Source organism: Eschrichtius robustus, chromosome 13, assembly GCF_028021215.1.
Source record: "Eschrichtius robustus isolate mEscRob2 chromosome 13, mEscRob2.pri, whole genome shotgun sequence".
Taxonomy (NCBI): domain Eukaryota; kingdom Metazoa; phylum Chordata; class Mammalia; order Artiodactyla; family Eschrichtiidae; genus Eschrichtius; species Eschrichtius robustus.
Window position 1 is genome coordinate 100160516 of NC_090836.1, and position 138423 is coordinate 100298938.

The following is a 138423-nucleotide window of genomic DNA, read 5'->3' on the forward strand; positions in this document are numbered from 1 at the left end:
GTGAAATAAGAAAAGATGGCTGATTCGACTACATAAAAATTTAAAAACTTCTGGGTGGCAATAGATTCAAAAGTCAAATGACAAGCATTTAGGAAAAAAATATGCAACTCATATCACAGAGAAAGAACTAATCTCTCTAATAATTAAGAGTTCTAAAAAATGAGGGGGTGGAAATAGCAAAAATAGAGACAGCACATTCTAAAAATACAAATGGCCCTTAAGTTCATAAAGAGATCAAGCCCACTTAATCCAAAAAGAGAACTTCTAATTATAAGTGCCCTGTGATACAATTTCTCGTCTATCAGACTGACATAAATTCAAAAGCTGGATACTGGCCCCCTCTGTCAAGGCCACGCGGGAGTAGGCAGGCTTGTCCAGCACAGGTAGAGGGCAGAATGAGACAGTCTGGCGATGTGGAAGCATCCAGCAACATCACGGATGTGTTAGCCTTTGCTCTAGCTCTCCCTCCTCTGGGAGATTCTTACAGTGATCCCTGACCATGGTATCCTGTGCAGCATTGCTGTGAAGCAAAAAATGGGAAACAGTCAATTTTCTCTCTGTAAGGGACAGATAAATAAAACTGGCTTATTCACACAGTTGAAGACTACATAAGTATAAATTTTTTTTTTAATGAATATGGACAAAGCTCAAGGATATACTGCTAAGGCACAGAATAGTGAGTATAGCAAGCTACTCCTAGTGCCAGAAAAGTGGGAAGATTTGCCCACACGTACATTACAAACAAAAAACCAAAAAACCACGAAGAATACTAAGAAATTAATAGAAGTTTCCTGAAGTGAGTGGTGGGAGTGGGTTGGCCAGGGATGGGATGAAAACAAGATACCCCACTGCACACCTTCTTGTGTGTTTCTTCTTTGAACTACATGAGTACGTCATCTCTTTTAAAAATTAAATACGCATAACTCAATGAGAAGGAAATACACCATGTCGAGTTATATGGGACACAGCTAAAATCGTCTTTAGAAGTTTAAAACTTTAAATACGTTGAATAGGATACAAGAGGGAAAAATTTTTTTTTTAGTTAAAGAAAGTTGGAGCAGAGCAAAATAGGCTTGTTAATAATGGCTGTACATTTCACAGTGCAACACACAGGCTAGTCCCTCGTGTATTATATTTAATCAAATCTAAATTATAAGTCAAGTTTCTTGTCAGGGTTGTTTTTTTTTTAATGAAACTCTTAAGTTTTGGTATAATTTTAACTCACAGAAAAAGTTGCAGAGGTACTACAGAATTTCCTCTGTGCCCTTCACCTAGTTTCCTGTGACGTTAATGCCTTGCATAACCATGATACAAAGCTATACATTAACATTGGTACATTACTGTGAACTAAACTCTGGATTTTAGATTTTTCCAAGAATGTCCCTTTCCTGTTTCAGGATCCAATCCAGGATACCACACTGCATTTAGTATCAAGGATTGCTTTTATTTCATAAACTTAACCGAGGGACTTTCTGCTTGCTGATGAAGGGGGAACTCCTGGGCACATTTCTGTCTCTCACTTATTAATACCTTCCCATCTCTCTGGATGTGGTCACTATTTTAACCTGAGGAACATAACCAAGGTAGTAAGGACATAAGACCTTAAGAATTACTCCCTGACTTCCCCCACTGTGTGCTGCTGCTTTTGTGAGCCCAGAGGGACAGGCTGGGAGGGAATGTTCTTTGTAATTCTCAGCCAATTCAATCGGCAGAAGTTGATTGAGCCTCTACTGTGTGCAAGGTACTCTGGTAGATGCTAAGGGGGAAAACAGAGTTGAGTAAGACCTTTTCCTAATTTTAGGAGCTGAACCACCCAGGGAGTGGACCCAGTTGAATACAACACCAGACAGGGGGTGAGAGGCAGCATACCAGCAGCAAAAACAAGAAATGGGGAGATGCATCCCACCTGAGAGGACTGAAGAGGGCTTCCTGGAGCAGGTGACTTTCGAACCATGCCTTGAAAGAAGGGTAGGGTTTCAATGGTTAGGCAAAGGGGAACAGAATTCTGGACCGAAGAAATGGTGTAAGCAAAGGTGCAGCAGCGTGAAAATGTGGGCACATGCAGAGAACCGGTAGCCCAGGATTCCTGGTGCTGGATACGGTGTTAAAAGGAGAGAGACTGACCTCAGGGAGGGCCTCCAGTGCTGGGCGGGAGATCCACCTCCCTCCAGCGGGTAGTGATGCCGAAGGTCAGAGCTGCAGCCATGCTGTAGGGCGAGCTGGTGGCAATGGGATACGTGGGGTGGAGCAGGGGCCCTGGGGGAAGGGACTTCTCTTGTCTTCCTGGGGTGATGTGCACCCAGCCCAGGGGGTGTCACTGGAATGCAAGGGGGCAGAGGCAGGCAGGGAGAGGCTGCGGTGGGATCACAGTCAAGATGTGAATGTGAGGATGAGGAAGGAGGCGGAGGTGGGTGATTGAGGTGAGCCTGAGGGACAGAGACGAGGCAGCGGATATGGTCTGTGCTGAAGGGGCTGGCTGGGCTGAGGGAATCTGAGGTCAAAGGTGCCAGAAGTCCCCACTCAGAGGTCAGGCTGGAGCCTGGTGCCAGGTATAACTGTGGCATCATCCATGAAGAGGTGGCAGTGTGTCCCCAGGGCAGAGGAGGAAGGAGCCTCTTCACGGGGGCCATGTCCCCATTGCTTCCGTCAGCTAAAAAAATATATTCACAACCTAAGAGTTGAGAGTTATGTTTTATTCGGCGCAAAGTTTTAGGACTTCAAGCCTGGGAGGCAGCATCTCAAGTAACCCTGAGAGAACCGCTCAGAGGAGGCGAGGGGTGGGGGGAGCCAGGATACATGGGAGTTTTGCAGCAAAGGGCAGGTAGTCTGAAAATCAAAAGATTATTGTGAAGTAAAGAAAACCAGGGACTTCCCTGGTGGTCCAGTGGCTAGGGCTCCGCGCTCCCAATGCAGGGGGCCTGGGTTTGATCCCTGGTCGGGGAACTAGATCCCGCATGCCACAAGGAAGATCGCACATGCCGCAACTTAAAAAAAAAAAAAAAAAGATCCCGCGTGCTGCAAGGAAGATCCCGCACGTGGCAACGAAGATCCCTCGTGCTGCAACTAAGACACAGCGCAGCCAAATAAATACATAAATATTTTAAAAAATAAAATAAAAAATAAAGAAAACCAGATATCTCAAGGAATTCAGTGCTCTTCTGTGTATGGGAAGATGCAAGAGTCTGGGCTCACTGAAATTATTCCTTTGATACACAACCTCGGCTATCTGGGGCCAGTATCCTGTGTTTTCACATCCTGAGTTTCCTCAGGGCTATCTGGGGCCAGTATCCTGTGTTTTCACATCCTGAGTTTCCTCAGGGCTCACCGTAGGGAGTGGCTGCAGTCTGATGGCTGCTAGATGGCAGGTATTCTTTCCTTCCTGAGTTCCCTCAGGGCTCACCAGCTCACCACTGGCTGTGGCTGCAACTGCTAATGAACTGTGACATCCTTTGTTTACTGATATGGCAGGCAATATTCCATTGATCACTTCTGTCACCTCAGGATTTGTGACCCCCTGCATACCTTGTCAAGGAAGCCAAAGCATTTCTGGAACTAATGGACACCACTGTGCATGTAACCACCTAGAGATGGTCTCGTCAACCCCAGCTCCCAGCCTCCCCAGACCCCCACCACTCAGTAAGGTCCAAACTCCTTAGCTCCACACTCAGACCCATCCTCACCCTTATCCACATTTTCCAGCCACCAACTTTCCCTGCATTGTGACCCCCAGCCCCCAGCATGTCCACCACCCCTGTCTTCAGGACCAGGGTCTCTGATCACCTCCCCCCACCCCCACACACACCCCAGGGAGAATTCACTGTACAGCTCTCTCTCCAGCCCTCAGCTGGCTGGATTCTGGTTCCAGTTAGGAGCTCTGCTGGACCGTGACCCCTCAGGGACCACATGGGTTCTCTCCTAGGCCTTCCAACTAGCAAATGGTGCTGAGTGAATAGGAAATATTTTCCCTTATTTGTCCTAGACTAGCCACTTTCAGAGACTCAAAGGATGCACACTAAAGTGCCTTTATTATAGGATTTAGGACCCCAAACATCTCCTTGGGGTACTTGATCCTCTCCAGGCTCAATATCATTGTCTATAACCCTTCCTCACCTGGGGGGTTCCTCATGTTCCCAATTTATACATTCATTCCTTCACTCGTACAACAACTATTAAGGCTGGCTCATGCCAGGCAGGGTGAGGACCCCAGGACACAGTGAGAACACGGTGGACGCAGCCCGGCCTTCCAGGAGGACATTAAACCACTAAATAAAGAGTCACCCCACCTTTAGCCCTACGGTGCTGGTCAGTGAGGACCCACGGGGTGCCCCGCTCGCTGGGGCAGCTCCTGGGCCTTCGCCAGCTCCTGGTCCCGCACAGGGGTAGGGGTGGCCATGTGGACTGTCCAAGGGTCGCGGTTCCACCACCCACGTGTCAAGCAGGGCCGGCTCCGCTCCCTGCGACGCGACCCCGGGTGTAGCCCGAGATTTTGAAGGTCGTTTGGCCACAGCCCCCGGGTTCCCCGGCCGCTCGGCTCACAGCCTGCGCCGGGCGGGCGCGGACGGCTTTCCCCGTGCAGGCGGCGGGCGGGAGCTGAGGGTCAGATCCCACCACCGTCGGGATCCAGCCAGACGGCCGGAAGTCCTGCGGGCGGGGCGGGGCGGGGCGGGGCAGGGGCGGGGCTGGCCGCTGAAGGGCGGAACCCGGAACTCTGGCGTCTCTAGGCTCCGGCGCGACTTAGCTGGATGGAGAGACGGCCGCTTTGAGACCGCGGGACGCGAGCGATGGGTGAAAGTCCCCAGCCCGGGGCCCCCTAGACCGGAGTGTGATGGGGGAGGCCACGTGTGCGCTTCCATCCGCCCACCCGCTTACCTGGGACCGCGGAGGAGGGGGGGCGCGCCGCCGTCCTGACGGTAGCAAGTCCTGCGTCAGCAGCCTGTGGAGCAGGCCGAGCCACACCGGCCGGGGGGCGGGGACCTGGCCGCACTTGACCTCCCAGGGTTCCGGGAGCCCCAAGTTAGAGAAGCAAGCTCGCGGGCGTCTGGGGGCAGGCAGGTCTCAGGCCCGGCCGGGAGAGCCTGAAGGGTGAAAAGGTCAGCCCTGGGCGACGGAGGAAGCAGCCCTGACTTGAGCAGCCCGGAGACAGTGTAGTGCCCGGCGGTCGGGACTGGGGCCTGGGGTCGTGCCGCCCGCGCTAAATCCTCGCTCCACCTCATTCTCTCTGTGTGACCTGGAGAATGGCCTGCAGCTCCCTGTGCCTCAGTTTCTGGGTTTGCGAAGGGACAGAAAAGGAAACTGAGGGTTGAGAGGTTTTAGTAACTTGCTCAAGGTCACACAGCCAGCAAGTGGCAGAGCCCAGGCCTAGCCAACCCCCCAACCTATTCTAGAAAGTTCTGCTGTGAAGCCCTCCCAAGGTTTTCCTCACCCAGTGGACCCAGCTTAGCTTTCCTCATCTGGCTCTCTCCCCATAACCCCCGGGGGCAGCGCAGGCAGCTGAGCCCCCTGGGTAGTGCCGATGCTCTGGACACATTGGATGTGGATGAGGGGCTCCGGAAGTGCAGGCTCCATGAAGGGTCACTCTGTGTTTCAGGTCTAATCTCAGAGCTGAAGCTCGCTGTGCCCTGGGGCCACATTGCTGCCAAAGCCTGGGGCTCCCATCAGAGCCCCCCAGTTCTCTGCCTCCACGGGTGGCTGGACAATGCCAACTCCTTTGACAGAATCATCCCTCTTCTCCCAAAAGGTGGGCGTGCGGCTGAATGGAAGCCAAGGGGTGAGGCAGCGGGACTGCGGGAGAATCAGGAAGGGGAGGTGGCTGACCTAGACGCCTTCCCCTACCCTTTCCCTCTGTCTCAGACTTTTATTACGTTGCCATGGATTTCGGGGGTCATGGGCTGTCATCCCATTATAGCCCAGGTTTCCCGTATGACCACCAAAACTTCGTGAGTGAGGTCCGCAGGGTCGCGGCAGGTGAGTAAGAGACAGAGCCTGTATGTTCGTCTCTGTGTGTTGTGGGGGTGTGTGTGCAGGGGGGTGTGCTCTGGGACATGCCCTCATCCTTGGAGTTGGGTGTGGTGGCCAGGAAGCAACGCTGACCTGGGCGTGACTTGGGGTCTGGCCCCAGTTCTGCCAGGAGTTCACGGGTGACTTCGGGAAAGCTGGAGAGAGCTGGCAAGAAGAGCTCGCTTCCCCCTGCGAGTTCCACCCCTGCTGTGGAACTGGGGCCCCTTTAAGTGGGTTTCCTGAGTGGGGCATCCCAGATGCTGGGGAGGGATTTCCAGAGCACAGCTACTGCAGGACAGAGGGTGCGGGGAGGCTGGGCCCATCCAGACCTGGCTCCGTGTGTTTTCAGCCCTGAAATGGAACCGATTTTCCCTCCTGGGCCACAGTTTTGGTGAGTACACTTTGGCCAAGACCTGACTGGTCTTGGGCTGTGGGGCTGTGAGGAAGGGAGGGGAGTTGGTACACAGGTACCTTTCCCCTGCACTTCTGGAACTGCAAGGAGAGATGGAGGGGGTTCATCAGACATTGACCCTTGGGCACCATGCCCTCTGGCCTCAGGTAGTTCCCCAAGGGACACGTGGCCCCATAGATAGCTGTCTGTGGATCTGACGAGGGAAACAGGGTCAGGTCTGATGCAGGGACCTCATGGCCCCAGAGAGGGAGCCTCAAGTTTGATAGTGAATGCAGAGCCCGGCCTGCTGGTGGGAGACAGGAGCCTGGCCCCTGGCTCGGGCGTGGCTCGACCCCTGGGAAGGAGTTTTAGAAGGACTTTGAGAGCTGGGGAACATCAGCCAACTACTCTTTTGTCCCCCCAGGTGGCACTGTGGGTGGAATGGTGAGTAGATTACAGTGACCATCTCCGTTCCTGCTCCAGGTGGGGTGGGGAGAGCAGGAGGACGAAGGGGAAGTTACCTGGAAGGGGAAGTGCCTCCTCACATCAGGAGTTTCAGGCAGCATTTTAGTGACTGTGCCAGCTTCCTTTGTAGGGCCCATGATAATCACTGTTGTGAGGACATTCCTGATGGAGTTAAGTGTTCCAACATTGCCCATCTCCTCTGTCACAGAGAACCCTGGAGTCCAGCCATCACCAGGGTCAGGAGCTTGATGCTGGATGCAGACTGTGGGAGAAGGGGAGAGAAAGGTGCCCTGAAGGGATAGGAGAGTCTTGCTGGCCTCTTGGGCAGCACCCTTTCCCCAGCCTAAAACACCGGTGTCCCCGCAGGAATGTGTGAGTCCCTTTCCCTGCCTACTCTCCCCTTCATTTTTCCCCTTTTGTGTCACATTATAGTTTTCCTGTATCTTCCCCGAGATGGTGGATAAACTTGTCTTGCTGGAATCCTCGCCATTTATCCTGGAAAGTAACGTAAGGACAGGGCTTTCATGCGTGCTGTCTCTGGGGGAGACCTGGGTCCGGTCCCAGGTAGTGCCCTCAGCCCTGCCTCCCTCAGTGGGGCAGGAGGAGGTGGCAGAGGGTAGACAAGGGGCCTCAGGGGCCCCCCCAGAGGACAGGGTTATGCTACTTACACCCTAGGAGTGGGCAAGGAACAGGGTATGCGGGCCTGGGTCATCCTTGGGAACCCTGTGTGTGGCCTGGAGTCTGCAGAATGCCAGCTGGGTCACAAGGCGGCAGGGCTGAGAGAGGGTAGAAGCAGTGGGTTGAGGAAGCTCTGGGGGCGCACGGTTGGGTGGACCCACCTGCACTCGCGCTCAGTCAAGTGCCTTTGAGCTGTGCACACACTGCACAAGTGCACACAGGAGACCTGAGTGTGGACCAGTGGGAAAAGCGCTGACCCCTCTCACCACCACCACCACCAGTGACAACAACCAGTGCTGTCTCTGCATCTGAGTGCTGGCTCTGCCGTTTCCCTGCTCTGTGACCCTAGGCAGGTCACTTTGCCTCTCTGGGCCTCAGTTTCCTCACCTGTAAAATGAAGAGGTTGGAGTAGAGGATTGTGGAGGTGCCCTCCAGCTCTGACAGGTGGTCATTCTGTTCCCGAGGGCTCAGCCTCACACAGGTCCTTCATCAGTTTCAGTTTTCTTGTCCATAAAATGACCACAAATTCCATAAGGGCAAGAACCATAGCTGTCTCTTTACCACCGCCTGCCCAGTCCCGGCACATAGTAAGTGCCCGATAAACGGGCGTTGCATGAGCAGAGAGCTCGTAGGTTCCTGTGAGGATTCACCGAGCAGAGAGCTCGTAGGTTACCGCGAGGATTCACCGAGCAGAGAGCTCGTAGGTTACCGCGAGGACTCACCGAGACAGCGGTGGCTGCCACTCTGCTTCTTTACCGGTTTCACCCACTGAGTTGACACACGCAGTGCCCCCGGGGGCTTCCTCCTGGGGGTTCTGGTGACTGGTCCTCCCTGTCTCCTGCACTCTCGGGGTGGTTGGAAGTGTCACTTACCACTGCCGCTCCAGGCAGTGGACCGTGGACAAGGCCAGGCCGTTCTGAGAGTGAGCTGGGCTGGAACTGGTACACTGGAAGCCCCCCGAACTGTACCCCCTCTGCCATCTCCTCTCCATCACGTGGAGTGATGGCGTTAATTAAAACAGGTGAAGTTGCCAACCCTGGATGGTCTGTGACTTAGGGACCCCTATAGTGCACCTTTGCAAAGCACTTGGCAGAGATTTCCTTTCCCCTCCGTCTTCAACCTGGTCCCTCCAGCTATCCCGGGCCGCAGGCAGGGCTGGGCTGGCTGTGACCGAGGTGGTCACAGGGCTAACTAGCCGGGACTGATCCCATGCCCCCGCCCCCTGGGTCAGAATGCATCTTGGGCTAGGCGGGTGTGCAGCTGAGGGGCTGCTGAGGGTGGAGGGTGGGGCTGGGCGAGGGAGCAGGCCCCTTTGTGTGCATGCAGCTGGGAGCCCCGCCCTGCCCACCCAGCAGAACCCACGAATCCTTAGGAACTGGAGAACATGCTGACCTACAAGCGGAGAGCCATAGAGCACATGCTGCAGGTGGAGGCCTCCGAGAAGCCTTCGCACGTGGTCAGCCCGGAGGAGATGCTGCAGGGGTGGGTACCGGCGGGTGAGACCGGTAGCGTCAGAGGCCTGGGGGGGGCTCTGGACCACGGAGGGAGGAAAGCTCTGGGGCACGGAGGAAGCTTCCTTCTCCTACTCACAAATCCACAGCAAGCCTGCTTCTCTCTGTGCTCACCTGACGCTCCTTAGCCGCCCCAGCTGGGGCTTTATCTGCATTCTCCCCACTCTGTAGCCATACCCTTCACCCCACCCCTCCGCATGCTCTCTGCCCCGCTCTCCACACACACACACACACCCCACTGATGCGAACATCCCCATCGGTACAGGCCTGTGTCCTAGTGGGGTAGCCTTTTCCCTGCCCTCCTCTCCTTTCATCTGACCTCCTCTGCCCCAAGGCATCCAGTGGTCTCCTTGTCTCCCCCAGGTTCCTGAAGAACAACAGTCATGTGGGAGACGAGTGTGCGAAACTCCTCCTGCAGAGAGGAACCACACAGGTGGCCACAGGTAAGGGACTTGCTGTCAAGGCCGTTGCTTATTGGCACTGTTCTTAGGAATGATGATGGCTAAGCTTTATGGCTGCTTGCTCTGGCCCAGGCACGATACTTAGTGCTTTACAAAAAGTATCTCGTTTAGTGCTACTGCCCTATTTTCATCCCATTTAAAGCAGGAGAAACTGAGGCTCGGAAGGGCCAAGCGGCTTGTGCCGGGTCAGATGGCTACTGCCTACCCTGGAAAGCCACGTCCTGTGGGGAGCTTGGTCAGGGGTCTTGGGACTAAATGTTGGGGTACAGCACAGCTCTGCCCTGCTGATCCTGTGTGGTGGGCGCCTGGTGTCCGAGGCTAGGCTTTGAGGACTCCCATGGGGCAAGTGACTTTGAAGATGGTTTTCAGAATGGAGAAGTGGAGTTGGGGGCACCTTGGCTTCAGGGCAGCATCAGGCCTGTGTTTTCTACACTTTATTTCCTAACATATTCGTTCAGGAAACCTTTTACTCGGAGTCCGCTCTGTGCCCAGCCCCTTGCGAGTCTGCAGGAGCGTGGTGAACCAGAACAGACACCCGCCCTCTCCTGGTGGCCCAGTACCCAGCTAGCACAACTCCAGGGGGCGCCATCCACAAGTGCCCTTGCTGGCAGTGACTGCCCCAGGAACTCAGAGATTGTGGGCAAGCTCCTTCCCACCGTCAGACTCCGTGGTCTTCTTAGGTGACTTCAGTTTATAAAGAACCAAACGAGGCAGGGGTCAAAACCCCAAATGCCTGTGGGAGCTGAAGAAGTTGTGAAATTGTCCCGGCTGCTGGGAGTGGGGCCGTGAGAAGCGGTGGGGATCGTGGCGCTGAGACCGCGTGCCCTGCAGGAGGGCGGCTCCCAGTGGTTATCACGTGGGAACTCGGGTCTCCTGTGGCCAGAATTTCTAGCTGCTCAAAAGGAGCCAGAGAGGTCTGCTGTGCTGTAATTTTTTTTTTTTTTTTTTTTTTTGGCCGCACCACGTGGCATGCGGGATCTTAGTTCCCCAACCAGGGATCGAACTCATGCCCCCTGCAGTGGCAGCGCGGAGTCTTAACCACTGGATCGCTGGGGAAGTCCCTGCTGTGTTGTAATTTCTCTCAGAAGTTGCCAACACACCATTAGGTCGAGTGGAATATACCTAAGGGGACTGGAGACCCGTTCCTGTCTTGGTTACCGTCTCTGAGCCTCTGTCTGCCCCTCCCTGCAAATCCGTCATGGAGGAGGGAGGTCGAGGGCAGAGGGCCGTGGGCCCCAGCTTCCCTGATGTGCTGGCACAGATGGCGGGCCAGAGGGGCCCCCGTGCAGAAGTGGGCTAATCCAGAATTAGACGTGCACCTGGCCTGGGAAGCCGATTTGGCCAGCCCAGGGTCACATGAAACAGTGAGCAGAGGTCCGCTGAGCCACTTGTCAAGGGGGTGGGGAGAGGAGGTGGGAGGGGTGGGCAGTGGGCAGGCGGCTGGATCATTGTGTCGGGCCCAGCCCCTCCGCAGCAGTGTGGCCCTTTGAGGCCCGGGGTGAACCTAAGAGAAGACCAAGCAGCCTCCCAGACCCAAGTGGGCGGGGTGACAGTGGGGGAGCCGGCGTTCCAGGCTCCTCCTGAGCCCTTTCCCTCAGGCCCCAGAGCCTCTGACAGCCCCCCTTCCGTTCTGGAGCAGCACGCACCCCCATCATCCAACCCCGCGCCCCCCGACTCTGCATTCCTTCCGTTACAAAGTCCCACAGGTGGGGCAGCTTCAACAGCAGACGTTTGCTGTCTCACAGTTTTAGAGGCCAGAAGCCAAGGCCAGAGCGTTGGCGGGGCTGTGACAGGCTGTCCATGCCTCTCTCCTGGCTTCTGGTGGCCTCAGGTGTTCCTTGGCTTGTGTGTGACCCTCTCCCCACGTCTTCACAGAGTGTGAGGTGAGAGCAGTTTGGAAAAAACGGCGGGTAAGGGGGTCAGGATGTTCAGTAGAAGGGCCTGGGTTGGCCTCGGGGAGAAGGTGACTTCTGAACCCCACGATGCAGATGAGCTGCCAGGAAGGGCTTGGTGCGCGAGCTTGGTCAGGCTTGTGGGAGAAACGGGAGACGGTGAACCAGGGCGAGGAGGGAGGCCAGCTCCTGTTTTATCTACCTCTTATCTGCGTTCCCACCACAGCCCTGGCCCAGGCCTTCGAGAAATGAGGTCAGCGTGTTAGCGCTGAAGGAGGGAAGGTCCAGCTCCGGGTGGGGTTAATGACCGAGGACTGTCCGTTGTCAGTATCCACCCCCTGCAGCCGGCCCACCACGGGGGTGCTCAGACCCTGTCACAGGCTGGGCTGCCCTGGGGCTGCGGGCATGATTTCTTTTGACTTGCGCAGTTTAAACGCAACAATTTGGCACGAGGGGGATTTTGAATAGGTTGCTCATATTTAGAAAAGAGAGAGTTTATGTAAAAATGGAGATGTCCGGTTTCTTTTGAAAAATGGGAACACCTGGCAGCACATTCTGCCTTCCCCATAGGCAAGAACAGCTGCGTGGAGACCCTGCTGTGTGCGAGCGGGCGCTGCACCCACTCTGCCCAGCCTCTGCGGGTGAGCCCGTGACCTCGGCAGGTCCCAGCAGAGGAAGCGGGTGGTGCAGCCACCATCCTGATACCTCCCCGCGTCCACCAACACAGAGGCTCTCCAAACTCCGAGATTTTTCTGGGGGCTTTATCACATAGGCGTGAATGATGGTTAACCCAGGCTCTAGCCGCTCTCCCTTCCCCGAAGGGCCGGGCTGGGGCTGGAAGTTCCACGCTCCTAATCATGGCTTGATCTTTCTGGTGACCAGCCCCCATCGTGAAGCCGTCAAGAACCCACCAAGGGTCACCTCATTAGAACAAAAGACACTCCTATCGCCCAGGAAATTCCAAGGGATTTAGGAGCTCTGTGTCAGAGACCAAATGTTAGGACAAAAGATGCTCCTTGTACTTTCACCACTTTAGGAAGTTACGCAGTTTTTAGGAGCTCTGGCTAGGAGCCAAGGACCAGGACTAAAATATATGTTTTGTTATATCACAGTGTCACAGTCCCTAACTGTTGGCAGGGAAGCGGGGAGTCTATGGTCCTGACAATATCTCCTGCATTCAAAACCATTTCATTTTTTAAAATTATTTAATTATTTGTTTATTTATTTATTTATTAAATTTTGGCTGCGTTGGGTCTTCGTTGCTGCACGCGGGCTTTCTCTAGTTGCGGCGAGCAGGGGCTACTCTTCGTTGCGGTGCGCGGGCTTCTCATTGTGGTGGCCTCTCTTGTTGCGGAGCATGGGCTCTAGGCGCACAGGCTTCAGTAGTTGTGGCACGTGGGCTCAGTCGTGGCTCACAGGCTCTAGAGCGCAGGCTCAGTAGTTGTGGCGCACGGGCTTAGTTGCTCCACGGCATGTGGGATCTTCTGGGACCAGGGCTCAAACCCGTGTCCCCTGCATTGGCAGGCAGATTCTTAACCACTGCGCCACCAGGGAAGCCCCTGGACCCCTTTTTTAAGTGACATCTGCACTGGCCCACTGGTCTGAGAAACACCATTCCTGCCCTCACAAAGGTCATTGTCACAGGAGAGGCAGACAGAAAAGCAGCCGGCTGTGGGAGTGCCTGGGGCACGTCAGGATGTGTCAGGTGGAAGCAAGGCTTGAAAAGAGCTGGAGGACTTGACCACAGGGAGGAGCAATTCTCAGGGCAGAGAAAACAGCACGATGGGGGTCCCCAATACCTTGGGGGTCACCGCACCCCCAAGAAAACCCCCTTTTTAAGTCTTTTCACATCCTCTCAGCACCTGAAACCCAGGCCTGGAGGAAGGAGGAGGGCAGTGAGCCTGGGGGCAGGGGGACCCAGGGGTCACCCCTGGTCCTGTGCATGCAGCAGGGCCAGTCATCTGTGCAGGGAGGTTGTGGCCAGAACTGAAGGCAGCCCAGAAGCCTCAGCCTCGGTTTGATCAGGCTGAGATGATCTAGTAGTGCGGAAACCAGAAAACCTTCCAACGACATGGTCCTTCTAAGTATTTTGAGTCACAGATGCCTAAGAACCTCTATCAACAATTAGCTGTGGGGCTTCCCTGGTGGCGCAGTGGTTAAGAATCCGCCTGCCAATGCAGGGGACACGGGTTCGAGCCCTGGCCCGGGAAGATACCACATGCCATGGAGCAACTAGGCCCGTGAGCCACAACTACTGAGCCTGCGCTCTAGAGCCCGCGAGCCACAACTACTGAGTCCACGTGCTCTGGAGCCCGTGAGTCACAACTAGAGAGAAGCCTGCGCGCCACAATGAAGATCCCAGGTGCAGCAACTGAGACCCGATGCAGCCAAATAAATAAATATTAAAGAAAGAAAGAAAGTGCTGGGAGTTATGGAGAGAAATAAATCAGCGGGGGATGGAGGGGCTCCGGTAAGATGTTTGTGGGTGTAAAGGGGAGGTCCAGGAGGCCTGGCTGGGACGGTGGCATTTGAGCAAAGGCGTGTAGGGAGGAGGGAGCAGCCTTGCTTCTCCCGGCCGGCACGTTCTCCTGGGGTGACCCACATCACCGTATCGTCTCCCCTTCTCCCTGCACTGCTCACATCAGGCAGCCTCCAGGGTCTGAGATTCTGTGACCTCCCTGAGACCCTGCAGCCCTTTTTTTTTTTTTTCAGTATTTATTTATGCATGCGTGCTGCGCCGGGTCTTAGTTGCTGCACGTGGGAGTTTCGTTGTGGCACACGGGCTTCTTAGTTGCCGTATGTGGACTCTCAGTTGCGGTATGTGGCCTCTTAGTTGCAGCATGCAGACTCTTAGTTGTGGCAGGCATGCGGGATCTAGTTCCCCAACCAGGGGTCAAACCCGGGCCCCTTACATTGGGAGCACGGAGTCTTATCCACTAAACCACCAGGGAAGTCCCCTGGCAGCCCTTTCTTGAGGAGACATTACCCAGGCGGGAATTGCTGGGTGTCCATCCCCCCTAGGTGAGGCCAAGTTGCCCCCACTGGGACTGTGGCAGAGAATCCAGCTGGAGCTGGGACCACCCAGGCCTCTCGACCCCTCCAGCCTTTCTTTTTTGGCTCGATTTCTCTCCAACAAGTGCTGATGCGATCCTTAGCTCTTGGGCACTTCCTGGTGCTTAAAGATCCGAGTGAACATTTAAGGTTCTCAGAGATGAGACTACGATGCCGGGTGGGTAATTGTCCCACCACCGTCATTCTGTGCTGCCCTCTGGGACGGCCGGGGAGGCACCTGCGTGGGCGTTGCTGTCCGTGGCAGGGTAGCTGTGGGCAAGCTCTGCTCTGGCTGAACCCCAAAAGGATGTTGGGGGTGGTCCCCGCAGGTCCAGGCTGAAGAAATGAGCCCCGGCTGCACGGGCCCAGGGTCCCAGGGGAGCCGAGCTGAGTGCCCCCCGCTCCCTGACAGGCGGCGCTGAGGCCATGTCTCCGTGTTTCCTTCCAGGTCTGTTGCTGAACAGAGATCGGAGGATCACTAGGGTGAGTGCTACTGTCTTCCCACCCTTCACAGTGTGCCTGTCAGCTTCTTTCTTTTTCTTTTTTTATGGTAGTAAAATATACATAGCATGATATTTATGCTATATGTAAATTCTGTGCCCAGTAATCCAATCTTAGATATATACCCGGCAACAATGTGTGCTGTGTGCTCCAAAAGACATGTATGAGAACATTCCTGGCAGCTTTATTCATCATAGCCCCAAAGTAGAAATCACCCAAATGTCCATCAACAATAGAATGCATAAACTGTTATACATTCATACAATGGAACACCACACAGGAAAGAAAAAAACACATTTACAGAGCAAAAGAAGCCCAAACCAAAAAAGAACACAATGATTCTATGTATATGAAGTTCAAAAAGTGGCAAAATTGATCTAGGGGGGGGTGCCCTTGGAGAAAACCCCTGAAGGGCGCCTGCTGGGTGCTGAGGGGTTCCAGGCCTTCATCCGGGTCATGGTTGCATGGCCGCATTCGTATGTCAGAGGCCATGATGGGCTGACACCCAGGTCTGTGGACTTTGCTGTAAGTTATACTTGAATTACAAAAGAAAAATACAGATCAGAGGATGGAAGTGGACTAGGAAAAGGAGGTCAAAGGAGAGATGGAGAGGAAGAGAAAAAAGAAGCCAGAGGGACTTCCCTGGTGGCGCAGTGGTTAAGAATCTGCCTACCAATGCAGGGGACACGGGTTTGAGCCCTGGTCCGGGAAGAACCCACATGCCGCGGAGCAACTAAGTCCGTGCGCCACAACTACTGAGCCTGCCCTCTAGAGCCCGCGAGCCACAACTACTGAGCCCACGTGCCACAGTAACTGAAGCCTGCACGCCTAGAGCCCGTGCTCTGCAGCAAGAGAAGCCACTGCAATGAGAAGCCGGCGCACCTCAATGAAGAGTAGCCCCCGCTCGCCGCAACTAGAGAAAGCCTGCGCGCAGCAACGAAGACCCAATGCAGCCAAAAATAAATAAATTAATTAAAAAAAAAAAAAGAGGCTGAGAAGCTGGGGTAGGAGGGGGTGAGGGGCAGTTCACGCCTGAGCTGAGTCCTGGCACCACCTCCTGTTAGCTCTTGACTGTGACACAGGGACTTAGCGTTTCTGATCCTTCAGGGAGGAGATAACGTGTGACGTGTCTGGGTCCTCAGTAAATGCTCATTCATTGGGCCTCGTGGTTGATAGGGGAGCCTCTGTTTCTGGAAAAGCACCTGAGGTCACTGCGGCCCGAGGAGCAGGAGGTGGCTGGGAGGGCTTAGGGCAGAGCAAGGACAGTGAGTGGCTGACCAGGTAGCTGTGTGCCTGTGTCTTCACAGGAATCGTAGCTTCATCACGATGCTGTAGCACAACGCAACAGTCAGTCCGTATGGGAGCTCTCTTGAATTAACCCACTCAGTACACGCTCACTAAGCCCCGCCTCTGTCGTGCTGTGTGCCGAGAGCTGTGAACACAGAGAAAATCCTGAGAGCTTCTGCCCTCAGAGGGTTCTTGGCCTAGAGCGGCACAGTCCAATAGAAGTATAATGTGAGCTCGTGTTAACGTCACGTCTTCTAGTGGCCATATGAAAAGAGTGAAAAGAAACAGGTGAAATCAACTTTAATAATATTTTCTAACTCAGTGTATCCAAGGTGTTACCACTTCAGCATGTAATCAACATAAAAAATTATTGAGATATTTGACATTGTTTTCTCATACTAAGTCTTCGAAATCCAGTGTGCAGTTTACATCTACAGCGTGTCTCAGGCTGGACTAGCCCCATTTCAAGCACTCAGTAGCCACAGATGGCTGATGGTTACGGTGTGGACAGTATAGACCTAGACCTCTTAAATGGTCATAAGACGGGGAGGTCAGGGCTGTGATGGAGGCCAGCAGCGGCTGCGGGGACACCAAGGTGCACTCTTTCTGCACTGTGGCTTAAGCAGATTTCTTTCTCATGGAAACGGTCGGTGGAGGTAAGTGGGCTCTGCTTGCCAAGAGTCCAGAGCCCAGGCTGGCTGGGCAGCGTTACAGGGCAGCCCGTGGACCAGGAAAGGAGGTGTGGAGGGGCCACGCCTCAGTCCCAAACCTAAGCCCAGAAGTAGCCCAGGTCACTTGTCTGCATGTAGTTGCATGGCCACACCTGGCTGAGGGGAGTCTGGGACGTGTTGTCTAGCTGGGCAGCCATGAGCCCAGAAAGAGGGAGAACAGATTTGGAGGTGGAGGGGGGGACGTCTCTGGCCTGAGGGAGTTAAAGCCCTCTGTTGAGGCAGTGATACGGTTGGGCAGTGGGCTTGGTCCTGGTTAGGTGGCCGAAGGGGCCCCCACTGCTCCCAGGAGAGACCGGTTTCTGCCCCCGGCAGTGCCACGGCCTTGTGGTGAGAATTCACTGGGGTTTTGTCTCTGCAGCCAGAGTATTACTTCAATTTCATCAGCAGGGAGCGGTTTGTGCATTCCATCAGGAAGCTGCAGGCCCGCGTCCTGCTCATCAAGTAAGTCTGAACCAAGCGCCCCAGACAGACGTGAGTGCCAGGAATCTCCAGGTCTCCTGGTGTGAGACCTCACCGCCATCTTTCTTGGGCAGCCCCCCGGCCGCTGGTGTGTGGAAGGAAGGCAAGGCAGTGGGAGGGCTTGGGCAGCTGGGGATGGGAAAGGACCGCACCGCACTTTTCAGGAGGTGTCTGTATCTGTGGGGGGCACGCCCAGGTAGGGCAGAGAGACTGGCAGACACTGGAGTCTGGCCCTTGCCCTCTGCAGTCCTCCAGCCACCCCAGGCCCCTGACATCCCCAGGCCTGCACTGCTCCTCTGTCTGCGGTCCTCCCCTCCCCCACCTGCTAGCCAGAAGCCATCCACTGCCTCTGGGTGCCACAGCACAGTGAACATCCTTTGGTGTGGCTTAGGTGCCACCACCCACTCCACTGCAGCCATCCTGGACTGGCAGGAACTGTGACTACCAGGGACACATCTGCCGAGCACACAGGGGTTTAGAAGGCATGGACTCCATAGGGTCAAATCCAGACCACAGTGAGATACACTGCACACCCCTAGGATGGCTGGACTCTAAAAGTGAGATAACAAGTGTTGGTGAGGATGCAGAGAAACTAGAACCCTTGCACGCTGCTGTAGGATTGTAAAATTTTTTTTTTTATTTAATGGCTGCATTGGGTCTTCGTTGCTGCGCGCGGGCTTCCTGTAGTTGCGGCGAGCGGGGGCTACTCTGTTGCGGTGCGTGGGCTTCTCATTGCGGTGGCTTCTCTTGTTGCAGAGCATGGGCTCTAGGCGCGCGGGCTTCAGTAGTTGCGGCGTGGGGGCTCTACGGCATGCGGGCTTCAGTAGTTGTGGGGCACGGGCTCACTAGTTGTGGCGCACAGGCTTAGTTGCTCCGCAGCACGTGGGATCTTCCCGGACCAGGGCTCAAACCCATGTCCCCTGCATTGGCAGGCGGATTCTTAACCACTGTGCCACCAGGGAAGTCCCTGGTATTGTAAAATGGTGCAGCCGCTTTGGAAAAGTCTGGCAGTTTCTCAAGCCATTAAATTACCATGACCCAGCAGTTCCACTCCTAGGTGTGTTTCCAGCATCGGTGCACACAACAGCTTGTAGTGATGGCACACAGCAGCATCCTTCATAATGAATGAATAAGAGTGTTGGAGGCAACCCAAATGTCCATCAATGGACAGATAAGCAAAATATGCTCCATCCACACAACGGACTATTTTTCAGTGACAAACGGAATGAAGCACTGATACACACTATGACATGGATGGACCTTGAAAACATTAGGCTAATTGAAAGAAGCCAGTCACAAAAGTCCAGGTAGCATATGATTCCATTCACATGCAAGTCCAAATAGGGAAACATATAGAGACAAGGCTGATCAGTAGTTGTGTAAGACTGGGAGCTCTATGTGGAAACTGTAGGTGCGGGATTTTTTGTTGTTGTTGAGGTGATCAATTATGTTCTAAAATTGACGGTGGTGATGGTTGCACAACTCTGAATATACCAAAATCCATGGAATTGTACACTTTAAATGGGTGACATTATCTCCATAAAGCTGCTAAAAAAGAGAAAGAGAACGCATGGACTCTGCGCCCATTCAGATCCCAGCTCTGCCGTTCAGTGGCTGTGACCATGGCCGGGTCCCCCGAGATAAACCTGAATTGCTTCACTTGTGCAGGCCTCAGTGAGCTGTGAGTGCCTGCGGGAACTGAATAACTCAATCCTGAATTAAACCTGGGCTCGAAAGGACCCAGCTGTGGGAAGATCAGAGGGACGCCCAGGCCGGTCTCGGTCTCAGAGCCTGGAGCCCAGGGCTGGGGGAGAGCATGCAAGAGGTGGTCCCAGGTGAACCTGTCTTCTCGTTTCCCAGAGCAACCCAAGGGTATTATGATGTGAGGAGAGAGAATGATGCCAACATGGAGCTCGTGCTATTCGTGACCAACTCACTGAGATCCATCCTGAAAGAGGTGGGTACGTAGGGCTCAGGGCAGCTGGGGCTCAGGAAGGGCTGCCAGGCCGCCCCGGGCTCCACCTCCCCCATCTCTTTTCCTGCACTGGGACCCCTGGTCTGGCCCCAGGTCTAACAGGGGACCCCCAGGAGCTACCGGGCCTCACTCCCTGCTGTGGTCCCTGGAGACCTGGGGTCACATATAAATCAGCACAGAAAGCAGACTTTTCATTGGCAGAATCTCCCGGTTTTATTGTCCTCACATATTCCCTGGGCCATACCCAACTCAGCACTGTCACAATTTCCTAGGGTCCCACACGGGAACAGATGACCATTCCCATCAGTGGGTGCTGACCTCCAAGTTGGAGGGCTGGGACGTATGCTGTGATGTTGCCCTTTGCCTGGGTTCCTGGGAGCACCTGGCATTTTATGACCATCATCCACCACAAACACCTGACCCTGGGGCCTGTGCAGACGACTTGGCGGTGTCACAAGAGGGAAGCCCGTGTGGCTGGCCGGCCAACTGCAGTGCTTCCCTGCCTTGGCGGCCTGTCTCCCGGGCAAGGGCGAGTTTGAAAGGCTGATGGTCTATTCTTTTCGCAAGTGGACCTTGTATGACGATCAGAGCCAGCAGCAGCCCCGACTACCAGCCCCCTCCCCGGCCTGGCTCTACAACTTCAGCTCAGAATGGCCTAGAACCCCAGGGTGTGGGCTCTTCCCTCCCAGACAGGGCTTTCTCACTGGCTTTGAGCCAGGCCCTGACTCCCCCCCAGGGGGTGCTGTGACTGACGGGGGCCCGCGAGGCCGCGGGGCAGCCACTGCCAAGGCTCCTGTGGGGGACGCTTGGAAGCCCTGGGAGGCAGCAGGCCATGGGAAAGCCCCGCTGCGCTGGAGGGGCCCGCGGAGCCCGCCACTGGGTCACCTCACCGCGTGTCCCCTCCCTTCCCCAGAGGTTCCAGTACGTGCAAGTCCCCGGCAACCACTACGTCCACATGAACCAACCCCAGCACATGGCTGGTGTCATCAGCTCCTTTTTACTGAGCAAGGAGAGGATCCGAGCCCAGCTGTAGCCCTGGGCCCGGGGCTACAGACGCCTGCTCAGCCCCGGACACCCAGCTCCCAAGCCCAGGCCAGGCGTGGTGGGGACAGGGCCCCCTGGTCCTGAGGACCAGCATGGCCAGAAAGAGAATCCTGTGGCAGAGCTGGCGGGGGGGGGGGGGGGGGGGGCGGTGTGCGGAGGGGATACAAGATTCTGACTCTAAGTTAATCTGTGACTTCAAGGGGGAGACGGTGTCTGGGTGTGGGAGTTACCTGTTTTGTGACTGGGTAGCAGGCAGAGGGAGGGGCTAGGATAGGCCCACCGGCCTTTTGTAGCCTTCTCTTGCCACCCAGCTGGATGAAAAATAAAATGTTCTTGTATTTTCTCTGCTTTTGAGGCTGTCTCACTGCGCGTGGGGGCTTCTCCATTAGGAGGAAGGGGAGAACACAGCAGACACTCAGCCCTGAGAGGAGAGTCCAGAGACAGGCTGGGGACAGAGCCCAGGACAGGGAAGGAGCCACTTCCTGGGCCAGTGGCTTCCGGAGTCCAAGTCCTTGCGCCGGGCCCCAGGACTGCCAAAGCACGGGAACCAAAGGGTGACACTGTCCTGCACCCCACATCACGTGGGCTCAGATCTCTGGGGCTGGCGCGTGGCCCCTCAGCCTGGGCACGGCCACTGAGATGAGTATTGCAGGCCCCGTGTCCTCGCTGGCCGCGCGCTGCCACCCAGTCACCACCCCTCTCCACGGGGCCCGCGGGCGGGTGAGGCTCAGTAGGGTCGGAACTTGCGCTGGGCCCGCATCAGCTCGATCCTCTGCTTGTCCTCCTGGAACTTCTTGCGCAGCTGCGCGAGATCTGGGGCGAGAGGCGGGAGGAGACAGGGCCGGGATCAGGCCTGGCGGAAGCTGCCCCCCACTCGCGAGGGCAGCCGCCCCTCCCTCAGTCCCCACTCCCCGCTGGGGGCGCTCAGCACGGCGCCCCCGTCGCCTCTGCGGTGGGAACCGGAACCGGACTGCAGCCCAGTCGGAGGGCAGAGGCTGAAGTGGAGCGGAAAGCACGCCCGAGGTTTCAGACGGAAAACTCACCAGGTCAAAGAGAAAGCAGAGAAAGCAAAAGGGCACTTGCCCCCTTACCACCCCGCCTCCAACGGCCCCCCCAAGGTGAAGGAAGAAGGTCCCGGGACACCTCTCCCAGCCCCTCCTCACGGCAGCTCTCAGGCTGGGGGCGCGCAAGTAAGGGGCCGCCACCCCGAGACTGCCACAGAATTCACACGGCAACTCTGGTCACCGAGTGACCGGGTCGGGGCGCCGGGTGTGGGGTTTTGAGCCCAAGGCAGGGGAGGCTGGTGGAGGCCCGTCAGGCGGGTCCAGAGGAGCGCGGAGCGAAGGAGCGGAAGGGGGCGGGCAGGGTGTGGGCAGGAGCAGTGAGGCAGGTGAGAGCACGGTGTGACCAGGGCCTCCCCCGTGCAAGGCCAGGAGCCTCTCCCGGGTCCACGGGGAAGCCGTCCTGCCAGCAGGAGACCAGGCGGCCCGGGCCGCGAGCTCAGTGTCACTGCCACCGAGAGCAGCCACAGGTGGTCAGGGGCTCCCCCCGAGGCGCTCTCCCCGCAGGCCGCCCCCCGGCCCTGCCCCCAACACACCCCCGCCGTGAGCTCCTGAAAGCCACCCTCTGCGTGTGGCTCCGTGCCGGAGGCTGACGGGGGCCTGGAAGTGGGGCCTACATCCCAGGTGCCTGTGCAGCCTCAATACCCAGAGACACCCGCAGCTGCCTTGGGAGCAACAGGGAGCCCACGACACGGGGACGCTGCCAGGCTGGGACCCTAACCCCAGAGCCTGTTGGGAAGTCTGCGCCCAAGAACGCCCTACCCTCCCGCAGGCCTAGCGCCTGCCGTCAGGAGCTCCGTGTCTGGCCAGGGCTGGCAGAGCGGCCACAAGACCGCGTCCACAGCCCGGGCGCCCAGGGCAGGGGGCCGAAGGACAGGGGCCTGGGGCACGCCCTTACGCTCCATCTTGGTCTCGCGGTGCTGCCAGGCGTAGAAGTTGAGCAGCTCCTTGCGTGCACGCTTCCGCTTCTCCCTCTCCAGCACCCGCAGGCTGGCCGCCTCCGTCCTCGGGAGCACCGGCCGCCGGCCGCGGCGGGTCACCTTCACCCAGCCCTCCTCGTCGGGGACCCCTTCCTCCTCCTTGGCCTTAGCCTCCTCCTGCAAAGAACGTGGCCCTGTGACGGGCAGGTGCCTGGGAGCCGCCCTGCAGCCCAGGAGCACCTCACCTCCTCCTCTCCGCTCTCCCTCCCGTGCCCAGGACCGCCCTGGCACCGGGACCACCCTGGCACCGGGACCACCCTGGCGCCGCGGCACAGCGTGAGCGGCTGAGTGTGGGGAAAGGGCGGAGGGCAGACGTGCCGACGCTGCCTCCTCCTCCACCCTCGACCGTCCGTTCCCTAGAGACCATTCTGCGACTAGATGTTACCCAGCCAGGAGGCCCGGGACTCAGCAGAGAGAGAGGAGCCTGGACTCCACCAGCCGCCCGTGCGGAAGCCCCACCTCAGCCATCTTCTCGTCGTACGTCTCCATGAACGTGTCCACCTCGACCCTCAGGGCCTCGGGGTCCGGCACCGAGTCTGCGTAGTCTCTGATCCACTCTGAGGGAGGAGGGAGCGAGAGACACGGGATTCCAGGCCCGCCCCTCGGGGCCCCGCCCAGGACCTGGCAGGCCAGTCGGGATCTTCTCACACAGGCCGCAGGGATGGAGACTCGTGGGCCAGGGTTCGGGGGGTGAGGAGGAGCCTAGTGGTGGCAAGCTGGGCCCTCACCTATGCCCACACCGAGTGCCAAGCTCAAGCCTCCCACGCCTGCTCTGAGGGCGAGGGGACACGGCAGACGCCAGCCCACAAAGCTCCCCTCCCCGACCCCAGGCACAGGAAGGAGGCGCCCGCTGGCACCCGAGGTACTGACTGTGAATGCCGCTCTTCACAGGGTGACTCTCTGTCGAGACCAGCAGAGGGCCCTTCAGGGCCAAGGTAGCTGACACCCCACGTGGCTTCTGGAACACCACGTAGGCCACCTGGAAGCCCTGGGAGGAGGAGAGATGTCAGTGCCGGGAGCCTTCCCATCCTCCCAGCCATCCCAGGCCTGGCCCAAGGGCTCCCCCCTGCCCTCAGCCTGACTTGTCGCGGGGCCGGGGGAGATGTGCCGGGCTGTTCCTGAACGTGAAGGTAACCAGGAGGTTGTTCTAATCCAGGGGTGGGGCGGCCACACTCCTAGTTATGCAACTTCTGCTAAAAATGACCCGATCCCACCTCTTCACCAGGGAGAGGTGAGACACTCAGGGCCTTTGTTCCAGGTGTGGGAGGGACTCAGTGAAGCGCGTGTCTCCCTGGGCCAGGAGTGGACAGACAGATGGGGCGCTCACTAGTTCACACTCCACTAAACAGGAGGAGGTGTGGACTCAAGGCACGCAGGGAAACGAGGCCCAGGCCACCAAGCCTCAGGAAGAATCGACCTCAATGCGGGACGCAGGGGGTGGCTCAGGGAGGCCCCTCGGGCAGTGAGCAGAGATGCCTCTGAGCTTTCACCCAGGACAATGGAAAGAGCCAGACAGGAAGCTAAAGGACACGGCAAATCTGGGAAAGGAGTGGCAGCTGTTCACCTGACAGCCCTCCTAGACCACACAGGCCAGGACTGGCCTGAGCACAGGAAACGCTTGCAAGTCCCACTGCCGCCCCCGACGCCACCTTCCCCTTACGCACTGGGGACACTGCCCTAGCCCGACCCACACCATCATTCAAGCAGACCCCAGTACTGGAGGCTTACAGGAACTGGCTTGGGGTGAAAGAACTTTGACTTTGGCTCCTTTGGGCTCTCAGCAAGATCCGGCTTCTCCTGTAACTCCACCGACTGGACAGGGCCGCAGGGGGACAGCAGGCGGGACAGGCACTCCTGCCGTGGCCGGAGAGAAGCACAGTATGAGCGGCTACAGGGCCTTTCTGGAGCCTCCCTCCGCCCTGGGCAGCACTGCCAGGGGACCGGGGCCCAGAAGGTCTCGGAGTCCAACCTGGGGGCGTGCACAGAGGGCCTGGGCAAGCCACCACCTCCTCAACACAGAGGTCACAACCCCGGCCCCCCACGGCCCCAGACAGCAACCTTGTGAATTTTCACGTTCAAAGCTGTGGGTAAAAAGTCCACTGGCCGGGGACTCGGGAGGGAGGAGACAGAGGTGAGACAAAATTCAGGTATAAGCTTTTTGGCTTTATGACAGGACCCTGCTAGAAGCACGTGCCCAGGGTACGCTTGGTCTGTTCCTGAAAGGGATTTCTCTGTTTGAAAGTGAATGATCCGGGACTTCCCTGGTGGCGCAGTGGTTAAGAATCCGCCTGCCAATGCAGGGGACACGGGTTCGAGCACTGGTCCAGGAAGATCCCACATGCCATGGAGCAACTAAGCCCGTGCACCACAACTACTGAGCCTGCGCGCTAGAGCCCACGAGCCACAACTACTGAAGCCCGCGTGCCTGGAGCCCGTGCTCCGCAACAAGAGAAGCCACCGCAATGAGAAGCCCGCGCACCGCAACGAAGAGTAGCCCCCGCTCACCGCAACTAGAGAAAGCCTGCGCACAGCAACGAAGACCCAACGCAGCCAAAAATAAATAAATAATAAAATAAATAAATTAAAAAAAAAAAAAAGTGAATGATCCGTAAAGTAGGAGTGGGTTCTCAACTTTTTTAAAAAAATTATTACAAGAAGAGGTGGGGACATTTTTAGTTTTATTCTGAGTACTCTGATTTTATAAGACAACCAACTAAGTTTTACTACCTGAATCAGCCATTTAAAAAGAGTTAAATCTGGGAATTCCCTGGCTGTCTAGTGATTAGGGCTCCATGCTTCCACTGCAGGGGGCACGGGATCAATCCCTGGTTGGGGAACTAAAATCCCACATGCCGTGAGGCACAGCCAAAAAAAAAAAAAAAAAAAAAAGAGTTAAATCTACTCCGTTGGAATCAGGATGCTGGTTATCCTTGGTGGGGGGGAGGGGCATGACGGGATTTCTGGGGGTGCAGGTGATGTTCTGTTTCTCGACCTGAGTACTGATGACACAGGTTTGCTCAGTGTGTGAAATGCAGTGAGTGCTACACTTGGGTCCAGGCCCTTCTCCATACATACATTAGTCTTCAGTAAAGGTTAAAAATGACACCCTCTCCTCTCACTGCTTCTTTTTCTCTTTAACTGTAGAGGAATCTTTTTGAAATTAGTATTTCTTTCCTGAAAAAAAACATCAAAAATCCAGCAATTCCCTTAGTTTCTCTTCTGTAAATTAATGAAATACTAAATTTAACAGCTTTTGTGAAAAAAAATTAACAGACATGTCTGCATAGTAGACTCAGAGGTAATTTTATTTTCTTCTACTTTTCCTATGGACATGTATCAGATTTTTTTTTTTTTTTAACATTTATTTATTTATTTGGCTGTGCTGGGTCTTAGCTGTGGCACGAGGGATCTTCGTTGCGGCACGCAGACTCTTAGTTGCGGCATGCAGGATCTAGTTCCCCAGCCAGAGATCGAACCTGGGCCCCCTGCATTGGGAGCACGGAGTCTTAACCACTGGACCACCAGGGAAGTCCCATCCCTCAATTTTTTAAAAAAATGACAATGATTATGTTGTCAGATGTCACACAAGTAGTTGGCACAACTTTCACAATACTCAAGAAAAATGTTTGAGAACATGTGTCTCTGTCTTCACATGGAATTATGGTAGACAGGGACAGTTATGCATCGATCGCTTTAAGCGACAGAACATTTCAGCTGTATTATTAACAGTACCTGCAATGGACATGTATCAATTTTATAATCAGGGGAAAAAAACACATAACTTAAACAATTCTGGGTAACATAAAAAGCTCTGGGTTCCCTAGAGAATTATATTTTTTACAACACACCTTTAAAAGGCCAATCTCCTGTCACAAGAGAGGCAGCCTTACAGATACCACCCCTCAGGGCTTCAGTTAGCTGTTTCCACTGCACCACTAAGGACTTGGTGGGGGGCCCGTAGGAGCCCAGCTCTGCCTGGAGCCCCCGCCCCAGCCTCAGGTTCCCTCCCAGATACCAGTTTACCTCTGTGCAGTATGGGGGCACATTGAGGACAAAAAGGGTCCGTTTCTGAGGCCAGGAAGACTTGGTGCCTTCTCGAACTTTGTGCTCTCTCACATAGAGGTAATGAGAAGACTGCTGCTTTTCAGAGAATTTGATGGGAATGGCTGGAAGGAAAATGGGGGCGGGGAGGGACAGCATGAAAGTCAGGTTCAGGCTGTCCCTTTCTAGTCCTGTGTGTCTGTCTGTCCATCCATCCTTCACTGAGCCCTTCCCCTAGGCAAGGCCTGTGCAGGGTGTTATGCAGGCTGGGAGGGTGAACAGATAATCTGCCCAGAAAGGGCTCCCAAGCTTGTGGGAGAGAGAATGTGAACAGGATGCGAAAGGAGAGAAGTTCAAACTCCGCTGCTCTTGGGGTAAACAGCCAAAACCTTACCGTGGCCACCTCTGCAGCCTCTTCTCACCCCACCCTCCCCCCTCCACACCACATGCTGGCCCCTCTGGCCTCCTCTCTGTTCCTCCAGTAAGCCAGGGCCTCACACATGCTCTCCCCTTCCTGAAACATCAACCCTCGTCCTTCCACCCATTCTTCAGGTTTTCACTTCACTTCCTCAGGAGAGCTTCACATGCCAGGTTAGATCCACCTGCTCTGTGCCTTCTTAACTTCTCTCACGGTCTCTGTGTCTCTATTTGTGTGATTTTTTTTTTTTTTTTTGGCCACACCATGGCATGCGGGATCTTAGTTCCCCGACCAGGGATTGAACCCGTGCCCCCTGCAGTGGAAGCACGGAGTCCTAACCACTGGACCGCCAGGGAAGACCCTCGTGTGATGATCAAGATCATCGCTGGCATTCCCATAAACTCTAATCCTCATCAAGCTAAGGAATGTTCTGCTTTTCTCACCACCTTCTTCAGAGCACAGTGAGGATACAGTTGCAATCCCTGCACTCAGGAAGCTCACATGGTGAAGGGAGAAAAGGAGAAAAGGACAACAAGTAAGCATGTAACAAGGTCGTATCAAACAGGAAGGAAACACACAGAGTGAAGTAGTGCAGGGTGATGGGTGGCAGAAGCCTTATTAGGACAGGCCATCGATCGGGACCACCTCTTTGAGGAAGAAACATTAAAGCCTAGACCAGAATGACAGGAAGCCGTGTAACAGCGCAGAGCTGTCTGAGGAAGAAGTCCCAGTAAGTACAAAAACGCTGAGGGTGTAAAGCTTGTTGCCTCAGAGGAACAGAAAGACAGAGCTGTAGGTTAGCCGGAGCCAGGCCATGCGGGGCTACGCAGGTCAATGGTGGGAAGTCTGGATTTTGTTTTAGGTGCTAACTTTAGCCACTGGAGGGAATTCAGTGGGTATGGGCGTGTGAGGCAAGATCTGCTTTAAATCTGACTTTAGAAAGAACATTCTGGCTCCTGGGTGGAAAACGGAAGGCAGGAGAACCAGTGCGGAGGGCACAGGCCAGGTGAGCGCTGAGGGGGCTGGACTAGGAACTGCAAAGGGGAACTGGTAAGCGGATGGGCGCACCTCAGGGGGAGAGTGTAGACGGACGCGGGTTCGCCCTGGGAGAGTGTAGACAGAGGTGGCTTCACTCAAGGGAAGCGTTGGCCAAACTAGGCTCGTCCCGGGCGAGTGGAGCCAGATGGGAACAGGGCGCCGCGTGGGTCTTGGGGGGCCCCGGGCCTCACAACCTTCAGGGGCTCATGTCCAACTGTGTGGCTGCTCCTGGGGGCCCCGAGCCACTGCCGACCCCGAGCCTCCTCCCGACGAAGCCTGGCCGTCCCCCGGCCCCGCGTCCCGCAGCCCCTCACCTGAGTAGCCCGGCGGGCTCAGAATTCCCTTCTCAGAGTCCCGCGCCGCACGCTTCCTCCGGCGCGCCACCATCTTGCCAACCGGAAGCCGCGGGGGCCGCTGGGAGTTGTAGTTCGGCTCAGATAGCCGTTTCCGTGACGACGGCGCCGCCTGGGGGCCCCGCCCCTCGGTTCCAAGCCCGCCTATCCCGGCCCCTACTCCCCGCCCCCCCGCCCGCTCCCTCCTGCAGTCCTCCCAGGGCGCCACCTTCATTTGCTCGGAATAAAGTCTGCGCGTGAATGTGGGGATAAATGGCGTAGAGCTGGGCCGCTCACGGGTGCGACCTCTACTTTCCGTTCATTCATTCATCCATTCCACAAATAGCAGTGAATACTCCTGGCACTGTCCTCAGCGCTAGAGATACAGGGGTGAAATAAAATAGAGCCTTCCCAGAGTTTATTTCCTAACGAGGGAAAGAAACTATGACCCCAGGGACTTCTCTGGTGGTTCAGTGAGTAAAACTGTGCGCTCCCAATGCAGCAGGCCGAGGTTCAATCCCTGGTCGGGGAACTAGATCCCGCATGCATGTCACAACTAAAGATCCCGCATGCCGCAACGAAGACCCGGCGCAGCCAAAAATAAACAAATAACTTGAAAAATAATAATAATAAAAAAGAAACCAGTAAACATCTAAAGAAGCAACGTATAAAGCATGCGCATCAGTGCAAAGTGCGGGGAGTGTGGTGAGGGAAGGTGTTGTCATTTTAAATAAGACGAAGCCCTCATTGAAGTGACATTTGAACAAAATACTGAAGGAGGTGGGGGAGCAGGGCGTTCAGGTGAAGAGATTCTGGGCAGAGGGAACTGGCGAGGGGCCCTGAGGCTGGAGCCTACCTGGTGTGGTAGAGAAATAGCGGAGAGCACAGTGAGCCAGAGGAAGAATCCGTCAGGGGGCGGGGGGCTTGGTGGGTCCGGTAGGATCAGGTAGGCCACTGGAAGCACTTTAACTGTTACTCTGAGTGTGATGGGGGCCACTGTGGGATTTTGAGCAGAGAGGAGTCACTGTATTACAGTTAGACTGTGGGGGGCAAGGGCAGCAGTAGGGTTGTTTAGGACACCATCACAATAATCTGGGGGAAAGATGATGGCTTGGTCACCAAGGAAGTAGCAGTGGAGGTGGTGACTAGTTGGATTCTGTGTATGTTCTGAACAATTCCAGTGGGATTTGCTGACCGATCGGATATGCAGTGTGAGAAAAAAGAGAGATCCAGGACTACTGCCAGGTTTCAGTGTCTGAGCAACTAGAAGAATGGTGTTGTCATTTACTGAGATGGGAAGACTGTAGGAGAGGTGGGCTTGGAGCAGGAAAGGGTGGGCAGATCTGGACTTCGCTGCGGACCACGTTGAGATGCCCATTAGACATCCCAGGGGAGAGGTCAGGTGGGCAGATAGATATGAAACTGAAGATCACAGAAGAGGTCTGACTTGGAAATACATGTGGGAGCTGGTGATGTACAGATGTTATTGAAAGCTATGAGAGAGGGTGCCATCACCCAGGGAGTGAATGTAGACAGAGGAGAGAAGTCCAAGGACTCTATTTTTCTGATGACCAAAGGCCCACTCAGACCATGTACCCAACTCCCCTTGAAATTTCCAGTATTCCCCTTGTCCCAGTGTACAGTTACTTCTTGGAAGTGGCTGTGGGTCCCTTTGGGGAAGGCCTGGTGGAATTGCTACTGCAAATGTTCGCTCTGGCATTACAGCATTCTTCTCAAGGGGACCCAGCCTCCCTTTCAATCAGTGACCTCTGGGTCTGAGGACTGACTTGGGCCCAGAAACTGGATGAGGGGTTGAGATTTTTCTATTAGCAGCTGGCGTTAGCCTCCTGTTTACTTGTTTTCCATCTTTCTTTGATGATAAAAGTCAAGAAATATCATGGTTGCCATAGTCCCTGGGAATACCATGGTCTGCTAGCCATCAGCACAGAACCCTGCAGGCCCAAGCTCCCTGGCTGCCACTTGGCCTTGCTCCTGTTCTGGTAGTTACATCAACCCAACCTCTGCTCTCTGGAATCCTATCATCCCCACTGACCTCTGGGAGCCCAGCTCAAGGTACTGTCTACCCCTCTGGCCTCAGAGGCAGCCCCCCGAGCCCCCTGTGGTATCAGTGCTCCTCACTCGTGCATTCATTGTGCTTGAGTGAAGGCAGTTCCTGTGGGCCCTCTGAGCATGCAGCCAGCTGGGTTCTCTGGTCTTACGTCCACCTCTGAGCCTTTTGGTCCCTTCTCAATACCCTGCCAAGATCGTTCTGTTACCTCCCTCTTATTTAGTGGGGCCACCATTTCTTCCACACTTCAAGGAGCCATCTCAGTGGCATATCAGGACTGGCTCCAGGGGTCTTGCCAGATCACATCCTGAGCCTCGGGGGAGTGGCTCCCTGTCTGTAAACTCTCCCTCACCCAACCTAATATTCTGCTCTCTTCCCACCAGAACCCTCAAGACCCACCTTGGATGTGTTCTTGTTCCTGCTGGCACATCTCAGCCAGTTTCTGCAGCCAGTGTGGGGAATCATCTCAATTCTCTCATGGCAGGGACAGGACTTCCCCAGTTGGGCTGTGGGGAGACTCGATCATAATTATTGGTCCAGAAGCAAAGAGGGAACTTAGGGGAGAAGATCTTGAGGAGGGAAAGCATTGCTTCAAGGCTTCTACCTTAAGGGGTGTATTAGTCAGGGTTCTCCAGAGAAACAGAACCAATAGGATATAGAGATAGATAGATGAAAGAAAGAAAGAAAGAAAGAAAGAAAGAAAGAAAGAAAGAAAGAAAGAAAGAAAGAAAGAAAGAAAGAAAGAAAGAAAGAAAGAAAGGAAGGAAGGAAGGAAGGAAGGAAGGAAGGAAGGAAAGAAAGAAAGGAAGGAAGGAAGGAAGGAAGGAAGGAAGGAAGGAAGGAAGGAAGGAAGGAAGGAAGAGAAGAAAGAAAGAAAGAAGAAAGAAAGAAAGAAAGAAAGAAAGAAAGAAAGAAAGAAAGAAAGAAAGAAAGAAAGAAAGAAAGAAAGAAAGAAAGAAAGAAAGATTTATTATAAAAATTGGCTCATGTGATTATGGAGGCCAAGAAGCTCCACGATCGGCTGTCTGGAAGCTGGAGAACCAGGAAAGCCGGTGGTTTGGTTAAGTCTGTGTGTGGAGGTCTGAGAACCAGGAGCACGGATGTCCGAGGGCAGAAGAAGATGGACGTCCCAGGTCAAGCAGAGGGAGCCAATTTACCCTTCCTTTGCCTTTTTGTTCTGTTTGGGCCCCCAACAGATTAGGTGATGCCCACGCACACTGGTGAGGGCCATCGTCTTATCCAGGCTACCAACTCAAATGCTGATCTCTACTGGACACACCCTCACAGACACACCCAGAAAGAATTTGTTTACCAGTTATCTGGGCTCCCTTATCCCTGTCAAACTGACATATAGAATTAACCATTACAGGGAGCTCCCTGCTGGCCTAGTGGTTGGGATTCCGGGCTTTCATTGCTGGCTGGGGTCCAGGTTTGGTCCCAGGTCAGAGAACTGAGGTCCCGCAAGCCTCACGGGGAAAAAAAAAAAAAGAATTAACCATCACAGGGGGTACTTTGCGTGGTCTCCAGGTAAGAGGCTGCTATTCTCAAGCAAGAGGGAATGGGCCACTTCTACTGGCTCAGGGGGTTAATGGGAATCTGGGGTTCAAGATCCTTAAGCCCATCTACCAGATGTCCCCGTGCTAGGTTTCAGTGTCTCACTCCTTCCCTTCTGTGACCACGACTGGAGCACAGGCTTTAGCAGAGTCATCTTTTTGGCCTGCTGCAGAACTCTACTCTTCTCAGGCAGGTTCTGGGCCTTCACCAGTACAGGCTGCCGTAGACAAGAGTCTTTAAACACTGATATTGAAGCCTCCTGGCTTTCACACTGGGCCATGGATTGATAAATGTCTGTCCTGAGCCTGTTATTTTCTTCCTCAGCACATCATTGCCACTTAATAATAATCAAGTTCACTTTCCATATAAATCACCATTGCCCCATGTATCTCAAATGTTAGAGACATTGCCTAAGCCAGTGTACCCCCTTCCCCAATGTGCCCCATCCCAGGGCAGAAGAGATGAGTCTTAGTAATTATGAGATTCAGCATGCCAAGTGTTATCACCACAAATTTCAGCTAGCTGTTGCTGCATAACAAACTTCCCCACAACTTAACTGCTCAAAACAGTAGCTGTTTTATTATCTCTCATGATTTTGTGGGTTAGGAATTTGTGCCAGGTGATTCCTTTGCTCCATATAGCATTGACTGAGGTCACTCTGTGGTATTCAGTTTGCATATGGTCTGGTCTGAAGGGTCCAAGTCAGGTTCACACATATCTGGCATCTTAGCAGGGATGGCTGGAAGGCTGGGCTCACGTGGGACTGTCAGCTAGAGCACCTAGCCATGGCTTTCCCAGTATATGGTCTCAGTAGTGAGTCTTCATACGTGGTGGCTCAAGGCCTCCAGAGGGTGTTCCAGGGGTAGGAAGTGGGGAAGTGGCCAACCTTTCAAAGTCTGGGGCCAGAAGCTGGCTGACTCATGTCTGGTTAAAACAGTTACAGAGCCTACTCAGATTCAGGAGGGGCACAGACCCCACCTCTTGAAGGGAAGAGTGTCAAATAATTTGCAGCTATCTTTAATCCACCATAATACCTACTCCAGTTACTGTCACCAACTGGATCTTTGTTGCCATCTAGCTGTTGAGTCTTCCAATTCCAGAATCTAATTCTGAGTATCTATTTCTTAGACTCCCTTCTGGTACCAATTGTTCTAGAGTGGGTTCTCCCAGAAGCAGACCTTGGGACAAGGACTGAGGCGCAAGTAGTTTATTTGGTAGGTAATCCCAGGAGATACCACTAGGGAATTTAGTGCACGGCTCTAAGTTCCAACACGCCACCTTGAGTAGACTGATAGCTTTGTCTCCTCTTCCCTCTTTAGCCTTTGAAATCCAGTATTTAAGTCCTTGTATCAACAAATACCTGTAGGGTAGCTATATCTTCACTGCTAACTTAACATTTCAATATCTAGATTCTTCATTTTTGTGCCTGGAGATATTCCTTATTTTCACAGGTGTACAGCAGTGAAAGGAAGGTTGTTATATGAAGAGCTTCTAGGCGTTTTGTAAGGAGAGGGTTTTCCATATAACTTAGTTCTGCTTATTGCTGGAAGCAAAGGTCCTATTTTTTCAGCTTCAAATAATCTCTGGGAGATTTTTTCTAAAGATAGCTGCCAACAATTCCTCCCAGCCCTGTAAATACCTGCCACTCCTTTCATCAAGAGCTGGAGGCTATGTCCCTACTTGAATCTGGCCAGTCTGTGACTTGCTTTGACCAACAGATTGTGACAGAAGTCATATACTGGGGTTTTCAAGCCCAGGATTTAAGCTTATAGCCTCCATCCTCCTGGGATCTAGCCATATAAAGAAACTTGACCTAGACTTCTGAGAGAGAGAGACCAAATGGAGAGAGGGAGGCTGCCAGCTGAGTCGTGTGAATTAAGTTGTATCAGTTGTTCTAGCCCCAGCTGTACTGATGGAACGAAGCTGTAGGAGTGAACCCCACTAACACCATGTGGCGGAGAGACGAGTCATCCCTGCTAAGCCCTGCCCAAGTAGCAGAATACTGAGAACATAAATTATTCTTGCTGTTTCAAGTCACTAAGTTTTTCATAACAGCTTTATTGAGATATAACTCACATACCATAAAACCCGCTGTTTCAAAGTATGTAATTCGGTGGGTTTTAGTATATTCACAAGGTTGTGCCACCATCACTGCTATCTAATTCTAGAACATTTTGAGAATCCTAAAAAGAAACCCCATACCCATTACCAGCCACCCAATCTTCTCCTTCTGCCTTCAGCCCCTGGTACCCACTAGTCGCCCGCTATGGACTTGTTTATTCTGGACATATCATATATATGGAATCGTACAATATGTGGTCTTTTGTGACTGGCTTCCTTTGCTTAGCATAATTTTTTTCAAGGTTCATCCATGTTGCAGCATGTATCAGTATTTCATTCCTTTTTTTAAAATTGTGGTAAAATAAACATAAAACTCACCATTTTAATCATGTTTAAGTGTACAATGTAGTGGCATTTGGTACATTCACATTGTTGTGCAACTGTCCCCATTATCCACCTCCAGAACTTTCTCACTGTCCCAAATTTAAAGTCTGTACCCACTTTCCCCTCTTCCCAGCCCCTGTTAACCACTATTCTACTTTCTGTTTCTATGAGTTTGACTACATTAGGTACTTCATATAAGGTCCTCTTGCATCTTATTTCACTTACCATGTTTTCAAGGTTAATTAATGTTGTAGCATGTATCAGGACTTCCTGTCTTTTTAAGGCTGAATAATATTTCATTGTATGTATAGACCACATTTTCTTTATCCATTCATCTGTCAATGGACATATGGGTGTTCCTACTTTTGGCTGTTATGAATAATGTTGCTATGAATATTCATGTACAAGTTTTGTGCAGACATGTTTTAATTTCTGTTGGGTATAGAGCTAGGAGTGGAATTTCTTGGTTACTCTATGTTTAACTCTATGTTTAACTTTTTGAGGAACAGCCAAACTGTTTTCCAAAGTGGCTGTCCCATTTAAAAATCCCACCAGGGCTTCCCTGGTGGCGCAGTGGTTAAGAATCCGCCTGCCAATGCAGGAGACACGGGTTCGAGCCCTGGTCCGGGAAGATCCCACATGCCGCGGAGCAACTAAGCCCGTGCGCCACAACTACTGAGCCTGTGCTCTAGAGCCTTCGAGCCACAGCTACTGAAGCCCACGCGCCTAGAGCCCGTGCTCCGCAACAACAGAAGCCGCCACGATGAGAAGCCCGCGCACAGCAACGAAGACCCAACGCAGCCATAAATAAATTAATTAATTAATTAAAAAAAAAATCCCACCAGCAATGTATGAGGTTTCCAAGTTCTCCACATCCTTACCTTGACTTGTTATTATCTATCTTTGATTAGAAGTATCTTACTGGAAGATACTGTACTGAAGTGGTATCTTACTGGATTTTGATTTAATTTCCCTAATGACTAATGAGGTTGAGCATCTTTTCATGTGCTTGTTGGCCATTTGTGTATCTTTTTTTTTCTTTTGAGAAATGTCACTTCAAATCCTTTGCTCATTTTGGGAGGTTATTTGTCCTTTTATTTTTATTTTTTAAACTATATATTTATTTATTTGGCTGTGCTGGGTCTTGGTTGCAGCATGCGGGATATAGTTCCCTGACCAGGGATCAAACCTGGGCCCCCTGCATTGGGAGCACAGAGTCTTAACCACTGGACCACCAGGGAAGTGCCAGTCCTTTTATTGTTGAGTTTCATTTTTCATCTTTTCTGAACACAATTCCCTCATCAGATATATGGTTTGCAAACATCCTCTCCTATCTCCTGTGAGCTGTCTTTTCACTTTGTCAAAGGTGTCCTTTAAAGCACAAATTTTTAAATTTTGATGAAATTTATTTTTTGTGGATATCCAGTTGTCTGCACCATTGTTGCAAAGACTATTCTTTTTCCCCACTGAATTGTCTTGGCACCCTTGTCAAAAATTGATTGACCAGGGGAATTCCCTGGTGGTCCAGTGGTTAGGGCTCCACGCTTCCACTACATGGGGCACGGGTTCGACCCCTGGTCAGGGAACTAAAATCCTGCAAGCCACCGGATGCAGCCAAAAAAAAAAAATTGATTGACCGGATATGTGAGGCTTACTTTTGGACTCTCCACTGTATTCCATTGATCTATATGTCTATCCTTATGCTAGTACCATACTTTTTTTTTTTTTTAAGAATTTTCTCATTTTCAAGACTTTCTATACTTTATTATTTAAAAAAAATTTTTTTCTATTTCTTTATTTATTTCTTTATTATTTTTTTGGGCTGTGTTGGGTCTTCATTGCTGCACGCGGGCTTTCTCTAGTTGCGGCGGGCGAGCGGGGGCTACTCTTGGTTTCGGTGCACGGGCTTCTCATTGCGATGGCTTCTCGTTGTAGGAGCACGGGCTCTAGGGGCACAGGCTTCAGTAGTTGCAGCACGCAGGCTCAGTAGTTGTGGCTCGTGGGCTCTAGAGCGCAGGCTCAGTAGTTGTGGTGCACGGGCTTAGTTGCTCCGCGGCATGTGGGATCTTCCCGGACCAGGGCTCGAACCCGTGTCCCCTGCATTGGCAGGTGGATTCTTACCCACTGCGCCACCAGGGAAGCCCTCTATACTTTAATTTTAATAGTTAGGTTTTTTTTTTTTTTTTTGGCCACGCCACACGGCACGTGGGATCTTAGTTCCCCGACTAGGGATCGAACCTGCACCCCCTGCATTGGTAGTGTGGAGTCTTAACCACTGGACAACCAGGGAAGTCCCATTACCACACCGTCTTGATAGCTTTGTACTTAAATTTTGAAATCAGGAAGTGTGAGTCCTTCAATTCTTTTTCAAGACTGTTTTGGCTACTCAGGTTCCCTTTAAATTCTTTAAAAATATGTTTTATAGTTTTCAGACTATGAGTTTAACCCTTGTTATATTTATGTAAAACTATTCTAACACTTGTTACATTTATGTATAAGTAGTTTATTCTTTTTGATTCTATGCTAAGTGGAATTGTTTATTTTCTTATTGTGATTTTTAGATTTTTCATTGCAAGTGTATCGATATCCTGCAACCTTGCTGTGTTTATTAGTTCTAGTTGTCTTTTAGTGGATTACTTAGCATTTTCTATATACAAGACAATGCCATCTACAAATAGAGATGAACTTACTTCTTTCTTTTCAATCTGATGCTTTTTTTCCCCCACTGAACCCCCTGGCTAGAACCTCCAGTACAAAGTTAAATAGAAGTGGTGAAAGTGGACATCCTTGTCTTGCCTTTGATCTTAGAGGGAAAGATTTCAATGTTTAACCCAGGGATTACTGATTCCACTGTGACCAAGGAGCTTGTATGGTCTCAATTCTTTCACATTTGTTGACTTTTGTTTTATGGGCCAGGATATGGACTATCTTTGTATACATTCCACGGATATTTGAAAAGAATGTGTCTTCTTTTGTTGGGTGAGGTATTCTATATTGATTGGATCATGTTGGCTGATAGTGTTGTTAACTTCTTCTACATCCTTACTGGTTTTCTGTCCAGTTGTTCTACCTATTGTTAAGAGAGAGGTGTTGAAGTCTCCAGTGGAAGTGTGGATTTGCTATTCTTCTTTCAATTGTATCAGTTTTTGTATCAGTTTTGCAGCTCTATTGTTTCATAAATACATGTTTAGGATTGTACCTTCTTGGTGGGTTGACCCTATTTTCATTATATAATGTCCCTCTCTGTCCCTGGTAACTTTTCTTTGCTCTGAAGTCTAATATATCTGATATTAATATACCTACTTCTTTTTTGATTGTTTGCATGATATATTTTTCTATCCTTTTACTTTCAACCTTATAGTTATATTTGAAGTGAGTTTCTTGTAGATAGCATGTAGTTAAGTCACACCTTTTCATCCACTTTGCCAATCTCTTTCAATAGATATATTTAGACCGCTTGCATTTAACAGAATTAGTGATGTTACGGCTTGAGTCTCCCATCTTTTTTGTTTTCTGTTCTTTTCTTTTTTCTGCCTTCCTGTGGGTTACTTGAATTTTTTTTTTTTTGAATTCCATTTTGATTTATCTATAGTGTTTTGGGGTGTATTATCTTTTTTTAGAAGTTGTTCTAAGAATTACATTAAATACACATAAGTTACCACAGTATACTGTTGACATTTTATCAATGTTGTTGACATTTCTCAGTGTAGAAACCTTCCTTCTCTTGATATCCCTTAGTCCTTTCCCATTTATAGAGTAATTGTTTTAAACATTTCCTTTACATACATTGAGAACATCAATGTTCTAATTTTTGCTTCAACCATCAACCATAATTTAGAAAACACAAAAGAAGGAAAATATTTACCCAAGTTTCACTATTTCTGCTGTTCCTTCTTCCTTCCTTTTTGATGCTCCAAGTTTTCTTCTTTTATTTTCTCCTTTATGTTCAGAGCTCTTCTTTAGCCATTCTTTTAGGGTAGGACTGCTGGCAACAAATTCTCCTAGCTTTCCTACATCTAAGAATGTCTAAGTCCCCTCTACGTTCTGAAGGGTATTTTTCACTTGATACAGAATTCTCAGTTGACGATAATTTTCTTTCACTACTTGAAGTGTGCCACTTCCTTCTGGTCTCATGGTTTCTGATGAGGAATCTCCTGTCCCTTTATAGGTAAGAGATCATTTCTCTTTTGCTGTTTTTGAGACTCTCTTTTCTTTAGTTTTCAGTTTAGCTGTGATGTGTCTTGGTGTGAATTTCGTTAGGTTTACCTTGTTTAGGCTTCTCTGAATTTGCAGGGGTGTTTTTTCTTTTTTTAATCTTTTGGCCATGCTGCGCAACACGTGGGATCTTACTCCCTGACCAGAGATCGAACCCACGCCCCCTGCATTGGAAGCGTGGAGTCTTAACCACGGCCAAGGAAGTCCCATGCAGGTTTTCATCTTTTGCCATTTCTGGGAAGCTTACAGCCATTCTTTCTTTCTGTTTTTTTTTGCCATGCCACATGGCTTGTGAGATCTTAGCTCCCCAACCAGGAATTGAACCCAGACCACGGCAGTGAAAGCCCAGAATCCTAACCACTAGGCCACCAGGGAACTCCTGACAGCCATTATTTCTTCAACTACTTTTCAGCCCCACGCTTACTTTTCTCCTTCTGGGACTCTGATTACACAGATTTTAGACTTTTTTAGTACCATAGGTCCCCAAAGTCCTTCATTATTATTTCTTAAGTCTATTTTCTCTGCTGTTCAGGCTGGGTAGTTTCTGTTGTTTTAACTTCAAGTTCACTGATTCTTCTCCAATTTGCGGGGGGGGGGGGGGAGTAATTGTATTTTTCAACTTTATTTGGCTGCACCGCACAGCTTGTGGGATCTTAGTTCCCTGACCAGTGATAAAACCCACGGCCCCAGCAGTGAGAGAGCAAAGTCCTAACCACTGGACCTCCAAGGCATTCCCTGTATTTTTTTTTTAATACATTTAAAAAATTCATTTATTTTTGGCTGTGTTGGGTCTTCGTTGCTGCACACGGGCTTTCTCTAGTTGCCGCGAGCAGGAGCTACTCTTCGTTGTGGTGTGCAGGCTTCTCATTATGGTGGCTTCTCTTGTTGCGGAGCACAGACTCTAGGCGCGCAGGCTTCAGTAGTTGTGGCACATGGGCTCAGTAGGGGTGGCTCACAGGCTCTAGAGTGCAGGCTCAGTAGTTGTGGCACACGGGCTTAGTTGCTCAGCAGCATGTGGGATCTTCCCGGACCAGGGCTCGTACCCGTGTCCCCTGCATTGGCAGGCGGATTCTTAACCACTGCACCACCAGGGAAGCCCTGTATTTTTCGACTTTAAATGGTTCTTTACATTTTCTATTTCTTTGCTGAGACTTATTGCAGTGTTAATTGCTCGACACATTTATGATGGCTGCTTTTAAATCCTTGTCAATAATTCTAACATCTCTGTCATCGTGGTGTTGATGTCCATTGTCTTTTCTCCTTCAGGGTGTGATTTTCCTGATCTTTGGTATGAGTGACTTTTGACTGAAACATGGACATTTTAGGTATTATGTTAAGAAGACTCTGGATCTTATTTAAATCTTGTTACAGCACACCTCCTCTGATGGGCATGAAAAGGCACTGCTTCATTACTGCCAGGTGTGGGTGGCAGTGAGCTCCATCATCCCACCACACCTCGGCTAATACCCTGGTTGGGAGGGGCTGGGGGTGCCCCATTTCTCCTCAAGTGGCCTCCACGGACACCAACTTAAAGTCCCAGCTCCCTATCTGGCCTTCTCTTGACCCCACCCCTGCAGAGATTTGGGGGTGCCCCCAGTACAGCCTAGCCAAGGATTGGAAGTCTAAGACCCAACTTGGCATTTACTGGTGAAGGTGGGGCTGCAGTTCTTCCTGTGGTGTTTCACTAGAGTTTTCTTTCCGTCTTGTTAAGCTAACCCCTTTCCGGTCCTCACTTGGGTCTTTTGGTTGTTGGTCTGCTTCTCCAGCACCCAGCTTGGGTTATTATGAAGCAAAAAGAAAACCCAGGGAACTCAATGCCAGTCATTCATTGGGTCCCAAGGTCCCCAGCCAGTCTTCCTTCTCTCCACCTTCCAGTCTTATGTCTGTTTTATATAAAATATCCAGGGTTGTATTTAGTGGAAAGGATAGGGATAAGTACTTCCATCCCATCTTCCCATATAGGAATGTAAAATGGTGCAGCCACTGTGGAAATCAGAATGGTGATTCTTCAAAATATTAAAAACAGAACTGCCGCATGATCCAGCAATTCCACTTCTGGGTATATATCCAAAGAATCGAAAGCAGGGTCTTGAAGGTTTTGAAGAGATATTTGTACACCCATGTTCATAGTATTATTCACAACAGCTAAAACATAGAAGCAACCCAAGTGTCCAACAGATGAACGGATAAGCAAAATGTGGTGTATACATACAGTGGAATATTACTCAACCTTAAAAAGGAAATTCTGACACATGCTACAACATGGATGAACCTTAGGACATTATGCTAAGTGAAATGAGCCAGTCACAAGACGACAAATACTGTATGACTCCACTTACATGAGGAGTCAGAATCATAAAGGCAGAAAACAGAAGAGTAATTGCCAGGGGCAGGGGAGGATCTCGGAAGAAGAATGAGGAGCTGGTGTTTAATGGAGAGAGTTTCAGCTCTACAAGATGAAAAAGCTCTGCAGGTGGATGGTGGTGATGGTTGTACAGCAATGTGAATGTATTTAATACCACTGAACTGTACACTTAAAAATAGTTAAGATGATAAATTTTATGTGTATAATTTTTTTTTCTAATGCATAGTTGATCTAAGAAGTAAATTTCACCCATAAGTGTAACTTCAAGGCAAAGGCTCCCCTGTTCCCTATGAACAGACCTAACTCTATGTTGGAGCTGACCATGCTTAATACACAGTGAGGCACTTCAGGCCCAGAATGTACTGAGTTCCTCTGCCAGGTGTTTCCAAGACATTGATGCTCACATTCTCTCAGCTGTGGAGACTGCAGCTCAGCGAGTCCTGGGAACAACTGTCCCAAGGTCATAGCTGGTGAGCCGTAAAGCAGAGGCAAATCCTCGTTTTCTTGTGCCAAATTCCATGAGGCCTCTTAGCATAATCTTTTAAGAAATGACGGCTCAAAAATAGGAATAACAAATGTTTATTCAGAAATGGGTAACACATAGTCTCCTCCATCCCTTAATGCCTCTTCCTCTCCTTTTGAACAAAAGAGACACAGATGGGGAATGCAGGCGAGTGCGAGGCAAAGGACACAAGGATTGGCCTACCACCTTCTCTTCTGTCTCCCACGATGACATCCTGTAGAACAGCGGGGCAAACAGGCTCTGCCCTGCAATGTACCATATGGCCAGCCAGAGGACAGGGCCCAGGTGGCAGGCGGCTGCAGGCGGGCTCGCTGGAACCCTGCGTAAGCAGAGCAGCCTGGCGTGGTACTGGAGGGGAGACAGGAGGATAAAGCCGTGCAGTCGGGATACGCACCGTCCCTACCGAAAGCAGAGTCCGCGCAGTGATCTGTCTCCAGTACCTGCGAGGCCAGGTCCTAGTGTCTTATATAGGACACTCTCTGGGGCCAAGGAGGGGAAAGTGTAGGAGGCATGTCTTCCACTGCTGAAGAGAACTAAGTCTGCACCCGTTCAAAGGAGCAGAAGGGAATGAAAGCAGCCTTATTTAAAGTACTGGAAAGTGGAGTACCGTCAGGCAGATTCCTTGGACTTCCCAGGCCTGGGCAACCTCAGACCTGGAGGACTGAGCTCGGCTCAAACCCTGGGTACCCCCTGCTTGACAGATTTCACTCTGTGGAAACGAGCTTCCGGGTCTTTCTTCATTGGACTGGCCCCAAGTAGGTCATGAGAGATTCTTAGTGTCTCAGGTCCCCTTTATACTTCCTAGGCTTGTGCCTTTCATACCACCTGCTACTGATTTGTAGCCCTCTCAGAATCCCGCTCTCCAAAACACGCCAGCTCTGCTAGGTTGGATTCCCTTTACAGTCCCAACAAACCGGCAGGAAACGGAGAATGAATGTCACTGGAGCAATGCTGTGCTGGCATATTCTGGGGCTGCCCCAGGTTCTACAGTTTTGCCCCAAATGCCTGGAACCATGCTGAGGGAACAACACACCAGCTTGCCTGGAAAGGCTGCTTTGCTCTCTCAACTCCCTCCCCACCACCCACCGCTCCCCTACCCCGACTACCCCGACGGCCAAGGCAGGAAAATACCCTCCCGTCAGGGATGGATGGGTCCCTCACAATAGTGGAGCAGTGCCCCCTGGTGGCTGCTGGATATCTGCCGAATCTCAGCATCCCTAACTATTGTCCTGTACGTGTACCTGAGGCCAGAAGAAAAAATCTAGGAGTAAGTCAACAACTCTTATTCAAATAACCCCCCAGACCCACAGAGTCACAGAACGGGAGGCAGACCCTTTGAACACCCAACCAGCAGAGAGCTGGCATTTGCACCAAAACCAGGGTGTGACAATGCTGTACTGAGTGAGAAATGGGAGGCTAACGATGCAAGCCCCTCCCAGCAGTGACACCCAGAAAGCCAAGAGAGCTGGGGTGGCGCACGCGGCACAACTCAAGGGAAGAGGGGAGCGTGAACTCAAGAATTTACTCTAGGTTGACTGAGACGGTACGGGTCCCCCAAACCAAGAGCCAGCGGCGCACTCTTCCTAGCAGAGCAAGTCTCACCCTGCCCTTGCCACAGGGTCCTCTCCAGACCACCCTGGTCTGGAGCCAACTGCGGTGAGAGGACAAGGGGCCTCTGACCTGATCCCCACCTAGGCCACCTCCACTGACCAGGAGAGTGAGCGGCAGAGCTCTTGAGCTGACCTGGTTCCTATTAGGATGGCAGGGGCTTCCATTCCCCACTTTGAAAAGTTTAAAAAAGAGAAAGGGGAGTCAAACCCTCACCCCTGAAGAAAGCAGTGTCCTTCAAACAGCCCCTGCCCTGCATTCCACGGGGCCACAAGAAGGCCACCCAGAGAATTCAGGGCACCATTTCCAGATTAAAAAAAACAATTCAGGGCTGAGTTTAGGGGGAGACACTCTGAGCAACACAAGCTTACCTTGGTGATGAGGCGAAGAGAGAAGAAACATACTACAGGAAATGTTAACATACAGAAGGGCACAGGGTAGAACACAACACAGAAAGGCGGGTACCATCCAGTGAGGAAGCTCTCTACCCCCGGCGACCCATCCCACGCTCAGGGGCCTCCAGTCCAACGGCCCATAGGTCACAATCTTTGTTTTGGGAAACAGAGCCACCCTCCTCTGCCCCCGCTTCTGGCTGTCTCGCTCCCCCGCTCAAAGTTTGATTTTGAATTCTGTGGGCTGTGTGGTCACAGAGGCCCCTGAGGACTTGAAAAGTGCCTTCAGGATGGTGTCAGGGTCCACTTCGGCAGGAGGGTTGGATGAGGCGGCAGAATTCACCCTGCGAGGCAGCTCACTCTCCTTTTTCACTGAGGGGCTGTCGCTCAGCCGTCTGTAGAGAGCAGAGAAAAGTCAAAGTCCTTGTGGGTTTCCCTTAGGTAGAGAGTGGTCCCACCGTTAGCTGAGGATCTCTTAAAAGCTGGGCACCAAACATAATGCTTTCCATACCCTTTTACTCCATTTCTTATAGCAAACCTATCATTTTTCAAATTTGATGATGAGAACATTGAGATGCAGTCTGGGGTTCTAAGTTTAGGAAACACTGCATGTCCCTCAGGGATGGTCAAACACACATCGGCATATTACACATTCTGAGAAGTCTTGTAGATTTAACTGGGTTTAGCCCAGTGGTTCCCAAACTCACTAGGTCATAAAATGCACGTTTTTCAGAATACAACTTAATCCTGGAACACAGTTTAAGAAACTTATGTTAAGTCACACAACGCAATATCCAGGGTTCAAAGTGCCGTCTTTCGGTATTTCAAAGTCTATTTCAGGCCTGCCCCACACTACCCCTCCCACCTCGGCAAGGCTAACATTCTCCCTGGGTCTCTGCATCCTTGTCTACAAAAGGACTTCCTCCTGAATGTCAGTCTAGACATTTTCTGCATCTCAGGCTTCAAAAAGTCCTCAGTGCTGGACCAGGCAATGTATGCCTGGGTATGTAACAAAACAAGGGGTAGCACCCAGCACTGTCCCCCAGAGTCAATCATGAGGCAGGGTTTTCCGCTCACCTGGACAATGCACACACAGTTGTGCAAAGAGGGACACAACTGGCCTGCTCGCCACTTTCTTCTCAGGTGTTTCTAAATTATAAGGCTGGGAATGAGGTCTTAAAGTTAGCCCCTGTGGGGTCAATCCCCTGCAGAAATGATGTGACAAGCCACTTTGTACAAATTTAAGCTTCCTGATTGGCTGCCTATCAGAGCAGAGGAAATGGAATGGAGCTGTGATACAGGCAGTTTACCCCTCAGAACAGAGAGATGATCATGCAGAGTAAGCAAGCAGAAAAGCTCCTCCTGGTCCCCAGCACCCCACCTTTGGAACTTACAGCAGGATGGGCTGGTCTGAGGTGATAACGTTCCCATTCATGTGGAGGTTGCATTTCATCGGTTGCCCTGAAAAAAGAAAAGGCTCTGCCATGAGACTTCAGCTCCTCACACAAAAGGACAGGGACTGCCATTTTCATCACCAGGAGTCAAAGCATGCACCACTGGCAGCTCTGGCTGCACAGCCAGGGATGGGGCTGTCAGGTTTCGGCAAAGCCCAGAGACTAAGGAAACCCCAGGGTTATGAGGTCCATGAAACCTTGCCAATGATGGCACCAAGAAGCCAAGTGGCAACAGAGCTAGCTTCATGCAGGAGATCAGAGTCAAAGTAAGGGAGAAAGTGGACTCAGCATGAAGCAATCCAAACTTGTTTGTGAAGCGAGTAGTAAGGGAAAATGCTTACGGTATAAAATTAAGTGAAAAAAAGATTCAAAGTGTATGTTCAGATTCTACTTTGTCCATGAAGGATTAACCTTACAAGTACTGGATTCCCACTTTATATAGCATGTGATAAGTGTAACAATAACAGCACAAAAAAAGGGGAAGAGGGAATAGAGCCCTATAGGAGTGATATTTCTAAATCTCACTGCAACTGCGTTAATACTAATCTGAAATAGATTCTGATAACCTACAATGTATACTGTAAACCCTTGAGCAACCATTAAGAAAGTGACTCAGGGCTTCCCTGGTGGCGCAGTGGTTGAGAGTCTGCCTGCCGATGCAGCGGACACGGGTTCGAGCCCTGGTCTGGGAAGATCCCACATGCCGCGGAGCAACTAGGCCCGTGAGCCACAACTGCTGAGCCTGCGCATCTGGAGCGTGTGCTCCGCAGCAGGAGGGGCCGCGACGGCGAGAGGCCCGTGCACCGCGATGAAGAGTGGCCCCCGCTTGCTGCAGCTAGAGAGAGCCCTCACACAGAAACGAAGACCCAACACAGCCAAAAATAAAAATAAAAAAAAATAAAATAAAAAAAAAAGTGACTCAAAAAATATAGTGGAAAAAAATCATTAAAAGAACTAAAATGCTGCATTAGATTTTCATATAATGCAAAAGAAAGCCACATAAAATGTGAACGGATTAAATAATCCCATACAAAAGCAGAGGCTGACATAACCAACAAGGATCTACTGTATAGCACTATACTCAATATTTTGTAATGACCTATATGGGAAAAGAATCTGAAAAAGCGTGTGTGTGTGTGTGTGTGTGTGTGTGTGTGTGTGTGTGTGTGTGTGTGTGTGTGTGTGTGTGTGTGTGTGTGTGTGTGTGTGTGTGTGTGTGTGTGTGTGTGTGTGTGTGTGTGTGTGTGTGTGTGTGTGTGTGTGTGTGTGTGTGTGTGTGTGTGTGTGTGTCTCTGGATCACTGTGCTGAACTATACTTCAATTAAAAACATAACATCTCTGCTTGCTCTTAGTACATAGGTGGCCCTGGAGGGTTTAACGCACCAGGAGGTCCACCCACCCATCTCAGAGGAAGGCTTTCTCCGAAGGCCTGCTGTGAGCAGTGAGGAGCAGCAAGGTGAGGTGGCTGCTTTCTCCCTGACTTACCATCCAGACACCGGTTGTTATACTTCTTATATGCGGTGATGGCATCGTCCTTCTTCACAAAGACCACCTCTGCTACCCCAGGATGGACCAGCCGAGCTCGCTTCAGGGCTCCACAAACACAAAAAAGCTCCTGTGAAGAACAAGAAGGGTTAGTTAGGGTTGGGGGAGGATTCTGGGCAGTCATCCTCCCTGCCTGCCGTTCACACACCGCAGACAGGGCTCTGGGCTGACTGGTGGCCGTGCTCTGACTGCATACGCCCAGCAGCCAAGATTTCAGGGAGGCTCCGTTTGAGGTGGTCCTGGGACATCCACAGGCCTCAACCTGGGACCAGATGAGGGGAACAGCTGTTCTGGCAGTGAGCACCGAGTCTGGGCTTACAAGCCTTGGAGTCCCTGTGACTCCAAGTCACCCCCAAAACCCTCCTGCCTCAGTGCCCGCTTCCTCAACAAGGGTAACAGTTATGGAATACGGGATTTCTGTCAAGAGTGTCTGTAATGAGAATGGACAGACATATAGGCTCATCAAAGACAGTGGCTAATGTATCACCTGGGAATCAGAAACACAAATTCTGGAGTTCTATGCAGGGTGACCAATCATCCTGGTTTGGCTAGACTGAGGGGTTTCAACTGAAATCATTTTCAAGGCAGTGCTTTGTACACCTGTGTCATCATCATCATTTATTCCAACTCCAATCCCTCCTCAATTCACAGACTGAGGCCAGAGAGGGAACCCAATATGGATACAGACTGCAAAGGCCGACTAGCACCCAAGCCATTTCTTCACCTGCAACTGCGTTCACGAGGTGGTTATGGGGACAAAAAGAAGATTTACGAAAAGGTCGTTGAAATGATTTGTTTCTAATGATAAAAGGGAAAATGCTACATATCAAAACCAAGATACGGAACTGAATACTAAGTGTGATTCTAACTCTATTAGTTTTTCTTTTAACATTACCTATTTGGGTAGAAAAGAGGTGAGAATGACTGTTACTGGCAGTTCACTATGATTATTGGCAGTTTACCATGAGTAGTAATCATTACAGGTAATTCGTTTTTCATTCCTCTGTAATTTCAAAGATCCTGCATACAAAATGCCTGCCACACAGTAAGTATATAAATAATAATAGCTATAATTACTCAATAAATAACAGCTATTATTACTTTTATAATCAGGAAAAAATTGCTTTCTTTCTAATTTGTCAAGTCTTATACAAAGTAGGCGACAATTTCCATTCTCATGTGCACCGTTCACAAAGTGATCACCTAGCACTCATGTTTCACAATTAAAACCATTAACAAATGTGGCGGCCAGTGTGGGCTGTTACAGAACCTGGGACTCAGCTGCAGGGAGAGGCTGGAGTCCAGCTGCATTCATTCTGTGATCTAACAGTTGAGTGAAAAGGGCACCTGGATTCTTTAACCGTCTTACTGGTGCCTGAATGAAAATGAGGTTGAAAAGTCCTGGCTAGCTCTGGGCCACCCTTCACTAGGTACCTGAATTGGGTTTTGCCTATGACTGCCAAGGGTGGGACAGGATGACCAGAAGGGCAATCCAGAGGGGCCAACCACCAGGTAACACCAATCCATCTCATTCCTTTTACTTTGGAGCTATCATGAAAACCCCTAAAGGAGGAAGAAATTCCAAAGACTCAGGATAATATGAACCACTGGATTTTGCACAGTGGGACTAAATGATCCCATTCTAGCACAATTCCCTGGCCCTGAGATTTAGGTTGGGCACCTGGCTCTGGTTTTTTTGTTTTAGTTTTTTTTTGGGGGGGGCCACACTGCATGGCTTACAGGATCTTAGTTCCCTGACCAGGGACTGAACCCAGGCCCCGGCAGTGGAAGTGCCAAGTCCTAACCACTGGACCGCCAGGGAGTTCCCCTGGCTCTGGTTTAGAAGCTGTGAGGGAAAGGGTTACATATCTGGCCTGACTGCTCTCCTTTGGAAGGTCTGCTTCCAAGGTTGGCCCTCGGCTGGCATCTGGGAACTTGGATTCTGGGAGGGCTCCCATCACCCTAACTGATAAGAGTGGCGTACTGAGCCTAAATTGTTTGTGCCGACAATGTGGTTTATGCTAAACACTTGCTTTCCTTCCGAGTCTGGAATTTTGGTGTTAGGCAGAGGGTGCCTACATGACTCGTCCCTGATAAAAACCCTGGGCACTGAGTCGCTAATGAGCTTCCCTGGTTTCACACGTGTCATTACAACCAACTGCTGGGGGAATAAAGTGTATCCTGTGTGACTCCAATGGGAGAGGACTCCAGAAGTTGGAGTCTGCTTTCCTCCAGCCTTTGCCTCACGAACATTTTCCCTCTGTTGATTTTGCTTTGTATCCTGTAATGAATCTTAGCCCTGATACAACTCTATGCTAAGTCCTGTGAGTCCTCTTAGAGAATCAGCTAACTGGGCGGTGCTCTTGGGGACCCTTGAAACAGAAGTGGCCTGAGATTTGAAATTCTGGCCGGCCACAGTACTCACAACAATGTCCTCCTCGGTGACTCGAGGGTGCAGATTATTCACGGTCATCTTGGTGCCTTCCAAAGGGCTGAGGACAGGCTGCCACAGACAAAAGAACATTACCGGAAGTCAGTGAACAGCAGAGCTCACTTCAGGCAAACGACCAGGAAGGCCCAGAGGAAATCCCCATGGAGAGCCTGTCACAACTGGGCCCCTCTAATCATGCCATCACCCTATGCTAGGGAATGGAACCTCTCATCATTTCCCAAATACGCCAGGCCCTTTCAGGCCCGAGCCTCTGCCTGGAATGCCATTCAGTTTCAAGACCCGCCAGGCTCAGATGGCACTTTCTCCTTAAAGCCTTCCCGTATCTGTCCAGTTGAATTAGATGCTCTTTCCTCGGTGCTCCTGGCAGCCCTCTGTTGTATCACCAGGCACAGTGCTCTGTCTGCAGCTCTGTTCTCCCTATTTGCCTGTGAGCTCTCTGAGGGCAGGGGCCACTGGATCTTGGTTTGCTCATTTGTAAAACGGGGGCGGCAACACCTACCTCACAGAGGCACTATGAGGACCCAACAGGATGCACACAGCACACTGCCCACCCAGCACAGGCTAACTCTCAACTAGTGTGGTCACTTCCGCTCCTTCACCTTCACCTCACCTCAGCGGGCGGCAGCTCTTTGGGGGGATCCTCCTTGTTCACTAATGTCCGGGACATGCTGGTCAAGGCTTTAGTTCGAACAGAGGAGGGGAGAGCAGGAGCTGTGTATGCATCGTTCTGAACCACTTTGGTGAGAGGAAGGGCCTTGGACATGGAAAGCTTGGAACTGCTCACCCCAGCCTAAACAAAGAGGAAGAGAGGAATCTGAAAAGCTAGGGACCCAGACACCCCAGGGGGCTGACAACCCCCAGTATCTCAAGGCCTCCCCCACCTCCCCAGTTCCATTATCGATCTAAAGCCAGAAAGGTGCCAGCTGCCAGGGAAGGGGCAGGAGGAGAGAAAAGCAGCCTGCACGTGTGTTCACAGAAGCCACTTTCCAGCGCGGGAAGCCCTTTCCAAGAAGCTTCCACGCCGTCCTGAACAGGAGCCACAGGCTCACCCGTACCATTTAGACTTTATAAAAACCCTACAACTTGGAGTTAGAGACCAAAAGCTTGGGGTCAAGTTCACTCCTAGATATGCTTCTATCACGATGGGCTGGCTGGGAATAGGAACTCACTCTTAAGAAGGCCCGGACTCCCAGCTTTTTGGTCCCTGTTCTGCATAGAGGAAACCATGTGTAGCCCTGCCTCCTCAGCTCCCAGACTGTCAGGGACGTGCTGGCAGAGTCAGCATGTGCCAAGCAGCAGAAACAGCTCCCTCCCTCCCTCCCCTGTTACCCCTAACTGCGGATGTGACCCCTTGGAAATATAAACCAATGAAATCCCTGGTTTTAATGTGTCTGAGGAAAAAAAATGCATGAGGCAGAAGTGGCAGGTGGTCTTGTCGACTTAGGAAAAAGGAGGAATGCAGCAGCCAGACAGGAAGATGATGGGACAGGGTCAATTCACCAGCTTCTCCCAATCCAGGTGAATCTAGATTCATGCTGGATCCCACATTTCTCCAGCTGTTTTCTGAGTCTCAAGAGCCAGTGAGTGTAGTGGTTAAACACATAGCCTGGGAGCCAGACTGCTTAGGCTTAAATCCTCGATCCACTACTTACAAGCTGAGCAGATTTATTTCACCTCTCTGTGCCTAATTCCTCATCCGTAAAATAGGGGTAAGAACAGTACCCATCTCACAGGGTGGGAAGGAAAGGAAGTCTTAAGTAAGTTAATACAAACACAGGGTTTTTTCCAATTAGGGTTAGCCACTAACTGAGTTAGGAAAGGCCCAGCCCCTTTGTAACAAACTGGCATCATTCAGCTTCACACATCACGTTAAGAGCTTCCATGGTAACCAGGAAATTAGTCCACATATTCAGTGCAGTGACCAAAACTGAGTCTTTGGGTCTCTGAAGACCAAACAAAGGCACTTAGCCTGGGCACCCACTCGCCTCCCTATGTGTCATTTGGCCGCGTGCACTGAGCTGAGCACGATGTTCAGAGGTCCCTGATACTCCGAGAAACGACTTCCTTTCCTTCTCTGCACGGCATCTCAGCATCCTAGTCCATCAAGCTTTCCCGGCATGCAGGCTGCACCTGGTGGAGCCTTCAGGCAAGGCTCAGTTTATTCTGGCTAACACACTAACCAAGGGAATCCAGACTCAAGAATGGAGCCAGAGCTGCTGACCATGGAAGGAAGGGGACCAGGCAGAATGTCCTGCCACAAAGGAAATAAAATGTGATTCTGTTCTGTGGGATCACTCATATTTCCCCTGCAGTGACTCAGACACAGCAATTGGGAGCTGCAGCTCTGCACTTCACTATCTGTGGGATCTTGAACAAGTCAGTGGACACGCTGCTGGTCTCAGCATTTATAAAAGCCAGAGGGTGGACTAGTTCCAGTTCTGATAATCTCATGACCCCAATGAAGAAATATTTCTGAATTGAAAGGCCCTACTCTCCACCACCTCTCCCATGAACCTGATCAGACACACCCAGAGTGTAGCAAGAAGGTAAGATGTCATACCACGTGGTGGAGAAAGCTGCCTGAGGCTGCAAATGTCATCTGTTTACTAGGAATGGGAGCTATAACATCATCGTCTTCATCCAGGTCATATAAATTCTGAAAATAAAGAAATATAAGCTAACGTGGTATGCAGGCTCTCAACAGACATTTGGAGTAAGGACAACAGGGAGATGAGGGCTGGAGTAAGTGAGGTGGGGGGAGAAGTGGGTGCAGGGGGAGTGCCTGGGGAAACTGGTCTGGGATACTGGGGCTCAAGTCCTGGCAGGCTGCCTCCCTGCCCCCAAGGGCCCAATGAAAGTGCTGCAATTCCAGATACATCAGAAGTACCTTTCTACAAGTGGGTACCTTGTAGATACCTATCAAGGGCCCCTAAAATGTCTGTTTATATCCTTTGGCTTACAAAGTCTGTGCCGGGCAATCTGGCCTATAGAAATAAACCCAAACTCTAAAAAGAGCTTTTTTCCTCCAAGATGTTCATAGAAGGATTTCTAACAGTGAAAATTACAGGAAAATGGTTGAAATAAACTCAAATGTCAACTCAATGGATCAAGCAGTTATTAAAATGTTTACAGTAAATGTGAAACACAGAAAAACGCTTGAGTTATAAAGTGAAAACAAAACAACATGAAACTGGATAATAACATAATCACAACTACAACTATGCATTAAATAAATAATAATCACACACACACACACCCACACACCACAGGAAGGAACCAGGGCAGAATTCCAACAGGGGTTGGCCGTAGAGAGCCAGAGCGTGAGGACTTTTTTTTTCCCCTCCTTAACCTTTCTCTGTTTTGCAAATTTTCTGTATAAGCACATACTACTTTTATAAAAAAAAAAAAAAAACTTTCAATTTGCCTCTCTCTCCCTATGCATTAAAGAAATTTCTTTTGAAAGCTCATACACTGCAAAAAGTGTCAAATGTAATTAATCCCTCCTCCAACTCTTCAAATTGGAACCTTGGGCCAGGCCTCAGTTAATCCACTTGGAAGGCCACATCAAAACACGCAAGTGTGGGGGACTTCCCTGGCGGTCCAGTGGGTAAGAGGTTAAGACTCCGTGCTCCCAATGCAGGGGGCCTGGGTTTGATCCCTGGTCGGAAAGCTAGATCCTGCATGCATGCCGCAACTAAGAAGTCCGCATGCTGCAACTAAGAGTCTGCACGTCACAACTAAGAAGTCCGCATGCCTCAACTAAGTCCCAGCACAGGCAAAATAAGTAAATAAACATTAAAAAATTTAAACAAACAAAACCACACACGTGTGTATACACACACACACAGTCCACCTGTTTGGCCTGGTGGTTATTGACGACGTTGATCCTCATTCCAGCAGGATGGGCATGAGTCGGCGCCATGGCCTTCTGCTGCGGAACCTAGAAATACCCAGCGGTCACAATTCATCCCACAGGGCCTGCATGTGTTCTCTTTATGAGGAGAGGATCACTTAACTTAAAATATGGTGGGCACTCAGTTTTGGCCTGTGGTAAAAGGCCCTACAAGAGTGCCTTATGCCCAAAGCAGGAAAGCGACAGGAAGACTCATCATCCCAGAGATCATGTGACAACGCATTTGCAGGGCTCAATGAACCTGGCTTAATAAATGTTCACTGCTGCTGCTGTTCCTTTTACCAAAGTTGCTGAGAAGATTAAATGATATTGTTTCCATTCCCTTTGGGGTGGCAGCTGTGCAGGTGGCCAAGACCCTGCACTAAGAGCCAGGTCTGATTGGGCTTCTATCCTGGTCCTCCCTCCCACTGACCGGTTGTGTAACTGTGCACAATTACTCACATCTCTGAGACTTAGATTCTTCTTTTATAAAACTGGGGTAATAGTCCATGGTTGCAGTGAGGAGTAAATGTTAAGTGCCTGCCACACAGCACGAGCTCAACAAATGTTTTGTTCTTTCCTCTCACTTCCCTCTACTACTATCTCACTTACAAAATCACTTAATTTCTCTGGACTACCCCCCACCCTTTTCTTTTACAGAAAAGTGAGATGATATCTTGCCTTCCTCATATGGTTACTATACTAACAGCTGGGGGAACTGTCATTTTGCCTAAACACTCCTGGTCCTTGGTCCCTGCCTGAAACTACAGCTGTTACTGCTTTCCAGGAATTTGTGACAGGAGCCACAACCTACCTGGATGGTTTTAGTGAGCTTCAGAGCAGGGGTCACTGTCCCGATGGGTGGGCTCATGAAGGCAGCAGGGGAATTCCGCTTCAAGCTGATCTTCTCCCGGGCATCAGCCACCTGGTGGGGCTTCTGGGGCACCGTGCTCTGCTGCTTGCGGGAATTCAGCATCTCTCTGGCATCTTGCACTTTCCCTTTGATCCGGAACCGGGCATCCTTCTGCAAAAGCTTTTCCCGGGCATCCTTGACTCCCAGCTTGAGCCGGGCATCTGAGAGGCCAATCTTCTGCCGAGCATCAAATCTCTGCTGGAAGGTGGCTGTGCGTGCTGGCTGGCCGAGAAGGCTCTGTTGGATCCCAACACGAGATCGGACACCTCCAACTCCTGGTCTGGCATTGAGCCTGCAAATTAAAACTGCAACATTAAGAGGATCTGGATATCAACAGCAGGCTGTGGAAGTAGAGCCATGGTAATACCGGAAACAGAGGAAGTCCTGGAGAAACCAGAAAGCTGCTCCTTGTCAGAGGAAACAATTAGTAGAGACTTCTTTCGTAGTTTTATGACTTTTAACTCTGCATTGTAAACAAAGTTAGGAAGGAGGGCCTGCTGGTTTCTATCACTAGGTAAAACTGTTTTTGCTCCCCAGACCAGGTGTTTTTAGACACTATGATAGACACCTCCAAACAATATCACATAAAATAAGCATATCTCCCAGACATCATAACCCCACACACCTGAAGAGCAACTTCAGTTTCCAAAGTGCTTCCACATCCTTGCTCTCAATCAGCACTCTCAGCGCCCTGTGAAGCGGGCATTATTATGCCCATTTTACAGTAGAAGAAACAAGCTTAGAGAACTTAAGTGATTAACAAAGGGTGCCCAGCTGGCCTCTGGCAGCCTCCTGCCTCCAGGGCAGGCAGATACCCCCCACTGGGCTGGGACCAAGAAAGCCAACACATGGGCCTGGCTTGGAGCCAGAGGACTAACAGACTAAGATATAAAGACTTGGTAGAAAGAAAAATAATCACTCTGAACTGTTTCTATTCACAACACTCTGACTCCAAATGTGTAGGTTTCTTCCTCACGCCAACTAATTCTCTAAGTCTCTAGACACCAACTGGGTGTCTGACAGCTCAATTCTGACACTACCTACCTAGAGTTGGCACAGACTCCACAGGTTAAAGGCTCAGTCCCACAAGACTGCCCTCAAGTCAGAGGTCAATTCCAAGTCCTGGGCTTCCTGTTCATCTGATCGACGGGCTATAAATGGAGGGTTCACACGACCCCCCCTCCTCAAGTTACATAATTTGCTAGAATAGCTCATAGGACTGAGGAAAACAGTTTACTTATTATTACCAGTTTATTACAAACGATACAATTCAAGAACAGCCAAACAGAAGAGATGTGTAAGGCAAAGTACAGGGAAGGGGTATGGCAACACCACCCTCCTGGCACATGGATGTGTTCACCAACCCAAAGTTTCTCCAAACTCAACTGTATAGGGGTTTCTATGGAGGTTCCATTACCATAATTGATCAAATCACTGGCTACTGATGATAAGCTCAATCTCTAGCCCCTCTTTTCTCCCTGGAGGTCCAGGGTGGGGAGTGGGGTGGAGCTGCAAGTTCCAACAGGCTAATCATGCCTAGGTCTTTCTGGTGACCAGCCCCTGTCCTGAGGCTCTCTAGGGGCCCACCAAGAGTTGCCTCATTAGAACAAAAGATGCTCCTATCACCCTTATCACTCAGGAAATTCCAAGGGTTTTAGAAACTGTGTGCCAGGACAAAGACCAAATATATACTTATCACAATCTGCAACAACAAAAATGTCAATCCAAAACCTGTTAAAACTGGAAAGGAACAAAGCTCCATAAAACAAGCCCCATTCTCTGCTGGGGCTCCTTCGTTGGCTCTTCTAATGGCTGGCGAGGAAACAGAAGACGCTTCTAGTACAGTCCTGGAAGTCCTCTCTGGGATCTGTGGGCTTCTGCCCACCCCACCATAAGGCTTCCAGCCACACTAACAGTCCTGCGGCAGGCGCCCTGCCTGGGGACACCAACTCCTACGCCTCCTCTTTGGGAAACCCTCTCTGATTCTTCCAGACCAGCCCTCCTTTGTGTCTATTATCCTTTGTGTTCTTCCTTTCTCTCCCTACCCTGGACTGGGAGGGAAGTGGCGGATGGGGCTCATTCCTGATTCACCGCCCCGTGCTTTGTAAGTGTTGCTGAGCCCTGGCTCAGTATCAGAAACATCTAAAGAGCTTCTTAAAAATATAGATAGCTCTAAAAAAAAAAAAAAAAGAAAGAAAACTAACAAAAAAATACAGCTCTCTAAACCCCACCCCAGAGCTACTGAGTCCAAAATCTGGGTGAAGTCCTGGGCATATGCATTTTTCACTCAACAGGTGATCCTGGAGAACAGCAGTGTTGAAAATCTCTGACCTGGAGTTCGAAGGCAAAACTACTGAATGAACAAGTTCCTATACCATGTCCCACATCACTGTGCAGGCCTCCCAGGAGGCATCCTTCATAGTGGGCAAGCCACTGGGTTCTCCTACTGCCTCTTTCTTCCTCAACCAGCTGGAGTGAGACTGTCCACCTGCTCCTCTGCTAACAGCAGGAGTGCAACCAAAGGTGAGTCTTCCTGGCACCAATAAAAGAAAACCTGGACCTTCATCTTGTTATTCTAAGCATAGTGGAAAAACACCTGCTGCCACTACTATGCCAGAGCCCGACCTAAGGCAGTGATGCATAATGTCATTTTTCTTTGAAAAATGGCAAATTAGGATTTAAGTACTTTCCGGTGGGTTTATACAAAAAACAGGTGGAAGGGACTTCCCTGGTGGTCCAGTGGTTAAGACTCCGCACTCCCAATGCAGGGGCTCCGGATTTGATCCCTGGTCAGGGAACTAGGTCTCACATGCCACAACTAAAAAAAAGATCCCACAGGCCACAACTAAAGAAAGATCTCACACGCATCAACGAAGATCCCGCATACCACAACTAGGATGTGGAGCAACCAAATAAATAAATAAATAAATAAATATTTAAAAACAACAACAACAACAAAAACAGGTGGAAGAGAGTGTGGAAGGGGTCATTTACAGAATCAATCAGATTAGGTTTAAGGTGGGTAGGTGGGACTGCTTGTCCATCCTTGCTCTATTTTCTGATGTAGAGACTCTGGGAGACTGAGGGGACTTCCCTGGTGCCACAGTGGTTAAGAATCTGCCTGCCAATGCAAGGGACACTGATTCGATCCCTGGTCCGGGAAGATTCCACATGCCACGGAGCAACTAAGCCTGTGCACCACAACTACTGAGCTTGCGCTCTAGAGCCCGTGAGCCACAACTACTGAGCCCGCGTGCCACAACTACTGAAGCTGCGAGCCTAGACCCTGTGCTCCGCAACAAGAGAAGCCACCGCAATGAGAAGCACGCACGCTGCAACGAAGACTAGCCCCCACTCGCCGCAACTAGAGAAAGCCTGCGTGCAGCAACGAAGACCCAATGCAGCCATAAATAAATAAATAAATAAATGTATATATATTAAAAAAAAACCAAAAACCAAAATTGAGTTATCTGTAGTGAGGTGGATGGACCTAGAGTCTGTCATACAGAGTGAGGTAAGTCACAAAGAGAAAAACAAATACCGTATGCTAACACATATATATGGAATCTAAAAAAAAAAAGGTTCTGATGAACCTAGGGGCAGGACAGGAATAAACACACAGACGTAAAGAATGGACTTGAGGACACGGGGAGGGGGAAGGGTAAGCTGGGACAAAGTGAGAGAGTGGCATGAAATATATACACTACCAAATGTAAACCAGATAGCTAGTGGGAAGCAGCCGCATAGCACAGGGAGATCAGCTCGGTGCTCTGTGACCACCTAGAGGGGTGGGATAGGGAGGGTGGGAGGGAGACGCAAGAGAGAGGGGATATGGGGATATATGTATATGTACAGCTTTGTTGTACAGCAGAAACAGAACACTGTAAAGCAATACTACTCCAATAAAGATGTTAAAAACAAAACAAAACAAAGTCTGTGGGGCTGTGGGAGGGCTTAGAGGTAGCCCAGGGTTTCTGGAAAGAGTAGTGTCAAAAGGCACCCTAGGCAGACCAAATGTGGAGAGCTCCCCCTACAACCCACAGCTTGTAGCTTCTTTGCTCTCGCAGAGCGGGAGGGCGGAGCTGAGGAGGCGTTTAAGTTTTCCCCATTTCCCCACCCTCAAGAGCATTCCTTCACTTCTCCCATATAACTTCCACAGCTGAAGGCTCTCTCCTTGGAGCCCTCAAAGCACTGAACAAAGCTTCTATTAAAGCACCTACCACGCAGCATCACAATGATTTGTTTACAAGCCTGCATCATCCACAGGATTAAGAGCTTCCCAAGGGGTACATCCTACAACTCCTCCCCTATGTCAACACTGCCCCAGGGGAATGACAAAGGCTCAAAGAGCTATGTCAGGGACCCTACAGGGCTACTAACTTACATTCTCCTTTTAGGTTCACAATCTCTGAGATTACCTGCCATCACTTCCATTTTACAGAGGAGAAACCAAATCAAAGAGCTACTGGCATGGCTGGGACTGGACCCCAGACTCCAGACTCTTTCCATTATAACAGATTCCAAGCTTCTCTCTTTCCTACTCCAAGCCCCGGGGGAGGTAAGACGGGAGAAGGGGTGGCTGCCCTGGAAGGGCTTCTCCTAGAGAAGACTGCCCCTGCAAGGCCAGTCCTCCACCCAGCCCTCACCAACTGGTCCAGTGCCCTGCTGGGATCCTGGCCACCAATCGCTCTCCCAGCTGAGAGAGGGGCACCAACACAGCCATGGCACAGGGCCACCCTGGCCCTTACTCCAAAAGTGGGACCCACAAGGATCTTGCCGAGCTGCAGGAGCTTCAGGAAAGGCCTCCTGGAAGAGAAAGCAGCTGGTGTCCGACTGAGTGGACATTACAAAGGGAAGCAGGCTGCATAAACACTGACAGTGGAATACTTCATTGATGACCAGGTCCACCACACAGTGGAGGTCAGACACATCTAACCCAAACTTGAGCCTGGCCTCCTGAATGAAGATTTCCTATCTTCATCTGTCTTCTCCAAATCCCACCTCCTCCCATCACCAGGGTACCCCTACCAAAGGTTCCTGATCTTTATAACTACAGGAGATGGGAAGATCTTATCGTGCGATACACCATGATTTTACAATACCATAAAATTGGGCAAATCTAGACCCAATGGCATTATGCTTTCAAAAAGTCAAGTTACCCAATTTCACCAGTCATTCAAGCAATTAAACATTATTGCCAAGAAAAAAAGGAAAAAAGAAAAAGCTACTGAAAGCAACTATTTTGAATAATTAAAGGAACAATGAGATTTTTTTTTTAAATGGATGTAGGATTATCAGGTTATCTCTTTTTTTAAAAAAAATTATTTTATTTATTTGTTTTTGGCTGCGTTGGGTCCTCGTTGCTGCGTGCGGGCTTTCTCTAGTTGCAGAGCGCGGGCTTCAGTAGTTGTGGCACGTGGGCTCAGTAGTTGTGGCTCACAGGCTCTAGAGCGCAGGCTCAGTAGTTGTGGTGCACGGGCTTAGTTGCTCCGCGGCATGTGGGATCTTCCCGGACCAGGGCTCGAACCCCTGTCCCCTGCACTGGCAGGTGGATTCTTAACCACTGCGCCACCAGGGAAGTCCCAACAATGAGATTCTTGAAAACAAAATTCCTATCCTTGAACAGAGAATGAAGAAAGGGGCAGATTCAAAAGTTTTCTGGTTCATTCCAATTGGGTCTGACCAGTAAACCTTTGCAGAAGGAGGGGCGGGGGAGATTAGGCTTCTGCAACCTTAATTTATTCATATTCCTCAACAATTTCCCTTCTCTGATAATTTGTAATGGCTGTTTGAAGTGTTGCATTGAGAATTCACAGAAGTCTATGGTTGATAAGCAATGTCTGCCATGGCCACACAAGGGGCAATTGGCTACCAGGGTTTATGAAATATTTTACAAAGAAGGCACTCTCAACTAACAGTTTTGAGCACTTACTACAGATCCATAAACTTTGACCCACCTCCTTTAACCCTCACAACTCTGAGAATTAGGATATTATCCACCTTTTATAGATGAGGAAACTGAGATTCAAGGAGAGTTAACTATCCCAAATAACAGAGCTATAATGGTGAAGGCTGGATTTGAACTTCACTATACCTAGTTAAAATACCAATAAATCAAGCGTGGGTCAAAAATAAAGAACAGGACTCGAGGAGTTAAGGAAGGGTGAATACTGTCCCCAAGCTAAGGAAAAAATTAGGACTCCAGTCACATCCAGGGATATAGTGTACCCTCTAGTGACGAGAGGGTGGGCACACACACTGAGGCTGGCGGACAGTGTACCCACCAGAGACCCACACACCATACTGCTTGTCTAGCAAGAAAGACCACCAAGATGTCCCGTGCTGGTATTTTTATCTATTTGAACAGCACAAAAGGTACATTTCGGGGAGGGAGGTGATACAGTTGTGGACCTAAGAGCACGAGTAAGCTACTTTCCCTCAATTCCATATATTCAGTTCCCTGGTTACACCAATTCTTTCAACTCCTTTCATAAGCAGCTTTAAGGGGTTTCAGTGTTCAGGCTTTTTATAATCATTGCTCCTCTCCTTGCATGAAAAGACAGCCATTCATCCCAGCAGGCAGCAGTACTGCTTATATGGCAGGCATTAGTCATCAGGAATTTTTCAAATAAACATTCCTGCTAGAAGCAGGTCTCTAAAACATAGAACCAGTTATGTTACCCTCCTGCTCCAAGAACTGCTAAGAGTTCCCTAACAAAGCCCAACCCCTCAGTGGAACCACTAGTCTGGCCCCCACTGCCTGCAGCCTCACCTCCCACGGCAGACTATCTGATGTTCCTGAAACACATTCTGCACTTTTGGCCTCAGTAAATGTTCGGGAGGGGGAGAGAGGGAGGTTTTGAGCAAGTCTCTTAACTGCCTGGACCCATCACACCTGAAACAGTGCAACTGTACACTGCTTCCAGACGCTCACCAGGTACGCCACCAGGTCCTAGGAAGAATGGTGTGGGCGAGAGGGCAAACACCCTCTGGAGCCTGAGCCCCCTCCCCCAGTCCCCCACTGGAGCCTGGCATACACATGACCAGGGAGGGTCTGTCTGAGGCTAGAAATGCCTCACCCTCTTGGATCTACCTGTGGAGAGCAGAGTGGCAGCTGGCTCTGGACAGATGTCCAGTCCAAAGGATTCGGGCCCACAAGGGGGACCCTGGACTACTCTAAAGTGGGTTTTAATCCATGGGGGTCTCTGGGTTAGAATGTGTGTGTTGAGGTCATCTTAGGGAGAAAACACAGTTTCGTTTTAACAATTACTGAGGGTCTGAACTATGTGCTTTAGAGACACAAGGAAAAACAAGACACGATCCCCTTACCCTCCAAGAGAGTCTTGTGCAGATGTTCCATTTAAAATTATAATTCTTCCCTTCTAAGCTAATGTAACAACTCATTTCCCTCCTCTTTGTTTCAGATCTAATTTCCTTTACCTTATTTCAAGAAGGAAACCAGCAGTGAGTACCACGACCAGAGCCCTGGCCTGAACTCGAAAGTTCCCTACCTCCTCTCCCCATGGCTCCAAGGGCTCTCACATATGCATCTGGCCCAGAGCTGCTCACCTCCAGCACACTCAAGGCCCAACTTCCCCACTAAGGCTGCCGTGTCACCTTCATCTAACTACATGGAGGGAGTGACAGATAGCTATCCTGTGAGGGGTGAACTGAGCAAGCCAAAGACGGGGTGACTTGACTAACCAAATCAGTGATACTCTCACATCTAAAGGAAGAAATCGACAAGAGTGGCAGGCCCACGCTGCAGCTGGTGCCCAGTGCTGCCCTGGGAAGACTCATCTATGGGTCTTGAACAACTGGAGCCACTAGAGATGTGCTGTGTGTGAGGAAGGAGAGCACCTCACCATGGCCTGGATGAAGTACCATAAAATCATTCCCCCCTTTCTCTAATTTCATATTAATCAAGGAACCTTTTGATGATTAACTTGGGGCCAGGTAATAACGATGATAATGACACCCTTCTTGACTTACACGATGCGATGAACACAAAACAGAGTGGCTGCTCTGAAGAACAAGCACATTCCACGACCTGTGAAAAGGGGTTATTTACACTTCCACGGGCTCAGTCCTTTGCTATTTCCACTAAGAAGAGGAAAGAAGTTTTCTGAGATGGTCATAGGTTCTTTCTTCCTAAATTATTAAGCACAAAGTTCTTCCTGGGACAACCATGCTACATTAAACCAAAGTTTCCAGTAAGGTGATTTCTTCTAGGAAGCATGTAAAATAGCCGTTTGTTTACTGTAGGAAATGACATTTGTTCACTGAAATTTGTTCAGACCTTTCAGTTCTTGATGGGGACTCCCTCCCCACGCCATCTAGTTTTTCCCTTTGCTGGCTGTGCAAGCAAATTAAAAATGGAGTTTCCAGCAGGTTTAACCCAAACACAGTATGCAGTCCAGTTTCTTCTACACTGTCTCTTGGCCTGCACTTCCCCCAATCCAATCTTCACATAAAAGCAAAGCAATATTCTCACACTGAAGACTGGATGTTACTTCTGTACTTAAAAGCCTTCAGTAACGATGATGACCACTAACATCTATTGGGCACTCAGTACCCATCAGATGCTTTTTGATGTACTTTAGATACATTGATTGACTTAGTCCTGACAATACCTAATGAAGCAAATATTATCCATGTTTTATAGATAAGGGAAGAGAGGCATGAAGTGGTTAAGTAACTTTCATAAGATCATATGGAAAGTGGGAGAAGCAGGGATTGAAACTTGGCAGTCTGACTCTAGGACCCCAATGCTTAGCTATTATGTCTCCTGGGGGGAGGGATTTGGGCTTCTACTCCTTTAAAGTCATTTGCTAAACCCTTACTATCTGGTACAAACTTTAAAATATACATTCTTACATTCTCATTTAATTCTCTCAACCACATACCAGGAACCATTATTACAAATGAGGAAACTGCCCAGCTCAGAAGTCACCTGGCCAGGGAGGCACAGAACCCAACAATGGGGCTTGCCAAGGGACCAGGTCCGCCTGGCTGCACAGTCTCTGCTCCTCCCAGGGGTCCACATATCCTCCCTTCCCTGCACGCTCACCCAATGCCCAACACAAGCCTCTGCACGCATCAACACCAAAAAAGTACAGACCGCCTGCAGTCAGGAACTGAGGGGAGGGACTGCAGGAAGCGCAGGTCCTGGGAAGCTGGCTCCTTCAGCAGCTGTCGAGCAAACCTGTGAAACCTGGACGGCCTCAGAAGTGGCCCGAGGACCCAGCACCAATTCCACACCAGTTACTAGAGGGAAGACCTAGGAGACAACTACTCACACGTAATGGTAGAGAAAACTAATGCTGGGTGCCTGTCATGAACCAGAAGCCAGGTGAAGTGCTGGCTGGTGAATTCCGTGGTGGCGGGCGCAGTGGCAGTGGCTATGTGTGCAGAGGTGAGGGTTGGGGGATACCTTTCAGAGAGTAAAAGAATCCATTTTCGAGCCACAGGCACGCAGGCAGTGTTAATAAATTCACGTCTGCTGAGTGAATGACTATCTGAGAAAACTACATCTACCTTTACAGCCTGGCTGTTTACAAGATCATCTGAACTAATTTAACGCGTGCTAGAAAACTACTGGCCGAAGTTCCCACTCTTTCATACAGGTGAACTGGAGCACACAAAGGCTGGAAATGACTCACAACATTTGAGGGTCCAGCGGAAGTCTGGAGCACCTAACTGCGAACCACCCCCGCGACTCCTCACCCAGATACAGAACAGTCTTCTCTGCGAACCATCGAGAAACGGCCGGCCTCCAGCCCCGTCCCACCTGTTTTTCTGCCCAAGCCTGAGGCCAACTCAGCCAGCTCATAAAGTGCACTCGGCACCCATCTCGGCTCTCCGTGGCTTCGGGCAAGTCACTCCGCCTCCAGCTCCTCATCTGGAAAACGGGGAAAACATTAAGAGCGGGCCAACAGGATTGCGAAAAGAGCAAATGAGACCGCCTGGGCAGCAAAGCGCTTAGAGAACCTGAAATGCCGCACAAAGGGAGTCGAGTGTTAGAGGGGAGCCAGGCGCAAGATTTGGAAATTAAAGGTCTGGGTGTGGGTCTCGGTTTCGGCACTAACAGACCGGCAGAGTCTGAGCAAGTCACTCCCCCGCGCAACTCCAGTCGTCCTAACTCTGAGGCCGCGCTGAGACCGTGGAGCAGCGCCCGGCTCCTCAAACGAAGGGCTGCGCCGGAGAGACCCTCCGGGCCGCGAGCAGCGCGTCCCCTCCGCAACCGCAGCTCCGCCCCCCGCGAGGCGCCCCTCGGGCCGCTCCCACAAGCCCCGCAGTCCAGCCCCTCCGCCGTCAGCGGTCCCACCGGCCTACCCCCGGCCCGCCGGAGCGACGGCGCCTGCAGCCAGTGGGCAGCCGGGCGGCCGGGCCCGCGGCGGCGGCGGCGGCCGGGCCAATGAGGAGCGCGGCTGTGGCAGGGGGCGGGCGCAGACGGCCCTCCGCGTCGCGCCCAGACCGTTCCCTCCTCCGCCCCGAGCCCCGCTAAGACTCGGGCCGTGAACCCCGAAAGGAGAAAAGGCCGCTCACCGCCCCTTCGCCGCAGCCCCTCGCTTCCGGATGAGCTCGTCCAGGGAGATGTCCGCCATCTTGCACCGCCGCGCGAGCCGCGAGCAGTTTACCGTCCCCCGGCCCTCGAGCCCGCCCCTTCGGCCGCTACGGAGCAACTAGCGGCTTCCGGCTTTCGGCTGAGGAAGTCTCGCGACAGAGCAAACCGAGCAAGGACCGGAAGGGGCGGGGCTCTCCCCGTGAGCCTTTGCGACGTCCTCTGCTTATCTGCATACGGCGGGTCGTAGCCCTACGGTTCCCTCTTTCTCAAGATGAGCAAATGAAATGAAAAGCAACAGAAAAGAATTAAATAAGTAAGACAAGCTTCAAAGGAAAGAGGTTCTCGGTTCGACGGTCAACTTTGACACTCACCGTAGGGCTAATGAGAATGGGATTCATTACCTAGGAACGTAAGCATTGAAGACGTTTATGCCTTAAACTTATGAGTAAGGAAAATAACGGTTCGGGGTGACGCCCGAATCCTCACTGCTAATGTGAGACGAATTTTTGAGCGGGTAAAGGTTGCGCCTATGGTGACTCGCCTACTTTGCGGGATGCCTGGGAGTTGCGATCTGCCCGTACCTCTTGCATCTAAAAAGCAGAATCTAGTGATCTATGAAAACTAAGGAGAAATTACAGAGTTTTTCGAATTCGCCGTTGTTGAGTAACGGTGATGGTCAAACCTCACGGTATTGCCGGGGACTGTGAACCCGTAGAGCTGTCAAGGTTGGGTTTAGTTAATATAGTCAGTTTTGTGGGGCATGTTAACTGCAGTAACGGAGAGTGTTATTAGTTCGTTGTTTGGGGGCGATAACGTACTGCACACAGGAGGCTCGTTATGTGGTCTATAATGCGGTGCTCGTGTACCACAGCTCACATTTCCGGGCAGTAGAATCTTTACAAATAAATGTTTTCGTCTTCCTGACCGGTAAAATGGGGCAAATAAGCTAGATCGCTGCGAGCGTCAAATGAAGTGTTCCGAATGTGGAATTTTTTCACTGGTATAATTTCAGTCTCCACCGCTGATCCTGGCGTCAGGTTCAGTATGTCGAACCAATGAATGAAGAATACAGCAACAGCAAGAAACGGAATTCCTGGGCGGTCCAGTGATGAGGTCTGCGCGGTTCTGCTTCCGCGGGCCCGGGGTCAGATCCCTGGTCGCGGAAGTAAGACCTCCGCCTGCCGCCCGGTGTGGCCAAAACAACACCAACAACAGAAAAATAGAAACATAAAGACTAAAGGTGCAACGCCTTTAGAGCAGTGCCGAACATATAGACTAAGTGTCCTATGAAGCACTACTGTAAGTACAACGCGGCGAGTGGAGTTGTGTGTTCTTGAGAGAACATCACGCCACAGTTGAAAACCGGGCATCAGAAAGGATTGGAGAGACGCGCTAGTGAAGAGTGGGAACCAGACCGAGGAGGGAAATCCAGGGTCCCGCCTGCGCAGCCGTGATTGGGTGCTGGCTGGCCCTCCTTTCCTCAGCCGTGAAACAGGACTATTAACACCTCCCTGCCGGAGGTGCCGGGAAAGAACGCGGAAACCAGGAACCAGCCGCGGGCCGGCTGTACAGCGGCGGGCAGGTGCGGAGAACAAGGAAGGGACCAGAGGAGCGCGGGAGTTAAGGCCCTTTCGCGCCTCCACACGAGGAAAGCGAAGCGTAAAAATAGCGCTTAAATAATTTTCTTAAACTACCACAATAGTAGGGTCATTGATGCCATGTAATTCTGTGACTGCGCGATGGCCCGCCCCCAGAAGCGTTTCGGAACTTCGTGGGGTCGTGTTTGGTTGTCGGAACGGCAGGGATCCGGTCACGTGGAGGCGGGGACGGGATGGGACGTCGCGCTGGCTCTCCCAACGCCCGGGGCGGAGGGGCCGCTTAACGATTCTTTGATCCTGGGTTTCGCTCCATTTCTTGTATGAACACGCAGGGCTTTTTGCCTGATGTAAACAAATATGGAATTGCCAGCAATGCACCTGCACTGTAGCCAAAGGAACTGGGTCCCGCCTTATTTGGAGACTACCCAACAATTGTGCCCCGCCTCGGAAAACCGCGCCCCTGTCGGCAGAGCAAGGAAGGCGGGCGGCAATAGGGGCTGCGCCAGTGCAGGGACCCTGCGTCCATGCAGACTCCTGATGCTTCCGTCTAGGGGCCTTGGGGCCAGCATTTACATGCTGAAATGTGCATCATTTTATAAAGTCCTTTCCTTTTTTGCTTTTATTAATGTAAGTTGGAGTTTGCGTTTTTGTTTTTAATATTTATTTATTCGGCTGCGTTGGGTCTTAGTTGTGATGTGTAGGCTCGTCGTTGTGGCGCTCAGGGCTTCCTCTCTAGTTGTGGAGCGTGGGGTCAGTAGTTGCACGCAGGCTCTAGAGCACGCAGGCTTAGTTGCCCTGCGGCATGTGGGATCTTAGTTCCCTGACCAGGGATCAAATCTGCGTCCCCTGCATTGGAAGGCAGATTCTTAACCGCTGGACCACCAGGGAAGTCCCCTTGGTGTTTTTAAAAAATTCTGTATAGGTAGGTGATATCAGCGGTGCCTTCACTTCAGGAGAGTAAAGGGGCTGTTGTAAATGTTTTTAAATGGTGTCACGTCTGAGAGGGTGGAGAATCACGGGCCTCTTTACTCACCCATTTTACAGATGGAGAGACAGACTTATAAGAGGGTAGGGACCAGGTCCAATTTATGCCCTTCTTCCCAGCTTCAGCAGACAGCCTCTTGTGGGCTCAGGCAGTGTGCAGCAAGTCTCAACCCTCAGGCCTGTTTTCTTACCCTCCAGACGGGGACAGGCACCAGGAGCCCGAATGTGTGTCAAGTGCTCAGCAGAGCCCTCAGCAGACAGTAGGTGTGGAGAAGAGCCATGAGGGCCTGAGAGGCCCAGGCTGAGTCCTGCCCCTGCCCACTGAGGAGTCCCAGCCCTGCTCCAGGATGTGTGAGGGCCAGAGACAGAATGGAAGGTGAGAGATGAGAGGGGAAAGTGGCTCCCCGGCCCCGAGGCCTCCTGTGAACTCCCCCGTCTTCTCCTCTTCCCCACTCCACTCCAGCCACACTGGCCCTCACTGTGTCCCAGGGCCTCTGCACTTGCTGGTCACTCCCTCTGGAGTACCCTAGTCCTGCCTCCCTCTCCAGTCTCATCCTCACTGTCCCCTCAGCCACCTGCCTTCCTTGATCTGTTTCTGGAAGTTTCTTCCACAAGCTTGTTCTAGCCACAAGGCCTTCACACTTGCTGTTCCGCCTTGAACACCTACCACAGCTGGGCCAGCTCCCTCCCTTCACATCCCAGCACAAAGGTCACCTCCTCAGAGGGAGTTCCTGCTGCCCAACTCTAAGAACAGCCCTCATTCCCACACTGTCCCGTCTTTCTTAAAAATTTTATTTATTTTTATTTTTGGTTGCGTTAGGTCTTTGTTGCTGCACAGGGACTTTCTCTAGTTGCGGTGAGCGGGGGCTACTCTTCATTGCGGTGCGTGGGCTTCTCATTGCGGTGGCTTCTCTTGTGGAGCACGGGCTCTAGGCACGTGGGCTCAGCAGTTGTGGCTTGCAGACTCTAGAGAGCAGGCTCAGTAGCTGTGGCGCACAGGCTTAGTTGCTCCGAGGCATGTGGGATCTTCCCAGACCAGGCCTCGAACCCGTGTCCCCTGCATTGGCAGGCGGATTCTTAACCAGTGTGCCACCAGGGAAGCCCCACACTGTCCCGTCTTTAACTTCTATCTTGGCATTTCCCATCACCTGTTACTTGTATAGTGTCTTTCTCGAGAGCACCCCAGGAGCAGGGAAGGGTGTGTCTGGAGCAGCCCTGGCCCTAGCCCTGGAACAGTGCCTGAATGAATGAAGGCACTCCCTTCCTCACCTGTAGCTTCCTGAGGACAGGGCGACACCTGCCTTGCCTCAGGCCCGACCTCCACCCTGAAAGCCATTCACTGCCCTGAGCCTCACTCTCCCTGTCGGAAAGAGGTGCTACTGACTTCTACTTCTCTCAGGGCTCTCCAGAGGACAGAGTAAAAAGGAAAACACTGGGGACACACGGGGCTGTCCAAAGTTGGGACTGGGGACACCTTTTAACACGGCTGAGATGATGTGAATAAGGCTGGGTGTGAGGGGAGGGTTAAAAGTTGGACCCCCACTGTCCATACTCCATCTATTCCCAGGTATCTACCCTAAAATAAGTCATCAGAAAGGAGGGTGAAGGACTGCCCTGCTGGCGCAGTGCTTAAGAATCCGCCTGCCAGTGCAGGGGACACGGGTTCGAGCCCTGGTCTGGGAAGATCCCACATGCCGCGGAGCAACTAAGCCCGTGCGCCACAACTACTGAGCCTGCGCTCTAGAGCGCATGAGCCACAACTACTGAGCCCACGTGCCTAGGGCCCGTGCTCCATGACAAGAGAAGCCACTGCAATGAGAAGCCTACGCACCGCAACGAAGAGTAGCCCCCACTCGCCACAACTAGAGAAAACCCACAAGCAGCAACGAAGACCCAATGCAGCCAAAAGTAAAAATAAATTAAAAAAAAAAAAAGAGGAGGGTGAACATGGCCACTGTTATTTACAAAATCCGCAAACTGTCAACAGCCTAACTGTCCAACAACAGGGATTTGCTACATAAAAAAATCATGATCCATCTGGGCCTATGGTGAGTTTCTGACCACAGGGGGAAAGCACATCTGACATTAGGGGGAAAGCAGAGGCCACACAGTGGATGATGTGGTTTCATCCAAGTTCTAAGTGTTGGCCTCTAGATTCCAGCATTTTTTTTCCTGTATATACTCTTCTGTACTCTCCCTTTTTTTTTTTTTTTTTTGGCTGCACCACATTAGCTTGTGGGATCTTAGTTCCCCGACCAGGGTTCAAACCCAGGCCCCCTGCAGCGGAAGCACAGGGTCCTAACCACTGGACTGCCAGGGAAGTCCCCAAATTTTCTACTACAAACACAAACAAACAGAAATAAAAGCCAGGCCCTACACAGCCCCTTCCTCCCCCCCTCCCTCCCCCACAATGACGTAGGTCACAGAGCCTCCAGGAACTGCAAAAGTGTTCAGATTAGCAAAGTTTTACTTCAACGTTATGTTTGCTCATAAATGACTCTGAAAAGCCGATATGCAAGAGGCTGACACGCTGTGGTCTAAAGGCAACGTCGAGGCCACTGAGAATGTCCCTCAGACAAGAGGCTCTGCTCAAAATCTCCCCCACCCGGGGTGAGGGCAGCAGGAGGGGGGGCTGGGACAGAGGGATAAACACATCATCTTAGCTCTCCCATCAGGACTGGCGGCCCGGGACCCCAAGCTGGTCGATCAGAGGTCGACTGCTTGGAACTCCCAAAGCTGCCCGAATGTTTTGGTGTTTTGGGGAAATGCTAAGGCTTTGGGAGGGCCCATGTGCCAGATGGAAGGGCCCTTGGTCAGCCCCCTCCTCCTAGTCCAGCCCCAGGGAGAGCCCAACTCCCTGCTGGCCGGGCCTGCTGTGCCCTGGGGTTGGGGCAGCCTCTCACCCCAGCAGCCCCTGTCAAGAGGACTTTTTGGTGTTACCTATCACGTAGTGTCAGGTGCTGAGGCCTGGCTGTGGCCCTGAAGCAGGCAGTGGGTAGGGGCCTGGCACCTGCAGCTATGGGCTGCCCGTATATTTGTGTTTATTTCCAGAGCGTGGTATGCTCTGGGGAGGGTGGGCAGCATGGTGCTGGCAGCCTCGGCCCAGTAGTGTGTGTGTTTTGTGCGGGGGCGGGGGGGGGGGGGGCATCTCCAGTGAGGCCCAGACAGGAATCTGCCCTAAAGGTGGCCGATAGCGGCCACCTGTAACAGAGCCCTGCTCCCAAAGGGGCCCCTCGGGGGCCAGCCCAGCGGGGTGACCTCCCAGGCACGGGCAGGCCAGGCTGAACCCGGCTGCAGCAGGAGACGTGGGGGAGAGTGGTGTTAACAAACATCAGCAGGAGGGGTGGGTACGGACAGGGCGACAGGGCAGGGCGCGGTGAGTGCGGGGCGGAGCCAGTGGCCAGGGCCGGCCCATCAGAAGGCAAAGCAGCGCTCCTTGGGGTGGCCCACGCGGTCCAGGTTGGGCAGGCAGGCATACTGGATCATGGGCTGGGGTCCGCACATCAGCACCAGCGGCTCCTCCTCTGGGGGCGGAAGGTGGTCCCGGATCATCTCCTCGTTCACAAAGCCCTGGCTGTAGTCCCAGGCTGCGGGGTGGGAGACCAGGTGAGCCCGAGTACGGCCGTGTGACCAACTGCCGACTGCCCACCCGCCCAGCACCCTCTCCTCCGTGACAAAGTTCCTGTGCCATGAATTCCTCCCTTCTTTCCACAAACACTGAAGAATGAAGAGGCTGAGCCAAGTAAACCCTCACCCTGATCCCCTGCCCCCAAGCCTGGCTCACCTGTAGCACAAAGGCAAGCCCATCAACGTTCCCCCACCACGCTTCACAGCGTGCAAAGCATTTCACTTCCACTGGCCGCTCATGTGGCCCTCAGAACCGCCCTGTGGGCGGACAGGGCAGGGGTTACTGATCCCGTTTTACAGATGTGGAAACTGAGGCCAAGAGGACCCAGAGCTGAGTTGTCCCAGGTCACACAAAAAGGCATGGACAGGGCTGGGACGTTAGCCCCAGGTCCCAGAGGTCCCCCAGCCAGCGCCAGGCTGGTCAGGGTGACATTTCCTACCCCACCACCCTCCATGCTACCTACCGGCCCTGTGCCCACTGTCTGACTCTTCCCTCTACTACGTGTCGGTCCACGAGGAGCTGTGTCTGGTCCACAGCTGTGGTCCCAGTGCCCAGACAGCCCCCAACACAGTAGTTACTCAATAAATAATGAGTAAAGGAATGTGTCCCAAACAAGCAATCGGTGAGCCTGAAAACAGCAAGGCCAGGACCCAGGCTGAAGCTGCAGATGCAGGACCCTCGGGGCAGCAACAGCTCCTCTAGGTCCTGCTGGCCTCCCTGTCTTGCACACGCACATGTACACGCGCAGTGTGTCTCCAGGTTTCACCTGAGATCCAGAGCCACCTTTTATTCCTACAAGTCACTGCTGGTGCCCCGAGGCTGGCAGGGCTCTAGTCCTACCCGGGCCCTCAGGACTGACCTGCCAGCAGGGGGTGCTCAGGGAGGGGGACCAGCCAGTTCCAGGCGCACGGTGGGCCCACGGGGACGGCAGGCTGTCAGGGCTCTGCCAGGAGAATGGGGCTCTGATGACTGGGGCCCGAAGAGAGGGGGAGGAGGCGGCACCCAGCCCGGCTCCGCTCTGGCTCCGATCTACGCCTTGGCTTCCACATCTGCGCTCAGGGCTGTCCTCCCCAATCACGGCGGACAATGCTCTCTGCATCACATCATGTACACTCCATGGGGGGGTCCCTTGCGAGGGGCCAAGCCAGTCCCAGCTGGTCTTGGGATGAGGAAGAGTCTGCTGTGCTGAGCAATGGGGAATTATTTACCTCATGGACACTGAGCTGAGTAACTGACCACATCTCCCTTTTCACTGTGGCTGCTGGGAAGCTCAGAGTGACACACGTGGCCACCCACAGCAAGTGTGCATCAAAGTCCCTGCTTCTGTACAAACCTCAGTCCCAGCTCCATTCGATGGCCCTGCCCTTGTTTTTCTTTCACTCCCACTTTCCATTGATACCACTCCAACTCACTCTCTGAGTCTTTGTAAGGTGCCTAAAATCCCTCTGGAACAAGGCGGGACATAGGTAGGTAGATAACATTTTATTAACAGATCTAAAATTACTTTGAAAAAAACTGCATGGGACTAAACCATATTTGCTAGTGTAATGAATGTACAGGTGTGTAAGACACATCTCAATTTCACAAGGACGTTTTTAGATAGTGTATTTTTCTTTACATGTATACTGAAGGTGACTTTGTAGGGGAAACATAGTCAGCTGGCCCCTCTCCCCTGTTCTTTTGCTTAGCTCCACAACTGCCCGCTGGCCTGGTACCATTTTCCTTCTCAGCATCTACCCTTTTCAGCTTATACCTAATGTTACGGCAGTACCCGAACTACCCTCGAACTGTGGTCAGGGTAATAATAAATGTAAGTGTAAAATACCGGGAGACTTCCCAACTGTATCTCTCCTTGGCCAGTAACTGGTTACTCTTAAAACTGTCCCCAGGAGGCACTTTGGTATAGGCGTTGCCAGGTGTCACCACCAGAGGGCAGTGTCCACTCCTCCTGCGGCCATGCCGTGTGCAGGCAACAGGGGTAGAGGCCCCTGCAAGGACCCGCCCATCGTGGCCAATGAGCCTACCTGACCACACTCTAGAACCTGCAACCAGAAGGGAGCTAAACCAGCTTTCATTTCCCCCTTTTGAACAAGACGTGGGTACAAGATGAATATTCCTTTCTTTACTGGAAGCTCGGACTCCCAGAACCAGTGCCTCCTGTCCGACCTCCACTCTCTATGACTCTACTTTGTCTTTCCTGGGTCTCACTAATCACCTGCTACTGTACTTTATAATTTACTAATAAACCTGTTTCCCGTTCATCCTCCCCAACTAGAACATCAGCTCGGGCCAGGCTGGTTTCGGGAACACACAGAGTGAGGGGTCCGACCAGGAGGAGACTCATTGAGACGCGGGTGGGCCCAGGACGGCTGGTCCAGCCAGAGGCCCCGGAACAAGACTGTCGGGTCCACGGATCCACCAGGGGGCCCAGGATCTGATTTGGTCAACCCAGGAGGGTGGCTCCTCTCTCAGGGATGGACCCTCTTGAGATGGGTACCCCCAGAGCCTGCCTGCTCATTTCTGGGGGAAGCAGAGGGTGGCCTGTTCCCCACACTGTGGTGGTTGAGTCCCAGGGAACTGGTGGCTGTGTGAGGAGCAGGAGGCAAAGCACGGGCAGTGTGGCAGCAAGCTGGTGCCCATGTGGGTGCTTTGAAAATGTCCAGTTTCTAATATTTAAAAATTTCCCATGAAAGTTCAGGCCCCCAGCTTCCCTTGAAAAATGGAAAGGCTGGCCTCCAGGGCGGTACTCCTGCACAGCAGGGCTGCCCGCAGCTGGGACGGGGCTGCCCCTCTGCACAGGCAGATGCTCTCCAATTCACCACAGTCCCCACCACTCCCTATAGTCTCCTAACCCTGAAGCCAAACATCACTGGTGTTACCTACCAAGAAGCCTCAGCTGCTGCTTTTCTTACAACAGAGAAGAAGTTAAGATATTTTTTGTAGCCACATCTACCTAAGGCAGGAGAATGGAGTAGAGTTTAGCTCCCAGAGGGCAACCTCGTTTCAGGTTTCAAGGGCAGCCCTCATTCACCACCTCCTATGTGACCTTGGCAAACAGTTTAAACACCTGGACAGGTAGAATGAAGGTAACTGTACATCAGCCCAGCCCACACTCCAGGGCTGATGATTAGAGAGAAAATGGGTGTAAAGTGCCTTATAGGGTATACATTGCAACGTGGAAACACTCACCCTCACCCCCAGCACTGGCCCTGGAGACCTGCCCCCGAGTGAGCCCCAGCCCAAGGGGAGAACGCCGGCCTTCTTTGTCCAGCTGAGAGCAGCGCAGGCAGGGGAAGGTCTGGGGCTCTGGAGGAGGCAGGTGTGAACTCAAGCCCTAGCTCTGGGCTTTTCTCACTGTGTGCTGTGGGGCACTTGCGTTCCCTCTGTAATCCCTCTTTCCTCATCACCTTCCTCTCACAGGGCCCCAGTGATGAGCACCAAAGGAGACCATGCGACCAGAAGCCTCCGCAACGGCGGAGGGCTCCGCCAGGCGAGCGTGGGCCGGCGCCTCCACCCAGCCCACCCGCCTGGGCGTGCTCACCTTCGGGGGCTCTGTCCACCGTGTACCAGAGCTTGAAGCGCGCAGAATGTTCGTTCCTCAGTTCCTCCAGCTCGGGCCGCAGCAGGATGTCCTTCTCAGTCTGCGGGGGGACAGGACCCAGCGGTCAGGAGGGACAGCAACAGGGACTGCCTTTGGAGACCCTCGTCACCCCGCCCACCCACGGGCCGCACACTTGGCAAAGCTTCCAGGGAAAGTCCAAGTCTTCCTATGTTCTGGCGTCTCAGCTTGTACATCCACAGCCTAGGAAATACACATACCACTTCCCCCAATCACACCTGTCCCTCTGCAGCCTTGCCCACGGCAATCTCTCTGCTTGGCCTGCAGCTCCCCACTTGCCATCCCCACTGATTTCATTTAGCCAGCCCCACGTGGCCCTGTAGAGTGCAGCTTGTCACCTCCTCCAGGAAGCCTTCTCAGACCCTTAGGGAGCATCAGCAATCTGCTCCCGAAACAGCCCCTTTCCATTCCTAACCACAGACTTTGCCCTGTATGTGTGCAGGTCACTCACAGACGGACAGGGCTCCTCAGGCCAGTGGGTGGCGTGACTGATCTCATAAAGACTGTTGTGAAACTGGGGGCCAAAGAACTCTGTCGACCAGAAAAGGTCACTGGCTCACAGACCTCTACTGAGCCCCGGGCTGGGTGAGGCAGACGACGGGAGAGGCGTGGAGATTGTTCTGAGCATACTCTTTTCCTTTTTTTTTTTTTTTTAAACATGTTTATTGGAGTATGATTGCTTTACAATGGTGTGTTAGTTTCTGCTTTATAACAAAGTGAATCAGTTACACATACACATGTATCCATCCCCGTATCTCTTCCCTCTTGCGTCTCTGAGCGTCCTCTTTATGAACAGTGCCTCTCTGACCACCCTCACTGCCCTGTTCCTGAGGATAAACTTGAGGGAGTGGAGTTCAGGGTAGAAAATTCCACATGGTTAGGGCGTTCAACACACGCAGCTGCTTTACAATCCCCCGGTAGGTTACACCAATGCACACACCAGCAGCAAGCCCAGGAGTATCCATCTCCCTACACCTCTACCAGCACTGGGTAATGATCCTTTAAGCTTTGCCAATCAGATTAATGGAAAGTAAAGCTTATGTTTTTGGGTTTTTTTTTAAAAAAGCCAATTTTTTATTTGATTGATTGATTGATTGATTGCTGTGTTGGGTCTTCGTTTCTGTGCGAGGGCTTTCTCTAGTTGCGGCGAGCGGGGGCCACTCTTCATCGCGGTGCGCGGGCCTCTCACTATCGCGGCCTCTCTTGTTGCGGAGCACACAGGCTCCAGACGCGCAGGCTCAGTAGTTGTGGCTCACGGGCCCAGTTGCTCCGCGGCGTGTGGGATCTTCCCAGACCAGGGCTCGAACCCGTGTCCCCTGCACTGGCAGGCAGACTCTCAACCACTGTGCCACCAGGGAAGCCCTAAAGCTTATGTTTTATTTTTTATTATTAATAAGTAAGTTTGTCACTGGTCTAGTAATATCTTTTATTAGTTTGTAAAAACTTTTTACATGAAGGATATTAATTTTCATTGGTGATGCATTACATGTCTCATCCCCAGTTACTTATCTTTCTACCTTATTTAAACTTTGTGTTTTTTCCCAGGGGAGCTTTTCATTTTTAAGCAGATGGTTCCATCAATCTTCTCCTTGACGGGCTCTCCCTGGTGTCTTGCTTAGACTAACCATCCGTGTTCACTCATTCATCAATATTTCCTGTAAAAATGCTCACCTTCTACTTTTAAAGCTTCAATTTTTTACATGTATATCTTTAACCTAAACTCCATTTTTGTATAAGGTAAGGTAGGGATCTACTTCGTTTTTTCCAAGTGCATAGCAACTAACTCAACACTCCTTTTCCTTTCTCTTTTCAGGTTTGGTATGTCACCTGCATCAGATACAAAGCCTCACCTACACTTGGGTCTGTTTCTAGGCCAGGGCTGTTCAACGGAGTGTTCCACAACAGATCTGTGTTATCCAATAGGGTAACCACTGGCCACATGTGGCTACGGAACCAATGAAATGTGGCTAGTGAGACTGGGAAAGCGAGTTTTTAATTTTGTTTAATCTTAATTAATTTAAGTGTAACTAGCCACATGTTCCAGCATGTCCTAGCACAGTCTAGGTTTCCTGTTGTGCTATCCAGAAATGCTTAGTAAGTCCAGTAAGCCCAGGTCTCACGTGTGGCTCCAGAACCATGCTATTTTTATCACTGACACTTTTTAGTATGTTTTAATATCCAGTGCGCTAAGTTCTTCCTTGTCACTCTTCTTTTTCAAAACTTTCTTGGCTGTGCATGTGTACTTTGTCTTCCAGGCCATATTGCATCATTTTGTCATATTAAAGGGGAGAAAATATCCCCACTGGGACTTCGAGTATTACTTTATGAAGAACCAACACCTTCAGAATATCAGTCTCCCTGTCCAAGAACCAGGTCGCCCCGCTGTTTATTAACACTCCCTAATGCCCTTCTGAAAAATCGTGCTTCCCTTAGGCTGAGGCTGGGGTCAGAGCCCCAGCCTCCCCTGGACTCAGGCTGCCGTCCTCAACCTGCCTCCCCACCAGCCTCCACTCCCGGTCACTCGGTCACTCCAGGAAGCATGCACATGTCTGCAATGTTAAACGCTCCTATCCAAGGCCATCTCAACCCTCACAACCGTCCCGAGAGGTGGGTCCCCCGTTACCCTACATTACGGATGGGGAAAGGAGGGGCTGTGGTCCCCGTCCAAGCCGAGCACGGAGGTCACTGAGGAGGGGGAGGGAGGGGCAACGACTCAACTGGAGCAAAGCAGCAGTTCCCACAGTGTGGCCTGCGGACCCCTGGGGTCCCCGAGACCCTTCAGAGGGACCTTGAGGTCAGAACGATTTTCATATGATACTTTATTTGCATTCTTCACTCTCCTCCCTCACGGGTGAGGAGTGGAACTTCCAGAGGCTACATGACTTGTGACATTGCACTGACTGAAATGCAGAAAGAGATACAGAATCCACCACCCCTGCTAACGGGCACAAAGATGCCCGTCCAGGCGACAGAGGGCTGACGGCCTCCACAGAGACTGCCCCAGCACTACCAAGCTGAACGCTGCCCACCCTCTCAACCCCACCAGCCAGCTTGGAATTTCTGGCTGTTTCCACCCACCCCTAGTCAAGGCCATCTCAGTTGGCCTCAGAGCAGTTTTCTGCAGCTGTGTGGGACCTCAGCCCGGGGACCTCAGCCCGGCCCCTCCGCCTCCAGGCTCGGTGTCCTCACAGATGACACGGGGCGGAGCCTGGGCCAGATGGACCCAGGGGCAAACTGACCTGAACCATATCTGAGAGGCGCAGGGGGCCTGGGCATGACCCCCTCACAGGCGGGGGGTGCCTCGTCTTAGCTTCCCCCAAAAGGGGCATCACTATAAGATCCACATATTCAGTCATGAAACACTGAACCTAGAAAGACCCTTGTGATGACCTTGCTTCATCAGCTCATTCCACAGTGAGGGAGCAAAGCCCAGAAAGGGAGAGTGACTTGTCCAAGGCCACACAGCAGGCCGGGGCGGGCAGGCAGCCGGTGTGGGGAGAAGGACATGCATTCAGGAGCTGGGGAGCCCAGGTCCAAACCCTGTCCCAACTCCCCCAGCTCAGGGACCTCGCACAGATGGGACCTTGGCACATCATCTGTGAAAACGGCCCTTCGGGCTCCTCCCACTTCACCGGTGGGTTCCAAACTCTGTGTGCGGTAAAGGGAACCCTGAGGTTCCAAGGAAGCAGCCAGAGGAGCGAATCTCGGGGTGTGGGTGCTCCAGGTGCCTCACCCCTCCACCAAAGCAGCCCCACTCGGGTCAGACGCTCTGAGCTCCGCACTGAAAAGCCCGACCCCACCAGCCCCTGCGAGGGCTGCTGTGCACAGAACGTTCAGAGCACCCCTCACATTTCAGCCTCCCTGAGCATCTCCGCAAAGCCAGGCAGACCCCTGAGCAGTGCCTGCTGGGCCTCACCCCCTCTCAGCAGGAGTCGGGTTTGCAGACCTCAGGACCACCCACTGACCTGGTTGGCAAAGAGCAGGTGGCACACGGTCTGATCATCCGGGTCCTTCATGATGGCACGGATCAACTGCAGCATCGGGGTGATGCCTGCAACACAGCCGCCCCCCACACACCGCGTGAGCGCCTGCTGCCCACACGCAGGCCCGGTGCCAGGCAGATGCCCAGAGAGGGGCCAGGACAACGGGGTCCGGGTCCCTGACCTTGGGAAGCTCCCAGTCACTTGTTTTCTGTGCCACGTCCCACACCCTGACCCCGAACCACGACATCCGCCCGCTAGGGACTCAGTGAGGGGCTCTGGGTCCACATACCCGTTCCTCCTGCAATCATGCCCACAGACTTCACCGTTGTGATGACAGGGTTGGATTTCTTGTCTGGACGGATGGCAAACTTTCCTGGGGAGAGGAGAAGGGGTGAGGCCCAGCTCTCAGACATCCTGTGCTTGGGGATCGGAAGGGCTGGAGAAGCTGCCCCCGCCTCAGGGGTTCGGGGGTGGCGGCCACCATAGCCCGCAGCCAGTCAGGGTGAGGGGGATGGGAAGGTGGGATGGGGACCAGCTCAGATGCAAAGAGGAGCACGAGGATGAGTTCCTCACTGCGGATGGCGGATGGCGTGGGGGGCAGGGAGGCTGGAGAATCAGGGGCGTTCCAGCTCAACCCTCCCCTTTGTTTTCAGCCAGACAAAGCTGGTCTGTGGGCCGCATCTGGCCCCCAGAGGCAGCTGGTCTGCAACCCCCGTGCTGGCCACCTTAATTCCTAACAGCCAGGGAAACGGAGGCCCCAGAGAGGAGATGGCTTGCCCTACGAGAGCCACCCATCCAGACAGCAGCAGAGTCGGGACCTGCACCCAGCATCCACCGCCCCCACTGGGTCCTCGGGGAGTCCAACCCGATCACCTTTGCCCTGGTAGACCAGCAGCCCATTTGGGCCTCGGAACTCAATGGTGTCTCCAATCTTCATGCTTTCCAGGTACTGGGACATCTTCCCTCCAGCGGGAAACTTGGGGTGGGTGTCTTTGAAGTAAATCTGCAAGACACCCATAGCCCTCAGCTCCCCGTTCCCAGGGCTGCCGGGGTGAGCTCTGGGCCACAGTGGGAAGACCCTCTTCTGGGGTCTTCTGCGGCCGTGTGTGGCCTTCTCACACGATGCCCCTTCCACCCATCAAAACTTACCCGTCTGTGTCCCGTCCCCCCCAGTGGTCTGCCCTCCCCATAACATCCCCTTGGAGGGCAAAGCATCAGCCTGGTGTCCAAGGCAGCGACCCGAGGGCTTGCTGCATAATGTTCTGCCACGAACCATCTCTGTGACCCCCTCCCGGCAGGAGATCCCCATGGCTGTCAGCTCAGTAAAGGCTCTGGGAAGCCGGCTCACCAGGCCCTCCTGGTGGATGTTCAATTCTTTCCACTTTGTGCTGCCATAAAAACATCACTCTTGGAACTATTTCCTTCCCTGTGCCCTTTGGGATTTCAGCTTTGGAAAAAGGGATGTGCTACAACCCTCGTACAAAGAGATGGGCAGACAGGGGAGGAGCTCCAGGGCTGGGGTGGCTGCACCAGGGGGCATTTCTGCTGGGCCTTGAAGGGCAAGCAGGAGTGATGAGCAGAGAAGGGGGAGAGGCAGTGGGGGAGGGACAGCGTGGGCAAAGGCCAGGAGGCCTAATAGGGCTTGGGGCCTTCGGGGTGGGGTGGGGAGAAGAGCTTGTGGCTACAGCACAGGGGATGTGTCTGTGTGTCTGGGGTGCAGGGCAGGGAGAGTGGAGGGAGAGTGGGCAGAGCCGACTGTGTGCCAGGCTGGGGCCCTGACCTTTAGCCAGGGCCAAGGGGAACAGTGAGGTCTCCAAGCCAGGAAGGGCCTGGTCCTGGTGAGTATTCCGTCTCTACTTGAATCCCCCCAACACCTTCTCCACATCTGGCTCGAGTGACTTCAGCAAGAACAGATGCTTGAACTCTCACCACCTTCCCTTTCCCTCCGGACAAAGCCCCAGACTACCAGGGCCTCCAAGCATCTGCCTGGCCCTGCTGACCTCTCCCTTTTTGGTCCCTCAAGGCCTCAAGCCTCCTCCTGACCTCAGGGCCTTTGCACCTGGAAGGTCCTCTTCCTCCGTCTCCAGCTGGCTGCCGCCTCGTCAGCCGCCAGATCTTGCCTCACTGCTGCCTGCTCAGGGGGGCAGCTCTCATGACTCCACCCCCGCCCCAGCTCTGGTGCCCATTCTAGGTGCTCAGTCTCTTGCGCTTGTCCCCTGAACAAACACTGACCTCTGTGTGACCACCTGTTCAGTGTCCACCCTCCAGCCAAAGACAAGACACCGAGGCCGGGTGGGGCCTGGGCACCCAGCACAGGGTCTAAATGACACCAAGCGAAGAGGAGATCCAGGCCAGAGCCGGGACTGACAGGCCCAGCTCCCTTCTTGCCCTCACAGACACAGCGCCCAGCCCAGGACCCTATAAGACCCAGGGCTGAAGCTGAGGCCCGGTGGGGGTTTCTGCTCCTGTCCCCCCACCCAAGGGTCCAGGGAGGGGGCCCTGGGGCCTGCACAGTGGAGTTGAGAGAGCAAGCCTGGTCCCCGGGGGTGCTGAGCCAGGGCGGCCGTGGAGGTTTGGGCCTTGACTAGGGAGGGTCTCTAACACCCAGCCCACCGGCCTAGGCTGGTTCTCACTTTTGGGTGTGTAATCAGAGAACATGGATTACTGCTGGAAAGTTTGTGTTTCTAATTTTCATAAAAATGTACCGGGCTATAGCTGTCATTTCTCCTTCTGTTTAGCATCTTGTTTTTTAAGATCCTTGCTGGTTGTTCTCTGTCTCTCTGGTCTGTTGCTTCTAATGGCTACATCTTCCCACAGCGTACACCCAGCCCCTGACCGGTGATGGATCCCCGAAAGCCCCTCACACCAGCTCCCAGACAAGGTCCCGTGAGCCCCTCAGACTGCACCCCCAGCGGGCCTGCGGGACGCTTCTCAGGGGATGAGCAGGTGCCCAGCTCACTGGGCTTCGCCAGTCCGAGAGCAGGAAGGTGAGCCCTCCGCAGGCTGGTGGGCCCACCCGGTCCCTCTTCTGCAGGTGCCCTGTCCTTGTCTGAAGATGCTCAGCCTGGCCCCAGCCCCTGCCCTCTGCCGAGACCCCGAAGCTTGGCTCGTGCGAAGAACTATGATCTGCTATTCACTCGGAAACCAGGCACAGCGAGCACAGGGCCTTCAGAGGTCAGACTGTGGGGCCTTGGCTGTGAGGTGGTCACCCCCGCCCCAAGCAGCTGTGGCCCCAAGACCTCACCTTGATGACCAGGTCCACAAAGCCCTTGTCGTCATCGCTGGAGATGGGCGTGTAGGGCCGAATGACCAGGTTCCCATCAATTCGGGCCGAGAGGTAGATGTGCTGGCCTGCAGGACAGCAGGGGTGAGTCTGGGCTGACTATCCCTGCAGGGCCCCCTGGGTCTTGTCAACCCACTTCCCTGCACCCCGTCCAGCGTTCAAAGCCTAGCCTGACCTCGGCTCCCACTGCTCCCTTCACCACCCCCAACGACTCCCATCACGTCCCATCTCTTTGCCTTTGCTCGTGCTCGTGCCACTGCCGGGGACACTGAAGCATTTGGCCTCTTATTCTGACACTCACCCTTGAAGGCCCAGGGTGGCTGTCACCTCCTCCCTGAAGCCTTCCCTGCACTAACTGAAATGCAAAGTCCCGACCTCTCTGTCCCAGCACCGGCTCCACGTGCGCTGGGTTGGGGCCGCACTCACCGACGGGGAGGCCCAGGATGTGCTGGGGCGACGGCAGAGCAAAGCGGAACCGGCGGGTATCATGGCTGATGACCTGCAATGAGGCGTGAGCTGCTGGACGGCACCCAGGGCAGAGGGGTGCCTGGACTCAGAGTCCCCACCCCTCCCCAGCACCGGAGCGTCACTGAGAGAAGTGACACTGACATGTGGACATACAACCTGCACACGCGTGTGCAAGGGCACAGAGGTCAGGCACACGCTGGGTGTGCCTCTGCTCTCACTGGCCCAGAGAAGGGCAGTGACCCACCCAGGGCCACAGGGCAAGGTGATCAGAGAAGAGAGTGAGCTCAAGATCCCAAAGGGAGGGACTTCCCTGGGTGCAGTGGTTAAGAATCCGCCTGCCAATGCAGGGGACACAGGTTCGAGCCCTGGTCCGGGAAGATCCCACATGCCATGGAGCAACTAAGCCTGTGCACCACAACTACTGAGCCTGCACCCTAGAGCCCATGAGCCACAACTACTGAGCCCTCGTGCCACAACTACTGAGGCCTGCGCGCCTAGAGCCTGTGCTTTAAAAAAAAAAAAAAAAGATCCCAAAGGGAGGCTGCCAGACAGCCCAGAAAATTCCAGGGACAGGAGGAAAGGATCCACCTCTGCCACAGCTTGAGAAGTGTCCTGGGGTGGCAGAAACAGCTCAGGGACTGGGCCAGCAAAGTGGGGCAGAGCTGAGACAAGGCCCCACGTGCCCAGGCCTGGGACTCAAGAGAGGGGCTCTAGAAGCCACTACACAAAAGCCCCCCCGAGAAGTGGGACGGCACGACCGTGGCTGGGCTGCAGAGGGCAGGAGGCATGGCAGCCGTGCTGCCCAGGAGGTCACTGGGGCTGGCCACGGCCAAGGCAGGGTGTGCACCCAGGGAGTGGGCAATGGGTGAAGGCCATTCCCCCTCCAGGGCGGGGCAGAGGCTGCTTAAGAGCGAGGCTGGGCCGAGCAAGGAGGCCAGTCTTGACTGGGGCCAGGTAGGCGAGCATCCCACAGTGAGCTGCGTCAGAGCTGGGAACCGAACCCAGTGCCCGGACTCCGACCTGGGTTCCGGAAGGCCCCTGTGAGGTCTCCCCTGCACCAGGTGCAGCAGGATGGTGGGTGTCGAGGGGCCGTTTGGAAGGCAGGCGGCTAGCTGTCCAGCACATTTTCATGCCCACACGAGGCAAGGTCCAGTGATGGACAGTGTTACCACCTGGAGGGGAGACGCCAGACCTCTCCAAAGGGATAGAGCGTCACTCTAAGCATCACTGAAGCATGTGAGCCAAGGCAGGTGGCCTGGATCTCAGGAGAGACGGTGCCCAGCCACCACTTAGGACGCAGTGCTTGTTGGCGGCCAGTGGGCCTCTCTGCCCCACAGTCCAGGCCTGAAGCTGCAAATGGAGCCCTAGGGCCTCCCGCAAGTGGATCCCAGGATTATCAACTAGTCCTGGGGCTCAAGGTCAGAAACCCACGTGCCAGATGTTTTTGGAGGAAGAACAGAAATGAGAGAAAGACACTGATGATTACTAGCCCAGCACAGCAAAAGTCATGAGGCTAACGTCTGTGAGGGCTTGGCACGGTGCTGGCCGTGATGGCCTGAGCAGCAGACTCTCAGAGCTGTGGGCAACCTTGCTGACCACCTGGTCCAGTCCCGTTCAGAGTGGGGAAGGGCCGACAGCCGGGACCCCTCCCTGTGCCGCAGCAAAAGTATCAAGAGCAGCCCCACCTGCTGACCCACCACAAGGCTACAATGGGGGAGGGTAACCGCTAGCACGTGTGCCTCCCGCTCAATCAAAGGGGCCTGGAGGGTCCACTGTGTGACATCCCTGTGACAAAATACCAGACAGTCGTCAAAAATAATGGATCAGCTTTGGGTTAGACATGTAAAGATGTCCATATTGTACAGCTGGGTAAAAACTCAGGTTATTAAAACAGAGAAACTAAGTATACACACACCTGAACCTCCACACATCATGTACACAGGAATGTACTACCAGAAAGGCTCACGGTGACCCGTGAAGGGGACCCTCTGCAACGGGGTTATGGGGGAGGGGAACATTCACATCTCACGAACACAACACATATAAATATGTGCTTTTATTTTATAAAAGTAAAATTTTTATAGCGAGCACATATAAATCATACATTACTTTGGGAATTAAAAAACAACAAAGAAAAAGAACTTTATAAAAGGAAAAGCTTTTAAAACATTATTATTTCACTTTAGTAAGAAAAAATTGTGTATAAGATATATTGAGAGGATAAGTGTGTTCTCATCTGGGAAGCAGTAATTTTTCTTTCTTTTTCTTTTCTTTTTGCCTCTCTCTGGTTTTCAGCTTCTATGAAATCCTGGTACAAGTACAGTCACAGGAGCCCCAGCTCTCATGTGGAGCCCGGGTGCAGACTAGAGCTCAGGACTCAGGCTTCGGGCAAGTGACTGACTTTCTCTGCCCCATGACTCAGTTTTCCCTGTCACACCCCTCCTGAGGCAGCTGCGGTGGCCAGAAATAGCACATGGGAGGGGCTCTGATGAGAGGGAGTAAGGAGGGAAACAGCCTTACAGGGTGGGCAGCTGGGCAAAGGAGGGAGAGGATGGTTTTAAATCACGATCAGAGGTTTGAAAAGGAAAAGCATCAAGTGAGGAGGGCAGGAGCAAGCCTGTCGGAGGAGGAGATGGAGCCACCCGCGAGATCGCGAGATCACGCAGGGAATCTGACAGATGCAAAAGACTCTAGGGGCCTTGAGTAGGTGACCCTGCGGGCAGGGGAAGGAGGAGGGGAGGAGACCTTATCTTTAAGGAAGGGGCACTGGGATGGGAGGCAGCTGGGATGACCACGAGGCCTAGGCCTAAGTCCTGGTCCTGCCCCTAACTCACAGTGTGACCTGAGTTACTCCTCTCTTGTCCTCCGTTTTCACAGCCATTAAATGGTTACTTGGACTCCAGAGTCCTTACGGGGTCCCTCCCACTCTGACCTTCTGGGGAATAGTGAGTGTGGTTCAACGAACCAGCTCTGTGGGCAAAGACCTGAGTTCAAATCCCTCTGTCGCTTACTGGTAGCCTTAGAAAGGGACCACCTCGCTTTCCCCATCTGTAAAACAGGCAGATAATGGGACCTACTTCACAGGGGCCCATACCCTGAGCACATAGTAGGTGCCTGTGAAATGCTGTGATGCTGACAAGGACAGAGAGGTGCCCATGCCCCACGACCCCCTCAGGCCCCACACTGACCTCCTTGTCAATCAGCCGCAGCGGGTACTTGATGTCCGGGTTCTCGAGGGTGATGGCCGGGGTGGAGCGCTGGAACAGCTTCATGAGCAGGCTATACAGGAACCAGACTGGGGAGAGGACCACGTGGCCCAACTGAAACGACAGGACAGACCCACGAGGTCAGCCTGCCCCCTGCCCTTCCTCCAAACACACCTCCGGGCCTCTCCCCTACCAGGAATGCCCTCTCCCCATCATGTTCATTCAGGGAACCCCAGCTCCATTTTGGTGCCAGTTGGGAGAAGTTACAAAAATCAGACTCATGAAACCTATCACTGTGTTACTGAGTCGTTGGAAAAGCTCCATTTTCCCTGAGGAATGGGGACAAAGAGAGCTACATAACTGAGCATGTAGCCCTTTTCACTTTGGCTGCCAGGAAGCTCAGCATAAAGTTCCCAAGAACCTGTGCTTAATCTTGAGCACTGTGTATCTGTGCTCCCTCCCTCCCTTTAGCCAATTTCCCTGGCCCTATTAAGTGATGTCAAGTGCTAGCTCCATTTAGACAAACAGACAAACCCCTGAGCCCTGGGGTTCTGCCTTCAGGTGGGAGGGGCAGCCGAGGCAGAGCTAGACACTAGGAAGCTCTGCTCCTTGCTGGCTGTGTGACTCTGGACAAGTCCCTTCCCCTCTCTGAACCGAACTGGACCAGGTGATCTGCAAGATCCCCTGAAGCTCTGAGAGTCTACTGCTCAGCATCATGCAGAGCCCTGCACAGGGGTTAACCTCATGACAACCCTATGAGGTAGGCACTGTCATCACCACCACTTTACAGATGAGGAAACAGCTCAGAGAGGTGAAGCAACTCACCCACAGTCACACAGCGGGCAGGTAGGGAGCTGCGGCTCAAACCTGAGTCCACCTGCCTCCCCAATCACACTCTTAAACATCAGGCCTCACCCTCATCATCACTCACCCTCTTGCGTGGCTCTGAGAGCCTCTTCCTTGCCAGCCCCCTGCCCCCCATAGCCCAGCCTCACAAAGACCCTAGAGGCAGTTTGGATTTTTTAAAAACAGAGAAAACATATCGCAGCCTCACAAAGACCCTAGAGGCAGTTTGGATTTTTTGAAAACAGAGAAAACCCAAATCCCATGGCCAAATAAAACTGCTTAGGTTTACCTGGAGAGGACACCCTTGCAAAGAAAGACAACCAGCCTGTTGCCCTTTCTAGCTATTCTTGTCCCCGGGAAAAGCACTTAGCCTCTCTGCCCTGTTTTTCCATCTGTGAAATGGGGGTCATAAGCTACACTCTCTGGCTGTGAAGATGGGGATCAGCCATGGAAAATGGCTAACCCAGGCCGTCCCCCAGCAGGCACTTGACCTCACTGGGTATCTGTGTGCAGCAGCTACCCTTGGCCATCCGGAAGTCGAGTCCTGGGCAGCCTCCACTATCTGGACCACAAGTGAGACTCAGGAAGAAAACAACAACGGCCTCAAGACCGCTCAGACCAACTCCACAGTGGAGAACCTGGCAGACCCCACCCTAACCAGGGAGCAGCACAGGAAAGGGGCCAGCTGACACCGTGCACCTCCTGACACGAAGCAAGAAGGGCCCAGCACGGCTCTGTGCCTTCCTTCAGGAGCACACAACCTGCCTCTAACACAAGGAAACACCGAGGGCCTTTCTCCGCGATAACTGGCACCACTCTTCAAAAATGTCAAAGCCATGAGAAACGAAGGCCGAGAAACGGGTCCAGATTAAAGGAGGCCCTGGTGGGTTGGAGGGTGCTCCCCTAAAACTCACGTCCACCCAGATCCTGGGGATGGAAAAGGGTCTTTGCACGTGTAATTAAACTAAGGATCTTGAGATGAGATCCTCTTGGATCTCCCCGGTGGGCCCCAGATCCCATGACAGGTGTCCTTCTAAGACAGAGGAGAAGACTCAGAGGAGAAGGTTGTGTGAAGACAGAGACTGGAGTGATGCGGTGACAAGCCAAGGAGGCCAAGGACTGCCGGAAGCCACCAGAAGCAGGACGAGGAGGAAGGACCCTCCCCTAGGCCTCCAGAGAGCACACCCTGCCAATACCTTGATTTCAGACTTCTGGCCTCCAGACTGTGCAAGAATGAATTTCCATTGTTTTATGCTACCTAGTTTGTGGTAATTTATATGCAGCCGTAGGAAACGAATACAGTAAGTCCCCTACATACAAACGAGTTCTGTTCTGAGAGCACGTTCGTAAGTCCAATTTGTTCGTTAAGTCCGACAAAGTTAGCCTAGGTACCCAACTAACACAATCAGCTATGCAGTACTGTACTATAATAGGTTTATAATACTTTTCACACAAATAATACACAAAAAACAAACGAAAAATAAAGAAAACATTTTTAATCTTACAGTACAGTCCCTTGAAAAGTACAGTAGTACAGTACAACAGCTGGCACACAGGGGCTGGCATCGAGTGAACAGGCAAGAAGAGTTACTGACTGGAGGAGGGAGAGGAGGTGGGAGATGGTAGAGCTGAAGGATTGTCAGCAATAGGAGATGGAGGGCAAGCTGCAATTTCACTCACGCCTGACGTTGACGTCTTTCACTCACACACGTTCGCACCTTTGAAAGTTTGCAACTTGTAGGGGACTTACTGTACAGAGGCCAAAGAGACAGAACAACTGAATACGATGCATGGTTCTGAATTTGATTCTGGGCCAGGGGAAAAAAAAACAGTTGTAAAAGACAATCCTGAGACAACAGGTGGAATATGCATGAAGGCCCATAGATGAGACAATAGCACTGTATCAGTGTTACATTCCTGATTTGATCATCCTCTTGTGATTACGCAAAAGAATGTCCTTGTTCTTAGGAGATACATGCTGAAGTATTTAGGGGCAAAGAACCATCATATCTGTCGTTTACTCTCAAATAGTTTAAAATACACACACACACACAATAAAGTAAATATAGCAAATGTTAATATCTGGTATATCTTGGTGAAGAGTATATAAGGGCTCTTTATACATTTTTCAACTTTACTGTAAGTCTGAAATTATTTCAAAATAAAAAGTGAAGAAGGGAGTCCACACTAGTGGTTCACATAGCGAGGTCAACAATCGTTAAGTTCTCCCAAAATACCGGTTCTCAAGAAAATTGTTTCACAGCTTGTTCACTCACCTTCCCTAGTGTCCCTCCCTGACTTTAGTTCTCACAGCAGATGACCGTGTGTATTCTTCTTAGCATAACACTACAAATTCCCCTTTTTGCCTTGGCTGCCAGGAAGCTCAGAGCCAAATTCCTTGCTTGCATGGAGGCCTCTCTGCTTCCTTTGCAGGCCTCTTGAGGTAGCATGTTCTGCAGAGAACAGAACTGGAATGGGCCCCTGCCCTATTCAGGGTCAGGTGAGAAGATTCTCACCTCTCAAGGCCCAGCCTCACTGCTCCCTCCCTTCCCGGAAGCCCTGCCAGGAACCCCCACTCTATCAACTGGGGAGGACACTCTGGCTGAGTACCTGAGGCCTCTCTGTGCCTCGGTATTCTTGGCTATAGAAGGAAGGTGAGGGCCACCGCCTGGCCAACAGCCCAGGGGAGCTGGGATATGAGATGAGATGGAGGGCTGAGGTCACCAAAGGGTCTATAACCTGGGGAATGTGGGCACACACACAGGAGGTTTTTCTACCACCCTCATGGGGCCACCATCACCCAGGAGACGGAATACCCAAATGAAGGAAGGGTAGAGGCACCAAGATCCCATACTGGGCCTGGCCCTGCCCCCCAAACCAGCCCAGCTGCTTCAAGTTGCCCAGCCGCAGCTTTGGTTACAGGCCTTTTGTTGGGCTCAGAACACCGTGCCTCTCCCACAGGCAGAGCCTCCAGGCTGGCTGCAGCCACGGCCTCGCCCCACGGGGCCCCTGGTCTGTAACCAATGGGTCTAAACAGAAGGCCTGAGGGAGCTGGCCCCAGCGCACCCCTCCGGCCCGCACAGGGCCACACAAAGGGTCTCTGGCCACCTGCCTACTTAACCAGCACCTACCATGTCCTGGCCACCAAGTGGTATTTCACCCACCCCGGGTCGAATTTAAGGCCTGTTGGCAGCCCTGGACTCTGGGGTCAGGAGACTTGGGTTTGAGACCCAGCTCAGGACTTCAGGAGAGAATCTTCACCTCTCCACGCTCTACCTTCCTCAAGTTCATGAGGACAGTCCCACCTAGGGCTGGGGAGGAATCGAGGCTGCAAAAGGCCATGCATGGAGCAAACTGGCCAATGTCCCCGAACTGGCACTGCTCCAAGAGTGGGACGTGAATTCTCTGGCATAATCCTCACTTCAATCCTAGGCTATCAGTACTGTGATTATCATCAAGTTACAGAGAAGGAAAGTCAACCCTCAGAGGACTCACACCCATTTCTCAGGGAGGTTAAGTGACTCGCCCATGGCCACGCAACCCAGGCCTGTCTAGCCCAAAGTGTGGTTCTCCCCAAGCCACCTCCTAGGACAGATGTCCTGGAGCCCACAGCCCAAATCCCCTTGCTCCAGCACAGTCCAATCTCCCGGCTCCCGCAGTGAGGCCCCAGCTGCCCAGACTAAGGGGCTGCTCCGCCACCCCCAAACACCCACCACGGCTCCCCACTGCCAACACTCAAGGTCCCCACTATCCAGTCACAAGCCTTTCTTGCCTTAGGCCTTTGCACACTCTCCCTTCTGCCCTGAATGCCCCTTCTCTTCCCTCATCCAACCACTCTTATTCCACTTCCAGAGCCCAGCTCAAAACGTCAGCTCTTACCCTCTAGCTAAGCAAGCCCTCAGCAGACTTCCGGAGCCCCCGCCCAAGCTCTGCAAACCCCACGGGGATGAGGGCGACTCTGATGATTCCTCAGCTCCAGGCCTCTCCCACATCAATCAGGGAAGCCATATCCATGGAGAACATTGTTTAGGGGAAAAGTTGAGTGAAGTTACATTTGCAGGAAATCACCATTGTTGGGAGTCCTGGAAATAAACTTAAACGACCTTAAGAGCCCAAGTGGAGTTATGTTTGGTGCTCTCTGGAGTTTTATTTCCCCCCAGCACAGCCGTTTAAGTGCTCAGCCAAGTTTAGTAACTAAGACCCCCTGGCCTGCAGCTCACTTCACAGCCTGCAAAGCACCTTCCCTTCCATTTCCTCACCGACCCTCAGCACTGGGAGACAGGCCAACTGCATTCTTCATTTGACAAATGAGGAAACTGTGGCTCAGGGAGGCCCAGGGTGGAGTCTGGGCTTCGGTTCCCAATTTTCTGTCGCTCACCCCAAATCCCTCACCTGCCCCAAATGCCAGCCCACGGTTACGTGCTGGGCCGTGAAAAAGACTCATTTGTCAATGGTTCTGAAGACGAGTCCTCAACACTGGCCTTGGCCCTTACACAGAACTTGCAGATCCCAGGCGCCAGCTTCGTGTGCCCTGGATGCCAGCCCTGGGCTCAAACGGCTGGGCCAGGGTCCCCATGTGAGGTCACAGACAATGCGCGACAGCAGACCCAGGAAGGCGGGGGACCTGGTGTCTCATCTCCAGCACTCAGAGCAGAGACACTCAGTAAATATTCGTGGATAAATTCACGAAGGGACAAGAACAAGCCCCTGCACTGCAGTCTCTCTCTGACTTTTCTTACTTTGTCGGAAAGTTTCAGCAACCAGGACAAGAGACCAGATGCCTCCAGGGGGAGGGTGGGGCTCGGCCCTCCATGGAGCACAGGGCTGAGGGGTTGGATCCTGAATTCCTGGCTGTTTCCACACGTGCTGGGCACACCTACCTCCCAGAGGTGTGGTGGGACTGGAGCCGCTGCTGGAAGGAGCTGTGCCAGTGAGTGGTGGATACGTCAGCAGCCTTCCTTCCAGTGCCCGTGCCCAGACGCGACACTCTCGTATCTCACACAGTCCTTGAGCCCGGGACGCGGGCGCTATGGCCATTCCACTTCAGTGAGGACACTGAGGCAGGGTGAGAACTGGCATCCAGCTCGGCCCGTGCACTGAGCCCCAGCCCCGCACAGTCCCTCTGCGTCTGCGGACAGTCTGGCCACCGAGAGAGCAAGGGTGGACTTCGTACAAATTCCTCTCTGGGAGGCAGCTGTGAGCCGACCCTCACTGTCAGTCGGTCCTTCAGGTCACAAACCCCAGTGGGCACAGCTGCCAGGGCCCGTGTGGGATGCGGCGGACACAGGTCAGGGGACCCCGTCCCTGGGGAGCTCAAGCCAGTGTGGGAGATGGACACGGGCAGAGAAAAGGGTGCCGTGGAAAGGCGAAGCTTCGTCTCTGGAAAACTGGAGGCTTTACCAGACTCACAAGGGGTTGGGATGCCCTGTTCCCCGTCCAAGGCACCACTCCCACCCCTGCAAGCAGTGGGCAGAGTAAACAGGAGGCAGGCGGCCAAAGCCAAGGTCCCACCCCAGCTCCTCCTCAGCTGTGCTGCTCACACACACACACACACACCACGTCACCCCAGCTCCCCAGGGGAGCTAGGGGACAGCTGCTTCTCCAGGCCTTGACCTGGTGCCCCATAGGCCACACTCTGCCCACCAGGAAACCCACCACCTGCCTTTCCCCACCTCTGATAACACAGGAAGGGGAGAGGGAAACGGGGTGCCAGAGTCCCAGGAAGTCTCCAGGGAGCCCCAGCTCACCCACCACAGCCGAGGGGCTGGGTAGCCCTACTACCCCTGTGTGGCACCCAGCCAGCTGCTCACCCCCTGGAACTCCCCACCGGGACCCTGCCATCCACTCTACCCAGGTCAGGTCTGGGTGGGCAAAGGGACCTGCCAGGACCCCCCAGCTGCCAGCCCCCTGTGCTGAGGCTTACCTGCCCGCTGCCTGCCCGCCAGCTGTCCGGCTGGGATCTGCGTGCCCACCTCCCTCATGGCCCCCTTCTCGGGAAGTAGGAGGGAGTGGAGGAAGCTCTGCAGCGAGGGGCTCCTGGCTCAGCGCTTCTGGGAAAGGGAACCAGGAGGAGGGGCAGGTGGACAGCGGAGCTGCCCTCCACGGGGGAGACCCAGCCCTGCTTCCCAGGGGCTGCGGGTCTGGACCACGGACTGGGCACAGAGCTGCCAGGGGCAGGGGCAAAGCCTTGGACTCTACCTGTGGTGGCAGCCTGTCAGGGTCCACTGAGCACTCACAACTGTGCTGGGGGAAGGGAAGCCAGAGTCGGGGACGGCAGGCTAAGCCCCCAACATACCCCCAGGTGGCTGGCAGGTTCAAGTGCCAACCCCTCGGCGTCCCCCCTTCTGGTGTGTGGGAGGAGGCCTCCCTCTGGGCCTGCACGTCTCAGATAAGATGCCTGGTGCCCAAAGCCCGGGCTGGCCTCCCGCAGACTGCGTGGAGCCGCTGTGCCAGGAGGCCTGGCTGGGGGCTGCTCCGGGTATTTGGGGCCAAGTGGGGACCCCGGCAGGGCCCACGAGGAAAGGGCAATCCTCCCACCCTTTGGATAGAGGAGGCTTAGGGTTGGTGAAGGTCTCCTGACGATCAGGCGGGGCTCTGCCCCTCATAGAGGGGCTACAAGGGGTCCTTGGCTACTCAGCAAAAACACTGAGCAGCCAGATCCTGGGGACACAGAGACAAACCCAACCAACACGGCTAGAAGGTGAGAAGCACTGTGGGAAAACAGCAGGGGCGGGGGTCTGGGTTCCGGTCCGGAGGCTGAGCAGTGAGGGAGGAAGGGGATTTCTGGGAACATGGTCAGGACGTTACGCTGAGCTGGGGTGATGCCCCCAGGCTTGCCCTGGGCAAAGCTGCCCCCTGGGCTGAATGTCACCCAGAGTCCTGGGCTGGGCCACACATTCACAAGCCAACACCCAGGCCAAGAGGCTTTCTGCCGAGTCCCCAAGGGGGAGCCCCACAGAGCCAGAGGGAGGAGGTGGAGGAGGACGCCAGGCAAGAGGCTCTGGGCCTAATCCTCCCAGTGGCAGCCCTCCCCAAGCGCCCCCAGCCAGTGCCCAGGCGCCCGAGTGTGTGGGTGGGGACCGCCCTCTGGCCACAGCCTCAACGTGGGTCATGCACCACCGCTGCAGCTTCTGAAAGGCCCGAGGGCGAGGGAGGGCAGCCCTGGGCCGAACCGAAGTGACAGCATGACGATGGACTTTGCAGCTCCACAAGTTCGGACTCCGCCAGCCCGGCCGGTGGCCAAGTCTGAGTGGCATTTCTTCATCTGTAAAATGGGGCCAACGGCTGGGGCCTCTCAAGTTTGCTGGGTTAAGAGAGACCAGAGCCTAGCTTGCAGCCCATGGAGAGGGCTCAGGGGCTGTTGTCCGTAAAAACTCTGCGATCCAGCAACACCGCACATGCGTGCACACACACACTCACACACACTCACTCCACACACACACACACACGCGCACACACTCACACACTCACTCCACACGCACACACTCCACACGCATGCACACACCTCACACACACTCCACACGCACACACACACACTCATTCCACACGCGCGCACACACTCCACACGCACGCACACTCACTCCACACACGCACACACTCCACACGCGCACACACACACACACTCCACACGCACACACTCACAGGTACGGTCACACTCCCGCACACCTGCTCACTCTTTCACTGTCACTCACCCCCATACACACTCCTGCACACGCACACGTCACACCCGCACACCCGGTCACACACACGCCCTCACAAACTCACACTCACACGTACGCGCTCCCTCCTTCACACTTCACACGTGTTCAGTCACACTCACACTAACTCACACGCGGGGGCACCGGCCACGTTCACCCGCGCACTCGCTCAGCACTCGCGCACACATCCGCACTCCTCGGCCGGGCTGAGGGGGGCGGCGGCGGCGGCGGGCGGGGCGCCCCGAACGCGCGGCCGCCAGCCTCCGGGTGACGCCCCTCGGCCGGGAGGGCTGGGCCCGGGGGCAGAGGCCCGGGCGTGAGTCACGGCCGCACGGGGACCACCGGGGCGCGGCGGGCGGGATGGGGCGGGGCCGGGTGGGGTCCTGCGCCCGCGTCCGAGCCCGGCCCCCCGCCCCCACCGCCCCTAGCGGCCGGGCGCAGTCGGCGCTGCCCGAGACGGGGGTCCGGCGCCCGCCGGCCCGCAGCGACGCCCCGGGCCCGCGGCAGCCGGCGTCCCCTCCCCGCCTACCGTGCTCAGCTGGGCCCCCATGGTGGCGCCGCTCTCCGCTCGCTCCGCCGCCGCCGCCGCCGCCGAGACCGCCGCGCCCCGGGCCAGCCCCCCGGCTGCGTCACCGAGGAGGAGGGGCGGGCCCGAGCGCGGCCCAGTCGGGGCGCGGGGGTGGGAGGCCGAGCTCGAGGCCCGGCCCCGCCCCGCCCGCTTCCGTCAGCGGGGAGAGGGTTGGAGGGAGAGGGGCCGTTGGAGCGCGAGGCCGGCCGCCTGCGCAGTCGCCCCGGCAGCCTGCGGCGGGGCTCTGACCCGCTGTGTGGCCTCGGGTGGGACGCTGGCGGTCTCTGGGCCTCGTTTGCCATCCTATAGGGGAGAAGATGGCGCCCCCCATTGATGGGATCTAAAATAAAATCCGGAAACTCCGCCTCCAAGGCCTGCAGGAGGAAGCCCCGCTTGGCCTGACCTCAGCCTGCGGCCCTGAGCACGTTGCTGGGCCTCACAGGCCTTCTTGTTCCTCAAACTGCTTGGCTTGGTCCCACGTCCAGGCCTTCCCCTCTCTCTGGAACACCATCCCCAACTGCCTCAGGGTCAGCCCTGGCTTCTTGCTTGGGCATCAGGTGAGATGTTCCGTCCTCAGCAAGGCCTGCCCTGACTCCCTCTCCAGGCAGCCTCTTGTGGTCTTCCTGGCACTTAGCATTGAGCTAAAGTCATCCTGTGTGTTTTTTCAGGGATGGGCTGCCCCCAGTCCCACCCCATCACAGTGGACTGTGGGCTTCCTGAGAGCAGGACTCTGCTTTTAAGTCCCCTGCCTGCCTGGAACCTAGCACAGAACATAGAGTAGCATGTAGTAGGTGCTCAATAGATACTTGTTGAATGAGTGAATTCAACACAGTGGGCAGGTGCCTGCTCTGTGTAGGCCCATGCTGGCCCGCCAGGGCTCTCTGGCCTTGATTGCAAAGCAAGTAATCAAATAGGAAAGCTTAACTTCAGCATGTGCAGCCAGTAAGTTCTCATTGCTAGGTGCTTCCTAGGCCACCCATGGCACAGGTGCTCTCTCCAGAGACACCTTCCACAGAGGCCAGGGGAGCCACAGACCACCCCGAACCTCAGCATTTCCCCCAGTCACTTCTGATTCTCTGTGTTCTTTGTTACACCTGGATTGATGATGGTTATCACGAATGTGGATGTCTGATGTTGGATTTTCTTCTCGTGAAATTTGAAGGTGACGAAGTTGGCTTTCTCCTTTTAATCATCACCTAAATGGCCTTAAATAAACAAAACGTAAATACTATTTAGACTAAGGCTATAAATGCTAGTCCAACAAACAGTCCTAAAAAATCACAATTAGGATGGAATCTATTTTTTCGTCTTGTCATTTAAATTATTACATGCACTTGTAGACTCAGAAAGGAAACAGCTTTCCTCCTAAAGTTATCATGCTGTTGTTGCCTCTCTTTAGATCATATTAACTGTCCATTTCTTTTCTTATTTATCTGTCTGAACCTTTTCATAATTGTTGCAGTATATAAGATCAACACTATAACAATATAAATTATTGAAGCATTTTGCTCTCACTACAGTAAAAGCTGTTGTGTTTACACCTCACCCCACTGAAACACTCCAGTGTGTGAAGCACAAAAGGAGATTTCACTCCTGGTTACATCTGGAAGCTTCCCTAGAAAGTATCCCACCTGCCAGGCTTGGCCTCGCATGAGGGAGTTGTGGTCCAGTTTCTTTGGAGAGGGGCAGGGTGGATTTCTCCCCACACTCCGGGAGCTGCTCACCTCCTATATGACTGTAGGGTGGCCCCAGGGGCAGAGTGTTGGCGGCTGAGGGACGGCGGGGAGAAGAACGAGAGGTGACACTGGTTAGGTGGCCCATTCCTGCTCTTGGGACTCAGACCAAGTGGGGAGGGTTCAGCTGCCACTCACTGTGTGACCACAGGCCAAGACCTTCCCCTCTCTGGGAAAGGGTCAGGGAACAAGGTCTTTAAGACCCCTTCTACTTCTGATATTTTATTCTGGGTGGGTGTTCCTTCAGACTTTTTATTTGGAAAAATGTCCAATGTACAGAGAAGTTGCAAGAATAGTACAATGAACTACCGGATTCACCAGCTGTTATCCTTTGACCTTTTTCTCCCTTCCTCCCTATCTGTTTGCTCTGGCTGCACCATGGAGAGTTAGTTGCAGATATGTAGCCCTTCACCTCTACCCACTTCACCACACATCTCCCAAGAACAAGGCCATTCTCCTACATACCACTGTGCAAGTATCAAATTCAGGGAATTTAACATTGAAACAACACAGTTGTCTAATCCCCAGCCCACATTCCACTTGTCCCAGTTGTCCCATAATGTCCTTTCTAGCCATTATTTTTTGCGGTCCAGGCTGTAATCCCAGGTCAGGCATGGCCTTTACTTGGCCGGGTGTCTTTAGTCTCCTTTAGTCTGGAGACAGATTGGATCAAAGGGCAGGTGATGGGTCACCTGCCTGTTGGCGCCTGCCTGGTCTCCCTATTGTAAAGGTAACTTTTACTTTGATACCCTGTGAATGTCCTAATTCCCAACAAACTTTCACCCAATGCTTTTAGTTGATGATCATGTCTGAATCAATTATCACTGAGGTAGTTTAACTGGTTTACGAGGTACTTTGGGAAAAAACAAGCAAAAAAGGACCTTTGTCTTAATTATTCCTCAAGGCCCTTGGGTGAGCCAAAGAACAGAAACTCTCACAAGCCTGTTTGCCTTCTGGGTGCATTCGGTCAGCTGAGAATCCCCTACTCGACTCAGGTGTTTGATCCTTGGGAGAGGTTGGGAAACGGGGCAGAGAAACCATGAGTTTCATTTTACAGAGAAGGAAACTAGGCCCAGAGAGAGGAGAGAAGTGGGCAGCAGTGGAATAATTCCTCCCAAGGAGTCTCTGGGCTCCCGCCCCTTCCAGGTACCAGGGCAGAGGTTTGGAAAGGAGGCTTTCAGGCTGACTGCAGGGCAGAGTTTTCAGGGTCCAGGTTGGGGCTGTCTGACCCTTGTCATTCCCCCTGGTCCCTGTTACCTATGTAGGACCTAGGTTGCCAGATTTAGCAAATAAAAATGCAGGATGCCCAATTAGATTTGAATTTCAGATAAACAATGAATCAGTTTTTTGGTATAAGTATGTCCAAGATATTGCACTTAAATGTAGCTATACTAAAAAATTAAACTAAAAGGGGACTTCCCTGGAGGTCCAGTAGTTAAGACTCTGTGCTTCCAACGCAGGGGGCGCAGGTTCGATCGCTGGTGCGGGAGCTAAGATCCCACATGCCGCATGGCACAGCTGAAAAAAAAAAAAAAAAATTAAGCTAAAAAAAACCTCATGATGTTGTCCAGGGTGTTTGGACTGACATTAGCGTTGCCAGGTAAAATATAGAACACCCAGTTCAATTTTAATTTCAGGGAAACAATGAATAATTTTTTTGCTCGGATGTGGGGAATTAAAAAATGCATGGCACGTGTTATCAGATATAGGAAAGAAGGCAGGTAAAGTCAGTGGGGCCTTGAATGCTGGGATGAGCTCTCCTTCTGAGAGTAGCTGACAGCCTTGAAAGAAGGGACTTAAGTTTGGAGGCCCTTTGCCAGACAGTTCTAGAAAGTTCTCTTTGGCTACGGAGCATGGGCAGAGGGGAGCAAGACTAAAGGCCAGGGACCAGTCGGGGGAGACTGCAGTGGCTGGTGACATGCCATGAGGCTCAGGCCAGTGGTCGGGGGATGAAAAGAGCATTCAGGAGGCAGGACTGATGGGGCCTGAGGCCCACCAGCTGGTGTGAGTGGGCGGGAGGCTTCTGGCCTGGCATGGGAGGGGGCGGGGAAAGCCTGAGCAGCAATGGAGTCCAGTGTCTGGAGTTCAGCAGGGGCTGGGGCCGAGGAGGAGAGAGTGGCCCTGAGGCAGGGAAGGAGGGACACAGAGGTAGGGCAGTGTGATGGGCGGTGGAGTGACCTCCTAGGAGGCATTTCTGCCCAAATTACTCCCCCATGACATTTCTGCTGTGGGAGGAGCTGGCTGGACCTCTGGGCCCTGGGAGGGGAGGGCTGGGTCTCCCCACTCCTGGAGGTGGAGAGGGGTGAGGAGCCCAACCAGACAGGCCACCTGCCCACCCCCTCTCATAGCTGAATGTCAGGAGAGGCCAGTGAAATGATTTGTTGCAAGCTAATGTATTAACCCCCTCGGGCATTTACAATTTGAAGAGAGAGCTTGTTAAAAAAAAAAAGAAAGAAAGAAAGAAGCAGCAGGGACTGGAATAGCTTTTTAGCGGGTGACTGAGGCATTACTGGTAGAAGCAGGCACCTGCTCAGGCTGTGAACGGGCTTCAGCAGGGAGGGGGTGCTGGGATCGGAGGTCGGCTCCGGTGTCACCAAGCCTGTCCTGCGGAGGCCTTTCTGGAAGCCACAGTCTGCTCCGGTGCAATCTCTGTGCCAGCAGAGCTGGGAGGTTGATGAAACAGGAACGGGTGCCGCGCATGCGCTGTGTGGCAACCGCATCAGAGTTCTCCAGAAGTAGTCACAGCACAGTCCCAGCCTGCAGGATCCAAAACCCATGGAGCCAGTGGAGTCTGGCCCGCACCCCTGGACCAGCCGAGCCTGAGAGTGAGTCATCGCTTACCCAGGGCATCCTGTCTCCATCTCACAGCGGAGAGGCCGTGGCTCAGAAAGGGAAGGGCCTGGCCCAAGGTCACACAGCTGGTGAGGGTTGCGGCTGGAGTTTGAACCCAGTTCTACTTGCTTCTGAAACTCAGCTCTCCCCACGGCCACTTGCCCCCGGAATTAGGCATCTGTTTTCCTTTTCCTTGTTGGCCTGAGCCACCTTACAGAGAATGTCAGGGACTGACTCGGGGGCGAGGGGGTCTGTGTCACTGCCCCCATATCTTGCCTTCTCCAGACCATAGATTTTCAAATCTTGGCTCTTGCTGTGTGACCTTGGGCAAATCACTCCCCTTTCTGGGTCTCAGTTTTCTCGGCTGTAAAATGGAGGATCATCTAGAATCTAGTAGAATCCAATAGAGCAAAGGTTGCAAACTGTTGGCCAAAGGTCAGCATCCAGCCCTCGGAAGAGGCTGTTCTGGGTTTTGGCTTCATTTGAATCAGTTGCCAAGTTAGGATTTCTGGCTTCTTGTGACAAATCTGAGACTCTTGCTGTACCAGCTCCCAAAGGCAGGCCCTGCAGGTGCTGGGTTTGCAGCCTCTGGTGGAGCTGATTCTACGATCTTCCCAAGGTGCCCCCATAGCGTGTAATTTTCACACTCTTTGCTCCCTGGGAAGCAGGAGACGGGTTCTAGGTGTGGCTCTGCCGCCAACCAGCTGTCTGACCTTGGGCCAGCCATCATTCCTCTCCAGGTCACACCTATAAACAGGGGCAACACACCCATGTCAGAAGGCTGTGGTGAGGATGAATCGAGATGCCAGATGTAAACCTGCTTTACAAAGCTGGATGTGTGGACAGGTGGATATTAGACCTAGCAGCACCATTACCTGAGTGTCTATGGTATGCTGAGGGCTAGGCTGGGGAATCACAGATGAATGCGGCTCAGTCCCCAGAGACACACAGAAGCACCAAGCTGAAAACAGTGGGTCCAGGCCATTCACATGTGAGTGAAATCAAGGGAGACCTCATCAAGGAGGTGACATTTGAGTTGCTACCACCCAATTCATTCATTCATTCCTCATATCTTTACTGAGCCCCTACTTTGTTCCAGGCACTATTCTAGATGCTGGGGGTATAGCAGTGAGAAAGACAGACAAAAATGCCTCTGAAAAGCTGACATTCTAGTGGGGGTGGTGGTGTGGAGAATAAACAAGAAACGATTTTTTAAAAACGGACATGTAACTTCGCTGAGAAAAGGAAAGGCAGAGCAGGGTCAGAGGGTACAAGTAGTAGTGGGAGTTGCTGTTTTATATACGGGCCAGGGAGGCCTTCCTGAGGTGATGCTAGCAGAGACCTAAAGAAAGTCAATGAGCAAGCCCTGTGGATAACTGGGGAAAGAGTGTTCCAGGAAGTAAGAGCAGCAAGTGCAAAGACTCTGAAGCAGGAGTATGCTTGGCTTCTTTTTTTTTTTTTAATTAATTAATTTATTGATTATTATTTTTTTGGCTGCATTGGGTCTTCACTGCTGCGCATGAGCTTTCTCTAGTTGCGGCGAGCGGGGGCTACTCTTCGTTGCAGCGTGCGTGCTTCTCACTGCAGTGGCTTCTCTTGTTGCGGAGCATGGACTCTAGGCGCGTGGGCTTCAGTGGTTGTGGCATGCGGGCTTCAGTAGTTGTGGCTCACGGGTTCTAGAGCGCAGGCTCAGTAGTTGTGGTGCTCAGGCTTAGTTGCTCCGTGGCATGTGAGATCTTCCCGGACCAGGGCTCGAACCCATGTCCCCCGCATTGGCAGGCGGATTCTTAACCACTGCACCACCAGGGAAGCCTGCTTGGCTTCTTTAAGAAGCAGCAATGATGTCAGTTTGTTCCATTACTGTGAGGCTAGCTTTTCTTTTTTCTTTTAATTTTTATTTATTTATTTTTGGCTGTGTTGGGTCTTCGTTTCTGTGCAAGGGCTTTCTCTAGTTGCGGCGAGTGGGGGCCACTCTTCATCGCGGTGCACGGGCCTCTCACTGTTGCGGCCTCTCTTGCTGCGGAGCACAAGCTCCAAACGCGCAGGCTCAGTAGTTGTGGCTCACGGGCCTAGTTGCTCCGCGGCATGTGGGATCCTCCCAGACCAGGGCTCGAACCCGTGTCCCCTGCATTGGCAGGCAGATTCTCAACTACTGCGCCACCAGGGAAGCCCGTGAGGCTAGCTTTGACCACTTGGCCGAGCCATGTCTGCCAGGCTTCTCCCTGTAAAGGTCTTTTCCCTCTATGTAATAAGTCATCCATGGGATGGTCCTTTGAGACTGTGATTATATGATTTGACTTAATCCTCACAGCAACCCTAAAGCAGTTTTAAAACATATCTGTAAATTCTTTGATATCCCATCCATTGGGAGATGGGGGTCTGTGTCCCCTCCCCTTGAATCTGGGTTCTGTGACTTCTTGACCAATAGAAGCTCTGTGACATTGCCATTTTGGTGGGAGCCAGACCATAAGAAATTGGTGGCTTCCATTTCCTGTCTTTTGGGATGCTAGCTCTTGAAACCCAGCCACCATGCTATGAGGAAGCCCAAGCAGCCCATAGAGAGGCCCACGTGGAGAGGAGCCGAGGTCTCTGACCCTCAGCTTGGCTGAGCTCCCCAGCCAACAGCTGACACCAATTTGCTGGCCATGTGAGTATACCATCTTGGAAGTAGGTCCTCCAGCCCCCAGTGAAGCACCCCAGCTGACACCCTGTGGAGAGATGACCCGCACCCCACAAGCCCTGCTCAAATTTCACATCCATAGGCAAAGTAAAAGACTACTGTTGTGTTTTATACCACTAAGTTTTAGAGCGGTTGGTTACATGATAATAGTTGACTGGAGCAAACCTCATGAAGAAAGCCTCCCCATTTTACAGACGAGAAACTGAGGCAGAGAGGGTTGAAAAGTTTACCCAAGTTCTCACAGCCAGTTAGTGGGGGAACCAGCATTTGAAATCAGCTTCTTAATGTTATATTCTGGTGAACAGAGGTTTTTTTATTTTAACGAAGTCCAATTTACCCATATTTTCTTTATGATTAATATGTTTTGTGCAGATATACTATTTTGAAACTTTTTTTTCACATATGACTACGTAATCTCTTTTGATGTTAAACACATAATGGTGTTTGATAGTTGCCCGATGTTCCGTTACATGGGATGCTATCATTTATTTGACCAAGCTCCATTGATAGGTATTTAGTTCTTTCCTAACTTTTCACTGTGTTGAACAACACTGTGGGGAACACCTTGCACATATATCTCTGCATTGTTCCAATTATTTCATAAAAATAAGTGCTCAGACATGGAATTACTTGGGCAAAGAGTGAGCAAAGTTTTAAAGCTTCCTAGTAATATAGCCACACTGCCAGTGGGTACATTATGTAAGTGGGTATGGGTTTTCTGAGGCTGTCATAACAGATTACAACAAACTTACTGGCTTCAATAAACAGAAATTTATTCTCTCACAGTTCAGGAGCTCAGAAGTCTGAAATCAAGGTTGGTTCTCTCTGGAGGCCCTGAGGGAGAAACCTTTCTGTGCCTTTCTCCTAGCTTCTGGTGGTTGCCAGCAATCTTGGTGTTCCTTGGCTTGTGGCAGCGTAACTCCAATCTCTGCCTCTGTTTCCATATGGCCTTCTTCTCTCTGTGTCTGTGTCCTCTCCTCTTCTTCTTTATTTTTTAATATTTATTTATTTATTTGGCTGTGTCAGGTCTTAGTTGTGGCACTTGGGATCTTCGTTGGGGTGTGTGGGCTTCTCTAGTTGCAGCGCGTGGGCTTCTCTCTCTAGCTGTGGCGCACAGGCTCTCTAGTTGTGGCACGTGGGCTCCAGAGTGTGTGGGCTCAGTAGTTGCGGGGCACAGGCTTAATTGCCCCATGGCATGTGGGATCTTAGTTCCCTGACCAGGGATGGAACCCATATCTCCTGCATTGGAAGGCGGATTCTTAACCACTGGACCACAAGGGAAGTCCCTCTCCTCTTCTTTTAAGGACACCAGCCACTGGATTTAGGGCCCCCTAAATCCAGGATGATTTAATCTTGAAATCTTTATATAATTGCATCTGTGAAGACCTTTTTCCAAGTAAGGTCACAGTCTGAGGTTCCATGTGGAACCCACTACAACCCACTACAAACCTGGTCTTTCTTTGTTCGTTGGTTAGAAAAGTTGTTGGGGGTAGAAAGGATATCCCCAGGGCTTCCCTGGTGGCAGAGTGGTTAAGAATCCGCCTGCCAATGCAGGGGACATGGGTTCGATCCCTGGTCCGGGAAGATCCCACATGTTGCGGAGCAAGTAATGCTGTGCACCACAAATACTGAGCCTGCGCTCTAGAGCCCATGAGTCACAACTACTGAGCCCGCGTGCCACAACTACTGAGCCCGCACCACTAGAGTCTGTGCTCCGCAACAAGAGAAGCCACCGCAACGAGAAGCCCGCGCACCGCAACGAAGAGTAGCCCCCGCTCGCTGCAACTAGAGAAAGCCTGTGCAGCAATGAAGACCCAATGCAGCCAAAAATAAATATAAATAAATAATTAAATACATACATTTTAAAAAAGAAAGAGAAAAAGGAAATGATATCCCCAACTTGAGCTCAAGCTAGGGCTCAGGCAGATCTGAGCAGATCTGGGCAGGTCTGGATGGAAGTCCCTGATGGTGATGGGGCAAGCCTGGCTGATAGCTGTTTGTGTGAGGGGCTGAGCAGCCCCCTGGGAGGGCAGCTACCTTGGGAGCAGGGAGCTGGGCACCTCGTACGACAGTACCTGCACTTCCTGAGCACCCCCCAGCACTGTCCGGGCACTTCCTCGGGTGCCATGTGAGGTGAGCTGGACCCCAAAACAAAGTTAACCACCAAGGGAAGGGGCAATTCTGAGTCTCTCTCATGGTGTCCATCACTGGCATTGGTCTCTGAGCCATCCCTGGGGCTGGGCTGCCTGCCATCTTGCCACTGCCCATGTGAAAACAAGAGCCCGAGCAGGCCAGTGAAGGAAGGGCTGACCACTGCAGCCGGATCATTAAGGAAAGTCAGTGTGCAGGCTTCAGCAAGAAGGAAGCAAACCATACCCAGGTATTCTGATGGGCAGACTGAACGACTATGGGTACCACATGGGAGGGGTCAAGGGCCCGAGAAGGCGTAGGACCCAGAGTGCTCCTGGTTGAAGAGCTGATGTTATTGAGGGCTTCCTATTATAACTCATTCAATCCCCCAATAAGCTGAGGAAACTGAAGCACCGAGCTATTCAGTAACATGCCAAAGGCGACACACTAGTGAGTGCTGGAAGGGACTCAAAGCCAAGGCTGGCTTGCTCCAGGGTCCATGTTCTTAACGTGATCGCAACTGCCTGGGACGGAAACCTGATTCAAACCACCTGTGCAGGAAGAAGTTTACTGAAGGCCCCTGCCAGGACTCCCTGCCCCACTTCTTTGCCTCTTTTTGCCAACAACAGGTGTCTTCCCAGGGGGTGGACCTCCTGCCCCACAGCTGGGTCTGAGTAGAGAAATCCTAGAGAAGGACCTTGATTGGTCTGTTTTGCCACGTGCCCATCTTTGGACCAATGAGTGATGCCAAAGGGCTGGCACTCTCCAATTGGCCCAATTTGGGTCAGGTGCCTACCCCTTAGCCAATCACTCTGGTGAGGGAGGCGGAGTCAAGTGGGGAGTTGGTAACTCCCCTTAGTATGGAAAGGGTAGTGCAAGGTGGGCGCGGGGAGGGTTCCCAGGATAAAGGGCTAGCAGGCCTGTGACCACGGTGGGGTGGTGCTGGTGGTTAAAGCGAGCTGTGAGCTGGGTGCCACCCAATGGGAGTCACCACTGGATCCTAGAGCTAGAAGAGGCTCCATCCCTGACTTGCTTGGGCAAGGGGAGGATTGGAAGGTGCTCTGAGAACCTCAAAACACTGTGTGATTTTGTCCAAGGAGGAAGGGAGCCAGCCCCACACGAGCTGCACTGTGCATGTGGCAAGGGCCAGGCGCTTTGCCTGTGTGGAGAGATCGGATCAGAGATGTTGATCTGGGCTCTGCTTTCTCTTGTTTTCCCCTGTATTTTCCTCCTTCCCTTTCCCTGTGCTCACTGCCCAAGGGGAAGGGTGAGGTAGAGCAGAAAGCCAGCAGCCTGCCTTGGGTACGGGGAGGATTCCCAGCATAGACAGAGCTCCTTGAGGACACACGGAGGAGGAAAGTCTCCCAGCCCTGACTGGAGAGGTGAGGTGGACCCAGGGCTGGAGCAAGTGGGGAGCAGCTAAGGGAGAGTGTAGATCCTGGAGCCAAGGCATCTGTCCCCCAGCACTACTGCTGGCTGATAGGATGGCTTGTGTGAGTTAGAGGAAGGTGCCCCTCTGGAAGATGCCCCCACCTCTGCCCCATGCTGGGATCCAGGGCTTGGTGAGTGACCACACTGTGTGTCAGGCTGGGTTTCCACTCCCACCTCTGCTGGGTTCTTGCACAACGGGACAAGATGTTTCTAACTGCACCTGCTTCCTGAGTGGGCTACACTGCCGGAGAGCAGGGGCCTTCCTGGTGTATCTGGGCCACTGGGACCCAGGCAGTCTCCCCAGAGAAGCCTCTTGAAGCCCATAGGGATGAAGAGAAAGCAGGGAGCTGCTCAGTTTCAGCCATCCTATGCTGATTTGTGAAGATGGGTGACCAGCAGAAACCTGTGAGGACCGGTGACCAAGGACCAGCCCCACCCGGTCCCTCCTCTGAAACTCCCTCCCTTCCTTCTTCCCTCCTTCCCTCTCCTTCCCCTCCCTCCCTTCCTTCCTTCTTTCCTTCCTCCCTTCCTCCCTTCCTTCCTTCCTTCCTCTCTTCTTTCAGATTGTTCAATCTTTGCCTATTGGGAGCTCTTTCAGTTGGCCTGTGTCCCCTTAATGTAGTGTGTGTGTGTATGTGTGTGTGTTTGAACCCTTCCTTAGTTTCTGGCACTGCAAGGTGCTCCAGGCTCATTTTGTATAATCCCTGCCCTAGTTCTAGAATCAGGCATTTCTCCAAGGAGACTGGGTTCCTTTTATTGGAGAATGGCATTAGAAACCAAGGTCTGGCTGCATAATATTCCATTGTATGGATATATACTTATCCATTCATCTATTTATGGATGTTTAGACTGTTTCCACTTTTTGGCTATTATGAATAATGCTGCTATGAACAGAACTTGTGTACAAATTTTCTACAAATTTGTGTACAAATTTTTGTGTGGGCGTATGTCTTCATTTCTCCTGGTGATATACCTAGAAGTGGAGGTCATACAACTCTATGTTTACCTTGTTGAGGAACCACCAGTTTTCCAAAGTGGCTGCATTATTTTATATAACCACCAGCAGTGCCTGAGCTTTCAGCTTCTCCACGTTCAAACCAGTGCTTGTTATTGTCTGTCTTTTTGATTCTAGCCATGCTAGTGGGTGAGAAATGGCATTGACTTGTATTTCCCTAATAGCTAATGGTGTCAAGGGCATCTTTTCGCTTCTTTGGCCATTTGTGTATCTTCTTCAGAGAAATGTCCATTCAGACCCTATGCCCACTGTTAATTGGGTTGTCTTGATTACTGCTTTTTGGTGCCCCTTCAACTTGGGCCTGAGGAGGTAGCCTCTCTGGCTTCTTCCAGCCCCGACCTTGACTTTAAAGAAACGAATGGGGCGCAGTGGGCCTTGGTAAGGGGCCACCTCATCAATTCCCAGAGGTTTTGGTGACCAGGTGTGTGATGAGAATGTGGCAGCCGCAAGGATGAGGAGCCCTAACTCTGTGAAGCGGGGAGGGGTCTGGAGGGCACGCTTCGTCCGTAAAACTGTAGGAGTGGGGACTACTGGGGCATCTGTCCTTGAATAGCTGACACAAAACAGAGGCAGAACTTGCTCCCTTCTCTGGCACCCCATCCCTCCATGCTCATAGGAGCCCTACTGGGCTCCTCCCCAGGCCACCCGCACCTGAATGAGATCCAGGACGTTTGTCCCCAAACTGGTTTGTCCCTGTTGAGTCTTTGCTATTGTAACCCCTGAAGTAATTGAATGTTATGTAAGCTGCTGAAACTTGAGGGCAAACAGAAAAATTGTGGAGGTTTCTGTGAAAATAAACTTGAATCCCGTGGAAAAGTTTGATATAGGTAAGTTGCTTAACAATTTTCTGCGGAATGGGGAAATTCCCTGGCGATCCAGTGGTTAGGACTCTGCGCTGCCACTGCAGGGGGCATGGGTTCCATCCCTGGTCGGGGAACTAAAATCCCATGTGCTGTGCATCGCAGCCAAAAAAAAAAAAAAAAAAAAAAAATCTGCAAATGAGGTGAGTGAAATGACTGTTTAACATTGAGAAGAAATCATCAAAATCTAGATGGGCTCTGTACTTGGATGGCTTCTCAAGCCTCTGAAGGTTTGACCTCTACCTGGGAGCCAAGCCTGGAAGTCCCAGATGCTGCCTGATGGGGGTGGGTTAGGCCAAAAGCATGATCGTGTCTCCAGGCAGCAGCCCCAGCCTCTAGAAAGGTCTGGGGTCCTCATCGACAGATTCCAAGGGGATGTCCATTTACACCAGTTAAAGCAAACTGTTTAAGGCACGTGTGTGCCGGGACTTCCCTGGTGATCCAGTGCATAAGACTCTGCGCTTCCTATGCAGGGGGCCTGGGTTCGATCCCGGTCGGGGAACTAGATCCCACATGCATGCTGCACTAAGAGTCTGCATGCCGCAACTAAGAGTCCACATGCTTCAACAAAGAAGTCCACATGCCTGCAACTGAAAGATCCTGCATGCCACAACTAAAGATCCTGCGTGCTGCAACTGAGACCCGGCGCGGCCAAAATAAATAAATAAATAAATAAATATTAAGGCACAAGTGTGCCTCTAAGTCCATGGGCTTCTTCACTAACTGACCATCCATGTCCCAGCTAGGGAGGACGAGACAGCTTGACCATATGACAGCACCCTGTGTGGGGAGATGGATGAGAGAGACCCAGTGTCAGGGAGAGGAGGGAAGGGCACTGAGGGCCGGGTTTCAATGTCAGCTTGCCTACCACCTCCCTGGTCCCCCACTGCAGCCCTGTGTGGGATACGGGCAGAGATTGCCCAGAGGCTGTGACTGAGGCCCGCAGCAGCGCGGGAGCTGCCCACGGCTGGTTGGGGGACTGGCAATGCAGGGCTCTTTCATGCTTCTGGCTCTGGCCCCAGAACGGAGCATCATGGGAACAAACAGGCAAAGAGAACCGAGTCCAGAGAGAGCCCTGGGGTGGGTCCCTGAGGAGTCGGCCTCCAGGATTCAGTCTCAGTGCAGCTGGTTGGGCACAGGAAAGAACACCGGTCTGGTGTCCAACAGACCCGGGTTCAAGGCCCAGCCCCTCCACCCACCGGCTGTGTGACTTGCGCACGTGGCTAGGCTGGTGTCTGTTTCCCCATTTGCAGCGTGGAGATGATGACACACACGTCCTCCGTGTGACATACACCCCTTCTGTGGGTCTGTGCTCTCTCCTCCACAAGGGGGTACTTCTCAGGAACACGAGGGCCGGTGGCGAGTGCTTTGGAGACAGAACTGCTGCTCAGGCCCCTGACACTCCAGGGCTTTGCCATCCCAGCCCCTAAACCCAGCTGCTAGCCAAGGTGTGGGCTCCTGGCCCTGTGAGAAGGGGTCCAGTCTCTGGGACGCCAGGCGTGGGTATGGGAGTGGGGGGAGGCAGATTCCCACTCGGTCAAGAGGCTTTCACTGTCATGGACACTTCCCCGCTCGGGGCCTCAGTTTCCTCATCTGCGCAAAGGGATGACACCACCTACCAGGTGTCTGGGAGGCTCGAAGAGCAAACGCTTCATTTCCCAATCTCCAGCCATTCCAGGGCCTGCGAGAGGTTTGTTCCACTGAGCCCCACCTCTTTTGTTAAGTCTTTAAATGGATTCACTTTTTTCCTTAAAAAAGAAACTATGTCAGGGACTTCCCTGGTGGCACAGTGGTTAAGAATCCGCCTGCCAATGCAGTGGACACAGGTTTGAGCCCTGGTCCGGGAGGATCCCACATGCCCTGGAGCACCTAAGCCCCTGCACAACTACTGAGCCTGTGCTCTAGAATCCGTGATCCACAACTTCTGAGCCCGCGCACCTAGAGCCCATGCTCCCAACAAGAGAAGCCACTGCAATGAGAAGCCCGCGCACCGCAACAAAGAGTAGCCCCCACTTGCCCCAACTAGAGAAAGCCCGAGTGCAGCAATGAAGACCCAACACAGCCAAAAAAAAAAAGAAACTATGTCATCACAAGTAGAGAACAAGTATCACTTGCCAGAAATAGAAACCATAAAGATAAGCCCAGTGGAAACAGACTACATTTTAACTGCGTGCTGTGGCTGGCCAGAGGCCTGAGCGGGGCCTGCTCTCCTCTGGATATAAAGTGTGCTCAGCCCGAGTCACACAGGTGTCCTCACACTGAACCAAGCTTTCTCCTCTACCCAGACAGAAGGCTGGAAAGAGACTTGAAAAGGTAGGAGCTTTCTCTCCATGGAAGTCCACGTTAGTTAATGCCACATCCATGTAGCACTAAATGACCTAAGGACCCCCTGGCCCCAGCGGGACGTGCCCACACTCGGGGGAGCTGGGCAGGTCACCCCACAGGTGTGTCCTTCTGTGTAAACTAGGATCTGGCCGCTCTGGGTTCTTGGTCAGTTTCTTAGAGTCTGGTTAACAGAAAGTCAAGTCCCACAGTCCATTCCTGCTGGGAATGCCAGGGGCAGAGGACCCCACGGCAGCGCCCCTGAGGTCCTGTCCCGCAGAGCCCCTGTGCTGTCTGGACACACCTCTCTACCCACAAGGGGATCTTGTGCTGTTGGTGTACTCAGCACACTGCATGGAGGCCCCTGTGGGCCTGCCTTCAGGAGCTGCAGGAATGGGGGCTCAGGCCCAGAAACAGGTGGTGACAGAGAGGTAGATGGGGGTGGGCATCAAGAGGAGGGAAGGCCAGACATCTCCCGTGAGCCTGTGAGCAGCCCCGTGAGGTCACAGCCATCTGTCTGGGCCCTCGGCTTTAGGTCAAAGATGGAGAAGGAAAAGGAGGAGTTCTGGTGATGGAAGAGGCGAGGGGGCAGGGCCCAGGGCCTGGCTGGCCAGGTGAGAGGCCAGAGAGGTAGGGCCAGACCGCCCTTGTCCTGATCTAGGCCGGATGTGTGATCTTGGTCAGCACAGGCCTGGCCTCGCACACTCAGGGCTCTGGAGGGTGAGCAAAAGATGCCCCCTGGTGGTCTGCCCGGGCCCCTGGGCAGGTGTTGGGGAGGAGCAGGTGAGCGGCAGCCGGAGGGAACAGTGGGGCCCAGAGGGGAGGCGTCCTAGCCCAGTCGGCGCACAAATCTCTCTGCAGAGCTCCCGCCACAGCCTTGTTATCCAGCGCCCCCAGGTGGACAATATGAGAATGAATGAAAACCCTGAAAAAGGAGAGAGGAAACGGGCATTGCCCTCACTTCCCACGCAGAGCAGCGTCAGGCAACCCCATCTGAATCTGGCCTCCACCTCTTACCTGCTCCGGGGCCTCAGGCAGGCCACTGGAATTCTCAGTTTTGTCATTTGTAAAGTGGGGTTCAATCCCAGGAGGCCCTCAGCTAATTGGCAGTCCCTTCCTGCCCCTCACACCGTTTGTTTTCACTGGTGTGGCCAAGTGGTGACAGGAGGACGGAGCCCCGCGGTGACCTTGCAGGTCTCAGAAAGTCTACAGAAGGCTGGAATACTAACATCCCTGCCACCAGCCCCCTGAACAACCCTGGGTAAGTTATTTTCCCTCCCTGGGCCTCAATCTCCTCCTCTGTAAAATGGGGTAAATGAGATGGTATGTAAAACACTCAACACTGAGAAGACCTCGTCATCTTCCAGGTGGGACTATTCTGAGGATTTAATTAGAATAAATTAATTTAAATCAAATGAGACAATGCATGCAAAATATATATTTTTTAAATATATATACTCCTAGGGCAGAGTCACCATAATAAATGCTTGTCCTGCTGGGGCTCTGAGACACCTCCAGGCTCAGCTGTTCCAGGCGGGGGTGGGCAGGCAGCGCCTGGCGGTGGCACCCAGAGCAGAAAGCAAAGTGGGCCAGCTCCTCCCCTGCCGCCTACCTCACGTCCCAGCCCAGAACCCCAGGGTCCTCCTCATGGGTCTCTGTGCCTCAGTATGCACACAGAGGCTGGGGCCCTGTCCAGATCACACAGCGAAGCCGGGGCAGAGACCTGGGATGACCAGGGTAGGCTTGATATAAAGCCTGAGGTTCTTCGTCTGAGCCCACATGCCCACCGGAACCTGCTCTCTCTGCCCCCTTTAGATCCTGCCTCTGCCTGGAGGGCAGCGGCCCGCTCCTCCCTCTTTATCAAACCTGGTGGAAGGGAGGGAAACGTCTTTCTCTCTTACCCTCCTACTTGTGACCCGGGGCCTGCTCGATACCTCTCCACTCACCAAGGCTAGTCTCCTGTGTTAAGCTGTGTTCACAGGTGAGACATGGGTGGCTGCTGAGCTGGGCCACCTTCTCCTGCAGGAGAGCAGGGCCATGGGTGCCGCGGAAGCTATATGGACTGTGCCAGCAAGGGGTGGGTAAGGCCTGGCAGGGGACCAGGGGTGCGGGTGTCCCAGGAGCTGCAAGGTCACAGGCATTCAGAGCAGGCAACATTGGGCTCAAAGAAAGAGACCCTAGCTCTGCCACCTGCCCCTTGTGTGACCCTGGGCAGGTGACCTGACCTCTGTGAGCCTCGTTTACTGAATTGTAGAGAATCCTATCTTTCACCAAATATATTGATTATGGGAGAAACACCAAATAAGCATCTCAGTAGATGCTAAGGTGGTATTTGATAAAGCCCAACATCCATTCTTAATTTTAGAAAATGACTTTATTGATATAGGAGCAGATTTTATGCTTTAACATGATAAAAATATGTAAATATATGACACTAAAAACCAGTGTTATATTCACTGGTGAAACAGTAGATGCATTTCCATTAACTTCTGGAATAAGGCAAGGACTTCCTGTCACCACTACCATTTAATGCTGTTCTGGGGGAGCTAACCCAGGCAATTAGGACACACAAATAAAATAGATTAAGTTTTGGAAAGGCAGCTGCAAAATTTCACTGTTTTTAGATTATTACCCGGAAAAGCTAAGAGAATCAATTAGAAAAACTATTAGAAACTTCAAGGAGATTAGAAAAAAATTAATATTTAAAAAGCAAGTGAAACTACTCTGTGTGAGATTATAATGGTGGACACATGTCATTACACAGTTGTCCAAACCCATGCAATGTACACCTAGAATGAACCCTAATGGACTTTGGGTGACAATGATGTGTCAACATAGCTTCATCAATTGTGATAAATGCACCGCTCTGGTGGGGAACATTGATATGGGAGAGGCTCTGCACGTGTGGGGCAGGGAGTATATGGGAAATCTCTGTACCTTTCCACTCAGTTTTGCTGTGAACCTAAAACTGCTCCAAAAAATAGTTCACCTTCCCTAGGTGAATGGATAGTGGAGTATATATCCATACAATGGAATATTATTCAGTGCTAAAAAGAAATGAGCTATCAAGCCACAAAAAGACACGGAGTAGCTTTAAATGCTATTGATTAGTCAAAGAGGCCAGTCTGGAAAGGCTATATACTATATGCTTCCAACTATATGACATTCTGGAAAAGGCAAAACTATAGAGACAGTAAAAAGATCAACACCTGGGGTTCTGGGGGAGTGGGGAGAAGGATGAATAGGTGGATTTTGAAGGACAAACAGTGGATTTTCAGAGCAGTGAAATTATTCTGTGTGATACTGTAATGGGGGATCCGTGACATTTTACATTTGTCAAAGCTCATAGCACTGCGCAACACCAAGCACGGACTCTAATGTAAATGGTGGACTTTTGTAAATAATAGTGTATCAATATTAGTTCATCGATTTTAACAAATCTAATGCTCTGATGGTGACATAACGGGCCAGAGATCTAAGTGTTAGGAAAAAATCCCTTCCAGGTAAAAGGGTTCAGAACATCCCACCTCAGAATATGCTGCTTTGGAACACTGATTACTTTGAGCTGAAGGTACTTGAGAAACAGAAGATGTAGGAGGGACTCTCTGCCCTCCCCTTTCTACCTAAAAGCAGGTCATACACTTCCCAAGAGAAAGGTGCCCTCCCTGCACCAGGAAGAGAGCATTCTTATCACCAGAGACTGGGGGTCGATGCTGAAAGGGATCTGTACAAACTGCTAAAATTACCCCAGTTGGGACTTCCCTGGTGGTCCAGAGGTTAAGACTCCTCGCTCTCAATGCAGGGGGCCTGGGCTTCAATCCCTGGTCAGGGAACTAGATCCCACAGGTGGTAACAAAGACCTGGTGCAGCCAAATAGATAATAAATAAATAAATAAATAAATTAAAAAAAAAAAAACAAACCCTGATTTTCTATTAGTTTTCCCCACATATTTCCTTGTCACTGTCCTACAACTTACTGCCCGGGCCCCAGCCCCTTCATCCTGTCACATCCCCACAAAGTGTCTTCTTTATGTAAAAAGGTATATAAGCTTTGGGGCCCAACGGCTTCTTTGGGTCTTCATTTTTCTTCTGGAGACTCCCATGTTTTACACCTAAATATACTAAATAAGTTTATATGCTTTTCTCCTGGTAATCTGTCTTATGTCAGTTAATTCTCGGCCACAGAACCTAGGAGGGTAGCAGGAAGTCTTCCTCCCCTACACAGGGAAACTGAAGCGGGAGCAGGCGGTGAGAGGAGGCTCCCAGCCCCACGGAAAGCCCTATTGCTCTCCCTAGATGAGAATAATTGCTTCTGTCCAATGCAGAGTAGACATCAATGGAACCCTTTGAGAGTCCAGAAATAGACCTAAGTATAAAGGTGGCATTTCAAATTGAGGAGGAGGAATGATGAATTAGTCAATAAAGAGGCTGGGGGAGACTGCTGAGAGCCCGCCCCCCGCCTGTCACATGACCTAAAATTCCACCACCACGGCTCCTCACTCCGGGTTAAGGTGCAGTCACGCTAGTCATTGTCAACACCACTCTCACAACAGGGCTAGCTTATCCCGTATTCTGTTCCGGGGTGGGGGTGGGGGTCTGGCACATGAGTGGGTCATGAGTGAGTGGGGAGTTGAAAGGCCTGGTCTGGAAGGTGGGCACCACCGGGGATTCCGGGGAGCTGGGCAATGCCACCCCAGCCCTGCAACTAACCTGAGCAGCAAGAGGGATTGGGGAGGGGGGGCGGCAAGGCCTGGGGAGCACCATCTGGTGATGACCCAGGCGAGGTGAGGTGGGCAGAAGGGTGGACCACGCTTCCAGAAAGGGCGGTGTGTCTACGTGTGTGCGCGCGCATGCACAGGTAAGGTGTGCGAGCGAGTGCCGTGTGTGTCAGTGTGTGTACAAGTGAGTGCATGTGTGGGGTGGGCCGTGCGTCAAGCGTGTGCACCCGGCGCGTGCGTGTGTGCGCACAGTGTGCGCGTGTCACCCAGAGGAGGGGGAGTCCGGGACGAAAGGCCGGGTCCGTGCTGATTCGGATCTGCCCTCCCGCCCGCTCCTTCTCGTCGCCCGGGTATTCATCGAGGAGGCGCACCCTCTGACTCACAGACCTATCGATACAGTCGGTCCTCCCAGACCACGAGGACCCTGGGGAGAGGTGGGGGGAGGCTCTCAGAGGCGCCCGGGGTCGAGGATCAGACGCGGGGGCGCGCCGAGCCAGGGAACGTACCTGCTGGGCGGCTCCGGCCCCCAGGGGGCGCCCTCGGGCCAGGAAAAGGCTCCCTGCGCCCGCGCCGGGTCCTGCTGTCCCTTCAACCACGTAGCCGGCCCTGGGAGGCGGGTGTGCGGGTCCGCGGGGGCTTACCCTCCACGCCCCGCGTCTCCGCTGCTCCAGATATTCCAGTTCATTCGGCGTCTGTCCGTCGCAGCCCTGCGGACCCCTCGGTGGGGAGGAGAGGACGCTGTACCCGAGGGCTGTGGGGCTCCGGGGAAACCGGAGGCAGGAGCAGAAACTCTGGCCAGGGGCGGGGTGCACGGCCAAGGGAGGCTGCGTGGGGAGGCCTGGGAGGACGACGAGTTTAATGCCTGGAGGAAGTGTTTCAGGCCGAGGGCACAGCTTGAACAAGCGCCCGGAGGTGGGAGAGCTGGGGATGCTGGGAGCGCCGAAAGCCCAGGGTGGGAGAGGCCGGCCGGGGCTCTGGTGAGGGGTCGGGGGTCCGCCTGCCGAGACCTGCATCCCCAGCCCCGTGGCTGTGGTCGAGGGCGCCCGCAGACTCCCCGGGAGACGGCAGGTGTCCGCTGGAGCCTCCGGGCCCTCCGTCTGGGTCCCCCGCGCAACCTCAAGGAGGCAGCACCGAGCCTCCAGCGCTCACGATAATCCTCCCTGTCTCCGTCTCCAGCTCCTTCCCTCGCCTTCGTTTCTCCGGTTTATTCCCCCGCTGCCCTCAGCATTTCTAGCCCTGTCCCCCAGTTCTCCTGCGCCTGCGACCCAGGGGCTCCAGAGGTTGTTGGATGAAGCGCTCGAATGGAGGCCGAGTTGGCGGCCGCGGGGCGGGCCGTGTGGAGGGCTCAACGCTAGGCGTCCCCACCTGGCGGGTTCAATGAGGTCGCGCAGGTCAGGGCTGAGGACAGAGCCTGGCAAAAGAACGTGCTTAATCCACGTGAGCGCTTCTTAACAGCAGTCTCCCCCAAACCTCTCATAAGTGCCAGTCAACTCCCCCTCCGACTTCCACACTCTGGAACTTTCTTCCATCCCTTTCCACTACCCTCCCTTCAAAACAAACTACTTCCTTTCACTAAAAATCGAGAAACACACCCAGCCCCTCCCTTTCTTTCTTCAACCCATTAAGAACTCTTAATAGTCCTCCCTCAGGGTAATTTCTGCTTCGTGGGGAAGTTCCGGGTACATACCACCTTAAACCCAAAGGAAGCAATAATGGTGCAATTCAGGCAGAGCGCCAGGGCCCTCTGATCCAGCCAGCTGAGGGTGAGGTCCTGCGGGTCTCCAAGTCCAGCCCCCCTGTCTCCATCCACCTGGGCAGGCACAGGTGCTGAGCCCAGGGGGAGAGGGGGAGGGGCGTTCCTGAGCCAACATTTTCCAGGGGACTTCCTGCAGAACCTGAGCAGGTGAGACCTGAACGGGTGAGGCCACAGGCAGATTTGGCTGGAAGGTACAAGCTACTGCAGGACCTACACCATCTCAGGCCACCTGTCCTCTTGGCCATTGGTGACGAAGGCTACCTGTGCCCTCTGTGAAATCCTGCTGCGTTAGTGCAGAATTCCAAAGAGGGGGATATTACTGAGGGCAGAGGGGGAGCCTGGGCTAGAGCATTTAGGCCTGCCTTTGACACTGACTTTGACCTTGAGCTTGTTACTTATCTCCCTGAGCCTCAGTTTCCTCATCTGTAAAATAAGAATAATTGTACCCATTCTGTCTCTGCAACCTTTTTAATGCCTCTGAGCTTCAATTTCCTCATCTATAAAATGGGGTTAATTATAGCCTTTCCTGTCTATCTTACAGTTTTGCAATGAATTCCATTCATCTGTTCATCAGATGATGATAACGAAAGGAGAGTCCTTGCTATATGCCTGACACTGTGCAATACACCTTGAATCATCCATTCCTTCTGACCACTCTGGGAGGTAGATGTCTGTATTACCACCATTCCACAGATGAGGAAACTGAGGCCACCTACTCAGCATCACACAGCTGCATGTGATTCAGGCCTAGGCAGTCTGGCCCTAGGCTGGACACAGTCCACTGTACCAGGGACTGGTGCATGGTCGTCCACGATATATAGTAGTTGAATGAGTGACACTGCAAAAGTGCCCTGTGAAGAGAGGGTCTGGCCCAAGTCAGAGTGGGGTCTGGGGGTGTCCACACCCCACCCTGCTCATTGACACAGATGAGCTTTGCAGGTTTGTGCATTGTAACATGCAAAGGATGGGATTTGCCATGTAGTCTGTTTTCATTCCTATCTGAGATCGGGGACTCTGGTGGGTCCCCTGGGTAGTCACAGGGCAGGGTCTTTGGGAGACAGCTTGGGACTTCCTGGTGTGGTTGAAAGAGCATGAGTTTTATTCCCAGAGACAGGAGTTCAAATCTTGATGACTTCTCTGAGCCTTGATAACCTCATCTCTAAAATGGGAATGTTTATGACAACTTAGTAAGGTGGGTGTGTGACTTAAACAAGAAAACGTGGGTGAGAAAACCTGCATAGTGAACTGGACCTGTGGCAGCCTGACCTGCCCACTTCCTACATGCCCACTGGCTCCCTGGAGGAACCTCAGAGCGACCAGCCCCTGAGCCCTCTGCGTCCCCTATTTGACATCACTGACCATTTTCTCTGGGAAACAATATTATGGCGGTTGAAGCAGAAAAAATTAACTTTGCCTGGGAAATACTACCTTCTGGTACTTTTTGGTCATCTCAGCTCCCTAGGTGCCCTGCTTGTTGCTCCGGTCACTTGCTCTGCTTAATTAAACTGTTCACAGAAACAGACTATTTGCAGGTAAAGAACTTGCTGAAACTGACACAGGACCTGTGGCAGGACACAGGCATCGGAATGCATTTTTTCAAATAATAATGCGGTTAAGCAGCATGCCAGGCTCTGTCCTCGGCACAAAGACAGCCAAGATTTTTTTGAAAACATTCATCCTGACAACCTCATTCCTAAAGAAATGAAATACGTAATAGTTTATATGTTTGAAGCCAACAAATCCTAGCTCCTTTGTATTTCCTCTTAATTCTGCTTAAAACCTGACCAGCTTCTTTTTGGATCCTAATTCCTCTTGTATTTTATCACAGGCAGCTGGCAGAGGATACCTGGCATTTTCAACATTCTGCCTGGCAGTTCCTTTAACCAGACCTACATGGTCACTGGACACTTGGTCTATCTTCCACACCACCATAGCCACTGGTTTTGCTAAGCATTGTGGTATAAAGACTAAAATTTAGGCCCAGTGTTATGTACTGCCTTGACTTCTGGTGAAATTGGGAGAACCTCAAATGGCCTGACAGCAAATGCCCTGCACAAGAACTCCGTTCCTGTGGATAAGGTCCCCTAGCTAAACAACCCACCTTGTCACACGGACCTGGTACAATTCCTGCTTATCCCTGTGAAGCGGGTTTCAGCCCCCTGGCAGCCCGAGGAATTATACAAACAAACCCCATCACATCCGCCCATGGGAACCAGAGGCACCTCACCCTCTTGATACTACAGAGCCTGGCTTCCCCGCCCCTGGTTGTTCACACTGTTCCTGAGGGCAAGTTAGGTGTGGGTCTGCGTGGTGTGCAGTGTCCTCTTTCCCTGGGCTGTGAGTATATATGATGCGTAAACAGATTGCTGTCTCATCTGTCCAGTGTTGGGTGTTGTATTTTCAGCCATTCCCACCACCTTCAGATGGGGGATCCCTCTCTCACCAAAGAGGTGAGTAGGAGGAGATTAAAACAAGCGTCTGCTTTTATCCAACTTCGGCTACATAACTGGGGTCCTATTTTCTTCAGCATCCGATAGCACTCTCCTCACTGTTCTTTAAGCTTTCACAGTTTCCTCGAGGCCCTTCCTGCCATCTGGTTCCCAAACTAATGCCACACGTTTGAAGTTTTAATTTAATTTAATTTAATTATTTATTTATTAATTATTTTTGGCTGCGTTGGGTCTTCGTTGCTGCGCACGGGCTTTCTCTAGTTGCGGCGAGCAGGGGCTACTCTTCATTGAGGTGCGCGGGCTTCTCATTGTGGTGGCTTCTCTTGTTGCAGAGCATGGGCTCTAGGTGCACGGGCTTCAGTAGTTGTGGCACTCAGGCTCAGTAGTTGTGGCTCACGGGCTCTAGAGCGCAGGCTCAGTAGTTGTGGTGCATGGGCTTAGTTGCTCCAGGGCATGTGGGATCTTCCCGGACCAGGGATCGAACCCATGTCCCCTGCATTGGCAGGTGGATTCTTAACTACTGCACCACCAGGGAAGTCCCTAAAGTTTTTATTTCAATAGCATCCTACTTCTACATATCAAATTGCCTTCTGGTCGTCTATCACTGCATAAAAAACCACCCCCAAATTTAGTAGCTTAAAATAACAGTCATTTCTTTGCTCACAGTTTGCAATTTCATAGGCTCGGCAGGACCATCTCTCAGCTCTGTCGGGAACCAGCTGCAAGCTGACACAGTCCTTGCAGCTTAAAGCATGGCGAAGTCCTGCTTAATTCTTGACAGGACCCGAAAGAGTTATTAGAGAAGATATGAGTCTTGGCCTGTGAGGTTGCTTCCAGTTTCTCTAACTATAGTTTGTCCTTGGCATATTTTGGTAATCACGGTCTGTTCTCACGCATGTTTATATTCTGGTTTGCAGAATGTTTTGTACTATAACTTCAACATTAAGGAAATACTGTCTGATGATTCTGTCTTGTGATTTTAACAAAAACATGTATTGCCTACTGCAATCTATAAAAAGAGTTTTGATGGGGAATAAAGTGTGTGTGTGCTTGTACACCACCCTCCTGACCCCGTCTCGTCTTAATCCCCTCACCTGCTCTCAGGACTTGTTCCTCAGTCTAACAGCGACTGACACAGCTCCACATGGCATCAGCTGGGATAGTTGACTACCTGCAAGATCCACTTCCCAGATGGCTCACTCACAAGGCTGGGAGCTCAGTGGAGACTGTGGGTGAGCTGGGAGCCTAGTAGCCTTCCATGTGGGCCTATCCATGCAGCTGCTTGGGCTTCCTCACAGCATGGCATTTGGGCTCCAAGAGGGAGGAAGTGAAAGCTGCCTGTTTTCTTAAAGGTCAGGCCCAGAGTGGCCATCACTTCCACTGGGTCCTAGTCCCAACCCAGACTCAAGGGGTTACATGTAAGCTCCACATCTTGATGGAGGAGGGGCATATGTGTACAGAGAGGGTAGGGATTGTTTGGAGTCATCTTTGGAGACTAGCTACCACATCCCTGATTTTACATATGAGGAAACTGAGACTCAGAAATGGGACTAGAGGCTCAGGGGGTGGAAGAATAATAGAACTAGCATTTATCAAGCTTTTCCTATGTGCCCAGTATGGTGCTGGGTACTCCCACATGCAATCTCACAACAGTCAAGTAAGGCAGGAACAATGATTATTCCCATTTTACAGACGTGGAAACTGAGTCACAAACAGGTAGGTAACTTGCCCAAAGCCATTTGGCTTGTAGGAAGAGGGCCCAGAGTCAAACCTGAGCAGTCTGCCTCCAGAGCCCACCCTCTGAACTAGCAGCAAAGGCCAGTAGTCATTACATTTTTTCTTGAGATGCAATTTTGACATTAACAACAAAGTGGAACTGTGCCCAAGATGCTAGCGAGTGCCAAATAAAACAAAATGTGACATTCATTATGTTTCAGCACAACTCATTCTGGAAATTTGTGCCATAGAATGACTTGCATTTTCCCCTAGGAGCCCTCTGTGGCAGACATGGCCAGTTCCTCCCCAATAGCCATTTCTCTGTCTTATGTAGCAGTAGACTTTTTAGCTGGGCACCTGGCTTCCCAAATAACAACTGCTTTTTTTTTTTTTCCCCCAGCTTCCCTTGAGAACAGAAGTGATGGGAGTGATCTCTGGGTCAGGTCTGCTGGCTGACTATGGGTGCAATGGCCGGAGCTGGAGCAACTGCTTTGGACCATGAGATGAAAGCTGAGTGTGGAGGGACAGACAGGGCAGCAGAAGCCTGGGGTGTTTGAATGACTTTGGGGAGCAGCTAAATCCTTGAGCCCTGACTCCCCCACCTCTGGCCTCTTACCTAAGAGAGAAATAAAATTCTACCTTCTTTAAGTCATTGTTAATTTCAGTGTTTGTTTCCGCATCTCAAATTGTACGGTAATTTATAGACAATCCAAATGGAAGGGAAAGTGCTTATCCAGGGATGTAACAGCTGGGCCAGTAGGTCTACAGTTCCTCCCAGTCCTGAAATTCTGTGGCTTGGTGATGGGAAAGGGTTGGGCTGGGCTGAAGTCTTCCAGCAGTTTCTTGGCTCTGGATTGGATGCTGATCTCTTTTTCTTCGTGTGAATATTTTCCCTCAACCTCAGTTCCGAACTTCGGTAATCGAACTGGGGGTGGGACTGCATTTAAAACCCAAATGGAAAGTAAGAAGGTGATTGCAGATGAATTTTCCTTTCAGTCTCTCTGGGAAGTTGGGACAGTTTATGATCACTTTGCAATGGCCAGAAATCCATTTTGTGAAATGCTGCTTTTTGTTTGTTTTTTTCTCTACCAAAACATCACAAAGTCATCGGGGGTTTTATGAACTCTGATTTAAAAAAAAAAAAAAAAAAAAAAGCTTTTTTTTCCAGCGTGGTTAGGATGTGGAGTTTCCTGGTGAAGAAATATTCAGGTTTATTTGGCTTCTCTGAGGTTTTTGGGCATGTAGAGACTTTCCTGGGACAGAGAGGGAGGAGAATGGGGAGGCTCAGGGCTTAGGGGAGATGACATCAGAAGTGAGAGGGGAGGTGGGGTTACCAGGGGATGGAGCCTGGAGCCCTAGCCATGGCGAGGCTCAGGCAGTGGCAGAAATGGAGGAGAGGGTGACAGGGCAGCATCGGCTGAGGACAGAGGTCTAAGGGCAGGGAAGCCAGGTAGCTGTTTCCAGGGGCACAGTCCCCATGCTGGCCTCTTTCTGATGGGGTGCTCCTATCCAGGCGGACTCACCTGGCATGACTTGTCAGGAGTCAGACTGGCCAAACATGGAGGAAGCGGAAATTGGTTAAAGACCAATGTAAAAATGACATTGACTACAAATGAATTATCCTGACTTAGAAGGTGCTTCCAGATCTTGCAAAGTGGGGTCAATATACACCCTTCCTCAGAGGGTGAGTGTGAGGATTAAATGAGTTAACGTGTATAAAGTGCTTATGCTAGCGCTTGGCTGAGAATAAGGGCTGGAAAACCAATCGTCACCATCATCATTCCCCCCTCCTCCATTTAAATTGAAAATTATTCACTGGAGTCAGCTGTGTTCTTTCAAACCAAGAAAGGTTTTGTTATAAGAGAGTTCCATGCTGCTATTAAAGCAGTGGATTGCTAAAGGCAAATAAGGAGGTGCTTCGATTTCCCTGAAATTTGAGGAAATCTAGGTTCAGGATTTCTATCTTTTAAGCACAAACTTGACGCACATCTTTTGCATGGCTTTCAAGTTCAGCCACTGACTTTGTCATAGTGCTTCCTGACTTTGCCTCACATTTCCCATCTCCTTTTTATTTTGATTTACAAAAATTAATTGTGGGGATTTCTCTGGCTGTCCAGTGGTTAAGAATCTGTTCTTCCATTGCAGGGGGCGTGGGTTCCATCCCTGGTCGGGGAACTAAGATCTTGCATGCCGTGTGGCGCGGCCAAAAAAAAAAGAACAAAGCAAAAACAAAAGATTGGTTGTGGTAAAATATACATAACATAAAATGTATCCTTTCAACCATTTTTTAAAAATTTTATTTATTTATTTATTTTTGGCTGCATTGGGTCTTTGTTGCTGCACGCGGGCTTTCTCTAGTTGCAGCGAGTGGGGGCTACTCTTTGTTGAGGTGCGCGGGCTTCTCATTGCCATGGCTTCTCTTGTTGCAGAGCATGGGCTCTAGGCGCGCAGGCTTCAGTGGTTGTGGCACGTGGGCTCAGTAGTTGTGGCTCGCGGGCTCTAGAGCGCAGGCTCAGTAGTTGTGGCTCACGGGCTTAGTTGCTCCGCGGCATGTGGGATCTTCCCGGACCAGGGCTCGAACCCGTGTCCCCTGCATTGGCAGGCGGATTCTTAACCACTGCACAACCAGGGAAGCCCCTCAACCATTCTTAAGTGTAAAGTTCAGTAGTGTTCAGTACATTCACATTATTTTGGCTCATCAGCATTTTCTTTTTTTTTAAAAAATTAATTTCGTTTTTTATAGAACTTTAGTTGCGGCATGCGGGATGTTTAGTTGCAGCATGTGGGATCTAGTTCCCTGACCAGGGATCGAAGCCGGGCCCCCTGCATTGGGAGCGCGGAGCCTTAGCCACTGGACCACCAGGGAAGTCCCCATTATTTTCATTTTTGAATATTACCTTGCCGGATCTTGGTGGTAAAATGTTCTCTCTCTCAGCCTTCACTATTCAATCCTTGTTGTTTCCTCCCAGACTCCAGTAAAATGAACTCTTGCTGAAAATTTCAGCTGGGGGTGGGGTGGGGGTCTCACCTCGTGACTTTAGACCAAGCTGGGGTCAAAGGTGCTGCTCCCCCTGCCCTTCCTCTGCCACGGGCCCTGCTCAGCAGCACTGGAGAGCACAGCTGGGCACACTTCATCCGCAACCCAGCAAGGGATCTTCCAGGGCAGAGTGAGCCTTTATTAAGCTATTGTCTCTAAGGTACTTCACCACCCAGAAACAGCTGGTCCAAGAATATGGGGCGTGACCTACTGAAGACTCAAGGTATGTCCCTAGTTGGGAGGCAACACCTGAAAAATGGGGTCCTGACTTAGAGGATAAAGCGTATGTGCTGAATCAGAGGCCAACATATCCCGTAACAGAACACACAGTGAGGAATCATGACTACACCCAGTAATCACTCATGGAATTTTTGTTTCCTGTTCCTGAAACTTGCAAGGGGAAATGTTTCCAACAGTGGACAGAACAATGGTTCCACTGAATTGGAAGCTGGGACTGCCAGGGGGCCATGTTAGGCTCCTTATCCAAGGGACCAAAATAAATAACTAAAATAAATATATATATATATAATATATAAAATATAAATTATATATTTAAAATAATATTATTATTATCACCATAACATTTGCCCAGTGGTTTTTTGTAGTATATTCACAGAATTAGGCAACCATCATCACTAATTTTAGAACATTTTCATCATTCCAGAAAGAACTGCCATTCCTATTAGCAGTCACTCCCATTCCCCCCTCCCTCAGCCCCTGGCAGCCACTAATCCATTTTCTGTCTCTATGGATTTGCCTATTCTGGACATTCCATATAAATGGAACCACACGATATGTGGCTTTTTCTGTCTGGCTTCTTTCACTCAGCATGTTTTCAAGTTTCATCCATGTTGTAGCATGTGTCAGTACCTCATTCCCTTTTATTGCTGAATAATATTCCATTGTATGGATATATCCATTCATCAGCTGATAGATATTTGGGTTGTTAATGCATTTGGCTATAATAATAGTACTGCTATGAACATTCACGTACATGTTTTTATGTGGATATGTGTTTTCAGTTCTCTTGGGTATACAACTGGGAAGGGAATTTCTGGGTCATGTGGTAACTCTATGCTTAGCTTTTTGAGGAATTGACAGACTGTTTTCCAAAGCCGCTGCACCATTTTTACATTCCCCCAGCAATGTATGACATCTCTCTGACACTTGTCATTGTCTGTCTTTCTGATTATAGCCATCTTAGTGGGTGTGAAGTGGTATCTCACTGTGGCTTTGGTTCCATTACCCTAGTGATTAATGATGTTGAACATCTTTTAATGTGCTTTTTGGTCATCGTATATCTTCCCTGGAGAAATGCCTTTCAAATCCATTGTCCATTTTTAAATTTTTTTGTTGTAAGAATTCTTTATATATTCCAGGTATAAGTCCCTTATCAGATATATGATTGATAAATAATTGATTCCATTCTGTGGGTTCTCTTTTCACTTTCTTGATGGTGTCCTTTGAAACATTAAAAAAAAAACTTAATTTTTTTGTTTGTTTGTTTGTTTTTGGCTGCGCTGTGCGGCTTGCGGGATTTTAGTTTCCTGACCAGAGGCTGAACCCTGGCCCTTGGCAGTGAAAGTGCGGAGCCCTAACCACTGGACAGCCAGGGAATTCCCCCCAAATTTTAATTTTAATGAAGTCCAATTTAACTATTTTTTTCTTTAGTTATTTGTGCTTTTGGTGTTATGTTTAAGAAACCATTGCCTAATCCAAAATTGTAACGATTAAATCCTATGTTTTCTTCTAAAAGTTTTACGGTTTTAGCTCTTACATTAAGATCTTTGATACATTTTGAATTGGTTTTCATATATGGTGTGAGGAGGGGGGGTCCAACTTCATTCTTTTGCATGTGGATATCCAGTTTTCTAGCACCATATGTTGAAAAAAACTATTTTTTCCCCATTGAATTGTCTTAGAAAAAAATCGATTGACCATAAGTGTAAGGGTGTATTTCTGGGCTCTTCAGGCAGCAGTGGCACTTAGTTCCAGTTTCAGATTTTTTTCCACACTCTGCATCCCACCCTCTCAGAGACTCTGGCCCCAGCTGACTGGCACCCCATCCTCAGAGGCCTGGGGCTGGCTCAGTGGGATCCTTTCTCCAAGCTCCTGAGGCAGCAACACCAGGGGAGCAGCATTTGCCTGGGCTGAAGAAACTGGCTCATCCAAGGTCATTTCTTCTTCCAGAGACAGCCTGTATCCAGAGACTGATCAATGTGAACTATAAGGACCCAGATCCTTGCCCCAGCTCAGTACAACTCTGCAAGGCCATCTCAGCTCCAGAGCTACCATGGGGTTGCCTGAGCCTTGTAATGGGACTGCATCACAGTTCAACTCCTCCTTTGCAGCTAAGTTGTCCTCTAAGTTCTTATAAATGAAATGACATAGAACTATCACATGCCCTGGGGGGTTATTCTCAATCGACCTAAGCCAATCCTGGTCATTCCACTGCCTTTGCTAGTAATTGGAGCAGGAATGGACACATGATGCTATTCTGGCCAAGGAAAGTTAGGGGAAGTCAGTTGGAGAAGGGGGCTTCTGAGAAAGTTTTCATAGACACAAGGGAGGAACATTCTCTTTTCTGCCTTTTTGCATTAGTGCCTAAGGGTGTGATGCTGTAGTACTGGCAGCCATCTTGAGGCCATGAGGGGACCAGCCTGAGACTAAAAGTCAATATACTGGATCCCTGAAGACATGAATATGTTGGTGAGCTAGTGAATTAATCAACCCTAGAGGTACCCTATCACCAGACTCCTGTTGCTTGTGGCAGGCACTGTTAGCAGTCCTCTAGTGTCCATTCCTCCTGTCATCCTTTTAGTAACAGAACCTACTGAGTTTTAGCTGGACATTTACTGCTCCACCCCCGCAGTCGCAGACTACACTTCCCAGCATCCTTGGCAGCTGAGTGTGGCCATGTGACTAAGTCCGGGCCAATGGGATGTGAGCAGAACATCCCATTGCAAATTCTGGATCATCTCCTTAAAGATGTTTGCCTTGGGCACTCTCTTCCCCTGTTCTCACTCGCTGAAAAATAGCAAAAGCTGGAGCCCTTTGGAAGCCCTATCTTGGAGATGACAGAGTGGTCCCGTTGGCCTTGGAGCACTCACGTTGGGGCTGCGATGTGAGAGAGAAACAGTCTTCTACCTTATTTAAGTGACTTTATTTGGGGGTCTTTTTGTTACCAGCAGCTTCCCAAGTACTTTAGCCAATATATCATGTGGGTTAATAAAGGCCCTCCTGATTTCAGCCACCTGAGTTGTTTCTAGCAGCCAGGACCTCGTCTCTGCTCTTTCTCTCCTTGGAAGTCGATGAGGGCTGGGGCTGTGTTCTGATTTTCACACAGACTGTGGACTATGTGGCTACAAGGAACGTCTTCCCGTTTGGGGGCGTCTCCTCCCCCCGCCCCACTGAGTTCAGTCTCACCCACCACCTTGGTTCCCTCCTGCTGCTGCTTCCGGCCCAGGGAGGTGGATGCCCTCCCCACACCCCACCGCAGAGCCTACATCACACTTGAGCCCACGGTCAGTTGTCAGGCCCCGAAGCCATGTCCAGTCCTGACCCCTCCACCTCACAGCAAACTTCCCAGCATGCCTTGCACTGGCTGGTCCACTTTAGGACAAACAGAGATTTAGGAACAAGTGAACCACGAAACCAGACTTCCAGGAATATGGTCCTAAGTTACTCCTCATCCTCCTTCTCAGATAGAGGACATTCCAACCGAACATGTAAACAAGAAGTTGAATATTGATACAGCAGCAAGGGGGAATTATTCCCCTACTCCAGAGCTGCTGCAAAAGCTACTTCCTTGCTTGCCTGTGCCTGGCCAGCCGGGAAGGTTCATTAAATAATTGATAGCAAACCTGCCTTGGGCCCCTGCTGCGCCACTTGCTGCCCCCCAGTAAAGGAATGGGTCCTCATCTTCTTCCCCAACCTCCAGACATAAACATCTGTAAACACATCTGCCAGAAACAAATAACATGGTTCCTAAGATCTGATTACTGTCCCCAGGGCAGCCTTCCCCGGGAGCCCGCCCCTCCCTTCCTTCTCCTTTCCGAGAACTTAAGAACAAATGCCCAACAAATGTTCCAGCTCCTACTCCAAAGGTGGGGGTGGGGCGTGGGGGTGGACAGCCTGAGGCTGCCAGGCATCAGGCCGACTGTGGACTTGGGATGGGGCAGAAGGAAGCACGGGGTCTCTGGTCCAGGCAGAGGGGCCCAGGGAGGGCTCTGGGCTCCGGTCCGTGGGCGTTGCACAAAGGAGGTGATGAGGAGTCCAAGCTCCCACCCCAGGCTGGCACTGGAGCCCTCTCTAGCCCCCCAGCCAGCCTCCTTCCTGCCCTGAGCTCTTTCCTCAGGACAGCCAAGGCCTGGGTTCAAATCACAGCACTGGCTGAGCCTGTTTCCCCACGTAGAAACGGAGGTGTGTTGTATATAACGTGCTCCATGCCAGGCGCTGTGCTGGCTCCTGTGATTGTCACAAGCAGGCTAGGAGTGGGTACCATCCGTCTCCTCATTGTAAAAGAGGCCACAGGCACAGCTCTGGCCAGGGCCAGGAAGCAGGGAAGGGTGATCTTTGGGCCCCTCTGCCCTGCCCTGGGCATTAGGACGGTTCCTCCCAGCCCAGAGGAGGTACCAGAACACAGCACCAGGACAGGCGAGGCTGGGGGCCTCCAGGCTAGGGGGTGAGGGCAGCAGGGGGCACCGACTGGCCTCACAGCCTGGAGACGAATCAGCCTTTCTCCTGTTACCTCGGCTCCGCCTACACCCACCCTCGAGGCCTCTATTCCCCAGGATACTGCTGTTATTTCTGGCTGGTGGATCCTGCCTGGTGTAGAGCTTGCTGCATTAAGAGGCTGGGTGTGGGGCAGCCTTAGTGAGGGGAGGGCTCAGCGAGGTACAGCCCACAACCATCCTGGCCAATGCATGGAGGGTCCTTACTAGAATGTGAAAGAGAAAAAAGTCAACCCCAAACCTCTGTGTCCCCTCTCTGTCCCTCCCTGCCCACCTTCTCAGAGACAAGGATGCCAGGAGCATCTGAGAGTTCGCCCATCCTTGGAGGGCCCTGCCTGGCATGGTGTGAGGAGACTCTAGGGATAAGGCTGCCGCCCTGACCACCATGCCAGGATGGGGTCCTCTGAGAAGGCCTGTAAACCTGCACTCCTGCAGAGCTGGCCGCAGCTGCTCTGGCCTGGCCTGATTCTTTGGGTTAGAAGGTGTCCAGGGTGGCCGAGGGCCCAAGGAGCCCTAACTGATGCTCCCAGCGAGAGGGGTACAGAGCTGGTCCCTCCGGGCCCTCAGCTCTGCATGGACTGATGGGAACTTCTTGAGGCCTCTGCAAAGCCACATGGATGTCCCCCTGCCATGAGCCTGAGCCCAACCTCAGGAATGACCCTGAGAGAGCCTTGACATGGCTCTGCCCTTCAAGATCTTTGGAGGGACGGGCCAAGACTCCAATGGTCACGGAGGATGCCTGAAAGCTGTGGGGCTGGAGGAGGGGGCAGTCAGGGAAGGCTTCCTAGAGGGGACATCAGCCTTATGGGAAAGAACAAGAGTTTGTTGGTGAAGGTGCTTGGGAAGGCACTGCAGGCAAGCAGCAAAGTCATAGAGAGTACCAACACATGGCCATTAGGGTGGGGAGGGGAGTCAAGAATGTGGTTTAATGCCAGTGGAAGGCAACGCTCAAGGCTGGAGAGGGAGGCTGGGCCAGATTATGGAGGGCCTTGAATGCTGGGCCCAGGAGTTGGGCTTTGTTCCCTAGGCAACAGGGAGCCAAGGACGAGTTTAGGGTGAGGGAGTGACATGTCTTTTTCATCTCTGTATGTGACCACTTAGTAGGCACTCATGATATGATGGCCAAGTGACTAAACAATGCTTTGGGACTTCCCTGGTGGTGCAGTGGTTAAGAATCCGCCTGCCAATGCAGGGGACACAGGTTCGAGCCCTGGTCCGGGAAGATCCCACATGCTGCAGAGCAACTAAGCCCGTGAACCACAACTACTGAGCCTGTGCTCTAGAGCCCGCGAGCTACAACTACTGAGCCTGCGTGCCGCAACTACTGAAGCCCGCGAGCCTAGAGCCCATGCTCTGCAACAAGAGAAGCTACAGCAATGAGAAGCCCGCGCACCGCAATGAAGAGTAGCCCCCGCTCACCACAACTAGAGAAAGCCTGCGCGCAGCAACAAAGACCCAACGCAACCAAAAATAAATAAATTTATAAAAAAAACAAAAAACAAACAAACAAAAACAATGTTTCACACTAAGAGGTCACCCCACTTGCTCGAGTATGTATATATATATATACAGAGAGAGAGAGAGAGAGAGAGATTGTTTGTATTATTAAAGTAAAATCTACTCATTCTAAGAAAATTTTAAAAGATAGGTGAGGTGACGTTGTGGTTGGAGAAATAACTGACACAGTATTCATGGTTCTCATCAAAAACATTACCTGCTCTTGAATACCCCTACAGCCATGGATCTCACCTCCTTACCAGGCTGCGCAAAACCTTTTTTTAAAAATTAATTAATTAATTATATTACTTTTTGTCTGTGTTGGGTCTTCGTTGTGGTGCGCGGGCTTCTCATTGTCGTGGCTTCTCTTGTTGCGGAGCATAGGCTCTAGGCACGCAAACTTCAGTAGTCGTGGCACGCGGGCTCAGTAGTTGTGTCTCGCGGTCTCTAGAGCGCAGGCTCAGTAGTTGTGGCGCACGGGCTCAGTTGCTCCGCGGCTGGGATCTTCCCTAGCCAGGGCTCGAACCCGTGTCCCCTGTGTTGGCAGGCGGATTCTTAACCACTGCGCCACCGGGGCAGTCCTGCCCGAGACCTTCTGCTGGCAGAATCCAGAGGCCTCTCAACACCTCCCCCTCGGCTGCCACAGAGCAGCCTGCTGAGGCCCAGAGTTTCTGACAGCATCGCCCATCCTAGCTTCCTACAGGGAGGGCTTCTCCAGCCCGGCGGAACGCACAGCTCTCACAGGCAGCTTCCGTCCTCAACACAAACCAGCTGGGGCCTCACCTGCAAGGAGCAGATTTTCCTCTGCCCATCCCTGGGGCTGCTGGCATGGTACTTCTGTCTCTCCTAGGTTCTCCACCAGACAGCCAGGGTGAGGCAGAAGAGATCCCACAGGCCTCACACCACCCTCCCTGGGCCTCCCCTAAGCTTGGAGGTACACGCCCCCAGTCTGGTGGTGGGCTCTGTATTTGGCTCAGTTTAGAACAGATTCAGGCTCATTATGGGGTGGGGGCGGGCATGGGGCCTGACTGAGGCTGTCTGTGAGCCTTGAAAAGGGAGGTGGGAAGCAGGCTCCTCCCATTCCCCACCGCAGTCGCTCTCCGGCACCGGGGCCGTGAGCCTGCCCAGAGGCCAGGCCCCCGGGCCCCCCTGACCTAGGCAGGCTGCGTGACCTCACCGTCCCCACCACCACCACCACCGCCAGCCCCAGCTGCCTCCTCAGCTGCAGGGTGGGGCCAACAGTGCGAATGAATGTATATCATCAAGCAAAAAGCACTAAATATTGTATTTATTATTCTCACTTTTATTGTGTTTATTGCGGGTAGGGTAAGGGGTGTTTCCTTTAAAACGCTTTTCCTGAGCCACAAGAACTCCAGGTCCCCTGCCCGTGAGTGGGCAGCTGGCACATGTCACTCCTGCAACATTTCTGGAAAGAAGGATGAGGTGGGCAGGCAGGCCCTCCCCCAAAGAGCTCCCCAGGCCAGCTCCGCCGGCCTCGGCCCCCCTGAAAAAGAAACCCAAACCCAAGAAGCACCCCACCCCTTGGGCTCACGAAGCTGGGTGTGCACCCCGGCTACCCCACAAGCGGCCTCCTCTCCCTCCTTCCTACCCCCTTTCCTTGGGCTTCTCCATGCTCCCCTCGTGGGCACTTCAGCCCCAGCCTGCCTGCTTCCCGTGCTGCCCTGGAAGACGCTCTCATACTTGCCGGGCTTGCCTGTTGTCTACGAGACCCCAGATGCTTACCCGGTGCACTCCAGCTGATTCTGGCTGGGCACCCTTCCCCCACCACTGGTCGCCTCTGCCCTGTGACAGTGCACTGGCCTAGGGGGTAGGGGCGACCAGGCCCACCAGCCTCCCGCTAGCTTGAAGGGAGCAGGTCCCGGGGCCCGCAGCGCGCCTTCCGGTAGCAGCTCTTGGGCCGACAGTTCCCCGCCCTCCCCGCTGCCTCTGCCCCAGATCCCGGGCTGCAGCAGCTCAGGTCTCCCCAGGAAGGGTGGCCGATCCCTTTCCTTCAGGACACCCAGTGCAGGGAGGGAGCCAGGCAGGCCCCTCACAAGTAAAGCTTCATGGCCTTGTGCGTCGTGGGGCAGTAGCGGGCGTGGAGCTGGGCCAGCAGTGCCCTGGACGTGGCCTTGAAGCGCGTGCCCTGGCTCTTCTTGTTCCACACGTGGACAGCGTAGGTGGCGTTGAGCAGCCGGGACAGCTCCTCGGGGCTGACGTCTTCGAAGTACTTCTTCCAGTTCTGCCAGGGGATGGGGTAGAAGGCCTCGTAGGGCAGGGTGGTGACGCCGCGGCAGGCGTGGCTCTCGCCCAGGCTGCGGATGGAGCACCACTTCTTGAAGACCCGCGTGAGCAGCTGCGGGCCCTGGTGGCCCCAGATCCAGCCGTTGTAGTGGGCCACGAAGTCGCGCATGCACAGCGCCATGAACTCGTGGTGGCGCTCGAAGGCCAGGAAGGCGCCGTTGAGGACATAGCGGGACTGGGTGCCCAGCGCGTTGGTCAGGTTCCCCAGGCTCTTGAGGACGATGAAGTCCGTGTCCAGGTAGATGCCTCCGAACTTCCACATGAGTGCAATCCTGGAGGCATCGGAGAGCACGGGCAGCACGTAGGGCTCCCACCGCCGCTGCAGGGCCGCGTACCAGGCTGCCAGGGGCGTGTCCCGAAACAGCTCCTGCAGGTCCAGCGGGAGCATCTGGACGTTGGGGAAGCAGCCCAGAAGCGAGAGGCCCAGGTGCCGGGGCAGGGAGGCGTTTCCGCCCGGCAGCCCCTTCATCAGGACCGCCACCCGGGACTCAGGCTGGGCCCTGGCTGCTGACTCCACTGAACACATGAACAGGAAGTTGGGGTCCGTCCGGTCAGAGGTCTCCAGGAAGAAGATGTTGCCGGGAGGTGGGGTGCCGGAGGGCGGTGTGTGGGGGACCAAGCGCGGGCAGGGTATGTCAGCAGGCAGGTTAGAGAACTGCCCTTGGCCCCCGGGCTCTCCCACAATGTGCCAGTAGACCATGACGGAGACCAAAAACGTGAACTTGAAGCCAATGATGAACAGGGTGCAGACCCGCTGCCTCGGGGCACCCCGGAGCAGCCGCAGCAGGCAGTCGGGGGGCCTGGACGTCATCTCCCCAGGTGATATCAGGAGCCTCCAGCAGAAACTGGCTGGTCTGTAAGAGACGAGCACCGCATTCGGGCAGGCTGCTGGCATCCCTGACCCAAGAAAGACACTTCCTACAAACACCAGCCACAGCCGACGCCGGCTTCCAGAGCCCACGGGCCTGCCGGGTGGTCAGAGCCCCGTCTCCATCCTCATCTGTAAAATGGGGGCAGCGGGCCATGGGCTGAGATCTGAGCAGGGTCCCTTTCACTCTGTGACATACCTGTGAGCTCCCCAAGGGCTGGGCCAGCACCACCTACGACGTGCGGCCAACATGGGCCCAGGGCAGGGTCTGGCCTCTCTGCCTGGCAAGGCCTGTCCCCTTTGAACCACGAGGCTGGTAACCTATGATCTGAGGCCCAATGCATGCACCTCTCGGTCCCATTCAGTTCCACCAGCCGGGCCTGGAGCTGGTCCAAGAGGAAGAACTGCCAGCAGCCACAGGGACTTTTAGCAGGAGGCCTGGGGCTCTGGGGGGCCCGGGTGCTGGCAGCCAAGCTCGCTCCGGAGCAGGACGGGCGGACTCTATGCACGTGGGCGTGCTGGCCGGGTCCCGAAGCCCTTGGTCAAGACATGACGGGGTCTCCTGGGCCCCTGGCTTCCCCAGCCCCTGCCTGGAGGGAAAGCGACAGGGAGGTTGTGCTATATATAGTCTGTGACTTGACTAGTACTGTTGCCCTTGGACTCTCATTCTCTCCTGATGCCCAGGCTGCTGCTGGCCAGCAGCAGGAACATTCTTGGGTGCCTTGCAGGAGGTTGGGAGGAACAAGAGAGGCCTGCGGTGGGACTGTGTGAATGCCTGGGACATGAGGGGCCCCAGGTCTGCCTGAACCAGCAGCAAGACGGTAACACTGGAGCAAGGGTTATATTCATTCATTCAGTGAATACTGACTGTCCTCCACGCACATGTCAGGCAACCTTCTCAGCATTTCACACATATTAACTCATTAAACACTCGCAGCCACCCTGTGGTGAGGAAACTGAGGCACGGAAGTCCGGTAACTCATGCAGATTCCTCTGGCCAGCAAGTGGCAGGGCGGGGTTTGAACCCAGGCCACCTGGCTCCAAAGTCTGTGCTCTCTCCACTGCGCCATCCTGCCTGGCACACAGAGCTTGCAACCATGAATGTGCCTGGCACTTGGGGACTTGGTACACACTGACCAGGACAGTGCTCACTATTAAGAGAGTCCTGGCCATCATTTACTGTAACCCCAGGGGACAGCTGCATAGTTTCCCCTTTAAGGCCAGGAAGCCTGGGTGCAAAGCGGTGGGGGACTGGGTGTAGCCTGGGGGCCGAGGGGGGCCGGAGTCAACCCCTCCCAGGACAGAGGGGCCTTGTGGCCTGAGGGTGGTGCCAGGAGCCCGTGACTTGCTCCCCAAGGCTGAGGCAGGGAACCGTGACCATGTCATGGGCTGGAAACTGACCAGCCTGGCCGGCCCATGGTGGCGAGGTGGGGATCCAGGCAGCCTGGCAGGCCTCCTGGAGACACGCCCTGGCTCAGCAGCCAACCTCCTCTGCCAACAAGAACTCGGTCCTTCCACACGCTCTCCATGCCCGCAAATCCATCTGCAAAAGATGGCGAGAGACAGAGTGAGGCCGGGCAGGCTGGGCCTGCGGCTCCTTTGTTCATTGATTCCTCCAATCTCTGGGCCCCTCGGCCCCTTAGGGAACATGCTTGTGAGAAGAGAAGAGTTAGGTACAGCCCTGCCCTGGAGGAGCGCTCAGCCTAAGGGGAGACCATTTGGAGAGAGACAAGGACAGTAAACTAGATGATGGCTGAATGGAGCAAAGGGGCCAGCAGAGCGGGAGAAGGTGGCTTCCTGGGGGAGCTGACACTTGATGAGAAGGGAATTAGCCAGATGGGCCTCCATGAGCGCCGTGGGGGCCTGCACACCTCTCTCCCCAGGACCCGGCTCAGTGCCTGGGACACAGTAGCCACACAGGAAACGGACTCGCTGTCTGATTCACTCACTCAGCAGCCAGAGGACAGCTTTAAAAACACAAGTCCAGCCAGGTTGCTTCTCTGCTCAGACCCTGAGTGATGGGGGAGGCCCAGTCCACGAGGGGCTGCATGTCCCCATACCCTGACCTCACACACCCCCTTCTCTCCCCATCACCGCCTGGCCTCCTTGCTCTTTCTCAAACCCATCCCCCCACGCTGCTGTCCCAGGGCCTCCGCACCTGCCGTTCCCTCTGCTTGGAACGCTCTTCCTGCAGGTGTTCACACGGCTCATTCCTTCACCTCCCATTGGTCTTCACTCAAGAATCACCTTCCCACGGGCCTTCTGCAGCCCCTCCAAGACTCCAACTCCCCCACCACTTCATAGCCTCCCCCTTTAGTTTATTCTCCCTAGTACTTATGCTAACATACTATACGTTTTTGTACTTGTTTGTTTGGGTTATTTATTTGGAACATAACCCTATGAGGACAGGTATTTTTTTTGTGTTTGGTGTGTTTGGCTTAGCCTCCAGAATAGTGCCTGGGTCTTGGTATGTAGTAAATAAATATTGAGTGAGTGAGTGTCTCAGCTTGTGGACCAAGTGAGTGAATGAAGGAGCAAACCAATGAGTGAGCGGATCTACGAGTGATCAGTGAATTAATGAATGAACAGATGAATGAGTTAGCGAATCAGCGAGTCATGAAATGAGCCAGTGAGCATGTGAGTGAGGAAACTGCGGGTCACAGGGAGGGTGAGCTGCCTGGGATCCCCCAGCCAGGGTCGTGAGTGGCAGAGCCATGATGTAAACCGAGAACCTTGTGTTCCCCTGGCCCTGGTTTTCCCCTGCAGGGAGAGAGGCTATTTCGGTCCTGAGTATTTTTAATCCACAATGAACCACACAGACAGGCAGATGGAGCGAGGCCGTGGTTGCCTGGGGGCCCGCAGCGCTGGAGTGACCTGGCGCTGCCACGGTGTGTGGGGAGTAGGAGTCCGTCAGGGAGGCGGGAGCCCTGGCCGGCCGTGGTTGAGGGGGACAGACACCAGTAGCACCGTATTTGGTGCTGGAGCCCAAGACCCGGGAATAGAAACTGTGTACGGGGCTAAGTTGGCCGCAGCCCAATACCCGTGTGACCTCAGGCCCAAAGCATCCTCCCGGTCCCCTAGATGGGCCTCCCAGCTGCAGCCCAAGTCCCGGCCTTTGTCAGTCGAGCCTGGCATGTTCCTGCCACCTCCTGTCTCCCTGCCCACCACTTCTAGCCCTGCACTGGGGAGATATTCCCAGTTAGCACAGAACTGTGGTCACGTCTCTGCTCTAAGTCCTTCTGTGGCTCCCTGTCATCAAGATCCCCTGTGATCCATCTCAGGTTGGAAGTAAGGGCGTGGCTGGTGGAGACAGAGGGCTAAAGGTCTGACCAGAGACAGCCCTGTTGACCTGGCCCTCGGCACCAGCTCTGTGGACCCCACTTTGGGAGCACTGGCCTCGGGGGCCAGGCTCAGGCGCCTAGAAAAGGCTCCCGTACTGGGCACTCATCACCCCTTCATGGCCTGCACCCACCTCTGCCCCACAGCAGGGGCGCTCCACCCCTGACCCTCGCTGGGCTCCTGTGTCCAGCCCAGGGCAGGAGAAAAGGGTTATAAGTCACGTGTAGCTGGGGTTCCCAGGGGAGATGGGGTGGCTGTCTGCTGGTTTTGCTTGCCCAGCCTCCAGTCCCACTTCTTTTTTTTCTTTAAGTTGTTTTTTTTTTTTTTGATGTGGACCATTTTTAAAGTCTTTACTGAATTTGTTACAATATTGCTTCTGTTTTATGTTTTGGTTTTTTGGCCGGGAGGCATGTGGGATCTTAGCTCCCCGACCAGGGATCGAACCCGCACTCCCTGCACTGGAAGGCAAAGTCTTAACCACTGGACCGCCTCATTCCCACTTCTGATAACAGCACCCCAATTTCCTTTGGGGAACCACCCCTGCCCCACAGATTCCACTCCCAACTCTGGGGTGGCCCCGTGATTCAGGTCTGGCTACTGCCTGTGTCGTGTTCCTCCAGCCACAGTGACTGGCCCCACCCTCTACCTTCAGAGCTTAGAAGGTGCCATGGATGCTGGTGACCTGCTCACCGGGAGAGGACATGCACAGGACCAAGCGAACACAAGACAGAAGCCCTCTGGCACTTACCGGGTTTAGGAGCCACGAACTATCCCAAACTAGAGACAACCTGCCCAACCTCTCATGCTAGAGGGGGTGAAATTGAGGCTCAGATATGCTCAAACCCACACAGAATCACAGCCGAGGCAGGACCAGAACTCAGCTCTCACACCAGCACACATGCGACTAGATATCAGGGTTGTGAATTCTCCATTGTTTCCCTCCCACGGGCCCTGGGGGCTGGGAACCAGCTCTGGATGTGGCCTCAGGGGATGCAGGCAACTGCCAGTCCTCTTCTTCTGGGACAGGTCACTTAATGCCAGGGGCCTCAGTTTCCTCACCCGTGGAAGGGGAGCGCAGTGACTGCCCTAGGTACTGCGTGCATTTCTACCTGCACTTGGACCTTGCTGGCTCTGCTGTTGGTTGCGGGGCGGGGTGCGGTTTGGAAACCAAAGCCTGTGGGCAGATATGCATAGGAAGGGCAGAGGAGGCACTGCCAGAGGGTCTTTCTCTTCCTGGAGACCCACAGGACTGAGGAGATAGCAGCTGATGGGACCCTGTCCTCTGAAATGCAGGGCGGACCACAACCTGAGAGGAAAGGAGAGCCTCAAAGCAAATGATCACACCTTCTGAAGATTTCTCCAATCAGTCAATCAATCAGCAATCAATCAATGCCCTAACCCCACTCCGTCTCTTCCTCTCTTCCTGCTTTCTGTCCCTGGTCTCTCTCTTCCTCTCCCTGCTGCCCCTCCAGGTCTGTCTGTCTGTCTGTCTGTCTGTCCGTCTCTCCCTCCATCTCTCTCCCTCTCAGCCAACCCTGGGATGCCTTTTTTTGGTCCCTGATCCCACGACACCACATCGGGGGCAGGGTCGCAATGGAAAGACACAGAGAGAGACAGGGGCCAGAGACCAGGTTGATGGGACCGAAAGGACCTGGAGGGGCAGCTGCCTCTCCCCTCGCCCCAAATAAGCTGCTCCCCGAGGGAGGGACATGAAGGCCCCAGCTGGCACCTGTGCCCCATGCCAAGCAGAAGAAACCAGGATTAATTATGTACTGGGAGGTTTGGGGCTGGGGACCCAGGGGGGATGCAGTGGGTGACAGAGAAGACAGGGGAGTCTGCTGCATCCTTCTGCTTGATGAGGAAGCATCTCATGGGGTCAGGAGGCCCTGGCCCGGCTTTAGCTGGGGTCAGTGTGTTTCTCAGTTCAGCCTGACCACCAGTGAGGGGTGCAGCTATTATTCCAGCTAATCCCAGCCCCCACTCCCCTGTTTAACTTTCAGAAAATTTAGGTGACTTGTCCAAGGGGCCATAGCTAGTGGCACTGGGGCTGGAGCCAGCTTCCAGGTCTGCCCAACCCTGCTGAATTTGCTGTGTGACCTTAGGCAAATCACTTCCCCTTTCTGGAGAACAAAGCTAACCAAACATTCTAACTGTGGGGACACAGGGCATGTGCTGATCAACTTCCTTGATAAGTTAACATTTTGATAACCCGAGGCTATACACTGAGGTATCCAGGGGAAGGTCGCCAGGCCAGGAAATGGAATAGAATTCAAACCCAGGTCCCTCCTGACAGCTTCTGTTCTGCCACTAATTGGCTATGTGACCTTGGGCCTGTGCCTGCCCCATATCCTTTTCATCCACAAAATTGAGTGGGGTGGGCTCTTCGGTCTTAGAACTCAGACCCTCCTGGGTGTGAAAAATCAATACTTAGAGCTTCCAAACCCTACTTGAAGGGTCTGCTGTCCTGTCTACCCCCGCTCTTTCAGGGCATAAATAAATGATTTCTGCTCAAGAATTAACAGTGACAGTTACTAGACGTCAGTGATCCTTGTAAAAGTGGCTGTTTTCAGAGCAGAGGTTATAAAATGTTCCCCCTCCAAAGCCTGTAAGGTATTCCAAAGCCAGAAATCAAGCAGGCAATGGCTTGCTCTTTGGGGGATATTACAAACAGAAAAATTAGAGAGGCGGAGACCTCTTTTTCCAATAGGAATAAGGCAGATTCTTAGTTCTGAATCTTTCCTCTTCTACTGATGTCAGACAGAGCAACAGGGCAAAGAAAAAATAAAACACAAGCTACAGCATTAGGGAAATCAGGA

At 52.5% G+C, this 138423-nt stretch overlaps 7 protein-coding genes, 1 long non-coding RNA gene and 1 other non-coding gene across 13 annotated transcripts in view; 3 read left to right on the forward strand and 6 right to left on the reverse strand.

Annotated features, from left to right (window-relative positions):
• Nucleotides 1-4701: 4701 nt before the first annotated feature.
• On the forward strand, nt 4702-20432 carry SERHL2 (serine hydrolase like 2). Of its 5 annotated transcripts, none has more exons than XM_068559906.1 (13): nt 4702-4785; nt 5588-5737; nt 5851-5964; nt 6347-6388; nt 6813-6832; nt 7286-7360; nt 8904-9013; nt 9406-9485; nt 14108-14212; nt 14895-14929; nt 17324-17406; nt 19285-19381; nt 20313-20432. In XM_068559906.1, the coding sequence occupies exons 1-13, from the start codon at nt 4782-4784 to the stop codon at nt 20430-20432; spliced, it is 1035 nt and encodes a 344-aa protein (XP_068416007.1). In that variant the 5' UTR covers nt 4702-4781. The 5 variants fall into 5 exon arrangements, 4 of the variants coding, with proteins under 4 accessions (XP_068416007.1, XP_068416010.1, XP_068416006.1 ...); XM_068559905.1 differs by having other exon boundaries at nt 4703-4910; XR_011075929.1 differs by lacking the exon at nt 17324-17406 and having other exon boundaries at nt 4702-4910; nt 20313-20426.
• A 130-nt stretch (nt 20433-20562) lies between these two features.
• Nucleotides 20563-28374, reverse strand: RRP7A (ribosomal RNA processing 7 homolog A). Its single transcript, XM_068559910.1, has 7 exons — nt 28296-28374; nt 26508-26650; nt 24213-24338; nt 23355-23472; nt 22944-23041; nt 22403-22601; nt 20563-21256 (listed from the first exon to the last, which is right to left on the reverse strand). The coding sequence occupies exons 1-7, from the start codon at nt 28366-28368 to the stop codon at nt 21171-21173; spliced, it is 843 nt and encodes a 280-aa protein (XP_068416011.1). The 5' UTR covers nt 28369-28374; the 3' UTR covers nt 20563-21170.
• A 13149-nt stretch (nt 28375-41523) lies between these two features.
• POLDIP3 (DNA polymerase delta interacting protein 3) lies at nt 41524-64426 on the reverse strand. Its single transcript, XM_068559748.1, has 9 exons — nt 64288-64426; nt 53641-54031; nt 52788-52874; nt 51495-51590; nt 49545-49724; nt 48908-48985; nt 46423-46552; nt 44878-44944; nt 41524-43878 (listed from the first exon to the last, which is right to left on the reverse strand). The coding sequence occupies exons 1-9, from the start codon at nt 64344-64346 to the stop codon at nt 43701-43703; spliced, it is 1266 nt and encodes a 421-aa protein (XP_068415849.1). The 5' UTR covers nt 64347-64426; the 3' UTR covers nt 41524-43700.
• Nucleotides 64427-64585: 159 nt separating this feature from the next.
• LOC137775934 (uncharacterized) lies at nt 64586-74064 on the forward strand. Its single transcript, XR_011076087.1, has 3 exons — nt 64586-65888; nt 67087-67264; nt 73937-74064. It is a non-coding gene; the product is annotated as an uncharacterized lncRNA (long non-coding RNA).
• Nucleotides 64735-64884, forward strand: LOC137775973 (U12 minor spliceosomal RNA). The gene has a single exon (XR_011076100.1). It is a non-coding gene; the product is annotated as a U12 minor spliceosomal RNA (small nuclear RNA).
• On the reverse strand, nt 69338-94235 carry CYB5R3 (cytochrome b5 reductase 3). Its single transcript, XM_068562085.1, has 9 exons — nt 94148-94235; nt 85058-85189; nt 81828-81900; nt 81363-81469; nt 78992-79121; nt 78408-78491; nt 78101-78186; nt 74058-74157; nt 69338-70475 (listed from the first exon to the last, which is right to left on the reverse strand). Exons 1-9 carry the CDS (start codon nt 94166-94168, stop codon nt 70303-70305), a joined length of 906 nt encoding a protein of 301 aa, XP_068418186.1. The 5' UTR covers nt 94169-94235; the 3' UTR covers nt 69338-70302.
• On the reverse strand, nt 85196-93806 carry LOC137775159 (uncharacterized). The gene is made up of 4 exons (XM_068560817.1): nt 93751-93806; nt 92729-92805; nt 91845-92304; nt 85196-91377 (listed from the first exon to the last, which is right to left on the reverse strand). Exons 1-4 carry the CDS (start codon nt 93804-93806, stop codon nt 90918-90920), a joined length of 1053 nt encoding a protein of 350 aa, XP_068416918.1. The 3' UTR covers nt 85196-90917.
• A 739-nt stretch (nt 94236-94974) lies between the features above and the next one.
• On the reverse strand, nt 94975-116465 carry LOC137775872 (uncharacterized). Its single transcript, XM_068561987.1, has 6 exons — nt 116451-116465; nt 115595-115717; nt 114414-115004; nt 98446-98676; nt 95818-97437; nt 94975-95391 (listed from the first exon to the last, which is right to left on the reverse strand). The coding sequence occupies exons 1-4, from the start codon at nt 116463-116465 to the stop codon at nt 98659-98661; spliced, it is 747 nt and encodes a 248-aa protein (XP_068418088.1). The 3' UTR covers nt 94975-95391; nt 95818-97437; nt 98446-98658.
• A 14537-nt stretch (nt 116466-131002) lies between these two features.
• Nucleotides 131003-138423, reverse strand: part of A4GALT (alpha 1,4-galactosyltransferase (P1PK blood group)) — a 25187-nt gene continuing 17766 nt past the window's right edge. The window contains exons 3-4 of the mRNA XM_068561574.1: nt 133670-133811; nt 131003-132254 (exon numbers count right to left, since the gene is read on the reverse strand). Of these exons, the coding sequence (XP_068417675.1) occupies nt 131147-132211 (1065 nt within the window). The 5' untranslated portion in view covers nt 132212-132254; nt 133670-133811 and the 3' untranslated portion in view covers nt 131003-131146. The remainder of the gene's footprint in view (nt 132255-133669; nt 133812-138423) is intronic.

What these genes read in the sequence shown, in the direction of transcription:
- LOC137775159 (XM_068560817.1), bottom strand. Translation starts at nt 93,806, where the DNA reads ATGTGTGCGCGAGTGCTGAGCGAGTGCGCGGGTGAACGTGGCCGGTGC. An exon ending in GGGCATCACCCCAGCTCAGC is followed by an intron (nt 92,305 to 92,728) that starts GTAACGTCCTGA and finishes ATCTTATCTGAG; the next exon opens with ACGTGCAGGCCCAGAGGGAG. An exon ending in GGCGGGCAGGCAGCGGGCAG is followed by an intron (nt 91,378 to 91,844) that starts GTAAGCCTCAGC and finishes CACTGCTTGCAG; the next exon opens with GGGTGGGAGTGGTGCCTTGG.
- SERHL2 (XM_068559905.1), top strand. Translation starts at nt 4,826, where the DNA reads ATGGGGGAGGCCACGTGTGCGCTTCCATCCGCCCACCCGCTTACCTGG. An exon ending in GGTCCGCAGGGTCGCGGCAG is followed by an intron (nt 5,965 to 6,346) that starts GTGAGTAAGAGA and finishes GTGTGTTTTCAG; the next exon opens with CCCTGAAATGGAACCGATTT. An exon ending in GTGGCACTGTGGGTGGAATG is followed by an intron (nt 6,833 to 7,285) that starts GTGAGTAGATTA and finishes GTCACATTATAG; the next exon opens with TTTTCCTGTATCTTCCCCGA.
- LOC137775872 (XM_068561987.1), bottom strand. An exon ending in CTTCCTTTGGGTTTAAGGTG is followed by an intron (nt 115,005 to 115,594) that starts GTATGTACCCGG and finishes CGGGGGACCCAG; the next exon opens with ACGGAGGGCCCGGAGGCTCC.
- RRP7A (XM_068559910.1), bottom strand. Translation starts at nt 28,368, where the DNA reads ATGGTGGCGCGCCGGAGGAAGCGTGCGGCGCGGGACTCTGAGAAGGGA. An exon ending in TGCCCCCATACTGCACAGAG is followed by an intron (nt 24,339 to 26,507) that starts GTAAACTGGTAT and finishes CGGCCACGGCAG; the next exon opens with GAGTGCCTGTCCCGCCTGCT. An exon ending in CCGCGAGACCAAGATGGAGC is followed by an intron (nt 21,257 to 22,402) that starts GTAAGGGCGTGC and finishes CTCTCGCCCCAG; the next exon opens with ATCTCGCGCAGCTGCGCAAG.
- CYB5R3 (XM_068562085.1), bottom strand. Translation starts at nt 94,168, where the DNA reads ATGGGGGCCCAGCTGAGCACG. An exon ending in TGGGGGCCCAGCTGAGCACG is followed by an intron (nt 85,190 to 94,147) that starts GTAGGCGGGGAG and finishes CTGTCGTTTCAG; the next exon opens with TTGGGCCACGTGGTCCTCTC. An exon ending in CATCCTGGGCCTCCCCGTCG is followed by an intron (nt 81,470 to 81,827) that starts GTGAGTGCGGCC and finishes GCTGTCCTGCAG; the next exon opens with GCCAGCACATCTACCTCTCG.
- POLDIP3 (XM_068559748.1), bottom strand. Translation starts at nt 64,346, where the DNA reads ATGGCGGACATCTCCCTGGACGAGCTCATCCGGAAGCGAGGGGCTGCG. An exon ending in ATAACCACCAGGCCAAACAG is followed by an intron (nt 51,591 to 52,787) that starts GTGGACTGTGTG and finishes CTTTATTTTCAG; the next exon opens with AATTTATATGACCTGGATGA. An exon ending in TCAGACCAGCCCATCCTGCT is followed by an intron (nt 43,879 to 44,877) that starts GTAAGTTCCAAA and finishes TGCTCTCTACAG; the next exon opens with ACGGCTGAGCGACAGCCCCT.